Source organism: Leptopilina boulardi, unplaced genomic scaffold (genome assembly GCF_019393585.1).
Source record: "Leptopilina boulardi isolate dan_hultmark-lab unplaced genomic scaffold, ZJU_Lbou_2.1 LbouV2_216, whole genome shotgun sequence".
Taxonomy (NCBI): domain Eukaryota; kingdom Metazoa; phylum Arthropoda; class Insecta; order Hymenoptera; family Figitidae; genus Leptopilina; species Leptopilina boulardi.
The window spans coordinates 908447-1052625 of NW_026137770.1; the positions used below are offsets into that span (position 1 = coordinate 908447).

Sequence of the window (144179 nt, forward strand, 5' to 3'; positions counted from 1 at the left end):
TTTAGTTTAATTTAATTAAAGTTAATAAAATTGAATTTTCAACGAGTTTATAGGGGAATGTGGGTCAAAGTGGGGACCCAAACGATCAACAAATTTCTACTCATAGAAAAAAGAGAATTTCGTTTATAACTTCTGTACAAACATTTAGTTGGAACCTTTGTGCACTTATAGAATTTTGGAAAAAGCAAAATATTATAATAATAACATAATAAAATGTTAATTATAAATAAAATCTATTTCAGTAAGTAAAAAAAAATTAAATTCATACTATCTTAGAATTGACAGTCATACAATCACAATAAATTTTTACTACAGTTCAAAGTGAGCTAATGCTAAACGACATAGAATGTGGCGCCACCTACTTGACTCATTTTTTCTGCGGATCAAATTGATCCTGCTTCTATAATAATAATTAAGATTTGATCGATATAGGTAATCAAAATTTTGTATGAAAGTAACAAATGCTGAAAATCAATTCAATTTATGACTGAAAAATGAAAACGTTACAATTTTTAGATTATATTAACCTCTCAAAACAGAGATCACTTTACTTATGTAATAACAAATTTGGATCAATCCATACAATATTTTAAGAATATTGTTTCCAACAAGATTAACATTATTGATCTAACAATGTCATGCTATTAAAATATGTGAGGATTTTTTTTTCATACTTGAAGCACAATAATTAGAATTTATAAGAGAAAGCGTTTAACTATATCAGATTTTTCTACTCAGTGAAAAATTCCAATTACTCGACGTCTGACCATAGCAGACTTTTTCTACTTGCGCAACGACCTTCCCTAAGGCTAACCATATCGGATTTTTTTCCACTTGAATTAAACTTCGATTTGCTCATTGTCTAATCGAAGCGAATTTATCTATCTAAATCAATGTTAAAAATATAAATTAATAATAAATTTTATTATTCAATATCTCTCATTGAGGTTACCGCTAAAATAATAAATATATTATTCATTTCCTTATCTTCAATTACTAAATCGACTATTATTATTAAAATTATTATTATTATTATTTATTATTATTATTATTATTATTATTATTTAGTAAGAAATATGGAAGAATTTTTTTCAACATTCCTCTTTCTATACACAAAGTAAGTAATAATTATTTACTATTTCAAATATAACAAACATCGAGATATAGATACATAAATATATATATATATATATATATATATAACAAATATTTGTTAATATATCGAATGCAAGCGAAACTTATCTTTTACAGTTGGAAGTTTCTCGATTTATTGCCATGCCTTTAGGAAACAGGGGTAATCTCTTTTATTTTTAAGAAATGGAACGAGAAATTCTGCAATGTGTTTCTTGTATAAGCGAGAAGGAGAGAAAAAGAAAATACGTTAAAGAGAGACATATTAGACAGCTATAAAAGGAAACAGAGAAAGATACAAACCATATCTTGAAGTCGAGAGTTGCGTGGTGCCTTACGTCGAGAAGTAGATTTAATTCATTTTCGTTTCTTGGGGGAATCTACCATCAGAGAAAGAAAAAAAAAAAAAGAGAGAGAGAGAGAGAGAGAGAGAGAGAGAGAGAGAGAGAGAGAAACATTTCCCTCCTGCGCGCTTATATTTAGTTTTAGAAGTATTATTTACTCTTCATAATATTCCTTTGCTGATGTTTATCTTATGAAATAAAAATAAACCAACAAAAAAAATGAAATCTCAAATGTCTAGAGACTTTTTTTTGTAAAATTCACGAGATTGCGCTCCTCGTTGCTTTAAAAAAAAAGTCGTTATTACCAAAAAAAAAAAAAGATTTAATCCTCCAAACATCTGTCACATATCCCCTATATCGTTTTGATTGAATTCAAATTAAAAAAGACTACGAGTGCAATAAAATTTTTTTCCACCTTGTTTACTATCCTTGAACCACAAAAAAATGTGTATTTCACAAAAAAATAGAAAATTAAAACTATCAAATACTTGAAGCATTACAAAAAAATATATATATATTTAAATTTCCCAATCCCTATTGTGGTAATTTAATTTTACAAACCGTAATTAATTATTCTTTTCGCATTATAATAAGTAAAAGTAGTCTCTATAAATCAATATTAAGTAGACTTCTCGCTTTAAAGTAAGTTAAATATTAGTCAGAATTAAAACTAACTACGATGTTGTCGTCTTGACAAATCTTCAAAGAGGCCACGACTCGAGAAATAATTAAAAAGTCCCAGTAAAGTGACTTCTGGAGTGAAAATGAGTAAATAAATAACAAGAGAGAAATAAAGTGAAGCGAGACATTGAAATTAAATGTCTTGAAGCGCCGGGAGACAAAAAAAAAAAAAAAGAATTGCCCTGAGAGTTATCTTACGCGAGCTGACGACAAGAAATAATAGTTTCTCATCTTGATTTTCGTTTCTGGAAAATTTACATTGGAAAAGTTTCCAATTTTGTACACGCATTTTGAGAGATGACCGACTTTTGTTCGCTGTATATATATATATATATATATATATATATATATATATAGTGTTACACGATTAACCCATTTGTAGCAATCGCAGAGAACTCTCCGCGAACATTCGGTTTTAACGAGTCGAGTTTCAAAACAATATTTACTGAAGTAATTTAGCTGTCGGTAAGCAATTAATAGACCTGAAACTTTGGATATGAATCTTTCGACAAAGCGAGAAACACTTGCAACAATTTTCCTGCGCTCCAACTTGCACTTTTGTATACGCGCGCCAGCTCCCTTGTATTTGTAAACTTGTTACAAATTGACGCTTCTGGCGAGATGTTTATTTGCTTTAGTCTGAAACCAACAAGTTTACGATTGCCTCGAATAAAAAAGAATTATTTATTTTCTTTTACTTTTACCCTGTATAAAAAAATTGAATACACCACTCTCTTGACATAACAAAATCAAAATTATTTGTCCAATGCGAGAAAATGAATTGAAATTATTTAATTTAGAAATAAAACTTTGTAAATGTCACGCCCAGATTTAATCCAAATTATATGTTACGAATTAAAAAAAAAACTACATTTAGCTTAAATTATATTCTTCTAATTTGTCCTACTATATTCATATTATTATTTACTAATTGTAAATGAGATGCACCAAGAACGAGTTGCGCGAGGGATAGAGGGACATCAGTATCTGCACTACTTTCGCGTAAAAATACCATTAGAGCGTGGGAATTCCAAATTCAGCAAAAATTGACCATAAGTCGCACAAAGGGACCAAGGTGACATTGAATGATGTGAGGAAGTACCTCTCGCATTTTTTCTCCATCCATATTCGCGATTAATTATAATATCACGGTAGAGATTGTAATTGTCCGTCATAATAGAATATAGAAATTAACGAACTCCCACGAAACAAGTGCACGGAAAGAAATTTAGTAGCAATATTTGATAAATCTGATAGGAAATTTTAGTATTCTCTTTTTCAAACGCGGAACATTTGGGTTTGATAACGAAAATCGGTATATTTTTACCAATAGTCTTTTTAGTAAATATATTCCAGAAATTGAAATTATTATTTCGTAAATTGATAAATTTATACGAAAAACCAGAAGTAAGTTAAACCGACGCGCACTTCGTTATTTACTAAATTTATATGAAAATTTGGAAAGATTATTTCGAAATTTGTTAAAACTATACTAAAAATTCGAAATGGTTCGGTCGTGACTTATTTTTTTATTCCTAACCTATACTAACGATAATATACGTATAACATTAGCAGAATAACGCTTCATATACAAATTTACACTCATGTGAAAAACGGATGTGACCATTCTTATATACTAACCAGACATATTTTTCACCGCTTATGAGAAAGGTGAAATTATATCAAAACATGTTTAAAAATATAAATAAAAATCATTAATTATTGGGAAATAATTAAATATTTTATTATTTTTTGAAGAACAATTTTTTTTACTGATTTATTGTAAAATCTTTGAAATTAATTATATAAAAGAAATTCAGGTCTGTATCAAGATAATGGTAAAAAGGGGCTTGTCTAAAGAGCTTCGTCAGTCTTCGTTACCACTCGGTGAGGATCGGACAATTCCGAACGTTCAACTTCGGCAAATTTCGTCGAATCTCGTTAACTTTGATATTTCTTTTTCAATTTTCATATCAAATATATCAAAATCTGAAATAATTATATCATTTTATACAATTCTAATAACGAAATTTGAAATATTTGGTTAGAAAAATTGATAAAGAGCTTATTAAAATTTGAAATTTTTGTGTTTCAATAAAAACCCAAGAAGCACGTAATATAACCTCAATATCAAGGTAATATTACATGTAAGATTCGTAATATAACGTTGTAATATTACAGTAATCTTACAGTGATCTTAAAATGTCCGCCTCAAGGTAATATTACCGGTAATGTTAATGTAATATTACGCGCTAATATTAAGGTAATATTACAGTAATATTGCAGTAATATTATACCGTAATATTAAGGTAACATTACAAGAGAATATTACAGTAATATTATGGGAACATTTCTTTACGAAAAAAATCTACCCATCCAGGGAATCGAACCCCGAACTCAAAGCACACGAGTCCAGAGTTTTACCAACAAGCCAAATTGACTTATAATATATTTACGTTTTTTATGCTTTATGAATAACTCAAATCAGTCTGTAATATTACTGTAATATTACCGTTAATAGTACAGTAATATTCCCGGTAATATTACCTTGAGACGGACATTTTAAGATCACTGTAAGATTACTGTAATATTACAGCGTTATATTACGAATCTCACGTGTAATATTATCTTGATATTGAGGATATATTACGTGCTTCTAGGGAAGATTTCAGATTTCGTAAATATTGTATCAAATTTTCTTTCCAACTATATTAAATATTCTTATTTTAATCTCAATCATTCTTAAAAATAGTATCGAAAATCGTTATCATGACAAAATGTTCCGCAATTGTAACTAAATATACTAAAAAGTAACACCATAATATCAAATATTGCTACAAACTTTCTTTCCGTGTGGGCTCGCTAAAAATTTCTACATCCTCACGAAGCAAGTGGCATGGAGAAATTATGAATAAATTAAATACATTTTTTAAACATTAGTAAATAAATTTGCAAAGCACTACGAAGCAAGTGGTCTTTTGAATTTCTACCTTGTTAAACAGTTATACAAAAGTTTAATAATTTTTCAAATTGATTGCCCTCAAGAATTTTGAGGTAGATTTTAAAATAAGTTAAAAATTTATAGAAGTAAAAATAAAATAAAAATCAATCAAATCGATAATGTAAAAGGTATTGTTCCACAACACACACACACACAATACAGGTTTTAAAATAAAAATTTTTATATTAAATAAAAAAATTTAATGCAACATAACAAGGCAGAAAACATAACATATTCAATAAAAATTTTATAATTTCTGTGCAAGTAATTTTAACAATTTATTCAACAAATCAAATATCCCAAAACCAATAGAGAAAATATTATGATTCTGAATCAATAGGCCAGAAGCTGGACTCATTTTACCACTCTGAAACGAGTATAATTTACATTTTGAAATATTAAAGAAAAATAATAATTCAGATATTCTTTTTTTAATAACTTTGAAATAAATTACTAAAATTGTTACAGTAAATAATTACACATTTTAAAGGATTGAGAGTGCAATATCAACAATGATTGTCATTCATTTTAGACTTTATAGCGTTTAGGGATAAATATATGTCAATATACATATATATATATATAGGATATCGAAATCAATTACGAGATTGTTAACGAACGACGTGGATTCTCATTGAATCGCACCGATAAATCTACGCAAATGGGGACTTCGTGTTTGAATATTTCAGCAGGATTATCCCCTATGCACCATCACTTCCGATACTATTCGAATAAATGAAAAGGCTTCTAGTGCATTCATGCAGATTTTAGCAAACTTCTGCAATTTTCGAGCACGTTCAAATTACAATCGTTGGATATATATGTATATATATATATATATATATATATATATATAAATCGATAAGTAAATCTGCGTACATACGGAAAATTGTTTGATCGACTCACATGCAAGCTTTGTTGATTCAATCAATGGATCATATCGTTGAGAGGAAGAAAGAAGAAAATCTTACAATATTGAATATATAAGTTGTCAATATATTAACATATATATTTTTTTCATTATGTTTAGTACGGAATTTCCGTAAATTTTTAATTTAATACTTATTTTGAAAGTAGTATGTTTAAATCTTATTTCCAAATCAATCGTTTATTTCACAGATGAGTTATGAAATAGTGGACTTCATTTTTTGTGAAATAACATGAACTAAATTAACATCATTTTTGTCAAATGTGGGTCTTCAATATGTAAGAATTACTAAATCCATTTTGAAGATTGAGAAATATTAATGAAAATCATAAAGTAGAGCAGGTGATTGAATGGATCACAACCCAAGTAAATTGCAACTTAGCTAAAGTTACATGGAAACAAGGAGTTGTAAATTACAAAATCAATCCTTCCATTACGTAAACAGGTTGTGATCATTGTCACCAATTTTGTTATTTCGACAAGTTTAAATAGTCTTCCCCTCAAGGCGAAGTTGTCAAGTGTTAATTTGTTTTTCCCGCAGAGCAGATGTTGTGTTTATTCCCGCAAAAAGCCGGAAGATTACATATTGTTTTTTCCCACAAAGAGTGGTAGACTTAATTATTTATTCTTTACAGTCAGTGTTGATTTTTGATTATTCTTATTAAAGTTTATTACAAGTGCAAAGTGCCTAAAAATATAAAAGATAAAAATTGAATTATTAATCATTGAGAATAAAAAGTCATTGATGCAAAGCATTAAATATATTAAAGCAAATAAAAGATAGAAGAAAAGACTTCCGCGTAAAGGTATCAAGTGACAAACACGAGTTATAAAAGTAATCTAATACTTTTCTGGTTTTGTTATAATTAAATTAAATTTTAAATAAAATCTTTCTTAAAGTGAAGTTATTGTTTGTGAGATTGTAGCTTAGTTTTGCTTTGTTGTTGAATTGTAAAATAAAACCCTTGTAATATTTATATTTGTTTGGGACATTAATTTGGTAAATCATTTTTTTATAAAGATTTACATTGAAGAATTTATTGTAAAGCTTTTGAGGATTTAATGAATAAACAGTGTACGATTTTAATTCGACTCCTTTTATTTAATTCATCTTGTAGTACTTTTGTCTCATATTTTTTTTGTCATTTTTTCTAGAAATACCGTCTATCCCGGTTTTCTGAATTAATAGTTTACTGAGAGGTAGTCCACTACCTTTTTCTAAACATTGTTTAGCGAAGAGCAATTTACGCTTAACTATGAGCGGAATTGTTAATAGTAACTTTTGAACATATTTTTAAATATTTGCTATTTTTATTATATTTTAATTTTTATTAATTTAACTTTCGGCTTTAAGACATTATATAAGGATTTAGACTCTAATATTATGTTTTATACTTGTTATAATTAAGAAAGGATGTAGTCTAACGAAAAATAATTTTAGGTCTATTAAATTATCATTATGCTAAAGTTGAACATATCTTTATTTTAACCCTCTAGTTTTCTTCATGTAGCTAAGACACTTTTTTCATTTTTAACTTCGATTTTGGCAGGAGCGCCTCCACTAATTCCGAGAAGTCAAACTCGGATTCAGGGAACATAGTTTTTCGATTTGGTACAAAAACGCCCGTAACCAATCCGAATAAGTACTAGATTGGTTCGGCGAATTAAAGAGGATCGCCTCTCTCACACAGACTCACTTTCTCGTTCGTATAATCAAGAGGTGCGAGCATATAGGATCTCACGTCAATGCAACTGTAAGCAGAAAAGTATCATTAATTCTAACTTAAAACTGCCATTAATTGTAATTACTATTAAAAGTAACTTTTTTTATGATGTAGGTTTGTCATTATTTACATCTTTACAGTAAACAAATATTTTTGGGTGATATCTATTCTTGGTGTATACTCACTTAAATCCTAGTCTCCTCTGGTGCCTCACACGACATTTGCAACCGCTAATAAGCATTACTTTATATGTAATGGTCATGGGCAATTAAAGCCATGATGCGGCTACGTTATTAGCCTCCCTGAATATCGTCTGTTATTCCTCACTCACTGTTTCGTGGTTACAGAACCTCTGTGACCATCGTTTCCCAATTAGTTTTGCTTCCTAATATTATGTTTTAATCGCATTGTAAGGTGTAATTTTAAGTCCAAGCTTCTAGTTCTTATAAAACCATTTTCTACATTGCTATAGACAGTGTGAAGGACATCGTCAGTAGTTTGCAGTTTAAACTAATCTTCTTTTTTAGCCAGCTCTCGAAATCCAGGAGTAGATATATAGTGAATAAACCTTTTGGTCCACTCTTCACAGCAGTCTCATTCTCACATTTTTCTTTCTGTAGCGACAAAGTAGTCTTTTTCTCATCTCTTGATATTCGCTCTCGGAAAAAGTCAAACAGATTCTTTCTTTCTTATGCTATACAAAAAAATATCACAATTACCAAGGATTTCTACCATTGATATTGTGCGGGATGCGGTTTCTAAATCTAACAACTTCTAACATATACTACGAGGTAAACATCTTGAGGAGCATGAATTTTCTCCAAATTTAAATTGGTCTAACATATAATTGGCCTGAATTAAATTGTCACAATCAGCATATACAATTCTCACTTGGCCTAATCTGTATTTAATCATTATATTAATATTATCATCATTTTTGCCTAAGTGGGTCTTCCAATATTTAAGAATTATTACATCCATTTGGAAAATTGAGAAACATTAATGAAAATCATAAAGTAGATCAGGTGGATGAATGTATCACGACCCAAATAAAATGCAAGTTAGCTAAAGTTGCATGGAAACAAGGAGTTGTTGGTTGCAAAATCAACCCTCCCACTACTCAAACAGAATGTGATCATTGTCACAAAATTATTGTTTGACAAGTCTCAAATAATGTTATGTTAAATTTCTTTCAAACTGTTTTTATTATAAATTTGTTAATGATGTTTAGAGGCCTTTTACAGTTAAGATGTTTATTTATTGGTTGACATAACGTTGTTACTATATGTTTCGGCTATTTAGCCCTCATCAGGTAAGTCAATGCACTTTTCAAATAAGTATAAGTATAACAAACATAAGACAAACACGTAAGTAAAACAAAATCTGTAATAAATAAAAAGATTTCGATTGTTATTTATTAAATTAGAATGTTAAATTATTAAAATTAAAAGAATGAAAGACTTACCACGTATTCGATCACATTATTTTAATCTATTAATTTGATTAATTTATTTAATTTAAAAAATTAAAAATTTGAAAAATTCAAATTTAAGAATCCATGGTAAATAATGAATGTTTCATGGTGTTCCATGGTAATATATCTTATGACCGTATATGTTATGGCAGATTTCGAAAAAGTGAAAGGAAAAATTTTAAGGTTATGATAAAAAGTTTAAAAAAATCCCTGTATTATTAATTTTATTTATTTATTATTATTAATTTAAGTTTAAAAGATTGATGATAAAATAGAGTCCTACATTAACCTAGATATGAAATTAATGTGGTAATTTAGAAGAATTCTTAAAAAAATTCTAAAAAATTATATTGGAGAATCTGTTATTATTGAAAAATATATTTTGCTTAAATTTTGTGTGTCTGTATTAAAATTTACATGGTCTTAAATAATCTTTCCCGCAAGGCAAAAGTGTCAGTTAATCAATCAATGTTTATTCCCGCAAAAAGGTGGATGATTATATATTTTTGTTCCCACTAAAAGTGATTGAGTTTGTTATTTATTCCCCGCATTCAGGGTTGATTTGATTATATCTATAAAGTTTAATTAAAATAACAGTTATTTATATATTCCAAATTTATTATCAAGAAGATTCAAGTTTGGTGAACCCAATACTCTTAATTTTATAAATAAATATTGAAATAACTGAAATAAAGAGCCATCGATGAAAAATATTGAGTATTTTATATAAAAGTAATAAAAACATAAAAGGAGTATTAAGTTACAAACACGAGTTCTAAACTTGTGGTAAGGAAAAAAAGTAATCTGATATTTTTCTAGTTTCGTTGTATTTTATATTATTTTAGTGAGTTTCTTTAATTATTATTTTTATTTTGTTGATAAAGATTCTTTTAAAATAACACATTAATATCACGCACAAATCTTACACACACTAATCAATTTCTTAATTCAATGATTTTTAAAGTTGCATTTTAAATAAAATCTTTCTTATTAATTTTCTTTGATTATAAAGTAAAGTTATTGTTTGTGAGACTTGACGTTAGTCAAGTAGATTAGTTTATCTTTGTTGTTAATTTGAAAAATAAATGTTTTGAGTATATTATTTTTGGAACAATAATTTGTATACTGAGAGGTAGAGTCCACTACTGTTTTCTAAACGTTTGTTTAGCGAAGAACAATTTACGCTTATCTATGAGCGGAATTGTTGATAGTAAATTTTAAACATATCTTTTAAATATTTCTATCTTTTTAAATTTTTTGTTAAATTAACTTTCGTCTTTAACAATAGATTTTATCCGAATTCTACGAATAAAAACTGATAATTTAACAGACTTTTTTCTTCCATTCTGAATAGTTTTTTGTATTTTTACTAATTTTATTAGTCTTCTGAATTTTATATTATGGATTTTAACAATAACAGAAATGCTTTCTGTGATCATTAATACGAAAATTAGAAGAATGATATAATGAAATATTAAGGAAATTTTAATAATTAAATAATTTAAACTGAATAATTGTATATTACCATTTTAAATTATTACCGATAGTATAGCATTATTATAACGATTGTGAACAGTTGCGTGTGGTAATGTAAATTTTTCTTCGAGGGAGAACTTTTGAAGACTATAAAATAACAAAATTACTTTCTATCCCTTGAGTTTAAATATTATTATTACAATCTAAAAAATATAAATATGATTCATATTGTATTGGATGAATGATGAAGAATATAATTGTACTATAAACTCATTTATATTGTTGAATATAAGGGAGGAAAAAAAAATTTGTCTCTTAAATTACGAAAGAGGTAATTTATTTGCCCCGGATTTAAATTAGCTGAATAAGAAAAAGTTTTTTATTGATCTGCTTTGTACACGTCACACAGTTCTTGCTGATGAAAAAGTAAAAGTCATTAAGGGAACTTTATTAGTATTCCTAAAAAGACCCAACGGTACAAATGTGCGCTGGTTGTATAGAAAAAAAAAATTCAAGCATGAAAAAGAAACATAATGAAATAAAATATGATGTTAAAAGTCATTAACAAGAAAATTAGAGCTATAAAAGTTGTTAGATTCACTTGATATCTTACGTTATATTATAATTTTACAATTTGTCATTTTATCTTTTTTTTATTATAAGGATCAAAAAGTGAAAATTATCATTATTCTTTTTTTTGTAAAGACTTCTTCTACTTAAAAGTTAGAAATTATCATTTAGATAATATCTGTCGTAATTTTCACCTTAATTTATAAAAAGAAATTATTTTCAAGAATTCTATATACATATAGCGTTAAACTCAATTACTCTTATACACGATGCGGAGTGAAGCTCACAAAGTATGCAGTATGTATGAGTGATTGAATTGAATGGCAGTTAGAAGAAATTTAATGTTCTGGAATATTACTCGTAAATTCTTGTCATACCTTGACTTCACACTTATATATATATGTCAAATCTGTATATATATATATATGTAGAAGCACTTTACTATTGAAAGATAATATAAAGTTTAATGTCATTTTATAAGTTTTCCGCAGAACATAATATAAATCATTGAAGAATCATGAGTGCTGAAATACATTTAGAAATAAACTTTTTTTCGAAATTAAAATTTTTTTAAATTATAACACATTTTAAAAGATTGCGTAAAAATTTATCAACATATAAAATTAATTATATTAAAAAGGATTATAATAATTATAAGTTTAAAAAATTAAATGACTTGACCATTTTTTTTTAATAAAATTAAACCTAATTGTAGATAACAGATTTAACAGTAAAATAAAATAACAAATTCTAAGCAGAACATAATACAATAATACTCAATTTTTAAAATATTTAAAAATAATATCAGTATTTTATCTACTGTAGAATGAAAAGTGATACCGACCAAGTAATCTGAAATTATATACCCTATGTTGGTTCGAAATCTAGAGATAACCTACCAACATTTGAAAAATGTAACAGCTATTAATATATGAATTTTTCTTTAGAAATAATATAATAATATAAAAATTTTACCTATATAACTGTATGTTAATTTTAAATTTCTAATTTATTAAAATATTAAATAATACCAACACTTGACATCACAAAAATTATTTCAATTAAAATATAAAGATATATTTAAACAACTACCTTTTTTATAAATACTATATTTTTATTATTTATAAAATTTTTAAGAATAAAATTTAATTTGTCAGGTATAAACAATTGCAAAACACTATTTAAAACTCTGAATGTATATCTGAAATTATTGGTTAAAAAAATTTTCAGTTTGACGTCAACTTTTAAAGTAAATTAATTCAAGTAACCTCAATTGTATATTGATAAATTTATTGTTATTTTACAATTATTAAAAAAATGAATTTAAATCAGATAGATATTTCGCGTGTAATAAATTCTATAAAGGGATATTTACAGACAGAATATCTTTCTGAATTTACGATAAATAGTTTCAATTATATCTCCAATCTTATGGCAATATTGATGTAATTATTTTGTTAATTTATCTTTTTTTTAGATTAACAAGTACTGATTTAATTATTATTATTACAATTTGTTTGATTTTACAGCCGATACCCTAAAGAAATTTTCATAAAACGCTTACAAAAACGAAAACGAAAACCACTACCATGTATAGGAAAACCGAGAGACTGTGGAAGCAAGTGCATTTGCAGCAAGTGCATGTGAGAAATTTAATTTAATTTTTTTTAATTTATTTAAATTAATTTCTTTATTATTTCGCCGTGAGAAATAAATTTAATCTTATATATTGTTTTTAAAGTAAAAATACAAACAAGAAACAACGTGTCATGGATTCGGATTTCTTTGCAAATATGTCTTACGAACATAGAGTGTTAAAAGTCAATGAAAAGTAAGAAAACATGAATTTTACTTCAAACAAAATTATCACAAAAAAATAGCCAAAAATATGGTGAATGATTTCTAATCACATATAATAAAAAAAAAATTTTTACCTTTTAGACCAAAAGCAAAAGACGCCAAAATTAAAAAGTGAGTTGAAAAATTGTTTCAATATTTATTCAAATTCTGACAAATTGTATTTAAAATTAAAAAATTAAAAAAATTTAATACTAAAATATTAAATTAATTTAAACAAGAATAAAATTATAAATAATAAATTTCATTTTATTTTTAAAAATAATATCTTACGAAGTTAATGAAAAAAAAAAATTGAAATATTTTCAGTCCTTGCTGTGTGAAAGAAGAGGATCGTCAATGTGTTTCCATTCATAGAGATGTGTACTTGATCATTCACTTTTTATATTTTTTCCTCGCTTGGATTTCTTTTCTTGCCTCAAAATTTTTTTTCGAAAATTTACAAAATAATTGTTACAATAACTGTTCAGTATCAAACAGTCCACTATATTATTATTTCTACTGATTTAAAAAAAAATCCGAGCGAACTGTTTTTTTCCCTTAAAAAAATTTTCACGCATTTAAATCTCAACTTCAAAAAAAAAAAAAAAAAGAAAAAAAATTGAAAATAATTATTAAATTAAAAATATGAAAAAATATTGATGAAAACATTTCAAGGCGGATCTCAAATGGATCAGGATGGACTTGGTGGAACAATATCACACGTCGACAATACATGCCACCGTTATATTCACCCTATGATATTACAACACTATCCGAGTGTTCTTCTTATAAATCGGGATTCATATCAAATACACCAGTGGCAGAATCCAAGGAATCTGTTGCAACACTCAAAAGTTCTTCGGCAACGATAAATATTTCCAATAGCAGGTTTTATGAAACTTTTTTTCAAATTTGACAAATTGAAATTTAACAGAAAAGTGGAAAGAAATTTTAGCAATTTGAAAACAAAAATTTTTTAAAGTATAAAAATATTAAAAGAGAGTTAAAAACATTTTGTTTGGCTACAAAACAGTTTTACTACTGATACTAAAGACACAAGATTTTTTTTTGTCTGACAAATATTGTGCTTTACTACTTACAATTTAAAGTACGTTAAGTCTAGCTAAAACTATCTTTTACTACTAATTTTAGAATTTCTTTAACCCTCGGAGCACACACCTCTTTTTTCGAACAAGTAGCACAGTCTGGGTCGCTGTGACCCTGTTTACTTTAAAAAACTCCCCCATTTTTGAACTATTGGACTGATCAACACAAAAAAAATATTTTTTTATTCATTGAACCTTGTAAAATAAGAATATGCAGTTGAGAAATATTATTAAATTATTTGCATATTGAAAAAAAATTCGTGAAGTTAACTAATTAAAAAGAAAAAATTGAATTTAAAAAAAAAATGTAAGTTTTGTAATTTTTAATATTTTAAGCTAAAAATTGGGATTTATATTCTCGAAGTGTGTTAGAATAAGGGAAAAAATACCACCTTATTTTATTTTTAAAAAAGGTATTTATTTTGTAGTTTAACGAAGGTAACTTTTAAGACGATAAAAATGTGATTTTCGACACAACTTTTTAAAACTATACTTTTTTAATAACATATTTACTAGTATTTTATTATTTTCTTTGGATTATCATGTTACTTATTATTCCTTATTAGTTAGTTACCACTATATGGCCTTAGGTTCGTGTTGTATTGCCGACTTTTCAAATTACACTTCATTGAAATTAATGACAGGGTTTGTGTGACCCAGTATGTGCTCCGAGGGTTAATATAATTTTCATTTAGCAGAATATTTATTTGTATATATGAATTTTCATTTGACCGAAATCGCAAATGACCGAAAAAATATATCCGACAGAAAAGTTTTGGCGGTATTTTTAAAATTAATCAATCACAATTTTCTTTCTTATTTCTAATTATTGGTTAATTTTAAAATTCGCGTTAAAACTTTTCTGTCGGATATTTATATATCGCTAGTCATAAAAATAATACTATCTCTACTTTCAAAATGTTTCCAGATCAGTTATGGAATTAACTGTTATTAGTAGAAAAACCCAAAATCGATCCAAGTCTGATCCACTGGTTGTTCTGCGTCGAAATAGAATGTAATTATTGAAATTTAGACATCATTATTTACATAACAATTTATTGTTTTATTATTTATTTTAGAATCTTGGCTTTAACTTCTATTTTTCAATAATTAATAATTATTCAATTAATCCAATTATTATTAAAAACACAGAAAATTAAAAGGCATTAAAATAAGCTGCAACGCTTATTATTTTAATACAATTTTGCTTATTTTAATTCATTTTGGTATTAAAATAAGCAAAATTTGATTGAAATAATAAGCGTTGCAGCTTATTTTAATACCTTATAATTTTCTGTGCAAATAATAATTATTAAATTATTTTAATTTATTTTTTATTAAATTAAATAAATAAATTATTAATATTAATTTAAAGAATACTAATATTGGAATGTCGATGAATTTAAATTAAATTCAATCAATTATATTTAAAAACTAACAAAAATTATTTACAGAAAAAATATGCAAAAACTAGTGAGAAGTGTGTCTACAAAAACACCGAGTTTGAAAAAGAAGAAAAGAAATAGAAGATTGTTTAATGTAAAGAGAAGACAAAATAAGTTAGGAAAAGCTCGTAAAATCCGAGCAAGTCTCAATAATCTCAGTACAATGGTTTGTTGCTCAAAAACTGGTCCACAATTAAAATAATAGTGAACACTTTATTTCATCAGCTTAACATCTGGTCAAAAAAGTTAAAATTCATTAAAATTATGTATATATGTGGACAGAAAAAGTTTGTTTTTTGTTATATAATTAAAATTTATTTTGTTAATAAATGTTTCACTTTCATTAAAATCAACTACATCATTTAAATCAACACTTCATAGGCGTTTAAAAACTTTTATTTTATTTATTATTTTGTTGATTTTTCACGTTTAATTGTATCGTTGTTATCAATATTTAAATGAAGAGAAATTTTTTACAATTAAATCAGAGAAAAAAAATCTTATCCTTAACTATAAATTCAAAAAATCACTTTAGAGTTAAAATCTAATCTTTTAACTTTTTTTAAATTTAATTTTACTATTTACCTTCTTTTACAATGTTATTTCTGTTTTTATTTCTCAAATTGGAAAAACAAAATTAATAATTATTTTAATATGCTATGAAATAATTTATTTTTCTTGATTTTTTGTTTGCGAATAATCATATCGTAAAAGACAAATATATTATTTTGTTTCGACAATAGAGGGATTCCACGTGTAAAACGAACAGTTGTCGGTGACAAGTTATCGATTTGGCTCAAAATTTTTAGGCGTATTCTACCTCTAAAAATACTCAACTAGCCAAAATTTCAAGCCCCTATCTCATAAAGAACACTCACAATCGTAAATTTCGTGAAAAGTGACATCTTTCAAAATGAAGATTGAAAAATCCATTTCTTCTCGAAAAAATGTTAATTTTGGTCAAAAAAAAAATTGGAAAGATACTTGTCGATGGGAAATTTTCCAAAGAATCCAATGCCGTTGGAATTTTTGACCTATCTCTAAACGCATGCGCAGTAGATTAAAAAAACTGATTTTTTTAAAAAAATTCATAACTCAAAATGACCTATTTCGATTTGGCTCTAATTTTCAGGAAAGACAGCTGAAAAGCTATACTTTAAAATGGTTATACCTAAAATTTGCATATTTTGAGTTTTTAACCATTTTTATGCAAAATAGTGAGCTAATTCAAATTTTTTCAAGGTTTCCTTACAGTATTTGCTTTTTGTGCGCATGCGCAGTTATATAGACAAAAACTAAGCCCAAATTCAAAATCCTCGAAAAATTTCCAATCAATTATCTATATTAACACTTCATTTTTATTTATTCTAAACAAATTTTAACAGAAAAAACAAATACAAGTTATAATTAAGAGCATTGCAAATATGAGAGTGTTTAAAAAAATTATCTTTTGCGTTTACTTCTTGAATTTGCCCTTGATTATCATTTATTTTTATTATTAATAATAAAAATATTATTATTATAACCAATTATTATTATTATATAATAATAAAAATAAATGATAATCAAGGGCAAATTCAAGAAGTAAACGCAAAAAATAATTTTTTTAAACACTCTCATATTTGCAATGCTCTTAATTATAACTTCACAGAAAATTAAAAGGCATTAAAATAAGCTGCAACGCTTCTTATTTTAATCCAATTTTGCTTATTTTAATCCATTTTGGTATTAAAATAAGCAAAATTGGATTAAAATAATAAGCGTTGCAGCTTATTTTAATGCCTTTTAATTTTCTGTGTTGTATTTGTTTTTTCTGTTAAAATTTGTTTAGAATAAATAAAAATGAAGTGTTAATATAGATAATTGATTGGAAATTTTTCGAGGATTTTGAATTTGGGCTTATTTTTTGTCTATATAACTGCGCATGCGCACAAAAAGCAAATACTGTAAGGAAACCTTGAAAAAATTTGAATTAGCTCACTATTTTGCATAAAAATGGTTAAAAACTCAAAATATGCAAATTTTAGGTATAACCATTTTAAAGTATAGCTTTTCAGCTGTCTTTCCTGAAAATTAGAGCCAAATCGAAATAGGTCATTTTGAGTTATGAATTTTTTTAAAAAAATCAGTTTTTTTAATCTACTGCGCATGCGTTTAGAGATAGGTCAAAAATTCCAACGGCATTGGATTCTTTGGAAAATTTCCCATCGACTAGTATCTTTCCAATTTTTTTTTTGACCAAAATTAACATTTTTTCGAGAAGAAATGGATTTTTCAATCTTCATTTTGAAAAATGTCACTTTTCACGAAATTTACGATTGTGAGTGTTCTTTATGAGATAGGGGCTTGAAATTTTGGCTAGTTGAGTATTTTTAGAGGTAGAATACGCCTAAAAATTTTGAGCCAAATCGATAACTTGTCACCGACAACTGTTCGTTTTACCCGTGGAATCCCTCAATACTTTTCGTACAGAAAACAATAGCAAAGGGTACTATTTCGAGTTTGCTGACACTATATATGGTCTGATAGGCGTTGACGATGTTACCGGGTAAGAGATCCCTTCTTAATTAATCAAGGAATGGAGGGGGAGACGATCAGAAGTTACTTAGAGAAGTTCAGATCAATCACATGATCAGTTGGTTCTCTGTAATCATCGTGTATCTTCTTCATCTTTTTCTTCTTTAGAAACCAACTCTACAATCATGGTAAGTAACAACGCAATAATGTAAATTTCCAAAAAAAATTTATCAGTAAAATTTGGAAAAAAAAGTGCGATTTAAAAAACAAAATTACCCTGTGATATAAACGAAGACAATATACATATATATAAAGAAATGAAGAAAAGTTTTTAATATTATAGTTTCAATTGAGAAAAGGTGTTAATTTTATCATGTATATATATATTTATAGTGCACCCATAAACTTCTAAAGGATTACGTGAGGTATACGATCTCTGGTGATTATCGTGATTTATTTTCTGGTGTTGGCAAATTAGTGTTTATTGCTTCTGGATTATTAAAACCGCAATTGTTCATTTCCTGCTTTATAGTGGACAATTCTTACATTGGATTATATATATATATATATTCATTATATGTTACAAACATTACAGTTATAAATTGCTTATTATAATTTTTTTATTATAAATCTTCTTTGGTTATAAAGTAATTTTCAAAACATTTTTTTTTTTTTGATGATCAAGAAATAAATTGAAAAAATTGTTTATTTTTTTAATTTTTTCTCTAAATAAATAAAAAACAAAAAATAGTGCATTTACTTTTTTAATTAGATAAGGAAAATGAGACGCATAAGTTTTGGCAGATCGCCTTCATTTCCATTAACAGTTGCCTATTTTTAGAAGCAATTGGAAATCTTCTTAATTTTATTAATGCTTTCAAAAAATTTTATTTTTTAACATCTCATTTCATTATACATTGTTTGAGAAAATTTAATTGAAAAAATTCAATACAGCTTCTTAATAAAAAAGCTTCATATTCAAAGCTGCATTCTAAATTATTTTTAAATTTTAATCAATGAAATTTAACTGAGCAAATAGTTGGAATTTAACAAATCTGAAGAACTAAAATCAACAGAATATAACTGAAATTTCCACTGAAATTCAGTCAAATCAATGGAACTATTACTAATTTAAGTCTTCAAATCTGTTTTACCGATAGCAGATAAAACAAAAAAAATTAATAATAATTCTACTAATTTTCAGTGAACTATATGACTAATTCTAATTATTTTAATCGATACAACTTCGCTGAATTAAATTTAGCGAAAATACACATCGAAAATCCTACTTATTCGTATTTGATTCAATATTTTATTGTATTACAAAAATTAGTGAATCAAATACGGACAAATAAATGGTTTTCTTATATATCTACTTTTTTAGTGCGTATGATATTTTAACATTTTTTTTTTACTAAAGGCGGATAAGACTAAGAAGAAGACTAAAAAGAAGGAGGATGCAAAAGCAGCTCCAGCAGCGGAAGCTGCACCAGCACCAGCACCCGAACCAGAACCAGTACCAGAAAAACCACCAACACCCGCAGAAACTCCAAAATCCTCCAGATCAAGTAGAGAAAGTCGAGGTAGCAGAAAAGTCAAACGCACTGGGTCCAGTGTGTTTTCTATGTTTACTCAAAAACAAGTCGCCGAGTTTAAAGAGGTAGAAAAAAAAACAATCATTAGTTACCCCTTCTATAAATTCAGATAACACAGTCCGACAAAATTTGGGTCTACTTCAGAACCAAGCCAAAAAGGTGTGAGTGCGCCATTAAATTGCATTTAAAAATTTTAAAAATGCATTTTAAGGGGTAACATCACCCAGAGCACGTAAAAAATGAGAGTCTATTTCAATAATTTATTTTAAGAAAATAGAACAGTAAAATGATGGGTTTTTTTTAACGTTAAACATATGTATTAAACTAAACTAAAACGAAAAAAAATTTTGTTTTCTCAAAATGGCGCGGCACTTCAACCAAAACCACGTTTTTTAAAACAGCCTCAACGGGAGGAAGGTTTTCTACTTTCTATGAGTACCTATGGACAAAAATTTCAAACGAATTATGAAAGAACGTGTTATTTGGTAGAGAACTACGTAGGATATTTAAAAAATATCGTTTTTTGACAAAATCCCAAGAAGCACGTAATATATCCTCAATATCAAGGTAATATTACACATGAGATTCGTAATATAACGCTTTAATATTACAGTAATCTTACAGTGATCTTAAAATGTCCGCCTCAAGGTAATATTACCGGGAATATTACTGTAATATTAACGGTAATATTACAGTAATATTACAGACTGATTTGAGTTATTCATAAAGCATAAAAAACGTAAATATATTATAAGTCAATTTGTCTTGTTGGTAAAACTCTGGACACGTGTGCTTTGAGTTCGGGGTTCGATTCCCTGGATGGGTAGATTTTTTTCGTAAAGAAATGTTCCCATAATATTACTGTAATATTCTCTTGTAATATTACCTTAATATTACGGTATAATATTACTGCAATATTACTGTAATATTACCTTAATATTAGCGCGTAATATTACAGTAACATTACCGGTAATATTACCTTGAGGCGGACATTTTAAGATCACTGTAAGATTACTGTAATATTACAACGTTATATTACGAATCTTACATGTAATATTACCTTGATATTGAGGTTATATTACGTGCTTCTTGGGATGGCATGTCATTTATAACAAAAATGTAAGTTTTCAAAAAAAAAATTTACTCAAAAAATAGCTGTAGAATGGAAAAGCATCAACCAATTTAACCTTCGCCGGACTGGATACTTTTTATATACACGGTTGACAAGATCCCACCCAGGGTGGGCCAAATGTTTTCTTCTTTGTATATTGCAATAAAAACTTAGAATCATTCAGTTTTTTTCCAAAATTGTTATATGTTACCAAATAATATATTTTATTAATGTTTTGTTGATTTTTTATTTGTTTAAACAATTTATTATTAATAATTTATAACTTTTTCAAATATACATACGACAGTAGAAGAATTTTATAAATTTGTTACCTTTTCTTCGTAGTTATTAATTCAAAGGTTATAAATAAAATAAAATATATAATTCAATTTGCAACAACTATTATTATAAATTGTTTAAACAAATAATTGTTGCTATTTATTAACATTCATCATAATATTCCTAGAAAATTGCAATTTTTTCTAATTTTGCAACTTAACAAGCACAACATAATAACACAAAGATTTTATATGAATTTACTATTTAACCAATTGTTTAAACAAATAATTGTTGCTATTTATTAACTTTCTTTATAATGTTCCAATAAAGTTGCAATTTTTTTCTAATTTTGCAACTTGGCAAGCTCAACATAATAAACATGAAGATTTTATATTAATTTAGTATTCAAACGATTGTTTAAACAATTTATTGTTGTTATTTATTAACTTTCTTGTAGTGTACCTAGAAAGATGCAGTTTTTTCCTAATTTTGCAATTTATCAAACCGAATATAATATAGCCAGACAGATTTGACATAAATTTACTAATTTAACAATTGTTTAAACAATTGTTGAATTTACAATTTTACATCAAATCTATCTTTTATTATATTCGGCTTGATGAGTTGCAAAATTAGAAAAAAAACTGCATCTTTCTAGGTGCAGAACAAAAAAAGTTAGTAAATAATAACAATAATTGTTTAAACAATTGTTGAATTAATAATTTTACATCAAATCTATCTTTTATTATATTCGGCTTGATAAATTGCAAAATTAGAAAAAAAACTGCATCTTTCTAGGTGCAGAACAAAAAAAGTTAGTAAATAATAACAATAATTGTTTAAACAATTATTGAATTAATAATTTTACATCAAATCTATCTTTTATTATATTTCGCTTGATAAATTGCAAAATTAGAAAAAAACTGCATCTTTGTAGGTGCAGAACAAAAAAAGTTAATAAAAAATAACAATAAATTGTTTAAACAAATGAAAAATGCGATATAATATTTTTTATATCTGTTATTTGACATCATAAAACACTCACAGTGAAAAGTCTGCATGATTTCAAGTCTTTTTGTAAAATAGAATTAAAAAAATATCTGAATCATCCCGGTTATCTCCGTACATACATTGATAAAAGTTATAAATAATCAAGAAGAAATTTTTTTTAAAAATTTGTGTTTACATTTTTTGAAAGTTCTTAAGATTTTGTTCAGTGACTTAAAATCGCGATTCAATTAAGGCAAAACTTTAGAAGATATGGCAATTTCAATTTGTCTGGCCCACCCTGGGTGGGCATCTTGTCAAGCGAAGGTTAAAAAATCCTACGTACTTCCCTAAGGAAAAGTGTCCCTAAGTCCAAATTTCAAGTAAACCCGTTAAAAACTGTGGGAGGCGCTGTTTATGATTCCGATGTCAGTTTTTAAAAATTCAAAATGGCTGATCCAATATGGCGGATGACAAAATTGAAAATTTAACGGATTTACATGAAACATATCACTGTAAAAAGAAGGTACTAAAACAGTACCGATTTTAGGTATCAAAATAGAACCAAATAACAATTTAGTACCTAAAGATGGTATTACATTAATACCTTTCGTTTTACAGTGTATTGCTAGGAATTTTTTGGGGTCACTGATTACGAATATGACGTTAGTTTTTAATTTTTTCTTTAAATTTCAAAATGTCGGATCCAATATGGCGGACATTTTTTTTTAAAATGGGCAGTTTTTGATTAAAACTTGTTACTCGGGGTCTTTTGGGTTTTCACATTATGAATATGACGTCAGATTTTCAAAATTTAAAATGACATATCCAACATGGCGGACTACAAATTTTTAAGGTAAAGCTAAGAATACCACAATAACTACCCATGGTAGTGATTTTTGAATTCATTTTTTAATCATATTAAATTTTCTTACTCTGCAATGTGTCTTTCCACCGAAAATTATTTTTTCAAAATAGTTCCATGTTTTTTTTTGGCTTAAAACTAATGGGATATTATTTATAACACCCTATAAGGGACCATTTAAGCAAAAAAAGAAAAATTCGATTTTTTGAAAGTTTTTGGTTGATGTTACCTCATAAAGGGTAAAAATATTTGTTTCGCAGATGCTGCAACAACCTTTTTAGAAAAAATTATCTGTTAATGTCCTCAAATATGATTTTAAAAAAACGTCTTTTTTTGCACATTTAGATTAGAATATCTCAAAAACTTGACGTGCTTTGTCAATTATAAGGTCAGATTCGGATTCAGTACGTCAAAATGCTTCGGAAAAGCATAAAGTTTGGTTCTTGATTCTTAAGTAGGACAAAATTTTGTCAGCCTGTGTACACAAAAAATTAAAAGGCATTAAAATAAGCTGCAACGCTTATTATTTTAATGCCTTTTAATTTTCTGTGTAATTACTAAATTGCAATTTAAAAATCTGTAAAAATACTGAATTTTACATTTTAAAAAATGTTAAATCTTTGTATATAATAAAAATTATTTAATTGTTGTCAATACACCAAAAAAAAATAAAAGAAAAACCTATAAATATTTTTTAGGGATTTGCACTAATTGATCATGACAAAGATGGTGTTATTGGTAAAGAAGATTTAACATGGATCTTCGATCAAGTGGGAAAAATGGTTGAGGAGAAAGATGTTGAAGCAATGCTTGAGGAAGTACCTGTTCCCATTAATTTCACGCAATTTCTTCATCTATTTGCAGGACGCTTATCGCAAGGTATATTAATTTATTAAATTTATTTTTCCAATAATTATTTGAAAATATGAGAAAAATTAATCAATTTTTCAGTTTAAACATTGCATTACTTTAATTTTTATATATTTACAGTAATAATAATAATAAAACTGTTTTTATACTTTTTCATGAACTCTGGGATTGTAAAATCTAATGATGATTCCATTTTAAAGGAGGTAAGTGTACAAAATACAAATAAAATTCATTTCCAATGAAATTAGCATTGTTGATATTAAACATTAAAATATTTTTTGTCATTAGGTACCGATGATGATGATGTTATAATTAAATGTGTTAACACATTCGACAATGGTCAAGGAAAAATTGACGGCGAAAGGTATTCAATTTTTGTAATTTATTAAAATAATATTTAATCACTTCCTTTAGATCCTTCAAAATTTAATTCTAAATCAATAAATAGAAAAAAAAATCCCTGTCAAAGAGAAAGGGGAAAGATTTTTATTCCCCTGCCTTCCAAAAAAAATTTAATTTCTATATTTTATCTGAACAATAAATATAAATTAGATTATATTTTAAACATTTTTTTTTTTAGATTTAGGCACGCCTTGACGGTTTTCTGTGACAGATTCACAAACAAGGAAGTCAATGAAGCGTTCGATCATTGTTTCATTGATGATAAGGGTAGAATTGATATTGAGAGTCTTATCAATATGTTGATTGGTAAAGAAGACGAAGATGATTAAAGGTGAAAAAAAACTATCGCTTTCTTGTAACATAAAATCATATTATCTTTATAAAATAATAATGATGGTTGATACACAGACACACACACAAACAAACAAACAAATAATGTATTTAAAAACATCATACCGACGGCTGTGATTTTCACTCAAACAACAATACGACAAAAATATTTATGTAATTTTTTTTTTCTTGATATCGAAAATTTATTCTCTGAACACTGTGCTGTCGAAGAAAAACTCATTTCCAATGTGACATTTTTCCCGCAAGCGGATATTGTCATTTTATTTGTATAGATATATAGGTGCTCACATATATAATTTATAATAATGTATCTGTCATAAAATAAATTAATCATAAAGATATCGTAAGACCAATAATTTTACATATTTTTTTTTTTCACTATTAATTTTATTTATACCTTTTTTTGGCGACAATACAATAATTTTCTCCTTGCACCCAGAAAAATGGGTATACATAAATTATTATTTTTCAACTATGTAATTTATTTACAGATTCTATTAAAATAGATATACAACTTCCTGAGAGTGTTTAAAAATAGATTATTTAAAATAATAATTTCTATTTAAACTATTTGATTATTAATTCTTTGATCAAAAAGGAACAAAAAATTATTTTAAAAAAAGGGAAAAATTAGAAAAATTAATTCTCACAAATTTAAGTACTTGAATATTGTTTTTAAGTTTTTAGACTCCTTTATATAAACTTAATAAAAATTATGAAAAAAAAGATAACACGCATTATAGTTAAGTTTTCTTTGGCCTTTCACCAAATATTGAGGTTCCAACTCTTACACTTGTACTGCCAAGTTCAATCTAAAAAAAAATCAAATAAAATTAATGTTATAAATAAATAATTAAAAAAATTAATATATATTCTTAATAATATAAGAATAATATATAAATATTATAAGTATTAATAAATAAAAATAACAAAAAAAATATTTATGAACATATAATAAATATATTAAATATTTAGAAAAAAAAATTAATAAAATAAATTTTACGTACCGCGTGTTCATAATCAGAAGACATTCCCATGGAAAGTTGAACATTTTTCTGATCAAGTCCCAGTTCTTGACAAACATTTTTGCGACATTCTACTAATGACAAAAAATCTGGATTTTGACCTTTAGATAAATCATATCCATATTGTCCAATAGTCATTAATCCAACAAATTCCAAATATTTACAATTTTCTAAAACATATTTTACCAACGATGGTGCCTCTTCTATTTTGCAACCATTTTTTTCTAAAAGAAAAATCTATTTTTTTAAAAACTAAAAATATATTATTTTTTTTGCAAATAAATAATTATAGGTAAATAATTTGCAAAAGATAAAATTTCCCAAGAAGCACGTAATATATCCTCAATATCAAGGTAATATTACACGTGAGATTCGTAATATAACACCTGTAATATTACAGTAATCTTACAGTAATCTTAAAATGTCCGCCTCAAGGTAATATTACCGGGAATATTACTGTAATATTACCGGGAATATTACTGTAATATTAACGGTAATATTACAGACTGATTTGAGTTATTCAAAGAGCATAAAAAACGTTAATATATTATAAGTCAATTTGGCTTGTTGGTAAAACTCTGGACTCGTGTGCTTTGAGTTCGGGGTTCGATTCCCTGGATGGGTAGATTTTTTTCGTAAAGAAATGTTCCCATAATATTACTGTAATATTCTCTTGTAATATTACACGGAGAGAAATAGATGGTACGGGGTACTATCTAGATAATACCAGGTACCATATTTGATCTTACATATACGGACAGTAATCTAGATTATATCAGTTACTATCCAGATTGTACGGAGTAACATCTTGATTGTGCTGGGTAACATAACCATACTTTTTCTAACATCTTTGATAGTACCGAGTAGCATAATGATGGTACCGGATAACATCTACTTTTTACCATCTTAAGATCGTAAATTCTTACCATCTATTTCTCTCCGTGTACCTTAATATTACGGTAATATTACTGTAATATTACCTTAATATTAGCGCGTAATATTACAGTAACATTACCGGTAATATTACCTTGAGGCGGACATTTTAAGATCACTGTAAGATTACTGTAATATTACAACGTTATATTACGAATCTTACATGTAATATTACCAATATTATGATATTGAGGTTATATTACGTTCTTCTAGGGTTATTACTAATTTTTATTGATTATACCTGCTTCATTACTTGTATTAATTTGTACCATAATTTTCAATTTGGAATCATCGTTTTTAGAAAATTTCATCCATCCAACATCAAGAGCTGACGCAAGTTTTTCACTATCGACAGTTTCAATAATAAATAGATTTTTAATACCTAAAATTTTGTTAATTTTATTTCTTTGCAAATGACCAATATAATGCCAACGTATTTCTTTACATTGTTCCAATATTTTTTGATCATTTGCTTTTTCAACTAATTCATTGACATAATTTTCACCAAAATGCTTTTGGCCAGCGTTATATGCCTCAATTATATCGTCTGGTGGTTTTAGTTTACTTGCAGCAACTAATATTGGTTCACCAAAATTCAATTCCTACAATATTAATATTCGAAATTATTTTTAATAATTAAATTAAATTTATACTTATATATTTATTAAATTCTATTTGTTAAATAAATAACAAATTAATACATTATTATTATTATAATTAATAGCGATTGTTAATTATTATTATTATTATTATTATTATATTATTCTTTGTTATTTTAATATTATTTTAATATTAATTATATTGTTGATAAATGACGATACAAAAATAGAAGAAAATGAATAAAAAAATATTGATTAAAACATTTTGTTAATGATGAACTATAAATATTTTTTTCCGAAACTCCTAAAAATCTTGTATAAAGAAGAACAAATAATAAATAGTTTAAAAATAATGTGTGAGTTAATGTTAAAAATTGGAATATTATTTTACTTACAGGCAATCTTTTAGCGGCAGCTTGAATGATTTTTTCGCGAACAATTTTTAAATTTGTTGCTATTTCAACCATTTTTAACATTTGAATTATATAAATGCGCTAAACAATAATATCACATGATAAATTCACAACTATTTTTTCTTACAAACTATAAAATGTTTTGCTTATCAACCATTTTTGTTTTTTTATATATATAACTCTGGTGAAATTCTTCTTTAACTAAGTAATTAATTTTTAATTAACATCCACTGTTCATAAAGAATTTGTTCAGAAAAACCTAAATATGAAAAAGAAGAAAATTTTTGAATTTCAAAAGTAGTCGGTAATATAGAAAAATTGATAAAATTGTTTGCCTATTGTTGATGGGAACACTGATAAGGTAAGTGAAATTCCTTCCTTACCGCTGGGTGTTTGTTTCTTTAATTCTCAATATTTCCAACATGTGGCGCTACATGTCACTTTCAAATGAATATTTAAAATTTTTTTTTTTTTGATTTTCTAATTTTCTTTTTATTTCTACTTACTGGACACTCATTTACTGTACACACTTTACGTAAATATTTTTTAAATTTTTTACCCTTATTTTATACAACATGAAAACAGAGACTTAATCAAAATTATTTAACTCATAATAATATATATGCTAATACATTTTAAATAAAAAATAATATTCAAAATGCATCTGAAAATTAATTATCGAGAATTTAAAAAAAAAATTCACCTATGACGAATCCAATTAGAAAAGATGATTGTAAATTATATTTGAACAAGAAAGTATCGTTTTACATACATTAAAAAAAAAAAAAAAATTAACTTTTTTTCGTAGAAGTCTCAAATTTAAAGATTATTGAGGATAACAAGGAGATTAAAGATATATCAGGTCGTTAAGTCTCTTCGATTCATCCATGCAAGATTTGGGCGTCGCAATCGCAGCCTGTATCAAAAAAACCAGTAATTTATATGACGCGTTAATCCCGTTTTATTACTCTCAAAGATCGTTCTTATCATCTTTACGCATGCTTTACATTTTATGCGCTCCTGCGAAAAATTTTATTTAATTTATCACTACATTGCAAATTAATTGTGTCTATGTGTGAACTTTAAAAATATACAATATTAAAAAAAAGAAGTTAAAAAATAAATTAAATAAAAATTATTAAATAAATATTGTTAATTAATTAATAATAATAATTAATAATTAATTTATTATTAATTATTATTTAATATTGTTAAATAAATTAAAAATTAAATTTTTTATCGAATAAAATAATGTCCTCTAATTTTATTTTATGCAGTTTTTATATTTTTGGGAACTGAAATTTATTTATTTTATATAATTTTTAATTTATTGTATAGATGTAATAATTAATATTATTAATAATAATAATAATAATAATAATAATAATAATAATAATAATAATAATAATAATAATAATAATAATAATAATAATAATAATAATAATAATAATAATTAATGATACTTTTAAAAGTGTATATATAATTTACCAAACCAATTCAAAAATGATTAATTATTAAAAAGATGAACCTGATTATAATATCTCAGAGTGAAAGTATTTTGTAATTAACTGAATATAATTAATCTCAGCCAGTTAACGTGAGGAATTGAAAATTTGATAAATGGTTTATTCGAATTCCAAAAATTTGGATGTATATGCAAGATGAAAAAATTAATAACCAATCATTTTATAAAATGAGAGAAACCAGTTTATATATATAATACAATAGACTCTCATTAATATACATATATATATATTGTTAAATCAATTTTCGAATTTTTAAGCCAATAAATTTTCCCAATATATTTTTGTAGGCAACATTTTTTTTTTTTTTTTTGAAGACATATAGATATAAATATACAATATATATTACAATAATTCTGATTTGCATTTATTCTCTTGTAGAATATTGAACCCAGACACGTGAATAATGCATATTTCAAAAGGAGCTAAAATTTGAATAACGAAAGAAAAAGTATTTTTTAATTTCAGTCATAAAGGTCTATTTGAAAAGTATCAAGTTGCATTTTAAGAATACCTTTAAATTGAAAGAATTTCAAAAGTCATGAGAGATTTGAATTTGAATGGTTTTATTTTCAATTTGAAAGGTGATTATATATATATGGTCATGTATAGCAAATTTTGTTTTAAGGGGTGATAGTTAAATATATATATATATATATATATATTTAAATTATTATTATTTGTGTTATTACAATATACAAATTTCATAATTGTATTAAAAAATATATTTATATATATATATATTTATATATATATATTTATTTAAAAGTTACCGTAAAGATAAAAAATTTCTAAGAGCCTGGCTACACCGAGAGCCAACCAGGAGCATAATTAAATTTGATGCTCAGGCGTATAGATTATATTCGCGTCTGCGCTGAATGTTTTTGTACATCTGCGACCATGGTTGCGATAGTGACAGGTTAGAAAAGTTCGCTGTCTTTGGCGAACCACGTGGTCGCCTTTTCTAACCTTTCCCTATCGCAACCATGGTCGCAAATGTACACAAACATTCTGCGCAGACGCGAATATAATATCTACTCGTTTAATACGCCTGAGCATCAAATTTAATGCTCCTGGTTGGCTCTCGGTGTAGCCAGGCTCTATGTTTATAAATTTTAGGTTATGTTATTGGAATCGTTTTTTAATCTTAGAAATTTTTTAAATCTTTATCCAATGGTAATTTTTAATGGTTCAAAGTGGGAAAAATAATATTTTCCACACTTTTTATTCAAAGATTGTATTTTATTTAAAAATATCACATTATATATTTACATATATATAATTACTTTGGTTTTAAAATTAAATATAAATTTTAATATTAAAAAAAAAATTTTTTTTAAATCTGATCGCTATTTACATATAATGAGTGATAAAATATTAGTTAATAGGCGGACAAATATCTATATGATATAGTATAGTTTCGGGTATACGATGAGTTTTTTTTTCTCTGTAACGTATGAGGGCTTTTAACAAAGGGTGGATCTCACATATAAGGGAGTGAAGGGAAGTAATGGATCGCCCATTCGAAAAGTTCATTAAAATCTGGTTGGTATTACAGACTCAAAATCTCCCCTACTTCTCCAACAAGCGTGTAAACCCCCCGGAGGCCTTGACAATAGACCGCTCAATAGTACCTAATTCGCAACAATGGCTCCTTCAGCCATATATTAATGGTTAGAAACGTATATTCACTGTCTGCCATTGTAGATACGACTGATCGTATATACTATCTGCTACCATTACAAGTAATACATTATGTTATATGCATTATTCACATCAATATGTCCAAAAAGTTTTAGGGAAATAAAATTTTTCAATTTTTATTGCTGTAATAAAAAAAAAAAGATTATTTTTATGTATTTAAATTAAAATTTGTTTTTGTCGGAAATTTTACTCTTAAAATATTGAATCGATTGATCTGAGATTTTGTGAAAAAAAAATGTAGACGTTTTCTAAAAATTTCCTAAACATTATTATTAGGGGCGGTCAAACGGCCGGGCAACCCGGGCTACATATAATTCTCGTCAACTACCGCACCCTGCTCTAGTGAAAATTTAGTAACTTTATAGTACCTTTTAATTTTAACAATAAAGTCACTAAATTTTCACTAGAGCAGGGTGCGGCGGTAGTTGACGAGAAAATGATGATAAATGGCGAGTGGAGAGAATGGAAACCAACCCATGCAAATTGTGTCCGTACCCTGACTTTAACTTCTGAATTTATTAATTCATTTATTAACCCTGAAATACATTGGATTCCAACCAAACATGACTGTTGACAATTAATAGAATTCGAATTGTTTCAAGTATTGATTTTGTTTATTGATATTTTTAAAAGAACTGTTTCGTAATAAGATGTCAGAAAATAAAAAGCATTCTGGGGGTCCTACTACAGAAAAATAAAATTGCAAGAAAATGCAGATTTTCAAAAGCAAGATTCTGCTGCTTTCAAACGTTTTGTTTTAGCCAGAGTTTCAGGGTCATAGATCGAACATAACTTCAAAATTCTAGGGCATAGGTTTCCAGGATTTAAGACCTTAGTTTAAACATAACCTCAAAATTTAAGGTCATAGGTTAAACATAACCGCAAAATTCAAGAACATAGATCAAGGGACTGATGGGTTTGAGGCTATATATGTCCGACAAATATTACTATTCAAATTCCCCTAACCAGGAAACGAACATAACCTCAAAATTTAAATAAAATTTCTATAATTTTAATACTTGCAAGCCTTTAAAAAAGTTAATCATTGAAGTGAAAAATAATGGATGGCGCGCGAAGGGGAGAGCGTTATAATAATTATTATTCTATATGTTTTGTTTTTATAAATATTTTTTCGACACATTTTTTTTTATATTTAAATATATTAAATACACTAAATTAGCTATATGGAAAATAAAAATAAAAACAGTTCAAACAAGTAGGAAATTTGACTCTAAGAATTTTGATAATACAATTGATTTGTTATCGACAAATTTATGGTGAAATAGAAAGGATAAAATATATAATAATAAAATATTCCCTTTGTCACGCATATGAATTTAGCTATATATATGGTTAAATATATAGGGGGCGATGATTTTATCAGTTAGCCCATTAAGAAACATTGCAATGCTATAATCCCCTCGTTAGATTCTACTTTCTGACAAATGATGATTTATATTAATTTAGATAACACGTTGAACGCTATACAATTAAAAGAGTGAATTTTCTATTTCGCGATGCATATATACATATAGTACTGAAAATTGATAATGTTTTCTCACTGGAAGCACGATCACGCGTGTTTGACAACCATTTCATATATATTCTAAGGGAATAATATTTCATTTTATATTATACAAAAATGACTAATAAGTGATTTTAATATAAACAGGGGGTGATACAAAAAAAATTTCGAAAGTGTTCAAAAATTATCATAAAATATCTTATTAGGCGCTTTATTTTCAATTTTGAAACATTTATGATATAATTATTATTTGAGTAAAAACATGTATTTACTTTTAATTTATTAATAATTGAATAAAGAACTACTATGAAAAAATAAAAATTTTAAATTAACATAATTTTTGTATGGAAATTTTGTTTCGGATGTTAATTTGTAAACAATAAAATTTTGATTTGAAATTAATAATTGAGGAACAATTAATTTGGCTGAGAGGCAGAAAAATGATTTTAATTAACAATGAATGATTAAGTATATTTTCGAAAATCAAGGTAAATGGCAATAAATGAACAATGGGACCGTGCGGTTGCAGAACGTCATGCATATGGGACACCAGAGTCCATATCAATCACGATTGAGAAATACAATAGAGTTAACAGCTACCAACATAGGCTGACCTGATGTTTCTTTAGCGAATCGAATTCAAACGATTTCCATTTCTGTAATTTGATTCTATGCATCAGCGATCATGAATTAGGGGGGTCATAAAGTAGAGTAAATTAATTGATCCCGAAAATTCAAAACGATATATTTCTATATTCAAAAGGTATTTTTATATTTTATGCCATATTTAATTTTCAATAATATTTTTTAATTCCATTGATTGATATATAAATTATTCAAATTATAAAAGAATTTTTAGTTTTTTTTAATTAAGGCACTCTCACACCTTTTTGGCTGCCTGCAGGTTACCATGACAACGCATGAGAGTGAGTGCGACAGAAAATTTAAAAATTTGAATATTCAAATTTTCTGTCTCACTCACACTCGTGCGTTGCCAAGGTAACCTGCAGGCAGGCAGGCAGCCAAAAAGGTATGTGAGAGTGCCTTTAATCCTAAAATTACTATTAGATTATAGGGACATTTATAGAATTCTAACATAAGTTGGCAATACTGTGTTGACTTGCTTTTAAGAGAAGTTCAGATGGATTAATTAAAAACCATACATGCAACTGTTAATGGTGCAAAAAAAGACATTTTTCAAGTATTTCTAAAAAACATCGTGACAACATCACCTTAAGTAATTCATTATTATTTCAAATTAAAAGCAATATTTTGATAATTTTTTCTTTTGTATGTATATCACATTATATTTATTTTGATTATATAACATTTTTTGTTTTTTATAGATAATATAATATGTCAAAAAATAGTAGAAAAAAGATTATTAAAAAAAATCAAGTGCAAAGCCTGCTGCAGTCAGTAATCTAACTCTAAATAACCAATTAAATAAAGTTAAAGTTTATATATATTTCTATAAAATCACGTTTAATTTATAAATTTTATTTATTATCATAGTTAATAATGAATCAATTGTGATAATTCTTTATAAAAAAAAATAAAAAGTTTATGTATTTTTATACAAAATTTGTTCTATGTATAAATTAAGTACAATTAATGTACTGTTTTTTAAAGTAATTTAATTATTAAAAAATGGTATATGTATATAGACCAATAATGCTTTTAATCATCATAATCAACTTAACACTGTGTATTGAATTTGATGAAAAAAAAAGTTATGATTAAATATATTGTTTTAGTATATTTATTTTTCAATGTTAAATACATTTTTAAAAAAAGGGAGTTCCGAAAAGTAAGACATAAAAAATCGAAGATTCGGAAAAAAAGTTTTTTGTGTCTAATATATTGAATACAATAAGACATATAAATGAAATCACATGGGTTTCTTTCTGAAGAAGACGTTCTCTTTTCAGCAAAACACTAAGTAGGTGATTTACAGATATTTTTCGCCTCCTCTTTTTTTTTTATGACAAAGATCAGATAACAATGAGGTCCTTGACGGCTATAGTGTTGTGGATGAGAAAATACTGCATTTCCTGCTGCTAATAGACCAACTTTAACAAAAGAGTCGTATGAGTTTAAATTGTAAAAATGACCCGAATTCCCAAAGATGCGCTCGCCCTTAATGATCTGGTATAGATCAAAGCGTGAAAACAGTTAAAAGCCCTTGAAATTTCAAAACTTGGGAACAATGCCTTGAAAAAGGGAAGCTGGTATATATTTGAGAACTGGTACTAGACCTCCTGCGGTCGGAAATGCAGTATCGAAAACTACAAAGCCAAAAAGTCAATAGAATTTCTGCGTTATTCAGGACATTACTTGGATCGTTTGTCAAGTGTCCTGCCAGGAAATGGGAATCTATTTTATATATGCACCATTTAAGTGGGCACGTCGATTTAAGTTTGACTGGTAAAACACTATTATATAGCCTATATATATATATGTTTTTCTATTTTCCATTTCCATCTGCTTTTAAATATTTTATTAACATATTTCTCACGAAACAATATAGACGATATTTTTTAACGAATGGAATTCCTGAAATTAATAAATTTTTTCAAACCTCTTAAACTTGTTCCATTGATTTTATGATAAAAAATTAATATATTCTAAATTTAAAAAGGAGTGAGATAAACAGTCCAATTTGATATTTTCTTATTTTTAAGTTAAATAGCAATTTATAATAAAATTTTCATTAACATAATTTAAAAGTTTTATCTTTTTTTAATTTCATGAATTGTTCATTTTTATACCCAATGACAATTTTTAATCATTTAAAGTGGTAAAAATAAAATTGTTTACACTTTCACTAAAATTTTTTTTAAATTATAACTTGCTTTCTGAATCATATAAATATAAGAAAATATAAAAGTGAACAGGAAAATGAAAATCTGGATTTTTCTATTTATAAGTATATGTACTTGTAGAAGACTTAAAAGTTTTAAATTATTTTTATAATTATCTAATTAGAGTTGAAATTTTGTAATAACTAAAATAAATTATCGGTACTATTATTGTGATAACTATTTTTTTTTAAATATAGGATATATATTCAGAAAATATATAGAAACAAGATATAAAGGCAATAAAATTTTTCTGAAAATAAAGCTTTTACAGCTTTTGCTATATATATGCGAATGTTATACTAAAAAACCAGAATTGATATTTATATAAGGAAACACAGAGTATAATAATTCTAAAAATATATTTGTCATATGATTTAATTTTTTTTTAATTCAATAAACCTTGGCCGCACCTGGAATTCCTAACTCGAAAGCTCATGTCTGGCAATTTTCAATTTATTTCTCATTGAGGGGAATGTTGAACTGAAATGTTGAGCCAAAGTTATGCCAACATAAGAGTGTTTCAGTGCAAATGTTAGTACCTCGGGACAATTTCTCGTTCATCAGCTTCCATCACTGCCATAAAAGTTGGTACTAATGTGATGCTAACCGTATATTTATATCAGTCGTTACACATCGACTTGTTCCAGTATCCAATTTCATCTGCTATCCTCTTTGGTGTAATTTCTCGCCCTCTTCCATTGCCTTATACCGTCTCTTTCTCTTTCTTTCTCTCTCTCTCTCTCTTTTTCTCTTTGAGATGAAAAAGAACGAAAGGCACATTTCAAGAAAGAAGGAGAGAATCATGAAAAAAAAACAAAAAATCAATTGAGAACCAAGAGTTCTGGGAAAGTGGATTCTGTCCACTATCGCGGGTACGAAAAAGTAACGGAACCACAAAAAACGACAGATTTACGATCCGCTACCGAATCCATTGCCAATCACAAAGCCCACAAAACTGGAGAATGATCTTCCACGTTTTCTGAAATCCCCTCCGACTATACTCTGTGCGATATATACTAAATGGAGAAGAAGACCTTGAATAATGACGCAATTGTCATCACATAGTTTCGCGTGATCCTGAATAATTTTCATTCCAGAGGGTCTTTTCATTTTATTTCCTGTGCAATTTATTTTTTATGTCCCTCCTTGTTTTCGCTTTTCTGCGGTATGTTTCTTTTATTATGTTTTTTTTTTTTTTTTGCTTTTTATAAAGTTATACGCTCACGTATACCAAATTAATCCAAATATTGGGATTATTTTTTGATACTTAAATTTTGGTATTAAAGTATATAATTGTCATGGCTGGCATGTTCATATTGACAAAGTTCATTAATCAATTTCTTCACTGTACTGAATTTTTAAGTTTTTAAATTAATTTAATTATGAATTTTATATGAAAGAGAATAGCAAATATTTATAGTTATAGTGAGCAATTGAATAAGAAAAAATTTCTTTACAGATAATGTAAAATACACTAATCTTTATATTTATATTCGCTATTACAGCAGATTTAAGGTCAGCTTATGATCACAACACTTGAAAGTTTTTAATTATTTTTATGGTTCAAATGACTATTACACATATTATTATTTGCTTCCTCAGGGAAAAAACATTGTAATACCGAAATTTTTCGAACTCGATTTTTTTTATGTATCTTTCTGTTATTTGACCTCAGGAATCCAAAAATCACATTTTTAAAAAATGTCGTTCCGTGTATATATGTATTAATACTACATTTTCATAAATATCTCGAATACTATAAGAGCTAAAGGGATATTTTTTGTTTTAATTTTAAGTCTCACTGGCGGACAAATAATGACAGTACTTTGAGCCATAAAGATTAACTATTTTTTTTTGCATTGGGAACTCTTACTTGGAACATTTTACAAAGTATATTTAAGACATAAAAAAGACTTACAGCTTCTTTATAGTATTAAAATATCCAATAATAACACATTTTATGTAAAATAAATAAAAAATTTTACAAAACTGTTTTTAAACGAATCTCAATTTTTCATGTTTTCTTGTGCGTCTTCTCAAGTTTTCGTCTCATTATTAAATTTTTTCTTTAATTATTCCTTCTACCAATATCTATTCTCTAACTTTTTTTCTCTGTCTTCGCTATACTTCTTTTTACTATCGCGTTCTTCCTTTTTTTTCTCTGCGATTTTTTTTTTTTGTCGATTTCTTCCAATTCGCCCTTTTGCACCTTTGGGGGACACCTGCAGTTCACACTCCGTGAGTTGAAACCGTTACACTCATCGGTCGCGGAGATTCTGTAGATTCTGACTAATAAAGACATAATTCTACCAGATAGAATCTACCTTCTCTTCTCTTGTTCACAATTTTTACGAGCCTCTTTGGTACTTCATTCCCATTCGAAACGCATATTTCGAATGCTTATATATACTATATACACGACGAGGGGGCTTAAATAAAAAATGTTGTTTTTTTTCAATGATTTTGTGATATTTCCATTTGAGCTATAACTCAAATCGTTAATCAAGAATCTTGTAATGATGGCATAGATTTTTTTCCAGCATAAATATATATAAAAATAAATAAATTAATATTCTATGGATAAAGTTATAAGGCTGATTAACTAATGGTCATAGTATATATGTATATAAATGTTATGTGAGTGTGAGAGAGAGGAATAGGGGCTTGGATTTTATAGCCTCTGGAAATGAGTTGTACTTATTATTGTATAGTATGTATAACCCTTGTTTAAGTGTGTGGGGGAAAAATTACTTAATAGCTATAGCATTCACGGTTTGATGCTCGTAAAATATTATTATACCTGTACTGGAAAGTCGTCTCTGTAAACAATTCTTAATCTGGGATATTATATGGTTTTTCTACTCAGTAAATTATTATTTTATTTATTTAAACTCTCGTGTCGATTTTATTTAATATGTAACTGTGGTTTTTAACGCTTACAAGAAAAGTATTGGATAATATTTGATTATTAAGAAAAAAATTGTATATGAAATATGGCTGTAAAATTTTTAAGGTGGCGTCTTTTTTTGTATATTTGAGGTTATATGCGACGGGCGAATTTTAGATTGATGACAAGCAGCGCACCGTGGTCTATCAAAATAGTAAAAAATTGTAAAAGTTAAATCTTCACGCGAGTTTTCAATGTATATATGTCAGTACTATGTTCGAAAAATGCAGTTTTTCTAATTTTATGTATATTAAAATATTCTAAAATGTTCGGGAAGGATTACTGAAGGTACTTAATGGTTTCATTTGATAAATACGATACTAAAAAAAGTATAAACATAACCTCAAATATTATAATATACATTTTTTAATGAAATAACAAAAGTATTTGTACTTTTTATTAAAATAGACGAAACATTACCAGTAGGTTATTCATGGTCATTATTATTTTTGTTATTAGTAATAGTAATAATGTTAATAATAATAATAATTTTTTAGAAAATTATATTTTTTAATAATAAAACTTTTCATCAAAATAATGAAATTTTGTCATTTGTTGAATTTTTTCTCTCAAGTAAAAAGTATCGGATGATATATTAAAAATAGAGGAATTAATTTTAATTTGAAGAAATTATAGTCAAATCGAAGGATTCCATTTTCATACCACAGACAAAATTTTAATAGCATATTTATCGCCTAAAATCATTAAATGCCCTCAGTAATGCCCCGTGTAGAAATGTCCCTAGCTTCCCAACGTGATAATGGATTCCGACTAGAACCGCGCTAGAAAATCTAGCCTAGAAAAGTCGTACTCGAACCTGATTAGATTCTTGTGAGAAATTCAGACTAGAAATATCTGCTGAGATCCCGTTTGAATTCTAGAAAGGCAATTCAAACTAGAAAAATCTGATTAAGCCCTTACTAAATTCTAGCCAGAAATAACTCGAATCGGACTTAGATTATTTTTCGATGTTTTCTTTATTTAAAATATGAATTTAATTATGTTCAATAAGGGACACAAATATTTTTAAAATGTTCGTTTTAGAAATAATAATAAAAAAATAAATATTTATAATAATAAATTATAATAATAAAATTATTAAATAAATTAAATTTATTATTAAATACCACTGAGTGATAGAATCAAAATAATATTATTAATAAATTACATTATAGTTTCACTTTTTATTTAATTTAAAAATAATATTTAAATTTAAATCGAAAATATCGAAATCGATGTATCGAAGTTTTCAATATATCGATGTTCCATCGTCGAGAGTGATGAAATGAATGGTGCCAGTGCACATGTCATTTTGTGTGAACCTGAATTTTATTGTTCTTTTGATAATTAAAAAAGGAAAATAATGAGAGGAAAAAAAAGCAATCGCGAATGCGTAGCAAACAATATCAGAAGGTAAATATTAACATAATATTATCAATTTAAGAATATTTAATATTAAGCCAACAAACATGAAATATGTACTTAGCATATTAAAAGTAAAAAATATATTAATTGGTTTTCTAACCTCAAATTTTTGTCTTTATGTTAATATCATTATTGCAAATTTTTAATTTTTACTATGATTATTCCAATTTCTTCAGGTAATATTATGATTTCTAACTTTTTTATTTATAATTCTGGTTAAAATTTGTGTTAGTACTGTTTGGAGGTTAGGAAGTTTAATTAAACTTTACGGCTATAATAAATAGCATAACGGGCGTTTTTAACTCTACAATTTCAAAAACACACACGGAAGAAAAGACGTTGGATCTTTATAAAAATATGTTTTTTGGATTTATTAAATATTTATTAATTTTTATTTAATAATAATCGATTAAAAGGAGCTAATAGGGTTCTAGCGAGAACCCTTTACTTCTGGTAGGGAAATCGCAGGGATATCTCTGCTAGATCCATACCAACATTCCTCGCTGGCCTCGCTCGTGACGAAAAATGCCGGGTTCCACCTAGAGTTTCCCTTCCGGAACCCATCTGGCAAAAGGGACGCACAGCGAGGTCCCTATTAAAATCTAACTCAAATTTCTGCACGGGGCTTCTTCTTGGATATTTTGGAAAATATTTATTGTCAGATACATAAAATTGGAAAAACTGCATTTTTAATGTATTTTTCGAACGCTGTTCAGAGTATAATGTATCTTTTTCTAAGATCGCACTTTTATAAGTTCGTGGTGTAATTCTGCGTCGAATGATATATATTATAGACTTATTTTCATTGAAAACTCGCGTGAATTTAGGTTTTACCATTTTTCGCTATTTTTGACCACTGTGCAGCGCCACCAACTTATGAAACACTTGTTAATGATCTTTTATCGGTCGGTAATTCAGAAATCTAATCTCGAACATACATATAGTGCACTAAAATAACTTTATTAATTAACAATAGATATGTCAAAAACTGTCTCTTTAGTTACATATCTATCATCCAAACATCTTTATTATAAAATCAATATGCAGTATGTGAATTTCTTTCCATTCGAAGTTTCCATATATACATAGATATTTTGAAAGTAACAAGGAATATCTATATACTGATTTATAAAAAAACGAAAAATCGACTGAAAAATATAGTCTCGCGTGTCTGGGTGATCTTTTACCGGAGCAGCCCTCCAAATTACAGTTAACGCTTCTACGACAGATTTACCCACCAGGGAGAATCCTGTGGGACTTGTTTCTGTGACTAAGGACTCCCAAGGGTATGTGCACGCTCATACATGTGAATTGGGAAAATTTACGAGAGCTACTATTGAGGTGAGAGGGAGAGAGAGAAGAAAATCTAAACAGTAAAACGAGAGAGAGAGATAAATTGGCGGAAAGAGGAAAACTTCACACACATATATATTGTAAATGTTGCATCACGCGCGCATATATGTTATAACAACAGCCATCAGTGAACCGTCCGAGTCCTCGTTATGCTTTTAATCGTTTCATCAACTTGTTGTTATGAGACGCCATTTTCAAGTCGATTGCGAACAAAATCCAACCGTATATGAGTATATGGTAACCCCTTGATGTTTTTCACCGGAGATTATCCTATATATCCCTGCGGAGCTTCGTGCACACGATTCTGGAAACAATGCTCTGGAATTAGAATTTTCAAAATATTGCTTCGGAAATTGCGTACTCTGATAGGATTTTTGCCGAGAAAATTGAACTTTATCATACATTTGATGTACGAGAATGTGACATTTTATTTTCAAAAATTTTTGACATATACACAGAGAGAATTGGACACATATATTTTGTTATGAAAAATTATTCGTCATTATATATATAGTTTTACAATATAAGGTTGTTGCATATATATTTCATGTTTTGCATCGCGAATTGTCCCGTGAACAATATTACTTTTTCAAAATTGATGATCAGATTTCTTTTATGATGAATGCATAAGTCGATCAATAAACTTTTTACTCTTTTTTTTTATACCAAAAACGAAGTAGATTTTTAACAATAAATACATGGTTTTCATATTTTTAAATATTTCTATTTTGAATTAGTGTAAATTTCTACTAATTCTAATTTATAGAGTATAGGCAAAAATTTAAATATAATATAGCATTTAATGTTAACTTCATACATGATTGTTATTAATTTATTGTCAAATTCTATAAGAAAATGTGCAGTATATCATTAAAAAAAGAAAGAATTAATTATTATTCTATTACATATAATATAAGGAGGAAACCATTTTTTTTTAACTATGTGAAGAAAATAAATGTCTTATGTTCGAGGAGGAATTTTCAGAAAGTTATATAATATCTTTACGAAAATAAGAAAAGAGAGTCATTTATATTCTCAAAGTGTCTTGTCAGTTTCTACACCATTCTGATATAATTATTCCTGAAGAGAGGAAATACAAAAATATTTTTAAAAAAACGAATTAATTAATAAACCATTTAAATTCATCTCAACTATATTACCTGGTTGGTTCAAAAAATAAAGTCACTTTACATATATATTTTAGGATTATTAAAAATTATTGAATTATTAAAATTAAAAATTATTAAAAAGCTATTAGGCCAAAGATACTTTTGGTCAATTGGGTCACAAAATAAAGTCTCATTATATAAATATATAGCAAGAACTAAAATTTTTTTATTAAAACATTAAAAACATTTATGTTTCGTTTAAAAAAAAATCAGTGAATCAGTAAATAATTTCTAAAGTGCGAGAAAAACATGGAGAAAAATCATGATGGAACGAGAAAGAGAAAGGGGAGCATATAAAGAGAGAATATTACCCGTGTGCTCGCGGGGATATAGGAGGAGCTCGCGATAAATAAACTCCAGCCCCATTCGAGTAAGTGGTTATGTTTTTAACACGTGCTAGCGCTAAGCGAACACCCCACCATAACCACCATAACTACCACCACCAGTACCACTTGTACCACCACCATAAACATTCTCCGCCTTCTGTGATTCCAGCGCCATACGCGACTATCTCTCTCTCTCTCTTTCTCTCTCGCATATATTTTCTACCTCCCAAATGACATGAAGCGTAATTTTGTTATATTTCAAAAGCAAAGGTGTTAACATAAAAATGTGATTGTGGAAGCAAAATTTTACCAAAATACACTTGTATAAAAAAAATTTTTATTTATTTTTTTTAATACAATAAATTTTTTATTGTTAGGTCCACAATATTAATTTTGTTACTCTCTAAATTTGAATCAGCGGAAAATCGCTGATTGGGCAGCTATAAGTATGCAGCTGATTCAAACAGCGTATATACATTGATAATTAGCGCATATACACTATTTCATCAGTGTATATACGCTGTTTGAATCAGCTGCATACTTATAGCTGCAAATTAGCGACGTTTCGCTGATTCAAATTTAGAGAGTAGGAACTTTACTCTTAAAAATATTAAGGTACACTACTCTTTAAGGTACCTTATAGTTAAATTTAATAATTTAAAGCCTGATGAAGGCTAAATAGCCGAAACATGTATAGTTAACTGTATCAATATATACGAACATCCTAACTGTGAAAAGCCTCGAAACATTATTATTAAATTAATATAATTTAAATGTAAAAATAAAACATAGGATTTCTGTAATTGCTATATAGGACAAAACAATTTTGATTTTGTTGAAACAAAAAACAATTTTCTCTTTATAAAGTTTTTAAAACAATATTTTTTCTTTCCATGTGTAAGACAATTTTTGGTTTTTAAATAAGATTTTTAATCATCAATTAAGTCCATATGTGGACTAATAATTTTCAACCAAAAAAATTGTATAGACTCAAAATAAGCTTCCTTTTTAACAGTGATTGTCAATTTTGGAAAATTCAAATTTTTAACTATATAATCCTTATAAGGCGCCGGATGTCCATAAGACATTCTATAGGATATATCCTATGAATATTTGAATTCTATAAGGAATAGTTTAAAATCTGAATTTTCGAAACTGATGACAATCACTTTAAAAAAAATTTTATTTTAAGACTAATTTTGGTTGAAACAACTTACATTAGTCCTGAAATATCGATTTAAACCAAAAATAATCTACTTTAAGGCAAACATATACTTTTTAGTTTTAATACCTTTTAATACTTTTTTAGTTTATATATTTTTTTTTAATTTTACCAAAATTTGGTTGGGCTAAGAAAATAATTTTGTTGGTATATTTAAGCAACAAAAAATAATAATTGTATAAGAAAAGTCATCAACATATCATTCTAAATAGATAAATTAATCGAAATATTTTAACCCGTTTTTACTCGCAAGGCTTTTAACCCATTTTTGCTCCCACTTTAATTATAACTCACTTTTGTAATCAGCCCCTCATATATATTATCTTCATTTTTAGCGTTTATTAATGTATAAGTATTTAATTATTTTAAAGTGCAAAGCGACCTTCTTCCTCTGGTGAGATTTGCTATTTTTAATAATATATATATGTTACGGTCATTGTCGATTATAATGGCATTGTCGACATTGTCCAGTAATTTTGACAATATTTTTAACAAACTTCAGTGAAAAGTGACAGTGCCCGGGCAATGTCGATATAAAAAAAAAATCCATCAATAGTAATTCCATTACTTTATGATAAAAACATATAAGGGTGATTCTCTCAAAAAGAACAAATTATTTGTGCACAATTTTGGACGAGGTTTTTGTTAAAAAATAATAACATTAATTTCAACTAATAAACATTCTCCCAGCCATACGATAAAATTCAACAAATTTTTATGGGATCAGTAAAGAAAATTTCAAAAAAATGGCAAACAACTGAATTATTGAATGAAAACTAGTGTTAAAACTCCATTCCGTAACATCAGTTTTTATTCAATATTTCAGTTATTTTACCTTTTTTTAAAATTTTCTTTAGTGGTCCGATTGAAAATTGTTAAATCCTAACGCATGGCTGACAGAATTTTAAATAATTTCAATTAATTTTCATATTTTATAACAAAATATCTTAAAAGCGTAATTTGTCCTTTTTGAGAGAATCACCCATAAGCTTAAGTTTGCAATTTACTTTAAACTACTAATCACAAGTTGTTGTGTATCTATATCATTAGCCTAACCAGAACTTTAAGAAATGCTGTTGATCTAGTCAGTACATGGCCTTTATTGTCACGAACAATGTCGACAATGCCCGAAAAAGTTAAATGATATGAATATTTTTAGACATTGACCGGACATTGTCGACAATGCCCGGGCAATATCGACCATGCCCAGTGACAGTGGGCATTGTCGACAATTCCCAATAATCGACAATGACCGTATAACATATAAAATAAGGCATTCTATTTCAAACCGTACCACATACACTGTAAAAAATTTTTATGGTAAATTTCCCATACATGTATTGGACGTAATTAACCCATACAGTAATGGATTTTTTCCATACAATTGTATGGGAAAAAACCCATACATTGTATGGCAAAATTAATATACACAATGGTAATTTTACCCTACAATCGTATGGAAAAAAACCCATAAAGCGTATGGGAAAATTAATATACACGATGGTAATTTTACCCTACAATCGTATGGAAAAAACCCATAAAGAGTATGGGAAAATTAATATACACAATAGTAATTTTGCTATACATTTGTATAGGAAAAAACCCATACAGTGTATAGGAAACTTAATATACACAATGGTAATTTTTCCCTAAATTTGTATGGAAAAAAACCATACTTTGTATGGCAGTATTAGTAAACTAAATGGTAATTTTTCCATAAAATTGTATGGAAATAACTAAATGTGGTGTACAGTAATATTAATATATACTGCACTTTAATTTTTCCATACAAATTTTATAGAATATATTTTTCGGTATTTGGAATTTTTGGTACAATAAACTGTAGAGTATATTTGTTTTTTAAATATTGAAAGTTATTTTTTATTTCATTAAGATACAATTACCATTTAACAAATGAATCTTATACTATGAAATTGTGATATAAATTAGATACTTGTTGCTAACTTTCCAGTCACTAATTCAACTTCTTCGTTTTGCGTTTTTTCCTCTATTGTGTCCATTATTCGTGTTTATTTTTTTGGAAGACTCTAGAAAAATCAAGAAAAAATAATTAAGGTTGACATAATTTCTTGTTATGTATTATAAATAAATATACATATTAATATAACATATAAAATAAGATATTTACCTTAACGTCTTTATTCTTCTTCGTTAAACAAAGATTTTCCTGCAATGAAAATAATAATTACTTAAATTTTCTGAAGTTTTATCACACTGAATATAAAATTGATAATTTAATTATTTATTTTTAATTGATTTAAGTATGAAATTTGTTATAAAAATATTTATTAACTAATGTAGTTAATGTTTCTCTAGGTATTATTTCTAAAAAAAATATTTACTTCAGATATTTTTAAATTCTTTATACGCTTTACGTTTTTCTCTTGTCCAAAATTATTAATACAATTAAAAATATATTTTGAAACATACCACAAATAGGTAATGTAAATGTAATCCTTGAATATTCCTCATATTATATATTATAAAAAAACTTTTAACACAAACGGTTTTATTTTCTCGTAGTATGTTTCCCAGACTATTGCTTGAGAGCAACTGACGCTTGAAAGGGCTTTTTTCGAGAATTTCATGGGGAACATTTAAAACATTCTAAAATTTCCTATATATTTTCATTTAAAAAATTTCACAAACTTTCTGTCTACAAAAAACTATGAAAAAAAATGGTCACGGAAAACTCATAAAATTATCTCTCTTGAAATAAGAAACCCTTAGCCGGCCATCCTAAACCATACCAGATGTGACAAACATTTCAAAATAAGAAAATATGTATTACAAAAGATAAAAAAATTTCTATCGTTACTTTAGAATAAAAATATTTAAGAGTATATAACAAATCTTTTATAAAACTATTATTGTATTTAACTTTTTGTTAAATAACGTAAGTTGTTTTCACAATTTTATAATATTCATTTAACTTTTAAAAACTTATATTTCATAATTTACACAGTAAATAAAAATATTTTTTATTTATACAACAACAATGTTTACAACTAATTAATTAACATTTTTAAACTATTATAAATGAAATAAACTTACCTTACTTTTTTACAACACTTTTGTTAAAAAATAAGACACATAAACTAAAATATTGTTGTTATTATTATGAATTAATAAAAAGAATTTAATAAAATATATTATATAACAAAATGTTCATTATACAATAATGTTTGTAAATTGTCCATACATGATTGAAAATATTCCATAATGTTATGTAATATTTCTATACATGTGTATGGAAAAGCATTTTTCCATACATAAATTTTATACGTATAGGAATTTTTCCATACAGGGATTTGGAATTTTACCATAAAATGGAAAATATTCCATAACGTTTTGAAATTTTTCCATACTTGTGTATGGTAAAGAATATTTCCATACAAAGTATTGAAAAAAATCCTTACATTTGTATGGGAAATTTTCCATTATTTTTTACAGTGTATGCTAAAGACTATCGTGTGTAGAGCACTTTTTTTATATAATTTATTTTATTTAAAAAACTTGAAATATAAAATATAAATAATGATTTTAATAGAGAATTTCTCAAGCTTTCAGACTGTAATAAGCTTTTTTTAAAAAAATAATTATTTCTTGGTTTAATTTGTATTTAAAAACTTTATGATATCTCAAAACATGTCATCTTCGCAATTTTGTTGTAAATTGTCCAAAATTCTTTAGTTTCTTCCATCCAAAGATTATAATGGACTTTTTAGTGGTTTTTTTATGTTAAAAAGATCATTTTGTCAAAAGTTTTTAGCAAAAATATAATTTAATTATATATGAAAAGTGCTCTACACGCGATAGTCTTTTGCAGGTGGTACAGTTTGAAATAGAATGCCTCATATATGTATATATATATTATATACATTAAAAATAACAAGAAAGAGGAAAATTTTTCTATGATTGGTAGCAAACGGTGCGTGCATGAATATATACATATATATGTTCATTTAACGATTTGTGTGTTCGTTTGGAGGAAAGAGTGAGAAAGAGAATGAGAGGAGTTATAAAGCTTCTCTTTCGTCGAGATGGGAGATGCGCCGACATAACCGATAAATAACAACGGCAACGAGCCTGTCAGACCCTTGTTAAACCTCGCACTCTCACACACATATGTATATATGTATGGACGCAGACAAACGTGCACACGCGCTAAAGCTTATAGTCTTGCAAGTATTATAAACGCAGCCTTTCATATATACATGCAAACGCATTAGAATACACTTTAACACACTCAAAATTTAAGAGTTACAGATGCGAGTAGATTGCCAATGAGTCGAGTTTGCTATATATATGCAGGTATATATACACACACACCTAGATAGTAATGACGGGTGTGGATTCGTATGAGTATAAACAAGATAAACCTGCTGGAGTAGAGAGAATCCTGTCTGGAATTTTGGAGATGACTTCTCCTGAATTTTCATTGATTTATTGTGTTTGCGATAAAATCGCTGTTTACTTGGATGATTCTGAGTTCAAACGTTGGTTTCTCGAGACTGTAATTGACGGTTTTTTCTTATAAAGATCATAAATATATACGAATTGAATCTATGTATTAATACACTGAGAAAAATATCCTATTGAATCAATATAGCATTTCTATACTAAAGGTATAAAAATTATTTATTCAAAAGCATATATGCTTTCGAATCAATAATTTTATGCCTTTAGCAGAAATGCATATTTTTCTTACAGTATAAAATCAGACTTTTGTCTGTACATTGCTCAGAATCCAAAATTTTTGACATAGTTTGTCGTTGAACAACAAGGAGTCTAAAAATGTCTATAAAAGAAATTTATGTCTGTGTGTATAGACAAAAGCTTTATTTATTTATATTTAGTTATTATTATTATTTATTAATAACTTTATTACCATAGACACTACAGATATTGATTTAAACTTAGAATTTACTTATGAATTATCATCTAATAACACATTAATTTTCTTGATCTTTCGTTAATTATATATAGAAAATAATATTCTTCACACAAATTGGTATATCACAAAAAAAAACATGGTCGCAGATATATTAATTTTGCATCTCACCATCCTTTATCACATAAAATTTCAATAATTTATTCTTTAGTAGATAGAGCGCAGTTAAATTATCTGATGAGCGCTATACTATCTTGAAAATCTAAGTTTATTTAAAAGAACTCTATACTTCAAAATATTACAATTTTAAATAATGAAATCACTGAATTTAAAAGAAGATATATATCGAAATGATTTATATTAAAAAAAATATCAAACAATACTGTTAATTTTAATACTGATATAAATAACTTAAGTAATTCTTATTCATTCTTAATTTCAAATTTTTTATTTTTTATCGCAAAATTCAAATTTGAATTTACCGTGAAATTTTATTAATACCTAATCTAATCAAGTAATATCTAACCTAATTGATTTTTAATCTAACCTAATTGATTTTTGGAACTGAAATCACGTGTTGTTTTTCTTTTCCAATTCTCTTTTTTTTAAATTTCAAAATGTAACAATTTAAAAAACAACATTTCCTCTTTATGAGGTAAGTTTCTTTTTCAAATTGAATATTTCTTGTTCATTGATTCTAAAAAAAACATTTTCATTACAGGAAAATGTTGTCATTCGTCAATTGTTAATAACTATTTTTTCATTAAATAGCCATTGGACCTGAAGAGGACAGTAAAAAAAAGGCTTCGTAAAAATTAATCAACAACAATTATTAAATTAACAAAAATTCAGACAATATATTTTTTTCGTTTATTTATGATTCTAAAATTTTGGCAAAATTTTTAATAAATATTAAGAAATACATAGTAGAGACTATAAAAATCTAACATCTGTCATAAATGTCGGCTTCCTGATGATGATCACGACGTGTTAAAACTTCCACTTACGCGGTTGGACGTTAATTTCGCTTTAGCTCTAAAAGTTACTCACTTCCACTCAAGGTAATGAGAATCTGCCCTAGAATTCAAGTCACAAAATGGGTTTTATGAATTTGTTGATGAAATGCATTTTCTGAGTTAGACAAGTATAGTATAAGCAATTACATGTGAAGACAGTGAAAAGGGGTTATAATAGGTGTTCATAAAATAAATCTTTATTCAAACAAGAGGAAAAGATTAAAGCTATTTTTAAATTTTGTTATATTCATCGAAAGTAATTTTATTATTTAATTTTACACTAAAAAAAAGTCTTTATTTCACCCCATTTTTGAGACTGAATTTAAAGTTGTAAAAATAGTTTAAGCGCGACTTATCGTACTTTTACTGTGTTATCGATATAACAATTAATTTATTCTTTCTGTAAAAGAGGTTACCTACTAATTATTTTTGTTTACAATTTTTTTTATAATAATTATATGATATTGTAACATGTGAACATTACTGTATCGTATTAACTTTATAAACTTTTAAAGTATATAATACAACTGACATCAGATTTAAGAAGCTGACAAGCGTTGAAAGGGCCAGACGTTAAGCGCAAAGAGTGGCATTTAAAAAATAAGGGAAAAAATCTTTTTGAAAAGATAAGAGTCATTCGATAAGATACAAGTTGAAAAACACGTGTCACATAATTATAAATGTGTAAGGAAAATTTATCTTCCAGTCGTTTGAAAAAGTCTGTTTTAAATTAGAGCGCGTGCCAGTTGTTCTTTTTTTTTTTTTTTTTGTTAAAATGGATACAGTCCATTTCAATCTTCTCATTTCTTAATGCAGTTGTATCATTAAAATACTAAATTTTTTTTCCCTCACAAGTTCGAATTCCACTATATAAATAAAAATAGATCTTGAAAAAAAGAAGATTTATTCCATTAGTTATTAAATTTTTTTAAAAGAAATATATAACTTTTTTAATTTTTCAAAAATTTTAAATCCAATTAAATTTAACTTTTATTAAATGTGATGAATGAAAACAAAAATGTTAATAAAAATTATTGATACGTTAACTATATTGATTTAATATCTTTTATAATAAAAGAATAAAATAAAAATCCTTCATATAAAATAAATATCCATATTATATTTGGTTCAATTGAAAATATTTTCGACTATCGGTTTTACAAATATTTTTTGGCAGTTTTTGCACCTGGCAGTGTATCACTTTTCTATATACGGAAGCTGTTGGCTTTTGGCGTTCTAACCCTCTTGCAATAATATTTTTTTAATACCAACTCCCTGCTTGTTCTATAAACACCATGGGATTAGAATTAACTCTTGATGTTTGCCGCCCTTGTCATATCATTCACTCTAAAATCACACATAACAAGATATATATATATATATATATTTTTGAGATAAAAAAATTTAATTCACTATACAGTAGATATATAATTTTGTGTCTATATAAATTTAAATGAAAATAGATTGTATACTGCTTTTAGAAGGAAATGGAAAATAATGGCCTCGTTATTTTTCGACGTTTTTTTCGTTGTCACATTTTCCCGTAAATTTCAACAATCACTATTCCCATGAATCATTTCAGTGTCGTTTTAAAAGTGTACGACATTGAAGAATGTTCAATAAAAAAAAAAATTTTTTTAAAAAACATACACTAGATCAATTCCAGACAATATGTAGAACGATTTCTCACCTTCTTTTCTGGAATATTGTTCTCGTGAATTTATAACGAAACGGGGATTACGAAAGAAAGAGATCAGAAAATAAATCAAATTTGTTAAGAATTTTGCAATTTTTATTGTAATATATATGATTTTTTTTCTATTAGAAATTAAACGTTTTTTATCAAAAAATATGGATCGTATATTTATTCAATTTTTTAATATCACAAATACTAATGTTTATTTTTAATACCTTTTTTATATAATTATTGTCTAATTAATAAATAATTATTTTTTTGGTACAATAAATTTGTAATTAGTAGAAATTTTTTACGAAATTAGAATAATATAGTTAACAATTTTGTTATTTCAGTTTATTTTTCGTATATATAAATATATATATATATAATATATGTATGAGAATGAGGGGAAATATTTTTTTTACTTTTTTTCCGTTTTTCGTGTCAACGGTGGTATGGGTTATATTCTTTATACATGCTGAGAACGATCTATGCGTTGTCATCTTTCCGGTGTCATAAGATGCTGGAAACGAAGCTGAAGACAAAGTAGAATGCGAGAAAACCGGAAGTCACACAAGAGACCGAAAAATACCGACGCCAATTTCTATGCTCAGTTTTATTGTATTTTTTATGGCACACATAAATGAGTCCCTTATACGCGAATTTACATATCATTTGTTTCATGATTCACACAACTTCCACTCTACTTAAACATTTTCATGTAATTTTTCATTTCATTTTTTTATTTATTTTATTTATTACTCGTTTATTTTTAGTAATATTTTATCATCTATAATTAAATAAAGAACTATCACTATAAGACCCTGAGTAATTGTCATAAATTTTACGACCTTATATCAAATTCTTTAGAGTATATAGAAAAAAATTAAAATTCAGACAATTTAATGTATACCAACAATGATAAAATTAATTAAACTGTTGCAATTTTGTATAGACAATCTTTTTTTTTTTTTTTGAAATGACAATTGATGATGTAACATCAGTGAAGCATTGCAAACATGTTAATTAGCATATCAGTTGTCACGTATATTAATTAAAACGCTTTTTATTCTTAAAATGTTGACATATCATTTTTAATGCACCACGAATACATCCAAATATTATCTAATCAATTAATAACCATTGAAATTTCTGATAAAATTTACATCATCTTTTTCTAATTTTATTATTATTTCATTCACATTTCATTTCGACTTTTATAAATTTTATAAACGTATATATAATTAATTTATCAATACAAGAGAAAGAATTTCTGATACTAAATAATTTTATTTTTCCTTAAAATGTTTTTCATGAATAAATGCATTATTAATTAAGAAATAATTATAAAATAATAGTAATTACAAATTAATATAATTACTTTATATTGATTTATTATAATGTTAATTACATCAATAATAAATTAATATTATAGGTTTATAGCATTAAAATATTTATCATAATTGCATCATTTTGTAGGAATTGATTAAGAACAATGAAACAAAATTTCTAATTGGAATTGAAGTTATAATCTGTATAGTAGTAGCAATTTCGATTAAGTTGATTCGTGATTTATTGCAATTGAGGTCATGGGCTATAATTTTTATTTCCTATATACTATATATATACGAAAGACCCTAACGTAAAAGCGAACTTGACATTAAGTTTATTAACCTCCACGACAAGAGCCTATACTTTTATTGTTAAGCAATAAATAGAATTTCCTGTTGTTTTTTTTTTGCAAAAGGAAAAACGATATTTATTTATACTGTTAATTCTCAATTATAAACATCAATACATCAAATAAGATGAAGGTTTTTCAAATTGTATTTGACATTATTCCCCTCAATAATCTCAAATAGTTATTGACTTATACATCAGACATTTACTACTTTTCCTACAAGAATCAATAATTATTAAAAGTCATTAATGCCAAAGCTATATACCATGCGGGAAGTGAAATACTTTATTCTTAAAATCCCAGTTTCTGTGATTTTTGGTAAGTTTCAAATTAAAATTTAATTTCATATAATAATTAAATTATTTTACAAATATTAAAACTAATTTGATTATTAGTATTTTCATGCACACTCGCTTTATTGGTAACAATTTTAGTTGATTGGATATGGATACAAGCAATTAGAAAATATAATCAAGATTTTATGTCTTATCAAAATAATTCAGTGAGTAATACAGTAATTATTCTAAAGCTTATGAGAAAGCAACAATGATTTTAATAATTAATTAAAGCTAAAAAATTATATTTATATAAACAAAAGTAGAATTATAGTCTGTTAAAAATTGCAGGGTTTGTCATTAAAAATTTGGATGAACGATAATCATATCCGTGAGCGAAGAGCGGATTTATTGGGAGTTATCGAAGATGGAAATTACGATATTCCTGAATTGCAAGCTCTTGGATATTGCGTTGGTACATGTATTCCTCCATGTCATTGTATTTGTCATGGATGGCATGATAGAACCGATATTCCTATCAATTGGACCTGCACGAATATTAACAATAATCCATCTGCTACCGAAAATGTTGCATTGAAACGAATATTTTCTAAACCATCAAAACCAACTTGTCGTCCTAGGCCTACTACTAGAAATGTTACTTTAGGTACAACTGCAAATGTTACTAAAGGTACTACTCCAAGTGTGACTCCAACCACTGCTACAGATTTTACATCTTCTTCTCCGTTACTCTCGTCCACTGTTTTTTTACCCGCTAGCGATAATTATCATGACGGAGATTATGATAATAGTGAAATTGAAGATATTCCAGGAAATAGTATTGCAATCACATCTCCAGATAGAGATGATTTAGTTACTTCAACTGGTACGGTTTTGACTTCACCTTCTGGTGCCTCTTCAATTGATGGCGGTTCTTTAACAATTGGTTCTGGTTCGTCTTCTACAATTGGCATAGGAGTAGCTTCTTCTTATTCATCATCTGATGATGGTTCTATTTCATCTTCAACTGTTGTTCCAATTAGAAACGATTCACTTTCTGGGATAGTGAATAATTCTGAATCAATTGCAAGTTCTGAAAGTACAACCGTAACTAGTTCTGTTGTGCAAGATCATACACAGATTAATACTCACTATCCTTGTCCAATTCATTGCCAATCTCCTTGTGAGTGCACATGTTATATAGATTGTGATTGCTTTTGTAACAGCATTGTATTTCCGCCTCAAACCAGTAAACCATCTGTTTCTAAACCTTCTGAGCCTCCTAAACCTTCTCAGTCTTCTGAATCTTCTAAACCTTCTGAGCCTCCTAAACCTTCTCAGCCTTCTGAATCTTCTAAACCTACTGAATCTTCTAAACCTACAGAACCTACTGAACCTACTAAATCTACTGTAACTGCTATACCTACTGAACCTACTATATCTAATGCACATACTAAATTTCCTTATCTTACTCGACCCCCTTATTTAACAAGACCCCCTTCAATTCTCAATTTTCCAGAAATACCAAGACCTCCAACGCCTGATCCACCTATAATTATTGAATTTCCTGTAATTATTAATGATCTAACAAAGCCACCTTGTCCAATCTCTTGGGTGGGTCTTCTTTGTTGTCAAAAAATAGAAAAAGTCAAAAAAATCTTTGATCGTACAGCTAATGTAATTTCAAATGCTGTTCAATCTGCAATTGCATTCAAAATGCATATACTGAATGTATCGGCAAAAATAAAAGCAAGTTTATTTGGAAGTTTTTTTAAAAGGGAAGTAAAAAGAGTCCTTCGAAATACACAAAATATTAAAGTTGATCAATTTTGCATTAATAATCAAATGGACTTTAATAGTGCTATGGAAAAATTAATAAATGCTGTACAAAAAGATCCTTTCAAATTTCGAAAGAAAAATGCAAATGAAGAACTTCAAAAGATAATTTGTGTATAATTTTATGATCAAAATTTTTGTAATGAACAATATTGAATATTGTAATATCATTAATCAATTAATAAATAAATGTTATACATGTATAATTATGAGTATAGAATTAATATTTGTGAGCTGGAAAGTTAAAAGGGACCAAAGGTATGCGGAAAAATCGATTTTCACTTTTTTTCCACCCCCGGCTTCTCTTTTTAAAAACCGATACCAGATTTGTAATCAGCAACCCTGAAATTCCCCGTGTAACACCCGTTTTCTCGAAAACTTTATTTTCGCATCTTTAAGTCCCTTTTCACTGTCCAAGTTGAATTTAATTTTCTTTAATTAGGTTAAAAATTAATATACTAATATATAATTTTCACTATATTATATAATCTGGAAATTATTCTCAAATAAAGTACTTGACAGAATAACTAACCGAAAATAATCGAGGTCGTCACGTGTCATTTGGTTTCAATACGTCGAGTTACCCCAAATTTCTAATACAATAATCCCCATTAAACAAATAGTCTCGATCTACCAGTGATCCTGGAAGTATATACATATATACTTGTATATATATAGCAATAATAGTATAATATTTTCTATAGTAAAATACACCACATATATGGTACATATGTCCCGTAAATATATATGTGTGCTTCTTGTACAATACTCTACACATATACATGTGTATATCCATATAATATATAATCAAAGAGTGGTAGTTTTTCTCCATACTGGATACACAAAACGCCCACCCTGAAATCGGGTTTAGTATAGTCACCCTCCTCAATATAATGCAACTTAAGTTAACTGCAGGAGGAAGATCGTTTATATAGCGTGTGATGTAAGTGTATTTCTATATATATATATATATGTTGGAAAATAGGTGAAAAGACTCTTCTACTCTAGCGTTGATAGTCATCGTATATATAAAATTGAAGAGTATACAATACCTATAATACGAACAGCGTGGTGAGCAGTTCCAATTCTATGGGGTTGTGATCTTCTGTTATTCTAACCGCACGATATACATTAACGTCTATAGATATATAGAACCCATTACATTACGCTTGAATTCCGGCCAATAAAAGCCAAGTGACGTTTTTTATTGTTATACTTATTTCTAATTAAGTAAATTTTATGATCAACAAAATTTCAATTATGCATTATTTATATAACAATTTTGTTGCTCTTCTTTTAATTTATCTAAATATAGTTTATCTTTTACAATGTATATTCTAAAAACAGTACAGAGTTCTAAAGTATAAAGTCGCTCGAAGCGCCTCTAGAGGATGTTTCTTCAAAATAATGGATAGCTTAATCTGACAATTATACATATGTCGTGACAAAAGTTAATTTCTTTAAACTATTGTTAATATCCACGAAAAAAATGTTAATTATAATCAAAAATGGATTTCAAGAAGTGGATATTTCTATATTTAGAAAATAGGCCTTGCAAAAGGTGACGGATTACTAAAAAGTAATTGTAACGTGATTGAACTAATTGATAAAAAAAGTTTATTGCTTGAACTGTTTTAAGAGAAACATTCATACATTATAATAATATTTGAGTTATAATAAATAGTATTCGAATAGATTTATGTACATGTCAGTGTTTTTTCGGAAAAAGTTATTTTGTATGTAGGTAAACAGTATTAACTTAATAACAGTAATCTTGAATAAATCATTAATTAAACTCTGCAAACAGCAGCTATATCCATTTTTCTCTTTTATCTTTGAGACACAACCTTTTCGGAAAGGAATAAAATTGTAGTTCCGGATTATTGCGATCACTATTAGACCAACTTACTACACGGAGAGAAATCTGCTGCGATTTTTGCTTGTGCAGTCTTTATTAATTTCATAAGTCATTTTTCGATACAATTTTAGCTTAAGACTGGAATAATTTAAATATGAATTCATGTATTTAATGTAATGGAGTGGATCAAACAAAAAACACAATTCACGGGTGTTAATTTTGCATGAATTTCACATAAAAAATGCAAAGGGAACATGCCATAAAAGTATTAGATCCTCTCTTATAAAATTTGCAAGAATGCCATCTGATTTTCAAGTGGAATTTATACAACACAATCTTACCTCCGTATACACACAGAATTTCACACACAAATATTATATGCTGCGTTGATTCCGAGGAACGGCGCACAATCTATGCGCGCTACGGAGTTCGCGTTCCTTATATTCAACGTTCAAGTGATAAAAAAATGTGCTCGTTTATTTTCGTCATCTAAAGTTTATAAAATAACAGTATTATGTATAACTTTAAGAATTTATTTTAAAAAAATTTTTAAGTAAAATTATTTTAAATTTCGCGTTTAAAAACGCATGGTAAAACACGAGCGTGCGCATTGTGCGTTCCGTTCCTCGGAATCAACAGCATACAATGATTGTGTGTGTGAAATGCTGTGTGTATACGGAGGTAAGATTGTGTTGTATAAATTCCACCTGAAAATCAGATGGCATTCTTGCAAATTTTATAAGAAAGGATCTAATACTTTTATGGCATGTTCCGTTTGTAGTTTTTATGTAAAATTCATGCAAAATTAACACCCATGACTTGTGTTTTTTGCTTAGAAACTATTTTTACAATAAATACTTGAATTTATGCTAAAAATGCAAGTGTCGTGTCATGTAATTAAAGTAATTTACTCATCCAAGCAAAAATCGCAGCAGATTTCTCTCCGTGTACGCAACACATATTTTTATCCTTTATTTTCATTTAAAAAATGACATTTTCGATCACGACAAATTATATTCAATACAACAATATACCTACTTATTAGAAATTTTCACCACCAGTTGGCGTTAAGAACATACTTCAGAACTTTATTTTAATATATACATTAAAATCATTAAGCATTAAGATTATTAATATTCTGTTGAATTTATGAAATGTCCGCCATTTTGAATTTCTTAATTTTTTTTTTTTTTTTATTTGCAAAAAAACTTAGCCCACAGTCAAAGACCATCAAAGGGCGCTACAATTGTACTTACAACTATTATAACAATTGTAAAACTAATACAAAACTTAAAAAATGTATTTATAATAACTATTAAGTGGAAAAAAAGGTATATTTAGATAGAATATCAAACTAAAAATGAAACATAAATAGATGAATCTGGTTATCGTGTATTTAAATTAAACCAATTCTTGTTAGTTGAAGAAGAACAAAGAAAACAAAATAAAAACAAGACAAAAAAATAAAAAAATCGTAGAAAAGAAAGAAAATAGGAGTTGTCGCAAATTATTCGTTTGAGAATCTATCAATCTAATCTATTGAAATCAGATTTAAATTCAGCGACCGCAAAAACCCTTAAATACTTCGTTTCATGAAATTTTGTATAAATTTAAAAATTATGTCTATCATCATGGATCCGACATTTTGAATTTTGTAAATCTAACCTCCACTTCGTTATCAGCGACTCCAAAAACCTTTAGATAAGCAATTAAAAAATTGATTGATTGATTGATTAATTGAAATATATTGGCTTTAACCTAGAAATTTTAGATAAGCAAGGTTTCAACAAATTCAATGAAATTTTTAATTGGCCACTTTTGTTCTACAGTACAGAAGAAACCTGAACTCAAAATACTATAATTTTATTAATTTGTAAATATAGTAACAAATTTTTCTTTAATTTAAACAAAATTTATTTCCTAAGAAAAATATTTCTTTGTGTAAACACAATGTATTAAATAATCAATTAATATTCACAACATTGTATATGATGGCTTAATGAATGTTGATAATTCACTCGATTTGTGAGACATATATACTTAAAATACAATTCGTCAGTATGATAATAAGGTATCGCGTGCTTTAATTAACTAATATTTTTAATCACATTTGAGTAATAAATTATTAATCTTGAATCACATATAATATAATTTACATCCCAGAACAAGGTGATATCAATATAAAGACAAAATTAGTTATTCTTAAATCCATAATTGATATTTTGTGTATATTTATGGAATTTATAAGTGACTTTTGAATCTTTTATTCGCAACATTGTAAATATCAGAAGATAACTATAAAAAAAATATTTATTTCTTATAACGAAATATGATTGTAACTTTTACTTATAGGCTACTGAAATAAACAAAATGATTTTGTTTTATCCAATAATTAAATAACTTTTTTAATAATATATACAAACAACATTATACGATTTAAATACGAAAAAACTTTGATTTTAGACTTCTTCCTATACTCTATAGTTAAGTATAGCTTCAGGATGGAGTTCATAGTTGTACAACACGTTTTAAGTTTTAAAATTTTTATTTTATTTTATTTACTATATATTATCATACACAAGTTTATCTTCAACTGATTTATAAAATTATTTAATATTTTGCATTTTTATGATATGAGTGAAAACATCTTACAATACTGATTTAAATAAACCACAAAATTAAGACCGTGACATTAATATTTATTGTTTCAATTAATCTTTACGAGTCATTCATAAAGCTGTTGGAGGCCGTTATAATGAAAGTTGAGGTAGTCTTAATTTTACAGGCTCGTTTAATCAGTTTCTTTAGTATAGTCATATATACTTTCGTACTAAGTATAAGTTTTGCAAATGATTTTTTTTAATAATTTTCAAATTTGTCACTTATAATTCTATATATTATAACGTTAAATTTAATTTATTATTGATTTTTATTTTATATTTAAATTATTTATTATTTTATTTTCAAGACAATCAACGTTATCTACACTTTTTAATTATCCATTTTGCAAAGATGCCAAGTTAATTTATGAAAAATAACTAAACCAAAAAAAATAGTTAAATAACCCGACAAGTAAATTTTATAATTCTAATTAGGAAAAACTAAAACCAGCTCAGAAATTCCATTGTTATTTACATCAACAATAGATTGTAGAGAGGGGGGGATAAGGATAAACACCATTAATTGGACCAAATTTATAACAATAACACTATTTATTAACATTCACTTCAAATTTTAGAAAAAGTTAAATAATGGCAGAATGCCGAAAACGAGATTTATATTTTATTTATTATTAATAAAATTGAGATCGATTCTGAAGGAAGTGACTCCTAATTAATTTATTGGGACTCACCGTCCATTTGACCACGACGATGACGCCTCGTCTCATTTTTATAATTTTAAATTTTAATTATTTTACACAAAAAAGAATAGAACACAATTTGATTCTACGAACACCAAGATGAGAATGAGAGTAAAATGGCTGACGAGTCAAACTCGAAAGCATCGCTATACAGCGGCCTCTCTTCTCGGTGTCATTGAGATCAATTAATATTCAATAATATAATACCCGCTACCGATAATCCATACGTAGATCCCTACACTGTCCGATGTAAATTGATTGATGCGAGAAGTTCATAGGAAATTGCCTGCCAGTATTGATTTGACAGATCGTCAACAAAACAGCAATTTCGTCTTTCTGGTGTTCTTGAATATTCGGGACTCTCATCCAAATATATACATGCGTAAGCTCTTCCCTTGATGACTTCTAATTTCAATGATAGATAGTGATGTCTTCAACGTCTTTGTGACCCGGGGAGAGTTCTTAACGCCTCGCGAGAGTTTTTATAAAAGAACGAAAGGACAAGTCAGTATCGAATTTATTTATTACAAGTCGATTATTAATCTGACGACTTTGGCAAGTTGGTTTGTTAATACGTGAATTTATTATTTAATCAGAATGAAGTGATTATCAAAATAAACCAATTTTTATATTTTTTAACATTTTACAGCCATTATGGCTGGATTCCCACCGTGTTGTCACGCGCCAATGGAAATGTGACTATGTGTACATCTGCGACCATGGTTTCAATAGGACAGGTTTGAAAAGTTCGCTGGCTTTGGCGACCACGTGGTCGCCTTTTCTAACCTAACTTTTTAAAACTGTACATCTGCGACCATGGTTGCAATAGCGACAAGTTAGGAAAGGCGACCACGTGGTCCACTTGTTTATTGCGCCAGAGGATTAAATTTAACACTCCTGATTGGTTCTCGGTGTAGCCAGCCTCTATATTAACATTCAAGTATTTGTAATTTTGTAAAATTTTATTTTCTTAATATCAAAACATATAAAATTAACAAGAAAAAGTAATAAATTAATTGAACTTTATTTTATTTACAAAATATAAAATGCTCGCACAGTTTTGTCTGATAATTTTATATTTATTATTCATATTGTCTCGTAAATTTTATTAATCGATCATACGATTTCGATACTCTTAATCGGATTCATCAGTCTTACTTCTCACGAAGTTCTCTATAAATATCAAATGAAAATGAGTCTATAACTGACATTATCTCAAAAAGAAGAAATGTGAATTTATAATAATTTTTTTAAATCCAAATTTATTTTTTATTTGTAAATTCTTTATGTTATTAATTAATTTTTACAATATTCATATTATTGATCTTTTCACATACTGACATCTATAAATATTTGCTAATTTATCTTCCTCATGAATCATATTTACAATCCCAAGGCAAATATATTTTCTTTTTAAGAAGAATAATAATATATAAGTATAGTGAAGTGAAATATCGAAAGTGAAGAAGGGATAATTTCTATTTTCCGAAAGACTCAATTGCTCAGGAGGAATTTTACAAACTTTTCGCGATCATTGTGTATATACGTTTATTGTAGATATATATATATATATATGCTTGAGGGTTCAGGTGATCGAGTTTTGAACCAACACTTATCGAGTCTTAACGGTCGTGTTAAAGCAGTATCCGGTATCGAGTACTCTACCTGTCAGCGGATTAATTATGACACGTTGAAATCGAGTGTACAGAAATGAAATCTCTCTCACAGGTATATTACTCCTTGTAATGACTGCAAAATTTTCAAGTCATGGGAACAAAAAGCTTTAAATCATCTAATCACTCTCTATTATAAAATGCATTCCCCTATATAGTTTATGCGTACAAAATAATTTAACTTAAAATGATCTCCGAACGATACAAGAAAAATAATTTTTTAGATTAAGTATATCATGTCAACATATTATTGACAATAAATATAAAATAATCAGTGGCATATCTGAATTGTGACATACTTTGCAGTAAATGGTAGCTTTTTTCGATATATGGGGGGAACTAGAAAAATCTCCGATTACATTTAAATCGCTGTCTTTTAAGTTAGATTTAAGATTTAAAAAAAAAATATTTTGTTGTTTTTCTGTGAAGTTGTAGACCAAAAAGAATGTCTGCGTTGATTCTCATGGTTTAAATGAATATGTTTATGCTTCCTGCGTGATCATTTCTAAGTTAGATCGGTCAGTATCAGTCCATTGTTGGTAAGTAATATAAATGTTATTCTGAGTGAGAGCTTCTTCTATTTCAATACCAATTTCATCAAATAAGCTAGGGCAAAAATTGCATTTCTTTAAATAACAATGATTGGTGGGTTTTTTGCAAATCATAGAATTACAAATTTCCCCATAAGTTGATACAGAAATATAATCAAAAATTACTTTTAAACCATACAACATTAATTAAAAATTTTTATGTATCTTACAAATACATACTGTATGAATTACTATCAGCTAAAACACATTGCTTTGGACATAAACTAGCAAATTTACTAAATCCTATTTTTAATTCTGGATAAGATGTTTTAAATGGAATATATTATATGCAATTTTTTAAGAATAAATTTTTTGTATACTCTAGCATATAACAATAAATCCTTATATTATTTTTAAGTTCTCCACAAAATTTTAGCTTAACCTCTATGAAGTATTTTGCGAAAAAACCTACACTAACTTTGTTATATATATAATGTAATATTTTGTTAAAAAATAAATAGTTCAATTTAGAAAATTGTGAAATTGGTGTTTCTTAAATTTAAAAAATATATGTATATATTCGAAGACGGTACAAATTCTCGCGATAAAAAAAGAAACATAGTTTTTTACGCTGATTCAATAGTAATGTTTACTCGAACATTTTAAAGAGTATATATACGCACGTGTAATAAAATAAAGTGTTTGTGTACCTAGGACTTGATTTTTTAAACACTTTTAAGTGAAGACAAAATGGATTATGTGGCATGAAAATTGTTTGAATTCCTCAAGAAGTCAATATATATGCGCAATTTTTAAAGAGCGCGGCACACGCTTCAAATCGGCTTACTGGCCAATTTCAGTCGATAAAATTGAAGGCCGCGACTCTTTCTCACTTTTGACCTATACACGTACGGAGCCGCGCGAGAATATAAACCTAGCAATTTTCACCTGCTCTTTTTGAGTCATAGAAGCTGCAATTTTCATGCTCGCTGAACGACCGCTTTCTACGATGTGATTACTCTTTGCTGCAAACTACTGTTTGTTTAGCGCACTGAAACGTTACTGCGGTATGAGCCGCGCACTTTTATCGGAAACTCCTCCCAGTAAAATACTATATATACTCTCTGTTGGATATTCGATATTTTTTTCATTGGCACCCTTATTTGTCCTGTATACTCTTTTTTTTCTTTTCTCATATATCCATATCTTTGTTTCACTCATTTCTCACCTCTCTTTTACTGTATATATTGTATATACATCAACGCGCGCCTATAAGATGAAATGTTGGCGCTCTTTTCCAATGGAATTGCCGTACTTGCTCGCGCAATTTCGAGTTATGGCATGAAAAATGGCCAAGAGTGTGTATATATATATATATATATATATGTATGCGCTACTGCTATGCCAGTTGCATGCGTTCGAATGCAGGCTTGAGAAAAGACAATATTGGTGCATGACGCATTTTATGGCTTCCGGTCGTAAGAATTTACCTCTGGGAGAATTTTAAATTAGTTGATTCGAGGGAACTTGTGTGCATTTTAAGGTCAAAGACGCGCAATAAATGTAATTTTTGTTTTCAAGTGAAGACCTCGAAAGGTGTTGAAAAATTTTATTGCTGAATGAATTCCAAACTATTATCTATAATATATATATATATATATATACTAGAGGGGCTACGCCCCCCTGCGCGCTTCGCGCGCCAACCCCCCTATTTTTGGCGGGAAATACAGAGAGAGATGAGGGAAGGGGGAAGGACTTACTGCTTTATTAGGTTCTTAAAACAAACATAACCTCAAAATTTAGGTCAATTTTTGGCGGAGGAGGGGAAATGAGAGAAGGGAGGGGGAACTTGCGGCTATATTCAGAGCCTTGAAACGAACATAACCTCAAAATTTAGGTCATTTCTGGCGGGGGAGGGGAGGGGACTTGCGGCTATATTCAGAGTCTTGAAACGAACATAACCTCAAAATTTAGGTCATTTCTGGCGGGGGAGGGGAGGGGACTTGCGGCTATATTCAGAGTCTTGAAACGAACATAACCTCAAAATTTAGGTCATTTTTGACGGAGGAGGGGAAATGAGAGGAGGGAGGGGGACTTGCGGCTATATTCAGAGCCTTGAAACGAACATAACCTCAAAAATTAGGTCATTTCTGGCGGGGGAGGGGACTTGCGGCTATATTCAGAGTCTTGAAACGAACATAACCTTAAAATTTAGGTCATTTTTGACAGAGGAGGGGAAATGAGAGGAGGGAGGGGACTTGCGGCTATATTCAGAGCCTTGAAACGAACATAACATCAAAATTGAGGAGGGGGGACTCCCCCCTCCTAGGTCAAGAATTCTTGAAACAGCGGCGGAGGCGGCGGCGATATCTTTTTGTAATATAGGAAGATATATATATATATATATATTATTCAGTAAAGGGATTTGTTAACATGAAAATACGAATTTGAGGCAAAACGCTCTAAATTTAAAATTAACCGATTCGAAATTATCAAATTTGTGATTATAGTAAATTTTTTAAATTCGCGCGAAATCTTGACAAAAAATTAAAAATTGATTTATTTTCGGAATGATTAATTAAAAATATGTTGAAAAATATTATTTTTATTTTTATTATTTTTAAAGTATTGTTTGTTTTCCTTGACCTTAGCATTGAAATATAAAATGAAAGATCTTAAGGAAGTTGCTTGTTTCAATATAAGTGCCAATAAAACTATTCCTATATTTGAACTTGAGATTTTCGCACTATTTGAATTGCTGGTAATGCGATCCGTAATGCTATAACATCTAAAATAACAGCCCTGTTACTGAGCGTGCAAAGTATCCATATAGGAATTGAGAAAGCGCTCTAGCTATTTGCATTTTATCAATTTTTCATTCGCCAGGTAGCAATATTCAATTTACATGATTTTTCTTTGCAAATAATCGTGTAATCTTTATATTCTTAAAAATTTCAAAACTTTGTTATATTCATTTTTAATATCATTTCAAATTAAATAAAGAAATCTGATTTAAGATTTAAGAAATTAAAAATGGCAAATCCAATATGGCGACCAAAAAGTTAAAAATTTGCTAGATTCGTTTAAAACTGAATAGGTATAGTCCGGTTGTTTTCGGAGACTTGCTTGAAACTCATTACTCGGGGGTTTTTGGGATCCCACTTTTTAAAAAAATTTTACGAAATTAAATTTTGTAATTTAAGCAGACTTATTACGTGAATGTTTGCGGCTAGATTGTCACTTATTTAAAACAACTGAATAAAATAAACTATTGTTTATAAAAATTAGATAAAAATTGAGATTTTCGTCTAAGCTGAAAGAAAAATGTTTTAAAAAAATAATTATTTAATAAAAGATTTTGACTCAATATTATTTTTTTTCAAAAACTGTTAGATCTTCTAAGATTGTTTGAAATTAATTTTCAGTTTTAAGGTTATATTAGGACTCTTCTTAAGGTTTATTATTCAATAATTTTATTATTCAATTTTTTTATTGAACTTTATATGTATATTGAATGGCATTTTTTTCTTATGAGACATTTTATTTTTCTTAAATAATTGAAATAATGATTTTTGTTTTCTTTTTTCTTTTAAAATGGAATAAATCAATTTTTAAACGTTAATCGTGTTTACTGTTAATACGAGAGTAAATCATGAGAGAATGAATGAATTCGTCCAGCTACTTTTGCTGACTTGTTACCTTTCATCCGCATTTGGAGTCAAATGTCTTGCAATGTTGTTTCAGTAGCAAAAGCTATCAGGACGTTAAAAAGCGTCTAAAAGCGTTTAAAGAGAGAAAAAAATGCTTCCCTCTTCTTCTACGTCTTGTCGGCATGGAACAAGGAGAAAAAGGAAAAAAAACATAAGAAGAGAGTGAGAAAGAGAAAAAAAAAAAGAGAGAGAGAGACTTCGTTCCACGGTTCCTTTTTGCTCGAAATCAATTTGTAGAGCACAGTCGATTAATTTTGAGGGCTAACCAGGTGGTTTGGACCTGACCGCCCAAATGCACGGCAGCAAAATACACACGCAAAAAGAAAATAAATTCGTTCATGAGTAGAGACGATATATGTATAAAGAGGTAACCTCAGGTCAACCTTTACACACTCTATAATGTAAAGTTGATTGCTGTGATTCAATTTTTAATTCTCATCAATTTGTTCTGTTAAAAAAAACCATGATGTATTTTCAAAATAAATGGTAATAAATTGAAAAAATAAAGTTTTTCTTCTAATTTCAGAGTCAAAACAAAAACAAAAGAAATTTACATGATCAAAGTGTTAAACAATGGTACAAAAATAATAATAATTCTACTTCTTTGATTGTTCAATATATCCTCACGAACAGAAAGTTTTTGTCATATTTTAAAAATTGACTATACAGTAAAATGCAATTTTAATTAATTGTTATTGTACATATTATTGCACATTTTGCGTCACTGTAGTATTTTTCAAACTGCTGTTGATATTTTGAAAAAAAAAAAAAGATGTGAAATGATATACGAAACGAAGAAGATTGATTTAGAAATAATCGTAGAAATGAATTTTCAAGAAATAGCCGTCAAAAATCCTATTAAAATATTCATATACAACTTCTTATCAATTATTTATTGTAGACAGCGGCAATAAGTAGAAATTTCATTGATCATGAATTGTGGATTTAAATTGTGCTACTTCCACAAGGACTTTGTGTGTAGATTTGAATTAGCTGCAGGATAAAATATCAGAAAGAATTTTCTTGTGGTTGCGCTGCAAAATATTAAAATATATATAAATATACACACACACTTTGTAAATTGTGGATACATAACTATGTAAATTTCATGTCCAAATGGTCGAAATTATATTGCTCGAGTATAAGGATTTCTATATTCTTTTTCTAAAAACGTCTCAATCATTTGAATTCCTTGGGGCTATCAATTTACCATGTCCATTAATTTTAATACTTGTAAGATTCCAGGCTAATTTGTAACTTAAGATTTAAACATCTCAGGCTTTTTTTGCGGGCACATTTCAAATCGTCTTTTGGAATATTGTATTGAACGTACTAAACTTGTTAATATACCGCCTTTCATTGACGCCATTATGTATACATGGATCGTGACCATATACACGATAATATCCTGTATATGTATATCTCTTTTAAATTGCATTCAGAAAATAAAATCTCCTGCCTATATATAGTAGATTGCTTTTTATTTGTTTGTTAACTTAACGAGAAACGAGATTCTTGTTCGCGCAAGTTTAATTCTTATTTCCCTTTTACCTATACTTTTGTTCACTGGAATTCTTCTTTAATTACTCGCGGCTATTTTATATGATTTTTCAAAATTCACTTTCTTTAATTCTATGACCTAGAAAAATAAATTATAAACTCTTTTTCAATTTCTATTTGATTTATATTTTTCCATACCAGAGTTTTTCTATATAACTGATTTTCATTACATTGTAACCCATTTTTAATTTATTGTTATTAAAAACAATAAAATTATTGTTTTTTTATGTTGTACGAAAGTTTTCTATTTTTGATAATTAATTGCTGCATAAAATAAGAATGGGGGTTTAATTAAATTATAAAAGAACTCGCGAATTAGGTTCAATTTCGCGAGGATCATGTTATTGTTAATGAAGAAAGAAAATATGAAATGAAAGGAAAGATGAAAGATAATAAAAGAAATGAAAAAAAAGGGTTGCGCCTTCAAGTGAGTATGATTATGATCATCTGAGACACGCAGTGGTTCGCGGGTTACGGTTTGTATACTGATTTATTGGCCCCACGCCCGCCATGGAATCCGACAGAATTTTAATTGGTTTACGGAATTTATTAATGAATTTACGCGATGCCTGCTCTGATTCACAATTCAATTGAATTGCAGTTATTCTTAAATCGCTTGCATACCGCACTATTAATGCCAATTGACATTTAAATCCTTGGAAAAAAAATCCATTAAATTTATTCTTATTCCTTCTATTTCATTTTCATGTTGAAAAAAATTATTCAATTCAAATATATACTAATTCGTTATTTGATTAAAAGCAAATAAATTATTTTCTTAGACCAAATAATTATTTGACCCTAACGTTTATTAAATCTAATTTTCATTTTATATAACTCCTCGCATTGTACCTATATATATAATTTTTTTGTAATCTAATTCTTATTTGACATATTCTTTACATATTTTAATATCAAATAACATAACATAATTCTTATTTAGCCAAATCTTTATCTATCTCGATTTCTTATTTGTCCTATCCTTAATTCTATTTCTTATTTGGTAAAATATTTATCTGGTTTAATCTTCATTTAACCGAATTTTTATGTATCTTGCGTGTTATGAATTCTTGTGTATCCTAATATATCCATTTGACCAAATTTTTATTCAATCCAGTTATCCAGTAAAATTGATAAACACTAATCATGAGATAGAGAAAATGACAGACAAATATTTGTGTTCTTTTCTATCTCATATTTTACGATCCAAGTGTGAAATGAAGATTAGGCCAAATAAGAATCAGAGGCTAGATAAAGATTTGGTCAATAAATAATTGGATTATATATTAGACCAAGTAAGAATTATATCAAATGGAGGTTAGGTTACATATAGAAGCTGTTTTTTATCGCGAAGGGTAAAGTAGGGAATTGATAAATTAAGCTGGATAAACTGGTAAGTTAAATTTACCTCTGCGCAGAATACTTAAATATGCGATTTTGATAATTGAAGGATGTTTTGGGCCAAAATGAGAATTAGATCAAATAAAGAATTGGTTAAATCAGAATTATAGATCAAATACAGAGTATAGGACATACAAATAAAATACTTTCAAAATGGGAAATTTCTTTTTGAAAAATAGAAGAAATACATATTACACAAAAATATAAGATATAAAATGTAATTTATAGTACGTGGATAATTACAAAGTCATAAAAAAATCGTGGCTATAACCTTGAAATTACATTCGTCTTTTGGCTCAACTGTTTAATTTTTCACGTCATTTAGTTTTGAAAATTGACCTCGAGATCCATTTCCGCCCTCGTATACTTTTCTTCAAGTGTGACACTTATATATATTATATGTACATGTGACAAACTATCCCACGTTTACAACAAAGTAGGTTAAGTTCTTTTCATGTAAACCGCAGTCTACTTTTTTTTACAACCCTGGCCTTTACCATTATTTTCTCTGACGAATGAGCATGATGAGGAGGAGGAGGAAATGCAATAAAATAGTTGACGAATGTGCTTGGGAGAAATTTTGTTAAGCTTCCACCAATTTTTTGGGGATTTTTTTTTTATTTACTTTCATCCCTTTCATTTTTGCTTATTTTCTCGATATCTTATTTCACGCCCTCCACTCACTCCCCTTTCTACCCTCCTGCACACAAACGATTACATTTGTAACATTTTTCGATTTTATGGTTTTCCAGATGGTTTACCATTTTAGATACACACCTTTTCCTTGATGGCTCAAAGTTTTACCCTCTATTTCTTCACAGCCACATACACACACACACACAAATCGTTTTACTTTTTCCCTTTTCCTCTTGACTATTTTATCTTGACAAGTGTGGTACCGACCAGTCTCGCAAAGGATTCCATTTTCTCAAATAATCCCGAAAACGCGATAGAAAAGTCGTAAAACGCGCAGGCAATCTCGATTTTACGACTTTTCTGGCAACTGTCGGCTCTTGTCTTGAAGAAATCGATGCAGGCTGTACCATCAGTTATCAGAGCTGCACTTTCACATATGGATACTATAAAATGTAAAATGTGTCATGTGACTTTTACGTTGAGGGCATTTTCTTGTCTTTTACCCCATGGCGCTTATATTATGTATTGCGGGCAAGTTAAAATATTATTTTGACACTTGTCATTTATTTGTATTTTATATTATTTTCATAATTTGATTTTACAATTATATTATAAATTTATAAATAATAAAACAGTTCATTTTCATTTAAAAACACTAAATTTTTTAAATTAAATAAATTAAATAGGTTCTAGTTGATTTTAATTCTTCTTGTTATTGAATATTGAAATTTTTTATTGAAATATTAAAAAAATATTTGAATTAACGGCATGTGGAAATCTCCCGCGTGACCTACAAAGGAAAAATTTTTTTGAGATACGATTATATTAAATTGAACTTTTAGATTGGAATTGGCTAAACTTCAATACGCCATCTGGTTCTGGACCTATTTCGGAGAACCATTTTCCTTTTTCGTCTTTTTTTAATTAACAAGATAGAAAGAGAAATAAAAACCAAAATATCTGACGAAGTAGGTAAAAGTCACTAGACCGCCAAACCCAATACCTTTTAATTTTAACAATAAAGTCACTAAATTTTCACTAGAGCAGGATGCGGTAGTTAAGAGAAGTTGGGACTTTGGCGAGTGGAGAAAATGGAAACCAACCGATGTAAATTGTGTCCGTACCCTGACTTTAACTTCTGAATTTATTAATGCTACGCAACCCTGAAATATACATTGGATTCCAACCTAATATGACTGTTGACAGCGTTGACAGTGAATAGAATTCGAATTTTTTCTAGTATTGATTTTGTTTACTGATATTTTTAAAAGAACTGTTTCGTAATAAGATGTCAGAAAATAAAAAGCATTCTGTGTCCTCTACTATAGAAAAAGAAAACGTTTTGTTCAAGTTGGTTTTAGCCAGACTAGTGATTCATTATTCAATGTTACAAATCAAGAATCGCTTCAATCATCAGAGATGAATTAAATTTAATTACATTTTTACCTGAAAAATACTTAATTACATATTATTAACTTGATAAGCCTATTTAATTTAGAATAATGCTGCTACTTATTTGTATTCTGCAATTCTATCGTTTTATCATGAGCAAAACTGTGTTGGTCAAAAGCTTTTAGATTCTTCAAAGCTTAAACAGCTAAATGGTAATTTAGAAGAAAATACAAACATAACCCCTTTAGATAAGGCCATTGACATAGAATTCATGTCAATTTCCTAAAATATTTTATCTACGTAGCAAATAAATACAACATGAAGGTGGAATCAATTCTCTAACTTCATGTTTGCCAACTGTTAGTTTCAAATAAAATAATTAACTAGTGACGAAATAAATTATACTTTAATATTGCAAATAACCTATTAATTTAATAAATAACAACTTTAAAAATAAATCATCTAATTTAATGTTAAAATAATTTATAAAAGAAATAAATTCTTTAATTTAATTTAATAAATAAAAATTAAGAAAATTAACCTTACTGCAAGAATTAGTAATAATTGCATGAGATTTAAAATTAGGATATTCTTTACCAGCCTAAATTTAAAAATTGATAAATTTTTTTAATTAAATTGATTTAAATTTTCATTTCTTGAAAAACTCTTTAACTCACAAAAAATGCCCTATATATTTTTTTAGTGAAACCTTGCGTAAGAACAAAAATTCTATTTCCGAGATTATATCTTCAAAATTTTTTAAATTAAATTTTTTTCCCCATTTTAGACAATGTCTAAAAGAAACTTTTAATCCTATGAAAAAGATAATAAATATATTTAATTATTAATATAAAAAAGAAAAGTAAATAGTTTATTATTATTGGATAAAGTTGAATTATTTTCTTGATTTTTTGTAAGGATAGAAATTTAAAATAAATGTTTTCTTTATTTCTTTATTATTATTATGTTTTATTTAGTTTATAATTATTAATTATAAAAAAATTTAAGGTTAAAATTAGGAAATAAAAGTGTTAATATAATAATATTAATAATTATCGTTGCCTCAAAATGCCTTTTTCATAACTTTTGAGATTTGAAGTGTTACACTTGAAAAATTTGTCAGGCTTTTAGATATTTCTTTTAATTGCTTCATTTCTTCATCGTGGGAAATCCTTATGAATTTGATACATTCTTGATTCTAAAAAAAAATTGTTAAATTATAAAATAAAGCAAATATGAGAAAAAATACACAGAAAAACAATTGTACCAACCTAAATCTATCAAGATGATACCTTTTTTTAGTCACCCGATAGCAAGAAAATTTTTTAAAGTGAATGTAGCTTGGAATCGCTACGTAGTGAAATCTTCGTATCGCTGTCGCTATTTGTAATCCCACTCCAGCTTTTCCAAAAAGGTTCCAATTAGAAAATAATTTGTTTCAAAATATGAATATCTATATTTTAAATATTATTTTTAAAAAACAACAAATATCTGGGTTATAATAATAAATCAAGATTAATATAAAATTATAATATATATATAGTTATTGATTGAGAAATATATTGAAAATTTGAAATTGCAAAAAATTATTTGGAATATAGAAAAATGCTTAGATGTTGAATATCTCATTCCAATGCAGAAGTTAATATATATTATTAAGTTCGTTAAAATATTAATCATTGAGTACGTGAGTTTATTTCAAACTGGTCCGCATATAAATGTGTGAAAGAAAATTATCTCTCGAATACAAGGTTCGAACGTCGCGCTTTTATGGAGAGAGATTCACGAGCAAATATTTTCGCAGACCAATAAAAAAAAGAGAGAGAAAGAGAGAGAGAGAGACAATTGAACGCTATCCTTGCGCGCTGTGAGCACCGTCAAGTCGATAATTGTTCATGGCGTTTTAATAATTAACTCGTGTTCTTTGCGCAACCAAGAGCGAGTAATTTTAAAATAGATTCACTTCTTTTTTTCACGAATATACTATAAGTTAATCGATTATTAAATTTTAATTGATCCTCATTACAAATAATTATTAAGGTTATTTTATTTCTTTTATATTGTATCAAATTTTTATTATTGTCAAAGATTTACAAAAATTATAAGAATTAATAATTCAGATTTTTTAATATTTTCGTTAATTTGGAGAATTTTATTTAAATTTATATATTTGATGCAAGTTTTTTGAAAATGTTTTCATTTTGATTATTTATTCAAAATGAAAATTAAATTTACGATGGAGATAAGATGAGATTTTCTCATGTATCTGCTAATTTTCAAGATTAACTTGATTTTTCACTATTAGAGATATCAGCCACCCAACGTGATGGACCACGCCCATATGCGATATGTCTAAGTTGAGTTTAATGTATTTTCGTGGAAAAAAATGCAATGAAATTTGAACCGTAACATATTGACTTTTCTTAAATGCAATAGCATGTATTTTCGTCAAGGCCTATTTTGTCACTAATTCTGGTAATTAGGCGGTTCTTTTTTGAAAGCTTTTCCAACCTCCAAGGTCAACATCTTGACCCAAGCAGAAAGTCAAAATAATCTTTTTATATACAAGATTAATAATTTCTTTCTCTGTATTACGATTCGTTAAATTGAAAATTATATTTATAAATCTCAATTTTTAGATAGAATTTGACATTTTTTTGTAATAAATTGAAATAAAGAAAGTAACTAAAATGCGTTAAAACGCATTAATTGATGTTAAAAAATGTTAAATTTTAAAGTTGACATAAAAAAAAATGATTCTTCTCTGGAGAAAAAGTAAGAAAATTGGATGAAATAACAAGTTTTTTGTCGTTGTAAAATAGATAGATGATTGAAAATTTATTTGCGGTAGAGGAAAAAGGGCAAAGTTGAAAGTAGCCAATCAGAATTGCCGTTTAGCTCGTGTGCATTATGTGTCCTTGGGGATGATTTTCTTGGTTGTAGTACACGTTGGGTGGGTGTATGTTAGATATAACTGATGAGGTGGTCCTGAGTTTTCCCTCCTTCATTCCATTTTACCAGATTCAACCCCTCAAGTAGAGCAAGCTCGACTATATTCCACCCGGATGATGAAACCATCTCGTTTTCTTGAATTCCAATTTGCACTGCTATGTAATCCAACAATTTACATACTTTCATGATAACCGTTACTCTTTTCTGACTATCACTAGAAACCTGGATTCCATCTCGCGAAAATGTATATCAACTCCAGAAAAAAGAGAGAAAGTATAATACATATCTTGCAAAATTATTTCCTTTGAGGAATCAATTTGTATATGTAGAAAAATCTGATATGTATTCGCTAATTTAAATATTTTTCTAAATTATAGTATAAAATTTATTTATCGTCAATTGGGATAAGTTTGGGACATTTTTTTTTAAATCTTTAAAACGAATTAAATAAAAGATCTTGATGTAGGAGAGAGTAGTTGGACTGTGGTCAGAGTTGAGCCATCGCATTTATTTAGTTTTATCACACTAGCGCCATCTGTCTTTGTATGTAAGTACTTGTTAGCAATGTTAGGGAACTTTTCACATGTGTTACAGTGAAGTGTGCGAACATTAAAGACGTATATTATACGAGTCAGTGCTATACGCTCAATAACAAACTTTTTTGTTCTTTCAAAAGAAGACAATTAAGTGCAGAAAAAAATATGTCAAAGACAAAGTAAGTTGACTAAAACTGTTTATTACGATGTTATATGAAAATGTGGAGCGTAATTTGGTGTTTGTATCACGCGTTTATTTTTTGTGTGATATGACGCTAAACAACGCGTGAGTCAGGGTTGAGCCATCCAAAATTTTGCAATTATATAAAGCGTTCTTACAATGGAAATTCATTTGTCGACTAAAAGAGGTGTCAAAAACTTTCATTTCCATTGGAAAGAAAGAAAATACAAATTTCGCAATTTGCAAATTTTTATTTTCATTCATGAGGAATAAATTATCTAATTTCATATAAAATTACACAATAAGGGCTTTTAATTTCAATTTCATGATTCCTTTACTCATTTTCATGTGTATTATTGAGCGCCATTCTATTTGTGCATATAATTTTTTTTTTTATTCAGTATTTGGAAAGAAGTTACATATTTTTTTCTTTTGTAAAAAATTATATATTTTATGTTTTTTTTCTTGTATGAAAAATAAAACCATATGTAGAATCTGCTGGCGGCCTTTAATTCCCGGAAAGTTACCTCATTTTCCGGATCAAAACGACGACGAATCAGGGTGCAGTTAGCTAATGCGAACTACTGTCGAACAACCCTCAAGGGATTGACTTTGAGTGCGCCCCATTTCATGGGGTCGAACGTGCTTGTGGTTAAGGCAATTTGCAAAACTATCGCTCTAGATTGGCAAGGAGGATATCCAATCGTGATCCTAAACTTGCGATTATGTCTTCTCCATTTATTGACAAATTATATACTATCTCACTTTTTCTCTGATATGTAATAATGGCTTCCTTTCTTAATATCGTACAAAAAAAAATAATATCTTTTGAAGCCAAATCAAAAATATTTTTAACTATCAAAAAAATTACTTCTGCTTTTTCTTAGAAAGTATTTAGAAAAATTACATTTTTTTAAACATAAAGTAATGTAATTATAATTTCACTACAAGATAATAGTAATATAATATTTCGGTTGATATTACAAAACGATTAGAGTGGCGCCAACCAAAATATAGGGTTCTTAACGTGCTTACGCATGCGCATATCTAATTGAAAAGGGACGATGAACCATAACCTCAAAATTATTATTATCATTGAAGACTAAATTTAAGCTAGGCATGTTTTTTGTATATTAAAAATAAATATTTTCTTAATATATATATATGAAGTAATTGATATGAAAACGTTCTAAAAAATACTCAACAAAATAATTTTATTTACTCATCCAAACAGTTTGGTTACTGAAATAGTGTAATAATTAAATTATAGACAAAAAAAAAAGATATTAGAAAAATGAATTATTAATAAACGACATATGTATATAAAATTAAAAAGTATATAAAAGCATGAAATGGAGAAAAAGGTGATGAAGAAAATTTGTAAAAGTTTCATTATATTCAGAATGGCTTTTCCGTTCTTTAACGTTCGTCAGAGAGTAGAGAGTATAATATATATATATATATATATATATATATATATATATATATATAGAGTAACCAATGAATTAACTGTGTTTGCAGAGAGAAACGGTGTAGAGGGGGGGGGGGCGAGAACTTTGGTGTGTGGTTGGAGAACGCGGGGGTCAGGAAGGAACCTGGGGGTTGAGGGAGTGCTGAGATAAAATTACATTATCGCTAAAGCGTCCTCCACGAAGAGGGTGAAATCACGTCCCGTAATTCCCGGGCATTAAGGTAAACGGCCCTTCTCACAGCGCAGGTTCCGTTGTCATAGTAACAGTTCCAACCCCATTCTTCCCTTCAATCAATAACTTATGAAACCATCATCCCTCCCCCCCTCTCTCTCTCTCTCTCTCTCTCTCTCTCACCCCCTCCTTTCTCCTTTTTTTCACCCTCAACCGAGTGGATCTTAGTTTCCCTGTCATGGCGGATTTGTAATGGACCTCAGAGTGTATCTTTTTCTTTTGCCCTATATTATCTTTGTTTTTTTTTATAAAAATTTATTTTATTTCATAAAACAACCCTCAAAAAGAAATAGAATAGAGGTATTTAAGTTTGAAAATTATATTTATATAATAAGACCTCTTAAAATGGATTCTGTCGAAATTAAAGTTATGAAAGCGTTTTTATAAACCGAAAATTCACTTTACAGAATTTTTATTTGCTCGAATTTTCATTGAATATAATAGCCGTTTTAATGAATTTTTATTAGGTACTACTACAGAATTTCTACTTAACCATAAAATTATTTAACATCAGAAGTTTTCTAATTGATAGAATTTTCATTTGTCCGAACAAACAATCGACAGAATGATTTTGGCGCGATTTTTAAAATCAACCAATCAAAAATTATCCATAAAATTGTGATTGAATACTTTTAAAAATCGCGCTGAAACTCTACCAATCAGAAATTCGATTTAATGAATAAATATATAGAAAAAATATTTTGTAAAAGTTAAAAGAGATTTTTTAGGTTTTTTGAAAAAAAAAATTTAGAACGTAATAGATGAAAAATGAGTATAAAGTTTGAAGGTCGCCAGGACGAAGGAAAAGAAGGCTTTGAAGACTTCATTATTTTTTATTTATTTTTTTTTTTAGACGAGAAGTGTGCTTTCTTGTTAGGAGATTCCTTGCCCAGGGCGACGAGAGATGTCTTGTTAAAATTCTCTCAACTGCATATAGAAACAGTGAGTCGTTTTGTTTCAATTTTACAAAGCTACGCAGGTATCTAGCACTATATATATATATAATATACATTTTGCAATAGCTTAATAAAATCGATGACTCAATTTCCAACTCTGATTGAACTTTTATTCATTGGAAAAAAAATATTCTTCATTTGAGAGTATTTCTCTCATCCTCAACTTTTCGTCGTTTCATAATATTTTTATTCTCTTATGTATTAATTACATTAATTGTAAATGTATTACAATAAATAAAATGAGATGAAAATAGTATCAGTTAAAGAATAATAGTCTTGTTTTAAGTATATATATAAATATAAGGATTATGTATTATATATATATATATATATATGAGAAGCACTCGTCAACTGGTTAAAATAATAGTTATAATCAAGTGAGTAATTAATTACAATTTAGAGGGTACCTTTTGGTACCCTAATCGTTGAGCCAATCAGAGAGAAGTTAGCGTATTTCACCCTTGGGAAGAAGATTTTGGTTGGGTTTGAAACTGTAGGGATATAATCGTTGTAGACGGGGATGAGACTAAATTGGGGTCTTTCGAAAAGGGGAAGTTAAGTTCCTGTCGAAATTTATCGACTGGAAAATCATTTTGACGAATTGTTCACGTTATCTCAACTTACAATTATTGTCATATATATTGACATTGCACTAATATTATAGTGTATATATTTATGATTTTTTCTTTTAATTTCTCATTTATTTTATTAATTGTTTTTTTTTATTATCTTAACTGCAATGAAATATTAATATTTTATATAAAAAAAAATTAACAAATTTAATTCTTATTAATATTAAATTAATGCAATAAGAATATTTCCGCATAGAAATATGAAAATAAAATTAGAATTGTAATATAAGAAAAGTAAAAGTGAAAAGGTGAAAAAAAGACACGAGAATTAAGAAATATGTATAAAGCATCAAAATATTTTGTTGATATCTTGTTTTTATAAACGATATAGCTAAATAGCAATACACCGCGAGTACCGTCGCTAGCAGCTCAAGTGTACATTTTCACTCCATCTATATGGATATTAGATTGTGGCCCGTGTCATCAAATTAAATCAGAAGGGAATTCAAAATACGTATAACTATACCCAAGTTTCATGTAAATTCACTCCATATTTTATCACACCTTAAAAAAGTTTATTATAGATTACATATATTACAATAATTTAGCAAAACAAACATATATTTAATATAAGAATTGATTAGAAAGTTAATTTAATAAATTATAATAATCTTATATTTAAATTCTAATCGCAGTAGATAATATTAGGAAATATATTCTAATTTGAAAACATGAAGTGTCAAGTAAAATAGAAAATAAACATTAAATGAAGATGAAATTAATTATTTTATATTCTTTTTGATATCTCTCTTTAGAAATATAAATAATAAAATATTTATAATTTAAATATTTAAATACATATTTATGGATTATATGTCAAAAATAATCAAATTCTCAAAATTCGAATATTTCAAAAATAATTATTTAAAAAATAATTTATATACTTTTGTTTTTCATCCGTTTGGCGAATGACTTTAAAGAATCGTTTTACAAAAGAGAAATAATATAGATATATATATATTGAGGTTCCGGTGACGACGGGTACATGAAGTCTTTTGCTTTTATGATAGTTCATCCCCTTTCTTTACATATGGCACTTTCTACAAGCTATAACCATCGATAATGTCCCAATAGGCCCGCACGAAGAACGACCCTTGCGATGATTCGAAACCCCATAGATTCGGAGGCAGCATGACAAATAACTCTCACAATGGACCATTTCCCCCTTTCTTTCACCCTCTCTTCTCTATATTATTATCTATATCCTTTTTCTTCTTCTTCTTTGATTCATTTTCTTTCTTCTATATATATGTATATATATATCCCTCTTCACCCTATTTTGTCTTCTCTCTCTTGCTCATAGTTTTTCACTTTTTTTTCTTTCTCATCTTCTGTCTCTCGTTTTTCGTTTCTCTCTTTGGAATTCTGCGATCATATGTGACCACTAGTACCACCCTTCCAACAATCGTGTTATACATGACCAGATCGGTTCCGGCAATTTTACATTCACGTCAGAATATGGCTGATTTATTATAATGTTTGGCGTTCACCGCACTCTTTTCTTTTTTTTCTGTTTTTTTTTTTTTTTTGTTTGATATTTTTCGCTCTTCACTGTAACGCAACTCGCTCACGCGAATTGAGAATACTCTCCTGAGAGTACTATAGTATAGTCAAAATCTTGAATATTTTTCAAACATGGATAACGCAATTTATGTCTAAGGAATTGCTTTATCAGAATTCTTATTAAACAGAATTTCATCTGAGTCGAATTTTTAAAAGCCAAAATTTTCATTTATTCTACATTTAAAATGGTCGAATATTCAAATAGCACAATGAAAAAAAAAAAATTTATTTGATTCAAATAATCGGTTACTTGAGTAACCAAATAATTTTTATTTGAATTAAATAAACAGCATGTGAGCCAATAATTTGTATATTTGAAACAAAAATACCATTTAATTGACTCAAGTAATAATTATTTGATACGAATAAATATTATTTTATTTGATAATATAGTCAAGTAATTGATTATTTGAATCAAATAAGTTTTTTTTTCAGTACACAAATATTTCGGCACCAATTTTAAAATTGACCAATCAGAAACTGTCAAGAAAATTGTGATTGGTCAATTTTAAAATTGGCGCCGAAATATTTCTGTCATTTTATTACACAGCCACACAAAAAAAAGTGTCTTGATCTGGGGTCGAGACATATATATTCCATATATGTATTTTGATGCTGTGAATTCGAATCCGCCATCAGAATTTGGCCAATGGGTCCTGGTTTTATGCCCTAACCTCAAAAAATACCTTAAAATACATCTAAGCTTCTAAATGAACAAATTATACACGTAGCGCAAAAAAATTAGATAAGCTCATAAAAGTTACTACTCATTGTCAGGTCTTTTTATGGTTGCTGATTACGAACCCGATGTCAAGTTTCAAAAATTCAAAATGGCGGATCCAATATGGCGACAAAAAAAATCCTAAAATTGTACCTAAGTTGGTAAAATTTGTTACTCGGGGGTTTTTGAGATCGCTAATTACGAATCCGATGTCCGTTTTTAAAAATTCAATATGACGGATCCAATATGGCAGACAATTTTTTTATAATTTGTTCATATTCACTTGAAAATCTTTAATCGGGGGTTTTCGGGGTCGCTGATTACGAATATGACATTAAATTTTTAATTAGTGACCTCTAAAAATTTCTAGTAATTAATTTCAAGCCGATTGTAATTATTGTCTGTCCAGTATATATACTTAACAGCATTCAATCTTTAAATATATGCTATTGCTAACTCGTGGTTCAGAATAATTCCTATTAAGTATATATTCCAATTAAAATTTAAAAACATTATAATTCAAACTAAATTCACTTTTTAGGATTAAAGAAAGAACTTTAAAAAAATTGTAATCATTGTCCCTTTAAAGTGTATATAAGGGAGCTGCTCTAAAAATCGTAAAGCAACATCTCTTGACAATAAAGAAGACAATTTTGTTGTATAGGGACTGGAGAAATCTATAAATTCTGAATTTGTCCAAGTTCACTTAAGAGAATAGTTGAAAAGTGTGACTCTCTCTCTCTCTCTTTTTCTCTCGCTTACTAAACTCAAGATTCTTTCTCACATTTTGAATTAGCCGATTGCGGTCAAACGATTCAATGTGTCCCCCGACGAGCATCCTGATCACGTTTGTTGTCCCTTGTTTTCTACCTGTCTTGTCACTTCTTTTTTTTTTTTTCTCTCGCCCCAAGATGCGGAAATTGAAAGGGCGTGATTCCAATTGGCCGATACTATCAGGACGATTCTATTTTCTTCACTCGAAACACTGTTTATGGGCAAAGACGACTGTTGAAATTGAGTTTCGAAAATGGGATTTTTATCCCTTACGACCCATCACGACATTTTCCGCGAAGAACACACATACACACATGTACCTCTTGACTTTCAACCCCTTAGTAATGTGATTCAAAAACGTATTTCGTCCTCCTGCACCGCGGGGAACATTTCAGTTTTATTTTTTTCTTCTTTTAGATTATATATATATATATATTTCTCGATTTTAAAGTGAAGCACATCTTTAAATTGTGAGAATAAAGGAAATTGATTTTTTTAGGAAATTGAACAGTTTATTTACTTGTTATTTTTTTGTTTGACTTTTTTGTGAATTGAAAAATATTTTTTTTTTATTTTAGAAAATATCTTATTTTTAAGTAATATAGGATAACAATTAAAAAACAAGTAAAAATCATAAAAAAAATTTTTTTCAATTTAACCCACATTGGGTGTATAAGGATTTTTGGGGTCGCTGAATTCGAATTTGACATTTAAATTCAAAAATTCAAAATGGCGTTTCCAAAATGGCGGACATAATTTTTAAAATTTTAACTGATTTTAATGAAATTTGGTATAAGGGCGTTTTCGATGGTGCTGAATTCGAATTTGACCTTCAAATTCAAAAATTCAAACTGGCCGAACAAAAATGGCGCACATAATTTTTAAAATTTTAACAGATTTTAATGAAACTTGGTATAAGAGGATTTTCGAGGGTGCTGAATTCAAATTTGGCCTTCAAATTAAAATTCGAATTCAGCGACTTTAAAAACCCTTATATTCTAATTTTTAAGTTTCATGAAATTCCGCATAAATTAACAAAAAAATGTCTTCTATTTTGAATTTTTTTTTTAAGTCATATTTGAATTCAGAGACCCCAATGCTAAGTTTAATAAAAATTTGTGAAACAGAATTTGTTGGACATTTTGGGACCACACAGTATCAATTTTTTCTCTAACAGTGAAGGAGTTAAAATTGTTCAATCAAAATTTTTTTTAATAATTATAAGTTTTAAATTTGCGCAAAAATGTTTCTATATATAGAAACATACATTTGAGTTTTCGAATGTTTGTTGAAAAAAATTCATGCAAATAAAAGTTCGAACAAATGAAGATATGATGAAATGAAAATTTTTCTTTCATTTAAAAAGTCGACTTTTTTCTATTGAAATTAAAGATAAAGTTTTAAATACCACAGTAATATATTTACCTATAAATTTTGTATTATTTGAAAATAAAAGGAAAAAAAACGTGGAGAAACGTGTCAGTATTGTGATGAAAGAGCACACATTATGCATACCGTATAAGTGACACGCATGAATAATTCATTATAATAAAATAATGCAACCATCGAAGACTATATACACCTATATATATATATATATTTAAACGGTTTCTAAACAAAAAACCATAGCAAAATTGCAGATCACGTTTTAATAACGGTATTTTAATATTATTTTAACCTAATAATATTAATAATAAAATAGTTCTAAACATAATTGACAAGTTTTTGATAAATTTTAATCGTTCTATTTTCTCGACATTAAATATATTATAAATAACTCGTTATGTTTAGAAAGCATCAAAAAGCAATAAAAAAAAAGTTAAAGAATTCATATGTAGATTTCTTTAATACATATATATAGGTGAACACACTACATTAAGTAATTATGTTAATGATACATAATTTAATATTTAATTAATTGACAATATCTAATGGTGTGTATTAAAATTATGTTACACAATAATATTACTATATAAAATATGTATTTAATTAATTAACTTTCAATGTTTTTAATTCTTCAAACTTTTTATACAATTTCAAAAATATTTCTGATGTTTTTTTTCTCATTTCAGATTTTATGTGTCTCGAGAAAAATTATGATATTTAATTAAATATTCGAGATTACTAATTAGTGTTCAATATTCTGCTTCCAGTTTCGTTTAACCTTATACTCAATATTTATAACTTGTAATCATGTAGTAAGATTGTCACTTTTTAATATGTAAAAAATATATATAACTTTGCGAAAAAAAAAAAATATAATTTTTTCTTCGTTTTTATGTTAATATTATTACTTGGACATGATATACTCATTGGGGATATATTCGACACTCTGTATATGAACATAATAAAAGCAGTTTATTTTGCCGTCGAAATGCAAAAAAAAATGTTTCATTATGGCGGAACCAAACTTTGTTCCCAAAAGACGCGTAAAAGAGCATTTTATTGCAACAGTTGCCAAGAAAATGTCAAACATTTTTAACGAAAAAATATGATATTTAACCGATAAAATTTTATATCTTAACGTTATATACTCGTTCTCTTTTATTTTCTGTATTTCCCCTCCTTCTATCCAATGCGGTATCCGTTTAAATTTGACTTGAAATTGTCGTCGTCGTTACATATACCATATATCGACTGTCATTTACATTTTAAAAGTTTAAATGCCATCCATGTGAAGCGCGATGTCGTGATTCAAAAAATATATCTTCTCTTGATGTTAATTGATAATAACATTAATTTCTTCAAATCTTTACTTTATATTTTTACGCTTTGAGAAAAATTATCTTTAAAATATACACGGAGAAAAATAGTCAGCTATATTAGCCAAAAAAGTTACCTTAGCTAATCCCACATCCACTTTTTCTCTTTTCCACTCCCACTTCAATTTCCGCTTCTACTTTTTCTAATTTTCATTCCCAAATCCATTTCCACTTTTTCTCATTTCAACTTCCAATTCCATGGTGGAAATGGAATTGGAAGTTGAAATGAGAAAAAGTGGTAGTGGAAATGGAAGTGGAAATGAGATTAAGTGGAAGTGGAAATGGAAGTGGGAATAAAAATTAGAAAAGTGGCGTAAGGCAAAAAGATAAATTTTTGAAACAATACTTTTATTTTGCACTATTTTTAAAAGTTGATAAATGAAATTAAAATCTTTATAGAAAAATATAATGTGAAATTTGGGAAAATTTTAGTTTCTAAATTAAAAAAAAAAAGACAATTCGCATTTTCTTGTATTCGTTTTCAATCGACTCTGTATGTTGGTTATAAATACGATTCTACGGAGGATGCGGTTTGAGAGTCTCACGACAGCTCTCAGATGCGTGTCTACTAAGGAACGTGTCATCCTTCAACGTCAATCCAGATGCGGATGGACGCGAAAGCGAAGCGACAACGATTTGAATGCGGCGAAAGATCCGCGACATTCCAAGAGGTCCGAAAAGTCCCGTCGTTGTCGGTTTTTTGACCACTTTAGAAGAGTCCTAAAATTCAACATTCCATTCTGAATTCAAGATTCAAGGGCCCTTCGTTTAAAGAGCTCTTTCTCTCGGCTTTTTATCCTAGCGTGGACGAGACAATTAAGGAGCGAGAGACCAAGATTCATGGAAGCTTGAGAGATCCATTTCTGATTCTCAGCTCTCTTTCTCTCTTGAGACACGTGAGAGATATCTTTGCAAAATATGCGATCATTTCTCGCTTCGTAAAATCACACACACTGATTTTATAGATCCGGCTCGCATTGCATTTTTTATATATTATATGTATATATCCTTTGATCACTTCTTAACAGATTTTATTCAATCTTGCTTGAAATTTTTATATATATCTTCGCGTCAATTTACTTATAGGCCCTAAATTATTATTTCCAATTGGACTTTATTTTCAAATAAATTTTATTCACTTTGAATTTTATTATTTATTTCTTGGGAATTTATTATTTTGCAATGAACTTCATATTCTGTAAATTATACAAGTGATTTTCTGTTTGATAGACTGGATTTTTGAAGGGAATGTTGTTTATATATTTTACGCTGTTTTATATTATGATTATATTTTTTATTACTTTTCATTTTTTTATTCTTTTATATAATGTCGTACAGTGAAAACTTGATAATTTTGGAATATCATTTTTTTGCTTTATATTATATGCGTATATAAATTTTTAAAATAATTTTCTATATCTTAATCTTGTATTAAAAATTTCACTTTCTTGGGGTAATATCTGCTATATATATATATATATAAGAAGACTTGCAACTATTTAACTTTTAATAAGAAACAGTTAAACAAAGATAAAGATTGTATGCATACACTGTAAAATTATATGTAAAATATAAAATTGAGTAATTTTGAGATAATGATATAATATTATTATCATAATCTTTAAATCTTATGAGAAAAGATTAAGAAACCGGGTCAGAAATCAAGAATATATATATACCAATTAGAGTTTATTACTTTTAAATTTCTTCGAACAGTTATATATTATTGGAAATATAATAAATTGTCGGTTACACACTTCACTGGCGGGGTGTTCCAAATTGCGTTTCTACTTAATATAAATTATTAATATATAAATATTATTATCAAATCAAAGATAATTTGTTTGAAACAAATAAATTTTCTGGGTCGGTATCATTTTCACACAAAACTTGCCTTAGATGTTGTTATATTGTTCACCTAGTGATAATATTATTTTGTCCACCTGCTGTAATGAACAATGTTATTTTGTACAACTTTAAATAATGATTTTGTTATTTTGTTCAACATCATAATTTTGACTATCAAATGTTATTTTGTACACCAAAAATAACTAACTTAACAAAACAACGAACATCTTCAACAAAACATGAAATACTATAAATAACATAGTTTTATATGTTATATCACTTAGTAGAATTTCAAAATTCAAGTTGGAATACACTGTTAAAAATGTTTGTAGTTTTAATATACATAAAGTACTTAAATTTAAGAAACTGGTATATTAGAGTGTAATTCATATACAAAGTATATTAAATTTTGTCACTGAAAAAAATTCAAATAAAAAAATTGCATTTTACTCAATTTATACATGTTCTTGTGTACAAAATAAGGTTTTTATTAATAAAGCAAAGTAATTTCTTTCATGTAAATACAAGTTTAAATCAATTTACATTGTAAAAATGCATATAATTTGACATTTATAGTACTTAACCTAAATGTCACATATAAGTATTAAAATTCTTGTATTTAGAATGTTTTTTTTGAAAAATTTTCCCCTTATAAAACATTATTTGGACATAAACAACACAATAGTTAAAGAATTACGCACTGTTGTTTCAATTTCAAATAAATTTTCAATATCAAGGAAATAATGACCGTTTGGTGAAATAGGCATCTACAGCCGCCATGTTGTCACTTTAAATTTAATATACATGTATCTTAGATTTCAATACCTGTAGTGCATATTCGCTTCATACGCATGTATATTAAATCTAATACAGATTTTTCTAACAGTGTAGCTTAAAAAAGTTCCCTTACTCACAATCAGTCTTCAGCGTGACTGATGACGAATTTTTTTATCAGTTTTTCGAAATTCAAAATAGCGGACGATCCAATATAGCGGTAAAATAATTGCTATATATTAATTACTTTAATCAAATCCCTTAAAAAGAGTAGTAAAAACGGATCTGATAAATTTTTTCTGAAAATTCTAACGCCATATTGGATCGTCCGCCATTTTGAATTTCGAAAAACTGATAAAAAATTCGTGATCAGCGACCCCAAAAACCCCTTAAAAAATAGTAAAAACGAATCTGATAAATTTTTTTCAATATTTTACCGCTATATTGGATCGTCCACTATTTTGAATTTCGAAAAACTAATAAAAAAAATTCGTCATCAGTCACGATGAAGACTGATTGTGATTAAGGGAACTTTTTCAAGCTATTCCAACTTGAATTTTGAAATTCTACTAAGTGATATAACATATAAAACTGTTATTCATAGTATTTCATGTTTTGTTGAAGATGTTCGTTCACAGAAAAAAAAGTCTTGAATGTAGTCTACAAAAGAGCTTATTTTAAGATGTAACAAAAAGTAGTCTTCTTGGACTTAATATTAGTTTGAAACGCTTTTTAAACATATAAGCTTTCAACTTTATTCATCTTTTTTAAATACAAATATATACAAGTTATAAAAATATTTAAAAACTATCGCCTTCAAACAAATAAATTGTTTTTAAATTTTTAATACTTTTTTTCAGGGAATATTTCTATGAAAATGTAAGTTTAAACAATACTGATGCAATGAGGTAGTTTATTTGTCGATGACAAGTAATCGTCAACTTATATAAGTTGTTTAATTAGTTTGTCTATATAGATTTTTTAAATTAAGTTTTCAAATATATTTCTATATAGTAAAGAAAGAAAACATAAATTTACTTTTTGAAAGGGGTTAACAATAAAGGTGATATAAAATATATAAAATATTTTTTAAAATAGTTGAAGTTGCTCTAAAATTTTTACTACACTTTTGTACTTTGAATAGTACTGAGAAACTTTTTCTCTAAATAATACAGCCGCGATGAAATTATAATAAACTTTTGAGTCACTTGGATAGTCAATGTTGAAAATCCAATACAGCGCAAACATTTGAAGTAATGAATCTACAGCTGTTTCGCAAAATAAGGCTTCAGAATCAACGAATAATGAAAACATTAAATTTATCTCATCATTGGAACCTACTCCTATTAATCTCGGAGCTTCATCGGCTTTCGGTTTTATTTGAGCAATTGATGTTGCAGCCTAAAAAAAATGTTACTAGTATTTTAAAAATCACAAATAAAATAAAATTAATATTTAAATACATACATCGAAAACTTGGATCAGAACTGTGGTGGAACTACAGTTTTTTCCTTTACGTACTTTAAAATATTGCGGAACTTTCTCCAAAATTATTACTGTCATTTGGTCTAAGGAAAAATTCTCCATGTTTTGGAGGTCAGGACAAAAAAATGTTGAAAGGGAGTGAAGAGCAGATATCCAATTGTTTTTAATTTGGTCCTTAGTTATTGAAATTTCTGCTTCGAATTCTCGCCACAGCTGTAAAGAAATACTTAAATATATGTTGTCCATCTATATATGTACAAAAAGAATAAATACTTTGAATGTATGCTTACATAAGAAAGAGAGAAGAAAGAGACAAGTTACAAGAAAATTTAATTATTTTAGCATAAATGTATTGCTTTAACTAAGCTTCACTTACCTTAAGAAAATTAGTCGGTATTTTGTCTGTATATTTCGTCCACAGAAATCCAGAGATTATCCACAATAAAATTCCACAATTATAAAAGCACGCTTCTAACCCAAAGCCATGACATCAAATGACACCAGAAGGGCGTCACCTTATTACGCACATGCGCGTTTACTATTTCAGGAAACAAGACTCTAGAGGACTAAAAACTAGCCTACATTTCGTCTTCATTTTATCTTTTGAGTTCTTAATACTTTTACTAGTCTAGCTAAGACTATATTTAAGACTAAAATATAAATTTTAGTCAGAAGAATGCATTGTATTAAGATTAAGGTGACTTAGCAAATCTTTTAAGTTAATTATAAGGCTTGAATACATTTACAGGCTAAAATTAAGACTCATTTTTAAAGTAGTCTTGCATGAAATTAAGACTTTTTTTTCTGTGTTGTTTTGTTAAGTTAGTTATTTTTGGTGTACAAAATAACATTTGATAGTCAAAATTATGATGTTGAACAAAATAACAAAATCATTATTTAAAGTTGTACAAAATAACATTGTTCATTACAGCAGGTGGACAAAATAACATTATCACTAGGTGAACAATATAACAACATCTAAGGCAAGTTTCGTGTGAAAATGATAACGACCCAATTATCTTTGTATTATAAAGAAAAATTTGTCAAAGTTTTGAATCAAAGAAATCTTATTTCTGGGTGATATTAAAATGCGTGAATAATTCAGAATAGATATTTGCAATTTGTAACTAATGCATAGTAGTATTTACCGTCTGTCAAGAGGAAAATTGCAAATACCGCTAAATAGAGTGATGAAAAGCATGTATTTATATATACCATGTTACAAACGCCACCGTGAAGGATCAAAGGGAATCGTTTAACACACGCAGATGCAATGCCGGTTTTCTTTTCCTGCAATGAAAATAAGGAGGTCGAAGACAAATGCCGTTTGCGTCGAAGACGTTAAGAGCCAATGTAAACGGATGCTATTACCGCGGGATAGCTCGTGGCACACGGCATACCTCCTTTTCTGTTTGTGTGTGCATTGAGCGCCCTCCGCGCAGTTTCTTTGGTCGCGGAAATTCCAACGTTTGCATATCAATAGGCGGCCGCCACCGTTTAGCCGCTATTACCTTCTTACCAGAGAGCCAATCTGTTATAGGCTATATCCTTTAATTCTTGCAAAGAAACGCAAAGAAGAACTCTCAAGTCTCGCCCTTGCGGGACATCGATTACTCACAATATGCATCGTGAAACTATCAATATGATGTAAAGTAGAGGTGTTAACTTGCAGCTATAACCTTCCGTATTTGTAGATTCTAATTTTATTATACATATAGAGAAAATTAATGTGCGTTTAGTTTAGTCAACCAAAAACTTCTAAATGGATCCCGAGAGTCACGCTTTTAGTCTTGATATGTGCGAGGTAGCTGAGTGGCTTCCATAATCGATTTGTAACAACAAAAACCAGGGTTCGATTCTTCACGACTGAGCATTTTTTTGAAAATTTATTTAATTTGCGAAACTCTTTATAAAAAATAAATCATGATTTCAACTCACTTTTGGACTGAAACCGATTACAAATAAGACTTGCCTAATAAATTTTAGCCAGTCTTATTTTAAGCCTAAGAATTAACTTAAATTTACTTTCAGACAATTTAAAGGGTTATGAGTTTAATAATTTATGTAATATTTTACCAGATTGTAGAGCATCATTTAAAAATAAATTTTCAATAAAAAAGTCATTTTCGTCAAAAATGGACTTTTGTGTGGTTTCTGCACTAACTGCTTTAAATGCAAACGAAGACTTTGTTTTTTCTGTGATGCGATTACAAAGTAAAGAATAATAATTTTTCATTCTTAAGAAAAAAATTTCCTTTTGGGTCTAGACAAAAGTGAAATACCATGGCGCTACTATTCAGTGCAGCAATAAAAAAAAAAGTTTTTCCTGTTTATTGAAAAGTGTATACATAAAATGTTAATACTGTATATGAATACAAGAAGAGTTTTACCATAAAAAGAAACTGGAACACGTCAATATTGTCGGTTCCAAAATTACACAGCGCAGAAGATTGTTTTTTGATACCATAACTCTAACTCTATATATACAATATATACTGACTATATCTTGTTATATAGCAAAAACGTAACAGTTTCCTTAAGGTAGAATAAATATTTTACAACCATGACATTAATAGTTATGTTTATGTATTTATCCTCTCTATTATTTTACTTACTTGCAAAGTACTTTATTTCATTGCTCATTAAATTCAGTATAGTTTTTTTTTTAAATAAAAACGACAGGTCTATTCAAAAGGTGCATCTGAAAAATGAAGAATCATATATTTTAATTTTATTATAATTTTCTGTACACTATTTGACTATATTGATTTTTCTTCAAAATTTTTAAGTTTCTTTTTTTTCAAATAAATATTCGTTCAATATTTACACGATTTGAGTCTCAAGGGATTATAACGGTATATATGTTTCGTTATTTTGACCTTAAGAAGAGAAATACATATATATTCTAAAGTAGAAGTGCAGTTATAATAAAACTAGGAAAAGTGGTAGCTCTAATCTTCTCTCTCATGGGAGAATATGGATGTAGAAACGATCGTAATCCCATGTTGGCGAGAGTAGTCGGTGTTTATGGGATTTCTTGCTGTTAACCCTCAGCTAACTACGATCACTAATGCCACGTCTAACTTGCAACTTAGTTAGACCTGTCTCCTTACGGTTATTCAGTGACCGCTTCATCGTGCTTTTCCTGAGCTGTTGTATGTAATGTATATAAGGCTTTGCATTTTCTAAAGTAGATCTGTTAATAGTTAAAAATCACACGTATATTTCTGTATATATATAAATATAATAAAAGCGAATTAGATAACCATTTCTAAAAAAAAAGTTATTCGCACGAAAAGGTGCGCCGCGCACGCCATAATTTCTTCCGGTTTCATGAAGAACCTTATATGATTTCTTTGGAATCAGTATATGTAACTAAGTGTAATATACGATATAACACCTCTCGATCTTACTCTCTTAACGAGCAATTAGCAGCAGTGAATTCTCTTACACGTTAGAAACTATATATGTGACTTGAGATTTGCTTGTTAACAGTAGTGTAGTGAAGAAATAAATACCAGTAGTCCTAAAATAGTAAACGAGTATAGTATTCGTAATTAATTATTGTACCCATTAATATAAATGTTATTTTGTGCGGTTAATGAATTTTAATTTTTTTTTTGCATTTCATGAACACTTTGCTTCCTACCATATAGCTTGAAAAGCATAAAAGCTATGAGATTTTTAAGAAAAAATTTAAAAAGCTACTTTTTTTTTTACTAAAGTCTTAAAATATGCATAAAAATTACAAAAAAAATGTTATGTAAATTAATAAAAAGGGGTTATAAATAAAATTTTTGTTATTGTGTCTCAAATATAATGTATGTGGAATAAATTAAATGACGAAATTACATATTTTAATTAACATATGCTGATTAAACATAAAAAAAACCTAAAAATTTTGTGACGTCTATCGTGTTACTTGTGTGGGAAAATTTTCTATAATTTTTGTTATTTTAAATGGTCATACAACTGTTCATATATACTAAATATACGTATATTGATTAAAATTAACGATTTATATATTGTACACTTTCAAAATAGATGTTATTAGACGTTCATTTATTCTAACTCATCTGATATTTAAATAAAGAATATTTAAAACGTAAATGTTTAAAGACAACGTATATACATGTATAAAAAAAATGTGACGTTGAATATAGTGGTATATATATATATATATATGATATAAAGTCTATGACTTTAAAAACAGATGTTTTTAATTTCCATATATGTATATATGCTTTAGATCTCGCAATGACTATAATAAATATCGAATCGTTATATTACTGTATTTATTGATTCAACTGTTAAAATGTATTATTTATGTAGAGAGTAATTATGTAAATTAATAGACATAATTTATCTTTAAATAATATTTTTTAAATATACATGAAAATAAATCGATGACGTTGCGATAAGGTTATCTAACGACGTCATCGTTTATCTTATATTAATAGATTTTTTTTAAAAAATGAATATATATACTGATTGTATTTAAATTTTTTGACCTATATTTTTGATTTCTTGAAAAAAATTGTAGTTTCTTATTTAAACCCAAAATTTTGAATTATACTTTTAAAATTTTTTTGATGTTGGATATTAATACTTTTACCAGTCGTAAAAATTATACTTAATTCTGCACTTAGAAATAATCAATTTATTATAAAAATATATTGTATTTTTTTTAAATATTAATCATATTTAAAAATTTATTAGCTTTGATAAAATTTTGTAATTTTTCGAATCTTGTAATTAATTAATTAATTAATTAATTAATTAAATATAAAAAAAAGTAATAACATAGATAATATTGATATTTAATAATAATTTAGTATAATAAATGTATAATTAATTATTATACAAATTATTAATTATTTAATTATATGTAATAATATATTTAATAATTTTATTAAGATATTGTTCAATTTTGCATTTTTTAGGGTTCCGTACACGAAGGGGGAACCCTATTAATGAGACTAGTGAAGCAAGGCATGTACACCCTAGCGGCCGCACGAATTTATCTAGAGGGCTAAAATTTGGTATAAATGTGTATTTTGGCGTGTAGATTACAGGAAAAATATTGCGAATCTCATAGGAATTAATTATCATAGCGTTGTCAAGGAAAAACCATGAATTTTTACGAAAAATCCCTGAAAATGACTATGTACCCCCCCCTAGTTGCAACATCTTTTTACATAGGGAGCTCAAATTTGGTACACTTATGTATTTTTACGTGAAAACTACAGGAAAAATATAGCGAACATGATTCGGATCAATTTACATAGCGTTGTCAAGGAAAAATCAAAAATTTTGAAAAAAAGCGTTTAATCCACCTAGCGCACACACTATTTGACCAAGACAGTTCATATTTGGTATACTTACGTATTTTTGCGTGTAGATTACAGGAAAAATTTAATAAACATGATAGGCAATTATTTTAATTGAGTTTTTTCAAAAAATACAATTTTTTTAAAAAGTGGACTTTTTCCTTAAGTTTTACAATTTTTGACCTTGAAAGATAAAATTTTCTTCCTTTTTTTGGGGCAAATTCCTATGATTTTTTTTCAACTCCAATTGTGCTTGTTATATTTTTTTGTAGTGTTTTGCCATTTTTTATAATTTGCCATTTTCTATTTTTTACCATTTGCTATTTTTTTTATCTTTTGACATTTTTTATTTGTTGATATTTTTATTATTTTTTAGTTTTATTAATTTATTTTAAAATCTATATGCTCAGATTATTTTCAAATTTATGCGTAGATTATGTTCTATGTTTATGTCTATGTTTTCTATCTAGGCCTTCAAACTTTAAACCCCTCAAATTTTAGGTTTAAGGGTACGGTACCCTCGGTTTTAATGCGAGTGTAACTCACACTTGTCCGATTTTTTTAATATTAAAAATAGAAAAAATGAAAATTAAAAATTTTCAATTGTTGAAATTATATATGACTTGAAGTTATTATAATTAAATTTTATATCTCTTGAATTTGAATTACAAAAATGAAATGTAAATTTGTTTTATTAACTTTAAGTCGTTTTTTTACAATTGAAAATTAAAAAAATTTAGGAAAAAATTGTTTATATTATAATAAATTACCCAAGGAGCACGTAATATTACCATATAATATTAAAATGTCCGCTTCATGGTAATATTACCGGTTAATATTACAGTAATATTACACGCTTATTTGAAATACATAAAATTTCCAAAGTTTTTTATGATAAAACAGAAAAAAATAATTAATTAGTCAAATATTTTTAAGTGGTTTTTGAAATGTTTTGTAATATTACAGTAGGTATTAACAGGTAATATTATATAATCAAATTAACAATATGTAATTATCATAACCTTAAAAAGTGATAGGCACGTGTTTTTTGTGGTAATAAATGTTATGAATCCTGTTTTAGTGAAAATTTAGTGACTTATTGTTAAATTTAAAAGATACTATAAAGTTACAAAGTTTTCACTAGGGTGCGGTAGTTTACGAGAATTATGTCAATTATGTTAAATCATGTCAATTTAACCTATAAAATGGAATGTCCAACAATGGTGTTTTTATGTATTAAAATTCTTCATTTGCATATAAAATAAACAAATTAATTAATATAACACTAATTTTACTTATTGATTCAGAAAATGTATCATTTGAAAAATAAATTCAAAGAAAAAGAAAAAATACATTGCATTAGGTTGCAAAAAAAACTTGGGTCAGTTTAATGATAACATCAGTTTCTACTCTTCTTTTGCAAGCATCGCGCGTGAGGAAGAAGAGAGAAACAACGCGACATGTATAAGAAGGAAGAGAATGATCTTCTCGCGTGTGCGTATTCAGGGGGCCTTCTTCTTCTTCTTCCTCCTCGTTTTGAAGTCGTCGTTCGTCCATCGGCGTCGCTCTCTCTTCGTGTCCTCTTCATGTAATTTGTATCGAAACATTGAAGAAGCAAGGAGCAGTCGGCATTTACCAAAGAACAACAACTGCGCGATTCGCTTATAGTCCTCAAAGAGGAAAAGACACAAAGAGAGAAAGAGAGATAGAATGACATACATCAGTAAGGGATGAGAGTATAAGAAAAAGAGAAAATTTTTTTTTTTTTTTTAAGATAAAGAACAAGAAACTGTGAGGAAAGAAGAAAAAGAGAGAGAGAGAGATCCATATCCGGAGCGAGATGGAAGAAAGGGTCGTTGGATTTTCGTCTTTGGAATAAACACACAAGATCGACTGATGTGTGTATAGTGGACCCTTCCTTGTTCTCCCCAAAAGTCGACGTTCCGCGCGCGTATCCGTTTGCGACTAAAATGTCTTTTTTTCCAAAATTTTTTTTCCTACGTTCGCACTATATACTTCTCCCTCCGGCTGGACCGCAAGAGGAGAGACGAGCGCTTTTTGTATATGTGTGTAGCCGCGGGCGCGGCCAGCTCGCTAACAAGCGCGGCCTTTACCATCGCGAATTGTGATGCAGCTGACACTTTAGTGATGTTACCTGCCTCGTTTTCGGGAACCCCGCGAACCCTTCCTTCGTCCATATTCGGTGTTTCAGTGGTCCTCTTGCTCTACTCTTTAAACGCCGATATATCGAAAAGAATGAACGTTGTCGGCGTGGAAGAGGTAAAAAAAGCGACCGGTTATTTACATCCTGCCACTCGTTTGTTCCACCGTATAACACATCAAATGCATGTTTTATTCAATCCGACAGTAGATGAGTGTTTCTCCTCCTCGCTAGAAGCGTTTATGTTATACGGACAGATGTGTCGTTTATTATCCACTCGATATTGTGGACAACAGAGTGTGTCCTTCGTTGGGCTTCATGAGAATTTTTTTTATGATGTAGTTTAGATCTCCACTGCGTGCGGAAAGCATTTACTTGCCAAGTTTCGCTTCTTCTTCTTCTGTATATTCTTTTTCAAAACATTTTCTTTAGAAAACAGAGAATTTGGTTTTTTTTATCATTACTTGTTATTGTTATTTCACTTAATTTTCGCTTTACCGAATTGCCATTAATATAACCTACTTTAAACTGCTTTAAAGGTTTTTGCTTTATTACTTTTTTCAAAGTAGAATAAAAGCTTGACCTCTTTTCAGTATAGCTTTATATTTTATAAAAATCTATTAGATGACAAATGTTTCAAAGTTTAGAAATCGTTAAATTTTGTAATATAAATAAAAATATCAAGTATAGCGGTCTGTGAGACCGGTGTTAGCTGTAAATGTATATTCCTGCAGGTGATTTCTGCGCATTGTCATGAGCAAGCGCAATTCTGTCAGTCCTTGTAACTTGCATTTATTGTTTTGACATTTTCATATCCCGTGCAGAAATTTGAGTTAGATTCTAATAGGGACCTCGTTGTGCGTCCCTTTCGCCAGATGGGTTCCGGAAGGGAAACTCTAGGCGGGACCCGGCATTTTTCGTCACGATCGACACCAGCGAGGAATGTTGGTAGGGATCCAGCAGGGATATATATGCGATTTCCCTACCAGAAGTAAAGGGTTCTCGCTAGAACTCTATTAGCTCCCTTTAATCGATTATTATTATTAAATAAAAATTAATAAATATTTAATAAATCCAAAAAACATATTTTCATAAAGATCCAACGTCTTTTCTTCCGTGTGTGTTTTTGAAATTGTAGAGTTAAAAACGCCCGTTATGCTATTTATTATAGCCGTGAATTTTAAATGAACTTCCTAACCTCCAAACAGTACTAACACAAATTTTAACCAGAATTATAAATAAAAAAGTTAGAAATCATAATATTACCTGAAGAAATTGGAATAATCATAGTAAAAATTTGCAATAATGATATTAATATAAAGACAAAATTTGAGGTTAGAAAACCAATCAATATATTTTTTACTTTTAATATTCTAAGTACATATTTCATGTTTGTTGGCTTAATATTAAATATTCTTAAATTGATAATATTATGTTAATATTTACCTTCTGATAAAGAAGATGAGTGATTTGAGTGAACTAAATTGTCAATATCCATAACTTGCTCTTGAACATATTGCATTCTATTTAATTCAGCGCGTACGGATTTCACCTCACGATATTGTTTGCTACACATTCGTGATTGCTTTTTTTTCCTCTCATTATTTTCCATTATTAATTAACAAAAGAACAATAAAATTCAGGTTCACACAAAATGACATGTGCACTTGCACCATTCATGTCATCATTCTCGACGATGGAACATCGATATATTGAAAACTTCGATACATCGATTTCGATATTTTCGATTTAAATTTAAATATTATTTTTAAATTAAATAAAAAGTGAAACTATAATGTAATTTATTAATAATATTATTTTGATTCTATCACTCAGTGGTATTTAATAATAAATTTAATTTATTTAATAATTTTATTATTATAATTTATTATTATAAATATTTATTTTTTTATTATTATTTCTAAAACGAACATTTTAAAAATATTTGTGTCCCTTATTGAACATAATTAAATTCATATTTTAAATAAAGAAAACATCGAAAAATAATCTAAGTCCGATTCGAGTTATTTCTGGCTATAGAATTTAGTAAGGGCTTAATCAGATTTTTCTAGTTTGAATTGCCTTTCTAGAATTCAAACGGGATCTCAGCAGATATTTCTAGTCTGAATTTCTCACAAGAATCTAATCAGGTTCGAGTACGACTTTTCTAGGCTATAGATTTTCTAGCGCGGTTCTAGTCGGAATCCATTATCACGTTGGGAAGCTTATAGGGACATTTCTACACGGGAATAATGTAAACATGTAAATACTTTAATCATTTATAAATAAAATAATCAAATAACATTTATTAAGTTAATATTGTGACGGAGTTATTGACAATGTCACGTATAAGAGTTTAAAGGTATAAGTATATATGCGATTAATTATTATTCAAATGAAAGTATAGAAAAAATATCTGAAACAAAAAGTATTCACAAAATGTTAATAATAAAATAAAACATGTTCTTCGTATAAAAATATGTTTGTTTAATTTTGATTATTTTAATTTTATTTAACCGCATTGTTATTTCACCGAACTTTCATTTAACGCAATTGTAATTTAACCGCAAATTTAATTTAAATCTTTAACTAAATTTGTAAATTACACAATATCGTCATTTAAACGAACTACCATTTCACTAAATAGTCATATAACCAAATTTTTATTTTCATTTCACTGAATTTCCTTATCTGAACTGGTATTTAAAGAAATTGTAATTTACCCGAATTGTCATTTTTAATATTATTTACATCTATCTACGTTTTACCGAACTAATATGAGGCCATAGAAAAATTCAGCTTAACCTTTTTCGGCTAAATAACATTTATGCTAAATTAAAATTCGGTTAAATAATAATTCAATAATGTACCAGTTTGGTTCAATTACAAATGTATATGTCAATTTAGACATTAACCAAACTATATTTAGTAATTATTTTATATATTTGTAGTTTCTTTGAATACTATTTTGTGTCATTTTTTTTTTTATTTAATATTTAATTACTTGATTCTGAATCTGAAAAATCCTTTGTACGCTGACTTTTGCTAATGAAAAATTACAGATTAATTTTCTTAGGAAATTTTTATAATACTGAACTATGATAATGATCCTTTTTGTTAAAAAAAACCGACAGAGGTAATAATATTGATTAATAGTGTGAAATAATATAAATGGCGAATGATTGTATATACGTACATATATATATGATGAAATTAATATGAGTCATAAAGATTAGACAAAAGAGATAGAATCATTATATGTAGAAGATTTATATATTGTATGTTTAAACAAAAAAAAAAAAAATTATATATGTACGAAGTTCTAATTTTGTTTGAATCTTTGAATTATAATTAATAACATATAACAATTATCAAGATTATTTCTCTTTGTTTTAAATTTTAAAAATTATTTCATGTTCGTTTCATAAAAGAAAGAGATATATTGATAGTAATAAAATATATATTTCTAATACCAGTACCAAAAATAAATGAGCTGTCACGTTTTTGCACTTAGATATAGAAATATACTATTCTCAGAGTAAATAAAGGAATTTTTATTTAAATTCTTTGAATTTTCGTTTTAACAAGATTTTATTAAAAAAAAAAAAAAAAAAAAAAAAAGAAAAATATATCTAGCAAAAAATTATTATCAGTTACATTTTTTCTAATTAAATTTAAAAAAAAATTTTATTAACAAATATATAAAATTTGTACTTTTAAAATCAATATCAACTGATGATTTAAAAATGAAATAAATTACCATCAGTAAGTTATTTAAATTACTATAATACTGCATAAAATTTCTTAACACGTAATAAACTGTGAAATATTGACTTAATCAGAAGTGGGAAATCCAGGTGTATGAATGTAATAGCAATTCTAGACTTCTCAGGTAATGAGAAGCATTTAGAAAGATGATTATCACATTTTGCCTTCGTAAGTTCGTAAACTATATTGGATTAACTGAAACGAAGTTGCCATTTAAAATTACTTAAGGAACGTGTTGTAAACATAGAGGTCGTGCGCTCTTACAGAAATAGATATTTTCTTTAAAAAAAGATAATTTTTTTTAACCTATTATTTCAGTTAAATTTACAAAAAAAAATTAATTTTATAATAACTTTTTTTGCATACATTCTTTTTAAAATATGTATTCAAAAATTTTAAATTAGTAACTTAATTAAATATTATATTTGGTATAGTGCGTTAGAAATTTTCACGTCTGACCGATAATGATTTTTACTACTGAAAACGCCTGCACTTGATATTAATTATTACTTTTGATCCACACTTTTAAAAGCATAAATTAAAATAATAATAATTTTACTAAACGCATTATTATTATTAATATTATAATTATTATAATTATTATTATTATTATTATTATTATTATAAAATTGATATTAATTTTGTTATTCCTCTTAAAACAGTTATCAATTGATTTTGATATAATTAATAAAATAAAAAGTAAATTATTCAATATAATAATTAATAATTGTAAACAATTTATTACATTGAGATAACAAAAAAAAAGAAACTAGAATTATTTCATTAGAAGTCGCTTATTATATTTATTCTAACTATTATAATAATGTAATTGGTTCAGGTTATTATATGTGATATACTATAGGTTGCAGAAAAATATGATCATCATGTATTTAAGCGTTTCACATAATTATATATATAAACTCTTTTAAACGACAATAATTTCCATATTGACAGAGACATTTTTAAATATATACATAAAAGAGCAATTTTAATACCGTTTATATATATATATATATATATATATATATATATACTGATTACTGAGTATACTCTACTACTTTGAAAATAGAGCAGAGTACAAGGCAGTAAAAAGTACCTTCGAACAATGCCATATTAGAATAAAACACACAGTTTATATAGAAACTGGACTGTGTATAATGCAAAATGTTTTCTATGCACACCTGACGATAAATCGCTTTATTTTTATGTTCTTGTTTATGTGCTGTGGCAAAACCTCTCTCGACGCGGCTTTCGATAAAACACAATTCCATTATAAAATACAAAAACAGGTATAATATTGGCGAATGTGCCCGGAATATTATATTATAATTTCGAAAATATTATTAATTGAAATTAAATTTATTCGAAATTATTATATAGAATCTTTTTATTTTCGAAGAATATAAGTAAATTTCATTATTAATTAAAAATAAATTTGGTTCATATTAAAAGAAATTCCCTTCCAAGTGTATTTGTTAAAAAATTAAATTCGATCCATAGGAAGGTAATAAAACATAAAACAAGTTTATGTAGTTTTTTGAAGTTGCGACGTTTCGATGGTGTGGTTTACCATCCTCTTCAGGCTAATTTATTTAATAAAACACCAAATAAATAAATATACACAGTAGAAATAAATAAAATGAACATAAGAATATTAATAATACCTGAATATTTAAATAATATAATCACATAGCAACTAGTCAAGAGATAAAATTGTTTAAATAAATAAATAACGACAATATACTAACAAACGGACACACGACAATTATCGTCATTTCGATGCGAACATCAAGTCAAGACTGGAAAATATTTTCAGAAATATTGGAGAAATACCATCAATTCTAAAGTACAGGGTCAATGGACAAAAACGTAAACATAGCAAAGGCACGTGTAATCTATTTTGAATTCAGTTTCCTTATAAGAGGAAAATAAGTCTTATTAAGGAAACAAATATCCTCTTTCTTATTAATCGTAGACTTGTTACTTAGAATATGTATCATTTCAGAGATAGATCGTTTTTTATAATTTGGTTCATGGTCCAAAATAATGGCATTACTCCAATCGAAATCATGTTTGAATTTTAGCTGATGTGCACGTACCACAGATTCATCATTTTTGTTATTTTATGCTCATTGATGCGTGTATTCAATGAGCGTTTCGTCTGACCAACATAATTTGCCGGGCAATTCTTACAATTGAATTTATACACAATATTGGTTTCTTGCCATTTTTCTATTTTATCTTTTCCCAATTTCACAATTGATGTAAGATTTTTATTAACAATTGGGATAGAATGTATATTGTATGATCTTAAGATTTTTGATAACTCAGCGAAACCAGAATTATTGAATGGTAAACAAATTTTTGGAATTTGTTTATATGAATCTGAACGAAATTTTTTTGAAGATTGATCTTTGTTATCAAATTTAATTTTATTCAAGCGGATTTTAATATATTTTTTGAAAAAGGAAGTAGGGTAATCATTATTAATCAGAATTTGTTCGACTTTCGCTAAGTTATCTTTGTGAAACGAATTGTGTGAAAGAAGAATCGCTCTATCAACAAGATTATATACGATGTTAATTTTTTGTTGATTTGGATGATTTGAAAGATAATTAATAAGTCTGCCTGAAGAGGTCGACTTTTGATACCAGTTATGAATAATTTTATTGTTTTTAACATTTAAAGTAATATCGAGAAAATTTATCTGATTATTAATTTGCAGTTCATGAGTAAATTGCAAATTACTATTATATGAATTAAAGACAGTGAGGACCAAATCAATATGGTCTTTATGAATACAAAGTAATGTGTCATCAACATATCGGAAATAGAATAATGGAATACAATTATGTTGAGTTTTTAAAATATTGAGACACTCATTTTCCAAATCATCCATTACAATGTCAGCGAAAAAAGGTGAAATGGGGGAACCTCATTTCAATTAAAAAAATTTCTACTATAAAATCAAAAAAAAAATTGGAAATCAATATTTTTTGGTCGTAAATACGTTCTTTTTCCCGACGCGGTCTCATGTATATAGGTATATACATCACTATTTGTTGAAATACAACATTGTCTGCAATATAATTGCAGATAATGTTGCAATTACAACTATTAAATTCTTATACTGTAATTTTTGTGAAATTATATACAAAAAGTATTTTTAAAATAATTATACAAAGAATAATAATAAAAAAAAAATGTTTGAAGAGATTTCAAAAATGTATGTCTGCAATTTCTTTGACTCGTGAGAAATAATTCCTCAAGTGACAAAAGCAACATATTAAGCGGAATAAAAGTGACAAAAACTATAAAAAAAATATAGTGGATCTCGCTTCAACACTGACAGTTCGATGAAGCCTCATCGGCAAAGGCGTTATTCTTTACGACGCCTAAAGGACATTCCACAACGTCCTCAGATTCGTGCTCTGGCTTATAAAACACAGTGGCTGGCCGAGATTGATACATTTTTAATGCGCGAATGTGAGATGGAAGAAGAGAAAAGAATATAATAAGAGAATGTGAAGGTAAAAGAGAGGTGCAATGGATGCTTGGATTCCAGAAATGGTGCAAGGGATGGGTTTATATAAAGAGAGAAACAGAGAATGAAGGAAGAAAAAAAAAGACGAATCGAAACTCAGAATCGCACCAACAAACCTTGTGTTGTGATCAGAGAAAGAGAGAATCACCTGGAATTCTGGAGACGTGACTTTTTATTCCAAGAAGAGAGGAGGTGAAAGAATGAATGAGAGAGTGAAAGAAGAAGAAGAAGAAGAAGAAGAAGAAGGTTGGAAAAAGGGGAGAAAGGGAAAGATAAAGAAAAAGCGAATGAGTTGCCAACTGAATATCCAATTACAGGTGTTCTGATTCTAATTGATGGGAAAAGACCACGTTCTCGTAAACCGTTCTCGTTAACAGGACCAATTCTCGTATATACTTAATTAACTTTCTTAAGACTATTATATACTTCTTTCTTTTTTTCAAAAAGACAGAATTTCGCAAATTTTGTATAACACAAACTGATAAGAAAACGTATTTTGATTTCCATTTCGTAATTTAACAATTAAAAATAATATTCAGAACTGTGAAACATTAAAACGTTAAAATTATTATTTTGGACTTTGAAAGAACAAAAACTTTTTTTCAAATAGAGAACAGTAAACTTTTTCATAATCCAATTTATTTAAATATAAGAACGAAAGTGATAGTCGCAATCCTGGAGATCAGTCAGGCGAACATGACGGACATTGGAGTGATAGTTGCATAATAGTTAATTTTACAGAACATAAGCATTATCCCTTGTCAATCATGCAAGTGGTAGTTGCATTGATATCAGCCTTGTAATTTGACTTAATAGTTGTGGGAAAACTTTAAATTTAAAAAAAAAATATCTTTTAAGTAAATTTCCATTCTTTATGAATGTTGAAATCTTGTATTTTATGCATTTTAAAATATCAATTTATCTATAATAATTAAAATTATCAATTATTGCTAGTAAATAGAAAAAAAGTTATCTCATATTGAGAGAAAAATTCTGATCTCTACAAAAATGTTGTTATTAATATAAAAAAAGAAAAGTTGCATTTTAATTGAGAGGAAATTGCAAAAATGTAAAATAACTTTCTTCTCTCTGCACCGGTTAAATTATTATTCAAAATGACATAACAGATATAATTAATATAAATTATAAATTAATATAAATTACCTGCAATAACCTTTATGAATAATAATCGTGAAATAATATATATGAAATTATTTATGAGAATATAAATATTCTAATAAAATTAATTAAAAGAAAAAAAAATAGTTGATATTAACGTAAATATGTGTTTATATCAACATCATAGAGAAACATTCGTTCAATGTAAATGGAAGCTATATACATACTATATGGAGTTGTAGGTTTTCTATTAAAATTTATTGTGAACTATGGAAAATAAAGGAACGATACGTCCTTGTTGAAGAACCTCGGGAAAGGCCTCGTTGAAAAAAGATTTATAAAAGTAAAGATATAGTACAGGTTACAGGTGGATATAACTGTTGTCGGCAATAAACTCAATTCCCGATCAATTTCACATGGAAGTCATGAAACCAGTGAGCAAAGCACGTCATGGAATACGAATGACTATTGTTCATTCCCTGAGCAGTTTAATAGACATTTATATGTGATTTTTCAATATATATACAATACAATACAGAATAATTTGACGTTATTTCAGAAATGTAACTTAAAAAGGCTTTATTTGTTTCGATTTCTATAGCCATTTAATTTAATTATTTAATATTTAATTATTCCAACTATTTCGAGGTGAATAAATATTCTCAAAATCACATTTGACATAAATCTAATTTACCAATAAATTTTACTTGGCATTAATTCATTTACTAATAAAAATTATAACGCGACATTTACAAATTTTCAAATGGACAATTTTTATCGGAAGGTGTTTTGTTCCGAAACTTCTCGCGTGTCGCGCTGCAATCGCATAGATATCAGAAGTTCTGAAACGAACATGTGCTTCTTGGTTAATAACATGCATGGTGAATTCCAACGGAACCACGTGTATTGTATCGCAATTATTATATTGAGAAATAAATAATGTTTGAGGTAAGTTTAGCATTGATATTTACAAAATTATTTATATATATTGTTGTCTATATTTATTTGCATGCTTAGAAATTTTGAAAACAATGAACGTTATAAAATTTTACAGTCTATTAACATATATAACTTAAAAGCACAAATTTCATTAGTATTTGAATATCTTATTTATTACTTTCAACTGTTTTAAAAATTATTTATTTTTTTTTAAATTTCATTTTTTTGTCAATATTTTTGTTAGTAATAAATAGCATGTTTAAATTTTTATTCTTGATATAACCTTAAAATTGTCTCGTTAAATCTGCTTACATTATAACTTTAATTAAACTTTAATTTCATTTTTAATGGATAAATTATTTATTTTTAATCTATAATTTAAAAATCATTCTCCGGGATAAAAATATACCTAAATTTAGGTTCTATTATACACGGAAAAACATTTTATATTAGAAAACAATAAAACTGGAAGCATAACCCTACTGAAAATTCTCATGTAGGATCTTATATAGGATCTCACATAAATTCATATATTAAAATCCACATAAAATCCTATGTAAGATGTAAGAAACTATATAGGATCTTATGAAAAATCATATTAGAAATTGAGACATGATTTGAAGTGGGATTCGATGTAAATTCTTATAAACGTATTCTTAAGTAATAAACTATGTAAATTCCTATGTGAAATCCTACAATTTTTCTGGTCCCATTTTTTCCTTCAATTTCTTATGTCAATTTCCTTCGTGTTTTCTCATTAAAAAACGCATACTAAAAATCATTGCTCAATTCTTAACCAGAAATTTTCCTATATCAAATCATACATCAAATCTTTTTTCGATTCTTGAAAAAAAAATTATTACAAAAAATCTGCCATGAAATCATATTAAAAATCCTCACGTGGGATCATATATATGATTGATTTGAACATAAGAAATCATATAGGATTTCACAAAGAATTATATAAAGGAAACAATATAGGATTTCATATAGGAATTTTCAGTTGGCAGACGGCAATTTATAAAAATTAAAAATTATTTAATTAAAAATCAAATAATATTACTGCAATTCATCTGAAAAGAAAAAAACTTGTGCTTTGCAATACACTTTCTGAGTTAGAGTCTCAGCTTTTATAGTATTCAAGACTGATCTCAACTGTGAGAAAAAAAATTAACACCACCTGGCGGCGTAAGAGTGGAACTATGATGATCTACATCTATATTAGAATTTCACATATAATTTCGTATATTATTTCCTACATAATTTCTCATATAATTTCCAACTTGGTATCTTAGATAGACAAATAAAACAGTGAAATCCACACATGATATCCCACATAATTTCCTATATGATTAATTCTTACATGAGATCCTACCTAGGATCCTATATAGTATTTTATGTAGGATAATATCCTATTTAACAGCTTGTCCTATCAAACATTAATATGACGATATTCAAAAAGTTAAAATATCTGTTTTACGAATTTCGAAATCAAGAAAAGTGTGATGCATAGAAGAATGGAAATGAATAAAGAAAGAACGATGGATTTATTGAGCTTTTGAGTGATATGGAGATAACTCGAATACATTGAGACACACATTTATACATTCATTCCCGAGTCGAAATTTTTCCCTCTTTTCACCCTCGATTTTCTCAGCCTCTTTTCAGCCTGAAATCGTGCGCTTATTTTCAAATCTGCATGTTTAGAGGTTGAAAAGAGGTCTTGGAATTTTTTCTTAATTTGAATTTTTCGAAGTTTTATTCCTCCTAAAAGTTTTATAGTATTACGACAAAGACCAATAAATATATCTTCAATAGGGTCAGTAAATAATGTCCATAAGAAAAAAAATCCAATTTTTACATTTTTTAATTTTATTTTTTCGTTTTTTTTATTTTTTAAAATAAAAGTATATAGTCATCTATATAGTCTCTATAGTCATCTTTAAACCTTCCTTTCAACCTCCAATATAGCAGATATTTCCACTTTTGCAAATTCGAGGTCGAAAAGAGGGTACGAAAGTGTTGGAGAGAATAAAAGGAGGATAAAAGGAGGTTTTTAGAGAACTTATAGAGAGTCTAAATTTCGACTCGGGTTCCTATCTAATAGCCTAACTTAAAACTACCTATACCTACACCTAAATATGCATAATACAATGAACTATAATTAATTAGTTGTATTTTCGCAATCATCAATTTTAGTATAAAGTTATAGTAAAAATATTAAATTAAATAATAATTAAAATTTAATTAAAATAAATAAACAAGAAATTAAATACATTACAAGAAAGAAATGAAATGCCATTATTTAGATCCAAGTTTTATTTATATAAAACCTTCCATCTCTTATTTTATTAAAGTATGAAAACGCAGCATTATTTAAATCAGTCTTACTAATGATTTCCCAATAGAAATAATTGAAATTATAAACCTTAAAAGATTTCAAGTGCTCATCGTAACAACAATTATTAAGAGACTTTGTTATTATAAAAAAAATTATTATTATACACTACGCCATGAGGTTGGCACGGAGGTCTACTGATTAGGTTGTTTTCGCGCGGCACTCTCATTCTACATTCGTGTAAATTCGGCAATTATCGGTCATCTACGAAGCCAGGGCCCGCAAAGAATCAATAGTGGTCGATATTAAACTTCTAAAGTGAAAATGTTAATTTTTCACATCGATATATCTATGGCTATGGTTTTAAGGTCTTTTCAAATTTACTATGTTAAAATTCCTTAACTATATTATTTTAATTCTTGTTATTTTCAGTTATATATTTCTTCATTAAGAACCATATTAAAAATTACTTGTCTCAAATTTTATAGCGACAAAAATTAATTTTTCTAAGATACTATATTAAATCTCATTTTCTTTCACTAGTAAGTATATCTATGTCGTTATTTCAAAGATTCAAATCAAATTATGAATAACTGTTAATGAACCATGAATAGCCCCTTTTCATATCGAGTATGTCAAAATGTATTACCATTTGTATTGTCTTTTCATATAAAATGTTTTTCCGTGTAGAAAACACTGAAAGATATTTCTTGACATGCGTATACGTTGGTGCGAATCTTTCGCCATCAATATAGATGTATGAGTACTTGTCACGAACTTCAGACAAATCCTGGCACCACTTTAGTGAAGTAGATGCATAGGAGATTGGTTTCCTGTATAGCCTATTCTCCTTGGATTTACGTATGGTACCAACTGAATTTCTGTCAAAAGCAAGTGAACACATAGTGTTGACAATTTATGTCAAATTTTTTAAATGTCTAGATAATATGTATAGTATAACTTTAGGAAATTTAATAATACCAACATTAATCTGAAAGTGGCCACAATGCAGAAACGGTACTTCATATCCTATATATTTATTTACGTATACGTGATTTTTGCTTATCAATATAAAAGATTGCATTTATTTTATTTTTTTGACATGGATCAGTCATTAAATTGGAAAAATGAGGTTTCCAAGGTGGACAAACAGTGAAGATTTTGATCAGAAACTGGGTACCTTTTGCTCATATATATTAAATATAATTAAGGAATATATAAAGAGACATTCGCTATCATCGTTTTGGTTCTCTCTCTTTAAAATTCAGAGTGATCGTGCCAGAAAAGGGAAAACCAGTTTGATGACCGTAATAGGCAGCCACGATGATGACGGGAGATGAGGATTAATTTGTGAGAATAATAATTATTGGTGATCAACGAACCGACTGATACTACTGAAAGATTAATAAAGTGAGCAGACAAGTCCTTTTGTTTTCAAAACGAGATATGATCCTACAGGAGATCGCGTCCCTCGTCAACTCTTGGAAACTTTTTCTCTTTTTCGTCTCTCGCAAAACATATATATATATATATATATATATATATATATATACATAAATCGATTTATCTCCGTAGCTTGATCTAATAATTAATTTTAAATGCAATATAATTGGTTCGTCGCTTATTTAGGCGCGCAACGCTTCTCTCTTTTACCCCGCGCGCTCGCGAGAGAGAAAGAGAGTCGATTAGCCAGCGCCATTTCAACGGCCCTTAATTGACTCGTTCCCGCCTTGGAAAGTCTTAACTTTGCCTCCAGCAGTCAGTCAACGTTAAGTGGAAGCCTTCCACATGCCGTGTAATCTTAACTCTCTCTCTCTCTCTCTTTCTCTCTCTTGCAATAGATGTGTATTTCTCTAGCTCCCAACAGGTGCAACTCTTCAGTTTGCACTTCTATCCCTGACGTGTCAGAACAATTTCGACAATAAGAATTTCAAACTCATTAGTTACCATCTGCTATACTATAATAATTCGAGCAAATTATCTTCAATTATTTCCCAGACAAAGAAACATTTATGTACGAGAGAAGTCGTACTCCGATTAACTCTGTTAGTTCTTTGTACTATATTTTTTTTTCAATTCCATTTTCCTCTTTCTCTGTTATTACCTTCAACCTTTAATATTTTGTGTTAAAACTTGGAAAATTTTAAAAAAGACAAATCTTAATATTAAATAATACAACAGAACCATAAATTTCCCTCTCTCTCTCTCTTTATTATATATTAAATTGAATTTTAAACTCAATCACCATTGATGAGTGTTTGGCTTGATTTATTAATATTGTTGCAGACAAATATTTTGGGTTCAGCTTTCAAAGCGCCAAGTAATATTCTGACCGGTTCAATTAGAAGCAGTAGCCATCATCAAGAGCATCTGGCGAACGTGTAAATGAAAACCGGTTCCTTTATATAAGATCCATAGAGAGATGCTGAATTTCATATATACAAAAAAAGAAAAATAATTCGATGCAAACTTCAACTTTTTGAGAGTTGATGATTGATATGCGACACTCTTAAATACAGTGTTTTAAAGTACCGTTTTGACTGGTGTCTGTTTTGGTCCCATTGAACATGTCGAAGCTATAGTATAGCTATATATATTTATTCTTCTCACAAGGATACAGATTATCCGGATTACAGTTTCCAGGGGCAAAAATTATTATCTAAATTCGAAAATCTTTTACTTTCAGGATTTGGCAGGTTATACACCGGTATAATTATATATTTTCAAACACGCCCATCGATTTTTTCAATTCATTCGTTTGACAGGGAAAAATGTTTACTATTGCCATTGTATTTTCTCCTATATGTATATATTTTCTAAATTACTTTCCATTGAAAAAAGCAATAAGCAGTTTTTTTAAAAAAAGGTCACAAATATTTTTAATTATAATTTTCCAAAATTGTTGAAAATTCATAAATGTTTAATGAAAAAAAAAAAAAAATACGGAAATCTTATTTTTGGCTTTTGTATAACGGAGAAAAGAGAGAAAATCTCTTTTAGCCCAAAAGAGCTGGTGTTTATTATTTTCCAATGATGCGTTAACTACTGAAAATCCCACCCTTTTTGGACACCATAAGCAAAAAGTTTCCTTCGCAATTGGCTTAAAGAAATCCCACTGGTTACGGATTGGGGAAAATCCAATTCCTTAACCACAATTAGCGTATAATCCCTCTAACTTGGGACATTTCTTAACCGACTTCGTTCACACGAGCCAAAGCACGTGGATTAACAAAAGTCGATAATCTCTTTACATTGTCTCTCTTGACTCTCGTTGTGCAGTAAATTTATGACTTCTCTTACAAAACCTATTCTATTCGTATTTCTATAATAATAATAATGATAATAATAATAGACAACTAACGACCAATCATCGTTTTATAATATTTATAATATACATCCCCTCCCATCGATTTATTGTCAATAGTATTCTCTGAATAGAAAAATGTTTATTTTGCCTTAAACCATTATAATAATGAATCATTCAGAATCATTAGAATATTAATTTCTAAGCGCAGAAGAAGAATATTAACAAGAGAAAAGAGTATTAACAAGATGAAAATGTATTATTAACAAGAGAAAAAATATTTGAAAGTGAAATTTTTCTAAATATATAAAATGAACGATTAAAAATAAAAATGTAGAAATAACATAATAAAGATAAGAGGGAGAAGAATTCTATCGACAGGTTTAACTAGAATCGATCGATCATATATGCTGAGGCATGTGGTACCATAGAGATCGAGGTTCTACAAACTCGAACCATTTAACAGGTCCTGGGTCCTTCGAGATGATTAACGGCTCACTAAAGATAATTAAGTGATGATCGATCTTTCTTAACGGTCCAATACGTCGACCAAGTATCCCTTTCAAAAAAAAAAAAAAAAAAAAGAATGAAAGAAAAAAAAAATTTCTAGATGTAGATATATCAGAAGACGAAGAAACAATTCGAATACATATGCTGAAAATTCCTTAGCCGTCAGCGTCCATAACGAACGACAAATAACAATAACAATTAACGGCGTACAGCGAGACTTTATATCCAGTTGTGAGATAATTCAGCGTGACGCTGATATATAGCATGTTCCATACATTACAGTCTACCGGTAATCGCAACGGGGTACGTACAATTCGCGCGAGCGCGCGCGCGTCTGAGCAACCAAGAGAAATAATCACCAAACAAATAAAATGAGAAGGAGCAGTTTTAGAACAAATTTTTGAAATGTAAAATAAACTTTAAGGTTGTAAAATAACCTACAAGAAAGTGAAACAAATAAAAAAGGTTGTAAAACAGATTTGAAAGATCTAGACAAAATTTTTGGTTTTATAACAATGTTAAAGTAAAAAAAATTGAGGTTGTAAAATTACTTTCAAAAAAGTTTGTAAAACAAATTTTGAAACTTCGAAGGTTGTAGAAGGTGGAAGGTGAAGGTTTGAAGGTTGTGGAACTAATTTTTATAAGTTGTAAAACAAATTTGAAGATTGTAGAACAAATTTCAAGTTATATTATAATAACCTACAAAGAGGATGTAAAACAAACTTGAAAGTTCTCGAACTAATTTGAAGGTCGTAAAACAAATTTTAAGGTTGTAAAATAATCTTCAAAAACTTTTCTAAAATAATTTTGAAAGTTGTAGTATAAACTTAAGAAATAAGAAAAAACTTAATCTTATAGGTCTTTTAATAACCTTCAAAAAGGTTGTAAAACATAAACTTGAAGGTTCTAGGACAAATTTGAAGGTTGAATAGAACAATTTTCAAAGTTGTCGAAGAAGTTTGAAGGTTGTAGAATAACTTTAAATTTGTCGGTAACAAACTTTAAGGTTATTGAATAAATCTACTTTGAAATATTCTTGTTTTGAGAGGAAACGCGGGGGGGCTTTCAAACAGGAACTATATCCTTTCAATATGAGATTTCTTTTTATTTCTGCATGTACACTGAAAAAAAATAGTATTCAATCAAGAAAACCCATTTACTTGTCGCCTTACTTGATTCAATATTTTCTTAATCCAAGAAAATTTTACTAGTTTGAAGTAAATTTTCATGATTTAAGAAAATTAGTGGATTAAGTATACAGACGAGTAAATGATTTTCTTGAATCAATGATACTTTTTTTTCAATGTATATTGGTAAAAGTTCATTAAATTCTGTATATATAGATGCGTTAATATTGACAGCTTATTTAAAAACAAATTTAGTTTTAAACATGTTATAAGTTTTCTATTATAATTTAGAAAATTGATTCTATATTTAAAATCTGTTTTTATTATCTTTTCATTTAAAGAGGTGGATGACTTTCATAATATTATACAAAATGATGGTGCATATCGAATATATCGACGAATCTCGAAAACACTTAAATTGGAAAAAGTTATATATTGTAAACATAACTTACAAAGCGGAACTAATTACAAAAGAAAAATAAGATATTAGAAGAAAAAGGAAACAATACAACTGCATGTGAAAAAAAGCATTAAAAAACTAAATTAAAGAAAATAATAGTGTAGAGAAAATCGTTCAACTTTGAAAAGAAGAACCAGATTAAGAAGATTAATTGATAAATAACTTTTAAAATAAAGGAATTGAAAAGTAATATCCCAATGAAAAATTGTCTTTTGTCTCAGAGCTGAATAATAAATAAATAATAATGAATTTATCACTTAATCAGACACTAAATTGAAGATCGGATTTAAGAATTTTCATTTTTTTTTATTTTACACCTTATATAACTTAAACTGTATATGATTGCAATATTATCACCAAGCATTTGAATATAATAATTTTTATCTCATTCAAATAAATTATACTTGTTTTGAATAAAAAAATTTTCTATTTGTAGAAAAGAGCAGATGTAGAATAAATATAAATACAATGGACAAAAAATGGGGAAAAAATCTGAATTAAGATTAAGAATAAGATTATATATGTAAAAAGAAATAGAAAAATTTATAAGAAAATCAAAGAACTAAAAACAAACAAAGAGATTGAAAGAGATATAGGTATATATTATTGTAAATATATAGAAGGCAAAAAAGATGAGAATCAAGATAAAATATAAATTATTATAAAGCAGATGATGATTTAGAAAAAGAAGAAATTGGAAAAAATTTTAAATTGAAGAAAAGAAAAAATCTAAAGAAAAGAATGAAGAATTCAAAGAACTGCGAGAGTGAATTTAAAACTAATAATATCAAATTTGGAAGAAGATGAGAAAAATTATAGTTAAAAAATTTGAAACAATAAAAGTTTTCCATTGACAATATAAAAAATTAAAATTAAATAAAACAAGTAAACACAGAAAATTAAAAGGCATTAAAATAAGCTGCAACGCTTCTTATTTTAATCCAATTTTGCTTATTTTAATACCAAAATGGATTAAAATAAGAAGCGTTGCAGCTTATTTTAATGCCTTTTAATTTTCTGTGAAAAAATTAATTTTCCTAATTAACGTTTAATTCTAAATATATATATATATATAAATATCTGATTACTTGGAGACGATAATTAAAATATTATAATATGCAGTTTATCGAATTATGAATTTATTCGACTTCTGAAGAGTTACGATTGGGAAGCTCCTTGTGTGATTTTATGGACAGTAAATTAGCTGTTTTCTTGGCAAGAAGTTAATGTGTTTATATATATATATATAATATATATATACGTATGTATGTATTCGTGTTTATGTATACGTGTAAAAGCGCGAAGGTGGGATTGGCTTTAGTGAAAGAGCACAAGTCAATCATTCCGCGTGTAAGTTGGAGTAATTATTCAGCTACTTCCTTCAGATTTTGATTACGGGTATATAATTTCTGCTATATATGTTGGAGAACCTTCGCTGTAGTTTGTTTGACATAATGAGAATTGTAAAATGTCTGTTGTAATTACATAATGTTAAAAGTTTCTTATTATACTTCATATACATATATATATATATACCTCTCTTTCGAGTAAGTGAAAAACTGAAAACTAGTTGACGTCTTACAGGGCGTGAAAGTTTTTACCAATATTTTATATTTAAAATAATATATGTGGAACGGTATTTATAATTACTTTTCGTTCTACAAATTGCAACATATTATATATGTTTACTGTAATTATCCGATCTCTGAAAAATAATATTTTCCCTCTATACACTTGTAAAAAAAAAAGACGCATTTAAAAGAAACATTTCATAATTATCAATTATCCTGGCGTTCATATTATATTTTACTTTTTTTTCAAATAAGTATAAATATATTATAGGAAAATTTCATTTTTTTAAATGAATTCTTTTTTTTTTTTGTTGAAAGAAATATTTATATTTGGAATTATCCATTAATATAAGTGCAACGACCCTGCAGGACGAAAATTGCAATATAATTGTTTTGATTGGCTTTTCATGCGTCAGGCGTGATAAAAGTGTGGTTAAGTTATATATGTTAAATTGAATGTCTTTTCTCTCGAGTAAGAAGACAAGAAGCAGCCAATAAAATTCTTTCACTATCGATACAAAATCGATATATATATATATCGAATCTCAGCTGTTGCGTTGCCATCAAATGACATAACCTCTAATTTTCTTTTTTGACCTTTAACAGTATAGAAAATTGAAACAAACTTCCAATTTTCCACTAAAATTTTTATTTTTAACAAACTAATATTGTTTATTTTTACAATATAATTGTAGTAAAAATGTTAAGAAAAAGAGGTATATTGAACGCGCGCATGTATATATTATAGTCAAAAGATAAAATAAAGAAAGACGTGAGAGTGGATGTATATTATATATATATATATATATATATAAGAACTATAAGAAGCGTCTGGAATCCGGCGTCTTGGTCATAAAAATCACCCTCATTAATACCGGGCGGATTTCATAAATCTTGAGTAATAAGTTTTTACGCATTGGTTATGGCGCATAATGGCGGCTTAATTGTGGGCCAGTAGGCTCCTTTTTTTTATTTTCTTCTCCTGTTTTCTGCCTTTACTCTCTCGCGCAGAAGTTCTATAGCCGCATACACCATAAATACATAAATACCAACACACACGGCGGGGCACCGTTGCAGCACACGCGTGAATACATAAATGCATAAATATTACCTCTATGCTCCATGATGCTCAACGAGATGAAAGAGTATGAGAGAGAAAGAGAGAGAGAGAGAATTTCAACGAGAGAGGGAAAAAGAGAAAGATCGAACGCATGTCTTATGGTAATATTCCGCGGTGTTAGCAGGGCCTTACAATATTATTTGTCTGCATTAAATCGCATGAACGATCGCATATCGCTATACCAACTTTTCATGGTGCTCAATTCTTTTTATCTTTTTTCTTCCTCATAAGAATACCGTTTTGATAATATAAAAAAGTTGATAAAAGTTACTTGTAAATTGTCCCTATTCTCATTCGAAATTGATATCACTTTCTTTAATGAATTAATTACCTTTTATTTATATATTGAATTTATTTTATGGCGTCTGATTTATATTTATATTGAGGTGCACAGGCAGTGCAAAATGAGAACCGCTGAAAAAGCGTTTCGTTTAGCGTTAACCCAGAGGCAAGTTAACTTGGCCGCGGAGTCATAAAATTATCATTTCGCTTCCAGGCGATTGCCGCCATTCGTTAAATCAACATAGAGGGAACAGGAACGAATATGACGAGAGCGCTCTCTGATCGGCAATTTACTTTCAAGCGAATAAGACGAATACTGGACTCGACTAACGATTTCATTTAAATAGATTGTAATCTAGTTCACTTGGAAACATGAATGAAGAGAGAGAGAGAGAGAGAGAGTATATGTCGAGAGAGCTTTTATAAGGGAAGTTATTAAGCGCAATTAAATTTGAGTAAGTGATGAGTGCCAGTATCACGAGACTAATTGCAAAATTCTAGCCTATGTATATACAGATGAAAAATAATATTGATGAATGCTATAAAAATGAAATAAGTGCGTTATTTTGTAATTTATATTCTTTTGAGGAGGGAATTTATTATATATATATATACTTTAGAAATAGAAATGTTACTTTATTTTATTAACATTCTGTATTTGTAGGTCGATTATAAAAAAAAATTAGAACCTCAATTACATTAGTTTACAAAATTAAAAAAAAATTTAACCCACGCGCGTTATTTCACTGTTAAAATTTTATTAAATTCGCTCCTGAATTCAAATATGAAGTCAGGTATCAAGAAAGTAGAACAATTTTTGAGTAGATGAATTTTTATTTTATGAGTTTCGAAAAAAGTCCGCTAATTTGCAAATATCTTCGAATGTATAATTTTAAGTTTCTTTAAAGCAAATTAAATTTATATTAATTAAAATATTAAACAAAAAGGTACGAATTTTTATTTAATCGAATTATTAAAAGAGCGAAATTTTTTAGCTTACTTTGAGTTTACTTTCTATATACTTTATATAGCCACAGTAGATTATACATATATGCGCGGGAAATTCAAAATCGATATAGAATTTTTAAATTTCCTGCGCAAATAGAATTCACTATAGCTATATAAAATAAATAGAAACTAATGTTACACATAAAAAACCTAGTCTCATTTTTGTTACACGTCAAAATGAGCCAATTCTAAACGACATAGACATAGTGACCGCTTGGTGATTCAGTGAAATCTGTTTCATTTACAGAGCAGAAGGCACTGAGCTAAGGGTACAGGGAAGAAAGAGAATATTGATTTTTAATGACAAGGTAACAAATTTATTTAGACAAACATTTAGAGTTATAAAATTCGTTTTTGAGAGAGAGTATCCTGAAGCAACCATTGTTGAAATAAGGGGAAGTCAGCATTATACTGCAACAAGGTATGTAAAGGTTACTACAATTTTTTATAAGGAGTTGGGAAGGATTTTGATAAAAAGTATTACGATGTAGCTTAAAATTTTAGATATAAGATGATGTATGAAAAGGAACCACTGATGTGTCTTTGAATATGGGCAAGAACGGCTGGTACCAGATATCGCTTAATAACTTATAGGAAGGTTGACGGGCCTTAGTGATGAATACTTGGATGAGTTCTTCTTGAAGTAGAATTTAACCCTTAACACAGATATTCTTCTAAGTTCAACTTGAGTATAAAATTGGGTAGAGTAACAGTACTTCTACAAGATTTCGTATATGAAGATGCCGTACTGGTACCAAAATCTGAACTGGACTCTCTTGGCAAATGTGGTCCTTTTATACAGAATTTCCACAAAGAAAATAGATAAAATTACATATAAGTAAAAAGTTTCGGTCTTTTGATAATTCGAACATTTGGAAATTTGATCAAATAAAAATTTGTACTTTTAGAAATTCGAACTTTTAATAATTTGAATTTTTAAAAAATTTGATCTGTGTGTTATTCGGACTTTTAACTATATTGGATGAAATGGTTAAACAGTCTTCTGATAATTTGATTTTTTTGAAATTTAGGCCATAATAAGTCGATTTATGCTCAGTGTTTTCACAATAATTCTTTCGCAGTTTGTAAAGTTTTTAAAAATAAGAATGAGAACTACTGGTTGAAGTCTGGTCTGGGCCTGGGGGCAAGTTGGTCCTGGATTGGCCGGTGTCTGGCAGACAATTACTCCGTGGACCCCCTGTGGCAGCGATGGATGTCTCTCTTGCTGGACCCCACAATCCAAATGCCATGTTTCTATGCTTGGCTATATGTTGGTATCTTTCTCTCACCCCTTCAGTAGTAATGTGCAATCTGCTAAACCCTTCTTCTTCTTCTTCTTTCTCTTCTTCTTCTTCTTATGATACTTCATCCTCTTCTGCTTCTTTCCAACACTTCAGCCTCGGCGATATAAACTATTTGTTTAGTTGATATATCGTGAAGATACTTATCACCTCATACAGATATGAGGAATGCTCCACAGGTATTACGGAATAAGATATTGTATTCTAAAAGGAATCTAATGATGTCCTGCCCGAGAAGCTACGTGACGTCCAGTCAACTCGCATAATTTCGAATTGGTGTGGAAACTGATGATATATATATATATAACTTTTTTTTCCGAGTAACTCCATTAAGTTGTTTTGTATCATCTCTTTCTAAAATAGACCGATTGTACTGTCGGATCAAAGAAAAAAATATTCTCAAAGAGATGTCTTACTCCGCAGAATAGAGAATCTGTTTGAAAAGTTGGTGAATACATTTTCAGCGTTTCTCCTCGGGAAATATAAATGATATTTTTGTATTATTCGCTTAATTGAGGTCTCAACTAAATGCCTCAACTATTTTTTCCCCCAAAGACTATAAAGGTTTTAATCTAGATTTCTGTACCGACAGTGGTGAAATTTCTTTGAATATATACACAATTTTATTTAATAAATTCAAAATATTCTTTTTAACAGTTTCAGAAATTAAAAAGAATCAGAAAATTAAAACAATTTTATTATTTTTTAAATATATTATAAACAATAAATAATCTTTGTTACATGTGACAATTTTGCAATATATTATTCTGTGAAACACATTCAAATTTGTGTCTCATCATAAATGTCTTATTCTACTTACAGAATCATTTTTTTTTTATCACTTTTCTTATTTATTTATTTTTTTCTCTTTTATATTAATTCCTTTTCTGATTTTTATTTATATTTTCTTTTCAATCTTTTTTATTCGTTTCTTATTTTTTACGACTCTTTTTTTTTATTCCCAATTTTTATTAATCTTTCTTGAAATTGATGATATGGGTGAAAGTTGAAAAAATTTTCGAAAATTGTTTGAAATAAAAAATTTTTCCATAAGTCATATTCAAAGTGTGTAATTTACTTTCATGTATCTTTTTTTTCTTTCTTTCTTTTTTTTTTTTGAAAGCCAATATATTCAAGCATAACTCGATTTAAAGTTTATGGGACTTGGAAATCATCTTTTACGATGTTAGGCTTTTATTAGATGTAATTAAAAGTTTGAAACGATTATTTTTTTTTGAAGATTAGTTGAAATAAAACATTTTATTTTATTTTTATTTTATACGGATCGTTTTTTATTATTATTAATTTTTTTTTACGTTTTAAGCGGATATTAAAGAAAATTACAGCATTTGTAACGATGGCTTGGTATGGGGTATATGTATATATATATATATGTAAAATAGGGGTCCAGGTCGGACAGTGTTTCGGTCAGTGTATTTTAATGGTGTTATAATGTATGTATGTTTTACCACCACTCGCGAAGAGAATTTCATGTCCATGAAAGCTATACTCCTTGGGGCACACACAAACGCCTCAGACGAGTTTGAACCCAGCATGGGGCCCCTTCGATATATTCAATCACGAAATTATCACTTCTGTACAGCCCACGGCACCGTGAGAGGGGGGTTGGGGGGAAACAGTGCCGTATTCCTCCAAAGAGAAAGAGAGAAAGAGATCCTTTTTTTCAGCATCTTAATGAACTTTTTCACTAATGAGACCAATTAAGAACACTGCCGCGTCACTAATTTTATACGAGGCACACGTTAAATGAAGAGAGAAACATTTATTAAATATGCATAATGATATAGTCCCAGGAAAGTTTACTCTTTTGGAATTTGTAATAATTTATTACCAATTAATTTAATATAATATAAGAAATAGTCTGTTGAATATTAAACTAAATTATATGGGATATGGATTTGTATTCTTGATTTACATGTTTACTTTATATATATATATATGTATATGAAAACACGTTTAGCGAAATTTTGAAATTTATATATTTAATAGGCGTTGAATGACATAAAATACAATTCGTGAAATTTAAAATATGTAAAATAAAAATTTTTTTTTATAATTAATTGGAGTATACATATCATAAAATGTGAATAATTTCGACTTCTTTTTTTTTTATTACAAAAATTTGTGTGGAAATAATTCGTTTATCACAAACTGTAAATAATATACAATACATAAAAATTATATATATGGAATTAATAAAGAAATTGAAAAAATAAATTAATTCAAAGTATATTCAATTTTCTGAATATATGGATCAATATCAAAAAACAAATTATAAATCAACAAAAGGCATAAAATGTAACAAATTGTTTATTTAATCAGTAAAGAGGCTTAAAGACTTTAAATATATAAATAAGGATGGAGTACAGAGAACATATACTAATTTATACAATAATGTTATAAAATATAAAAAAAAGTAAATGACAAAAATTATAAAATAACAGTATTGTAATTGCTACTACTGAATAATACTTTTATTTCCCTTTTTCTACAAAGACCATTATTATTTATAAATTCAGTAATTTTTACCAGAGGTCGATTTAAACTAAAATAAACAAACAAAAACCACAATTACAAACAAAAATTTGAGTATTTCGAAACCTATAAAAATCCACACAATCACCGGGAATCGAACCCTGTTGCGCGTAAAATTACAAGTCAGACGCTTAGTCCCCGTGACCAAATTGACTTCTCAAAAACTTCATCCACAATATGTTGAGGTTAAAGTACATTTTTGTTTCTCACTCTCTGACAGACATAAAATTAATTAACTATAAAGCAAAATGAATAATTTATGCGTTTATCGGAGTAATCTGAGAGAAAAAAAAAGAAAGAAAGTGAGTGAGTATATGTTTGAATAATTAACGATCATTTACTTGTTGTTCGTACTTGGAAGATGGAGTCCGAAAATTAAGGTGTCTCCTGGAAAGCCGACGGATAAAAGACGTTCGAAAATAAAGTTTCTGTAGCTCGCTGCGGGAGGCAGGAGGCACTTGAGTTGGCAGGTGGAAAAAGTTTTACACCTCCTTTTCTCGGTCACATTAGCATAAATATGTGGATACGCTTACTAACCATAATGATAGGTATGAATCCTGTAAAACGAATACCATACTCGGTGAATTTATGATGCCGAGACTAACCAACCACTTTATTAATATACGTTGTGCTTGCATTAGTACACTTAAGCATGACGAATGATCGTATATATATATATATATATATTTCTTGCAACGGATATTTCGGTAGCAAAGCGCATTTTAAATTCGAACAATATTTTTTTTTTAAATGTCATATTAAAAATAAAAATTAATTCTGCAAATTTCTTCAACGAATAACTTTAATGAAAGGGTTAAAATTGTTTAAATATTAAAATTAACAAATTTTACAACACTTTCGTTTGTGAGAAAAAATAAATAACATGTATAAAATCAATTTCATTTATAAAATTCTATGTGACAGTAAAGATAAATTTAATTTTATTAAACCAAATAATAGATATACAATTATAATGGTTGCCAATTTATATTCGCTGAAAACGTGTTTAGTCGAGTAATTTAATATCGCTTCTAGGTTGCACGATTATTGGATAATAATCTCTCGGAGGGGGTCGCATAAATCAAAGTCATATATATATATATATATATTCGAAATATATACACGCGGTACTTATATAATGCGCACATGTATGTGTATATCAGTGACGCATATATATATGTAATAAGTTTATAATAGTATATGTTATATATATATACACACCCACACGTAAAAAGTGCACTTAATGTACTTATAATCGCTCGAATTACATCCGCGGTGCGATTTACGTCGACCAACTTTTTAGCAATCTCGTGTTCAAAAACTTTTTTCACCAAGCCAAACATGCCATCGCATTTTAGATTGATAGCCTAATCGGTTGTTAATATAATTTAATGGCTTTCGCCTGCAGGCTCAATGAATAAGACGCTATTTAATGCGCGCAGTAAAGGCACACACTAATACATTTATTTGGTCCATTATAATGTGAAACAAATAATGTTTCTTTCATTTAGTTTTTTTTTCCATGCGTCATAAATATATATTATTTGTGTAGTTCGTAGAAAAGTCGAAGTTAAGATAAAAACCAATGATACTAATAAAAAGATGATGAACTTTTGGAATATAGAGTAGTTTAAGAATAAAAGTTTTAGTTATGGATAAAATTGGTCCACGGTCTCGACTTCCAAAAAAGAAATTAAAGTTCGATTTCTGACATAAGTAAGATTTTTTCAAAGCCAAATATTTAAATTAGACAAATATATATATTTCTCATATGGCTCATATATATATATATATATACGCGAGTGTGAACTTTGTTAAGATTCAAAAGACTCTTGTAATAAAATTCGCACTACACCATTTAATGACTTGAAAAATAAAATAATTATTTTCGCAAATGATTGCAAAGAGAGGTGAAAAAAAATTCATTTTGTGAATTTATATTAAAAACAAAAAAAATTAACTCCATTTCTTAAGGGATACGATTCATTTTCCGAATTGGTCAGTTTGTTTATTGCCTCCACGCCCCAGCATATTTTTTCTGGTTATTTACATGAGTGTGTCGTTGCGCGCTCTCGAAGGATATAAGTATTCGTTGGGCCGTGTGCGCGCGGTATATGGTGTGTCCGCATCAAGTGACTGCGCGGGCTCTCTTACATTGGTGGAAGGTTACTTTGTTACATTGGCGTGAAAAAGTTGTAAATTTCGTCCCATAAAACCAGTGAGTTTAGTGGCTACAAATTTGACCGGTGTGGGTCCCAGTTTAATCCTTCTGATGTAAACTGCAAGAGGCAAAGGAAAAAATAAATAAATATATATATATTCGAGCCATAGCTACTTTAATGAGGTACGAAGTTTTGAATTATGCACCCCTTTTTACCCCACCCCACCATTTTTTATTTCATCTTTCTTCTACACACACCCCATTTTGCAAAATAGTTTTTTGGATACCCTTTTTTTAACCACAGCATGTTATCTCTAGTTTTGTAAATTCCTTTTCTATTAGGTATCTTGTTAGGTCTCTATACAATGTTAATTTTGACGGGAAATTTACTCTTAAAATATTGAATGGATTGTTTTAACATTTTGTAAAAAATTCTACAATATGAATTAGAATTTCTTTATTTTGTCCCTGGAAAACCATGAGAACAACAATCAAATATACAGAAAATAAGAAAAACAAAAATAATAACAATCATAAATAAAAAATAATATCATTCGCAACATACTTTGAATAAATTTATCGCAATTACAAATTATAAAATATGTATATAAATTTGAAAAAATTCCTAATCTTCAAGCGCAAACAAATAATTATGTAATTTAATTTTAAAAGTCGACGTACATTTAATTGAAATTATAGAACTGAGAAGAGAGTTCCATAGAGATGTCGCAGTAATTATGAAAGAGTTTTTATATTGTTCAGTTTTACAAGGAGGAGCCCTGAGAATATTAGGACACCTCAACGCTCGAGTAGTAATCTCATCCCTGAAAGTAAATTTTTCATAAAGATATAAAGGTTTTTTAGTATTTAAAATGACATGTGTTAAACATCCAATAAACCAGTGCCGTCTTTTACGAACACTCAGCCATCTAAGTTTTCGACGATATGGCGTTACATGTGCATCCATACTTAAGTTGAAAATAAATCGAATACAAGAATCGAAATGAGGAAAGATTAAGGACGTTACAATCTTTATTTTTATTTCTGTAGTGAGGGCATTTCTATTTGTTTTAAATTGCGATAAACTAGCATAAGTGTTTTTACAAATTTTACCGACTTGCTTGTCCCAAGAAAGAGTTGGCCTATAGATAACACCTAAATTTCTAACAGAATCGACAAAAGGAATAGTGATGTTATTAATCTCAATCGGGGGGTAATTACATTCATTGTCATTATTTATGTACCAAGTAGATCCAAATATCATAGAATAGGTCTTATTAAGATTTATTCTAAGAATATTGGTCTCAGCCCAATTTAATACAGACTGAACGTCTTCCTTTAGTAATGATAAATTATGTTTTAAGTCTTTCAGGCTAGAATGCATATATATCTGCAAATCATCCACAAAGTACATATGCTTACAATATTTGAGGACATTACTTAATTCATTTGTAAATAATAAAAATAAAAGTGGTCCTAGCACTGATCCCTGAGGAACTCCAGTTCCAATATCAGCCCACTCAGAAATTTCTCCGTTAGCTCCAACAACAGCTTGCATCCTACCTGAGAGATATGAAGCAAACCATTTTAAAACAGAGCACGATAAACCAATAGATTTAAGTTTCGTTAGCAAAATGGTATGAGGAACCATATCAAAAGCTTTACTAAAATCAAAGAAAACAATTATAGTTACTTTCCGCTCATCAATTGCTTTACATATATCATCATTTACTTTTATTAAAAGAGTTTGAGTACTGAAGCCCTTTCTATAGCCAGACTGATAAGGACTCAGGATATTATTAAATTCAATAAACTCAAACTATCAAATCCCTGTGCCTCTGTTTTAATACTTCTTAGAGCTTTCATTAACATAAATGGACATATATCCTTAAAGAAAAAAAGAGTGTCATCAAACTCATCATCACAAAAAAGGTTTGAAAGAAACAAAGGCTTATTATTAAAAGACGAATTTCCACAAACAGATATAAAGTAATCATTAATTAAATTAACATCAAAATTAAGTGGAGAATCATCCATTTTTCTCTTTGCAAGGCCAATGCGTCTAAGCTCACTCCAAAGTCTACTCGAATCAGTAATTAATCTCAGCCTACCGGCATTGTACTCATCACGCGCTTTTCTAATTGAAAATTTAACAATATTTCTAAGTGTTTTAAACTTATTTCGCAATGAATCAGTACCAACTCTCTTCCAAGCTCTAAAAACAGAATCTCTTTGCGGTATCATATCTCGAATGTCATCATTCATCCAAGGACATACATTCCGTCGCATTACACAGGTACGTAGTGGAGCATGTTCATAAAGTGCCTTAATGATAGCATTACAAATAAAAGACTTCTTAAAATCAATAGAGTGAGAAAGATAAAGATTGGACCAGTTTACAGAATTAAGAGATGACAAGAAAGAAGTATCATCAATCCCAGAAATGTTTCGAAAAGTTTTAGCAGAACATGTTGTTTGTTTAAATGTCCATTTATAAGATATTGAAATAAGCTCATGTCCCGCTACAAAAGGTACATGGGATTGAGATACAGCAATCAATTTATCTTTATCATCTACCACACACAAATCAATCCAAGATTCAGAATTAGTCGTATGGTGAGTTGAATCATAAGGCACAATAAATAAATTAAATGACTCAAAAAAATCTCTGATATAATTTTACTAAATTAATATCCCATTAAGATTATGGTTAAAATCACCACATATTACAACATTATCATACAGATTAAAAATTTTTTTAAAATGATACTCAAAATCAACCAGACTTTCTCCACCAGGTCTGCGGTAATCAACAGCAAAAATTAAAGGCTGTAATGTGCGAAAAGGGAATTAATTATAATAAAATATTTAAAATTGATTTCACACCTAACCTCACATTTTCTAATAATTTCTAAACAAGGGCTTTTTTAATTTTTCTTACCCACTCGCCATTTGCCAATAATTTTCGTCAACTACCGTACCCTGCTCTAGTGAAAATTTAGTAACTTTATAGTACTTTTAATTTTAACAATAAAGTCACTAAATTGTTGACGAGAATAATGACAAATGGCGAATGGGGACATTGGCGAGTGGAAAAAATGGAAATCAACCGATGCAAATTGTGTCCGTACGTGTAAGCTTACTGTATGGCGGACATTTTTATATTACCTCGACCCTACTTGAAGCTTACAGGGTTAGCTTACAAAAATTACATGTAAGCTTGAGGTAAGCTTACAGCAATATATTGTGCTGTGTGGGAAAAGTCATGAAAATTCTCCAATTAGAAAAAAAAATCGGAGATGCAATTGCAGATGGACTTACACTATGGCGTGGAATACATCATATATATAAATTCTTTTTTGAAGTGAAAATTATTTTTGTAATATAAAAATTTCCATGATTTTATTTGATTGAATTTTCTAGTAATGTATTTATTGTAATTGTGTATTGAGTGGTGTCGTTGGTTGTCGATCAATAATCAATAATGCTATAGCATTATTGATTTTAAAAATATTACTTGTTTCATGTCTACTATCTGAGAATAATCTCATTTCAAATAATAAAAAATTAAAATTTTAAGAATATTTATAAACAATTAAAATAACAAGTAGCAAGATATATTATTTTGTTACAGGGCCCTACTACAGAAAAAGAAAATTGCAGATTTGCAATAGCAAGCTTCTGCTTTCAAACGTTTTGTTCAAGTTGGTTATATCCCTAGTAGAAATTTGTCCCAGTAATTATCGTGGCACTGGACAGTTGCGCTAGAAGCTGTCTAGTAACTTAACACTGCAACTGGCTAATTACTCGAATGGAATGTCACGCTTATTTCGTCTAGTTATTGTCTAGCCCAACTTGATAAATTCTGATCAACGGTCCGTTAGAAAAACTAGACAAATTATTTCTTTTAAACATTCTCAAAATTTGTCTAATATTAAGGGGTCTACCCACTTTAGACGCGCTAAAATGAAGGCTGTTTTTAAGAATTTTTCTAATTGGTTTATATTATAAATATTGACATATAAGTTGTTAGACTAAAGAAATACACTTCCGAAATACATGAAAAAATTTTTGTTATTTGTTTTTTTAAAATTTTATATGCATGCAAATGGTAGTTGAAAAAAAATCCCCCAAAAACGATGGGTCCACGCTGTTGATGAAATCTCTGACATGGATTGTCCGAAACCAAAAAATCAAAAAGTTTTGGATTCAGTGTGGTAATAGCTATAGCGCATATCAAGGGATTTTTTATTTTTGCAAAATTGACAAAATGGCGGACATTTTTCGAAAAATTAAAGAAAACCGTGTGTTAGTTTTTTCGAAAAATGTCCGCCATTTTGTCAATTTTGCAAAAATAAAAAATCCCTTGATATGCGCTATAGCTATTACCACACTGAATCCAAAACTTTTTGATTTTTTGGTTTCGGACAATCCATGTCAGAGATTTCATCAACAGCGTGGACCCATCGTTTTTGGGGGATTTTTTTTCAACTACCATTTGCATGCATATAAAATTTTAAAAAAACAAATAACAAAAATTTTTTCATGTATTTCGGAAGTGTATTTCTTTAGTCTAACAACTTATATGTCAATATTTATAATATAAACCAATTAGAAAAATTCTTAAAAACAGCCTTCATTTTAGCGCGTCTAAAGTGGGTAGACCCCTTAAGATTTAATGTAAGAAACTAATTATACAATAATAAATTATATAATTACATTAATTTTTTTAAATTATAATCTAAATTATTTGAAGAAAATATAATGTATAGTAAGTTGTTAAAAGCATAATATTTGTCAATACTGTTTAATTTTTAATTTTAAAAAAAAATTTTACTTGTGTAAAAGGATCACAAATATTTTCTGGTACACTGAAACATCCACTTTTTGATTGCACTGTAATGACGACTGAAACAAATATTTTTGTATTAGTAATTTATTATACAATTATTATTATCAACTTTTAAACACGAAAAGAACGCAATTTCAACGAAAAATCTCGGGGGTAACGGGAAGCGAACACGGGTCCGCTGGGCGCGAGGTACGCACGCTACGCAATCTGCTATACTAACGATATCCATCAAACAAAAAATATAGCAGATATATTTTAGTTCAGTGCTGTAGCTAGAAATTGCATGCTTTATATAAATATTTTTACTATTATCTGCCAAAATACATATTTTAGAATTTTAAATTTTTATAATTTACTGAAAAATAAATTTACACTTGAAATAACAATTTTAATCAGCACAAATTTCATTAAGCCATTATTGTATTAAACAATAGATATTTTAAATTTTCTAAAAATTTAATTTTTAATTTTTTACAACTTAATTTTAATATTTTATAATTTAAAAATTTTTTTAATTTAGCTATTAATCCACCTATTATTAAAATTATATATTTTATTTAAAAAGATTTTAAAAATTTTAGGCATAAAAACATTTTAATTGAAAAAAATAAAAAGAGAAATAAAATATAACCTATCTATGTAACAAGGCATATTTTTATTGTTGCATTTTGACATTTTTTAAAAATAATTACTATTAAAATTATTATTTATTGTTTTCTAAGTGAAAAACTCAGCGAAAACAGTGATTTTTATTGTTTTTTAATATCAAAGGATAGAATTTATAGGTTAGGTTTTCTAAATTACACATTTTTTTCAATATCAATTGAGAATAAACTTTCTTAATAAAAAAATATATGATATATAAATGGAACAATAAATAAAATGACAATAATAGATAATAGAATAATTTAATTTATAAAAAAGAAAAACATACTAAATATCATAAAATTTGAAATACTAATATATTCAGAAAACATGTGAATATAGATTTTATTTATTTATTATATTAAAATAATAAATTATGTTAATTTATATTTACCTGAATTAATTAGAATTTTATTATTTAAGAAAATAATGAAACACAGATTTCTAGCACTTTTTTGTCTAGTTATTAGACATGTACTGCAGCGCTGCTGCCACGAAAGAAGACGAAAGTATAATTTCTAGAGACACTAGACAGTGCCATTCAAGCAACTGGACAAAAGTTGAATCTAGCCAATTTCAAGTTCAACTTGAATGTTTTCTAAGACTGTTGGTCAAGTAACTTTACAGTAATTGTCTAGTTTGTCTAGAATCAGCGTCCACGAGAAAAACTGGCCAGTTACTAGAGTATTTCTAGTGGCTCCATGACAAATTTCTACTAGGGTAGCCAGAGTAGTGATTCATTATCTAATGTTACAAATCAAGAATCGCTTGAATCATCTAAGGTGAATTAAATTTAATTACATTTTTACCTAAAAATACTTAATTACATATTTTTAATTTGATAAGCCTAATATTTAATTTAGAATAATGCTGCTTCTTTTGTTTTTTCAATGTATCCTAAATTTTAGTATACACAATTAATTTTTTATATTATATATAACATTAAAATAAAAGAGGAGCTGGGCGCAAAAATTTATTTTCCCGGATTTCATTTGTTTCAAATAAAAATTTTTAAATTTGGAAAGAATAAAATTCATCTCTCTTTTTTACCATTTTTAAAATTATATTTGTTCTCTTCTTTTTTCTCTTGATGGGTCATTATATACTCTCTTGTCATTACATTCTTCATTTTTCCCTCTTGTTATTTTTTTCTAGATACTTTTTTTTCATTCCCAATACTTTTATATTCTCTTTAGTTCTTTCACATAATTTTTCAAAAGTTGAGTTACGTTTTTTTTTCCTCAATCTTTCTGTCTGTGTTCCTTTTCATTTTTACTCGAGTCCACCACGGTCAATATTGCCGCGGGTATCGACGTTTGCAGTCAGTTTATGGACGCATCATCATATCGTGTGCGTATATGTTTATGATTCCGGATATGAATATACGTAGCCCTGAGCTTGTAATTATTATCCGTTAAATTGCTCTTGAACACTGTGTTACGAAAAAAACAATTGCACGGAGATTAGCCGATAGTTGCTTAAATATGTTTTGGAAAAAGAGGTATATATATATGTATATATCGCCGTTTTTAACTTCTTCATGAGATATACAGAAAAACTTTGTCAGATTATATATATTTTCAGGTTATTTTACATTATGGGGAAAAAATTTATATTTTTCTCAAACTAAATAATTTTTTTTTTTCGCTTATAATGAACGCTGTTATTGAGTTATGAGGAATTTTGATATAATTTTGAAGGGGAATAGTAGCAGTAGGAAATCTCAATTATCACAGGCCTTATCAGGTTATTACTGTCCGTTGACATTATTTCGTTTGCAAAGCAAAATTTGTGCATATATTCGAGAGCTGGAAATACGAATCGTTATTTACATTAGGAACCAATTCGTTGTGAGCTCAGTCTGGCCAGAGGGCACACGCCAATGGGAGGCAGCCAGAACTAACAAGGTAACCTAACCCACCTCGTTCGCGAAGTAACCACAGCAAATGGACGTGGCGTATATAACTTCGCATGCATTTCAATACGATTACTATATGGTTGCTTCCAACATTAATAATTTTTTCTTTTTTCTTTGCAACATCCACTATTTTATTTCCCTTGATTTATGATCAATTTAAGTAATATATCAATTCACTTGTATTCTTTCTTATACCTCTTATATATATGATTTCTTCACCAATATTCTCATTATGTATCACACAGTATTTGATTCACAATCAATTGGATTTTTTTTTATAAAAGTATTGCCAAAAATTCGTCATAAGAATATTTTGAATAAAAAAGGAATTATAAGAAAAAATCTAAAATTATTTTTTTATAATTGAATTTTTGAATTTTCAAATGATTTTAAACCAAGTCTAAAAGTGGAACGTTGGCTGTGTTATGTTGTAATTGAGAAGGAAGGACCTATAAATGCGGGGTCCGTGTTGGCAGAGGGCTAATGTGTCGAGCGAAATATTTATGATGATTGTTTATGGACCGCACGTATATTAGCGCGTTCATCGCGCTGATCGTTTCGTTCGTTCCCTCTCGAACTGAGGCTGGTTAAACACCTAGGGATATGACCTCAGGAGATCCTTTATAAATACATACCTTCCTATATATATATATATATATGTATATGTATCTTCGACAGTGGGAACTATGATCATATTCTCGCGCTTCCTCTTGGGGAAAATCAACGTGATCACTGGACCGACAAATATAACGTCTCTAAAAGCACAGAAATGAGATGTTTAGCATTCTCTTTCAACAAAAAAAAAAAAAATTACCCCTTTCTTCTCTTCTGTTAAAATATCTTATGAATTCTACTTGAAGGTAATATGAACATATTCTAAGAAGAAGAATTTATGGATTTATTTATTTATGTTCTTCACAATAACCCTCGTTCTCAACTATATAACTTATAAATGTATATGGAAGTGGCAAACAGGAAATTATTTTCACAAATCATTGTCGAGAATTAGAATAATAGGATTTATTCTCCTCTATCCGCTCTTATGTAATTGAACCTTTCCAAAGTCGACAATGACTTTTTCTTAATGAATTACAACTTCATTATATATTATAATATTAAATAAATCATGAAAATTTGAAATTAATGACCAATGCTTGATAATATATATTGATCAAAAGTATTTAAATATAAATTCTTTTCTAAAATATGAAGTATAAGATAATTGAGACATTTATTTATTATAATATACAGGGGTAGAAAAAATTTTGAAAATAAATAAAAAAATAGAAAAATAAATTACTATAGATTAAGGACAAATTCCATTGCGAAAAAAATTGTTCAGGTGCGGTTAAAAAAAAAGATCGTTTGCACTGATACCCCGGGCACGGTGCGTCGTAAATTTGACTTGGTACGACGTCTCAAAATCCCCTCCCCATCCTCTAACCCCTAGCCTCTAACTGTTTGCCCGTCAAGAAAAAAATACCCTGTGCCATCGTTTTGAAGGAACACTGTATATAGTACAAAGCCATCAGCCGATGTCAGCCCGCATTCGAAACTCGTAAAAACGACCACTCTGCAAGATAAGCGAGACGTGCCTTTAAAAAATATATTTCAAACCAAAAAGCTCCATTTTCAATGAAATTCGAGATGAGTAATTTATATCTAATAACTATAGGATCGAAAATAAAAACCAAATGGGTATTTAGTGTCAGTTTTATTAGGCTTTATCTTTTTTATTAATTCTTATAAGGAACAAGGAGAAAAATATATATGGTTGTCACAACACAACGTATATATGAATGTCACACAGCCATATTATATATGTAAAGGTCCTTTCTTAATCATATTTATGAATAGAAAATCCATACCTAATATAACAATAGCTTTTGGCTGACACAGCCATTGAATTTAAATATGCTTCCATGCTGAAACCTGTAGTGGGATTACGAATGACGCTATAGTTGCTATTTGCTATAGTTTTTTGCTATTTAGAGTTAAAAACTTACATATTTTTAATGAAATTTGTTCTAAATGATGTCCAAAATAAAATAGCGTTGACAGTTTTTTCAAAACTTACACTGCAAGATCATAATTCCCAAGAGAATATAAACATAACCCCACTGGATAAGACCTTTGACATAGAATTCATGTCAATTTCCTAAAAGATTTTATCTATACGTAGCAAACCAATACTACACGAAGGTGAAAACAATTCTCTAACTTCATGTTTGCTAATTGTTATTTTACAATAAAATAATTTACAAAAAATTATTTGAATTAACATTTTGGTCATTCGAATAAACTTAAACCTATAGAGTGAGATTACGAATAGCAACAGCACTACGAAGATTTCGCTACGTAGCGATTTGAAGCTACATTCACTTAAAAAAAAAATTTTTTCTGGGTGACTCAAAAAAATTGTATCAGTTTCCCAGATTTAGGTTAGCACAATTGTTTCGCTGGTAAAATTCAAAGATAGAAATTATATTTTGAGTACTTTTTGAAGCGCGAAAGTATTAAGTTAAAAATTATGGATTCAGGTTAAATTTATTCGAATAATCAAAATGTTTAATCAAATAATTTTTTGTAAATTATTTTATTGTAAAGTAACAGTTGGCAAACATGATGTTAGATAATTGTTTCCACCTTCGTGTAGTATTGGTTTGCTACGTAGATGAAATCTTTTAGGAAATTGACATGATTTCTATGTCAAAGGTCTTATCCAGTGGGGTTATGTTTATATTCTCTTGGGAATTACGATCTTGCAGTTTAAGTTTTGAAGAAACTGTCAACGCTATTTTATTTTAGACATCATTTAGAACAAATTTCACTAAAAATATGTAAGTTTTTAACCGTTTTTAACCCTAAATTGCGAAAACCCCTACATAGCGACTAGCACTATTCGTAATCCCACTATACTGAATCCATAATTTTCAATCTCATACTTTCTGCTTTAAAAAGTACTAATAATATAATTTCTATCTTTGAATTTTACCAGCGAAACAATTGTGCTAACCTAAATCTGTGAAACTAATACAATTTTTTTGAGTCACCCAGTAACTAAAAATTTTTTTTAAGTGAGCTTCAAATCGCTACGTAGCAAAATCTTCGTAGCGCTGTTACTATTCGTAATCCCACTCTGCATCTTTCAATTTGAATAAATAATAATATTATTACATAATTTACATTCATATATTTTATAGATATCACAACCATTACATTTATATAACTATATATATCTATACAGTAAGAAAAGTACCATGGTAGTTACAGCCCATGATAAATATTTTCCAGTTAGTATATGCTTTGAAAAAAGTATTTTTTCCTTAAAAAATAGTAGTCAATGAAATAAATTAGAAAGAAATTATTTTTGAAACAAGGAAGGATTTTTTCTGTTTTCCAGGAAAACATTCTTTAAAAAAAAAATGGTTTTTGAACATATTTTCCAGTTAATATGATTTAAAAATAGTATATGTGCATCTAGGGAGGAAAATGGTTGATTTCCGCGAGTGTAGTTTGCAGTTCGAGACGTATAGCGAGTGCTACTAGTATAGAAGGAATCTGAGGAAAGACCCTTCAATCTCACCTGGAATAGCTCATATATTTTACATAATTAACACGAAATTTTAGATGGTTAAAAGTTGAACAATTTTCGAATAATTGCGCGAATCACAAAACTCATAAAATCTCCCGGATTAATTTTTCAGTCCCGGCTTTCTCCCGATTCAAATTTCTTCCGGCTTTCTCCCGGTTAGCTGGCCACCCTGCAAATATAATATTATAATATATTAACATAAAATATCATTATAATAATATAATAGAATATATGGGTTAATCGATTTGTTTTAATGCAAGAAATAAGTTTTTTTACCAAACAAAGTTAAAGTTACAATGAAAAAAATTTTTTGAAAAAATTGTAAAATAAATGTTGTGAATATATTCGGAAATCCTTGTGTCAGATTTTAGGAATTAATGACTGCATTAAGCATACAAAAATTTGAAAATGAGTCCATATAACCTTCTTTTAAAAAATTTAAAATCGTCACGAATGCAAAGCTTCCTCATGAGGAAGCAAAAAATACATATTTCTTTTTTTGCAACTAGAAAAAGAAATTTTATTATGTGATTAATTGTCAATAAACCGTATTGGTGTGCCTGCATGATTTAAAATAGATCCGATCAAATATTTTTTTCCATGATTAAAAATTAATAAAGTTTAAAAAAATTAAAGTATAATTAAAATTTAAAAATAATACATCAAGAAAAAATTGTTGAAATGTATAAGTGAAATCGGTTGTTTGAAATCGTTTAGTTGCTATTAGAAAATGATCCTCATCATGTCGTATTTGACCCTTCGAGGATTCGTGGAACGTGTCTAGGTGCTCCACAGGGTTTCTGCCCCCTCCCTACTAGGGCAACGAATCAGTAGTGTTGTCTGTTGAATTGATGTTGTATTATATATATATATATATATATATATACGAGACCAGGAAAAATGGTTAGTCCACAGGTATTGTACCCGCGCTAAAAGGACTAAGATGAAGATTCATCCGCCTTCACTTTTTGAAGCTGCGTGGTTCTTCTTCCCGGAACCCAAATGACTGATGGCAAAATTAGGCGTGTTTCGAGGATCCCAAGAAGAAGAGGTTACCAGGGCGTTGAAGGTGGTACACATCGCTGTCAGAGTGCGTTCTTCTTAAGCACTCTCACAATATATATGATTCATCATAAGAATTATGAACTAGTCTTTTTTAATCTTCTCGGCTGCTGTGTTTTCTTAAACCAACTTTGCAGATAATCTTTTCCCCTTATTAGTTTCATTTCGTTCATTGCTAATCAAAAATGACAGGACAAACTATATATGCTTCTTCCTTCAGAGAATTTAATCTTCTTTAGGAAAATTATATCTTACTCTGATTTGTTAGTTTTCAAAATTTTAATTAACATTACATTATAAATCAAAAGATACCGATTTATTATGCAAATTATCATTTTCTTTTTTGTAGAATAGATTTGTTTTTCTTTGACAAATTTTGAATATTTAGGAACTTTAAATAATTTTCCCTAGTGGTCCTTTATATTCCACCAACAAAAAACAAGAAATATAAATTCATTTGGATATGTAATAGTTACGAAACGATAAACCGCACCCTTATGCTGAAAAGGTATGATCTTCCCAGGGTCTGTGTAACAAGTTATCTTTTCTTAATCTCAATAGCACTGTTCTAGGAAATACATTTATATTATATATATACGATTGTGGAAAAGTGAAAATCGTTTCTGATCTACCCGAAGGCTTTATATTATATTCAGAGCGAGAGAGATTTTCGAGAGATATTGGCACTTGGACAATCATATAGGTGAGCCACTTTGACGAATCTTTAAAGATATTTTCGAGTGGCAACTGCTGAGATGTATAAATATATAGAGAGAGAAAGAGGCTATTCTAAATAACTATAAAAAAGGACAAATCGTTCTAGAGGGCAATACATTTCATTGGATTGACATTCCTCCTATTCAGTGGTCCACAGACCTTCATGGAACTTTCAAAAACCAAATATGTATGTCGTGGGGTGAAATAAGTGCGAAAATAAACGCTTAACGAGGCGAAGATTGACTTTAACAATAGATGAGCCACTCGAATAGGGCCAACCCCTGGTCTTCTTAAAAGAGGTCCTTAGGGCTCACAATAGCCTTGAAATCTATCCCGAGACTGTTACAACCTTCCCCCCCCTCTCTCTCCCTCTCTCTCTCTCTCTCTCTCTCTCGAAAGTTTTGTGACAATAGAACTACAAAACACCCGAGGACAATGGACGAGGCCGCGTGGAAATTCGCAGGTTGACTTTTTTTTGACGCGGCAATTTCACTTGGAATGATGATGGGATAGTGATGGTTTTGGAGGGGGAAGAAGAAAGAGGATACAATCTCTTCAATATATACCTATATATATATATATATATATATAAGGATTGTCACCTGCCCCCAAAGAGAGATTGAATGCAAACAAATTTTCTATGGGTGCCTTATGAGAATCTAATTTTCGGGAAAAAAAGAAAATGCTCAAAAAAAAGAAAGAGGGAAATCGTGAAGAGTGGATGAAGACATCACGCCAGGATCAATTCATTTGGAAAATTCTGAGTGCTCCCTTTTCATCGCTCTTTCAGAAGCGAAGTCAATTTCTTTTTTTTTATATCTTCACATAAAGGCCCTTTTCTTGGTAGCAGACAATATGTCGGGCATTTTGAAACTTATTATCAAACGAATGACAGTCAATTTTACAGATCGTGGTTCCTAAATGATAGAAACTTTGAGATTTAAATGTATAATAAATAATGTTTCATTCTTCACGCGCGATTACAATGTGTTTTATGTTAAAGGACAAGTTTTTTTTGAATTTTTGAAAAGGATGAGGGCTTGAGGACTTTACAAAAAGAGTGCGCGCATAAACTATTCATGTAGTTTCGTGGAATTATGCAAGTATATCTGATTTCATTGAAGTATATGATTTCAGAACGTGAAATAAAAATGCTTTTCATCAAACTTGATGGTCCTGAAGAGTTTCGGTTGTGTTGATTTTACAAATGTGCTTTTAGATATATATATTTATTTAGTACATTAGTATACATAAACGCAATTTATGGAATGCGAGTAACAAATATTCATTACTATGCCGCATTATAATTATCGGAATACCAAATGCTATTTTAAGGTTCTATATTCTAGTCGGGTGATAAGATAATCCTGATAGAAACGGAGAGGAAAATGATTTAGCTGTAGCATCAAATATGCATTTGCTATGAAATCAATTAGCTGGTTGTGCTAACGATTTAGCTGATACAGCAAGTTATTTGCTATTGCAGCTAATAGATATTTGCTACATTTTTGATGAAAAGTATTAGTTTTAATCCTTATTAGCTGTCACAGTTAAGCATTAGCAAGTCCGTGCGCATGTAAACTCCGTTTCTGGCCGGCATTGCGGCGTGACACCAGTTTTATTACTTCGCGTTAAAAGGTATAGACATTTGAGGTCATGCAACATCAAGAGATAATTTTTTTCCCAAAAGGTCAGTATTGCATCTGAAAGTGCTATTCTTCCCCTCTAAAACCCATTTTGAAAATTTAAAAAATCTTCATTTTTCTCTGAGTAATCGTTCATTCAGTTTTCTGAGTATGGCGAATTCTTCGATATTCCAAAACTGAAAACAGGAACAGATAAAACTTCGATAATACAGAAGAATATAACTACAAACATCTAAATTTCAAATATAGTTCTGCAGATTAACGGTATAACTGAACACGAATTCGATGTCAGATATTCAAAATTCAAAATGGTGGACGATTTTTTTAAATATCAAAGAATTCGTCATACTTAGAAAATTCAATGAACGATTACTCAGAGGCAAATGAAGATTTTTTAAATTTTCAAAATGGGTTTTAAAGGGGAAGAATAGCACTTTGAGATGCAATATTGACCTTTTGGGAAAAAAATTATCTCTTGATGTTGCATGACCTCAAATGTTATTAAAAAACGGGTTTTTTGTACTTTAAGGTTAAAATAACTCAAAAATCTGACGTGTATGGTAAATTCTGATGCCGGATTCGGATTCATAACGTCGAAAACCTTTGAAAAAGTGTTGTCTGATTCTTGGAAAGTAAATTGAATTAAATTTTGTTGGCCTGTGTTATCGAAGTTGGATGAATTTCTGATCACAAATCCTAGAGACTTTACAACTTTATTATTAACATTCATTATATGATTACCGAATGATAGATCAGGACCAAAATGTATGCTGAAATTTTCATGTAGAAGATAACTAGAAAATGGAATAGTTGCAGATAGAGCTTTAAAAATTCTGCTCTGTAAAGAACAATCTTATATACCATTGTATATTCACAAATCTTATTCAATGTGTAAATATATGATAAATTGCTAAAGCCAAACTGGCTTTTTGTATTGAGCCTCTGAAAAAATAGATTATATTTCTCCTGCAAAAATTTTTGAAATACTTTCGATTGTATCATGAACTAACAAACATATTTCATACAAATAATGATTGAGTATTATAAATCGTCGTCATTTTATCAGACCTCTCTCATCGCTTTTCTCTTGCGCACTGAGGGTTTAAGGAATATACCGATATTCAACTGTAATTATCAGCTGGTTATAACTGAGAGAAGGTGGTAGAAATCATCGTCCATAATTGATGCCTGACTGCAATATGTATACTGGCAACATGTCTTTTTCGTCATCTCTCCTTTTTTTCCGCGCACCAAAGATAGTTTCTCTTCTCTTTCTATACACACACACACATATATATATACATATATAAGAGGAGAGCGGTAGGCAACATAAATCTCAATGGCGTTTCTTTAGTGCGACTGTTCGCGTACAAAGGGGGCGAAGTTGGGTATATTGTAGAATTTTCTGCCCAATAAAGTATGACTCGAGGCTGCGCCATGTAACGGCGTCGGCAGCGGCAATAATCGGCCATCCTCATGAGGAACGACCATATTTCCCTCCTTTTTCTCTGTATGTTATTCCCTCTTTTTTCACAACAACAACAACAGCTCGTGTGTGCTGAAAAGCTTTCTATAGATTTTATGACATGGCACCTCTGTGCGCAACCAAATCCTGAATGGTCCGCGAGGACCCAATATTACATTTTCATTATTACCCATATATATATATATACAGGAATTTCACACTGAATTCAACCCGAACAAGTTCCAAAGTCGGGCTTCACACAATACAAAACGTTAAAATCCATTTTATATACTCCTCCCGCAGACACGCGTCTCTTTTTATATCGACATTTTTTTCCTCCTCCTCCTTCTTTTTCTTCATGCCATTAAATAATACAATTCATCTTGATATTAATCGATGAGTTTTTTTCCAGATGAGGAGATTTACTTTTTTATTTTTGATTCTCTCAATTTTCGTGTTTTGGGAAGCAATATATTTTCATTGTACAAGATTCTTTGAGATTTTTATTGTAGGTTTTTTTCGTTTATTCAAAGAAGTGGCGTATATTTTTATTAGTCCCCCTTGTGTATTCAGAAAAATTGTCTCTTATACATTTTCCAATTAAAATAAAATACCTTTGTATATATATATATATAATAAAATGGTTCTTGAAAACTTGGTTTTATGTCAAAGGAGCACGAGTAGTTTATTATTAAATTTATTATTTATGTTGAATCGAAGGATGAAAAAATATTTTTTTATCGACATTTTTTGATGAAAGAAATAATATGTTATTCTCGAAAGTTGAATGTATAAAAATTGTTATAAGTATAGGACTTTTTTGAGTTTATATAGAAATGTTGATGTTATTGAGAAATATTTATATATAAATGGATATATGGTTCCGTACATCCGGTAAAGCGGACATGTGCAATCAGGTAAAGAGGTAAAGGTGTGCAAGAAAGTAAAAATCCTAATAGTCAGCCGGGTACATTGGAAGGGCGTGCCGCGGGGCTCTAAAAGTCTCGGACAGGTAATAACTCTATCCGCTCGGCTTGTTACGCGTTATACGTTCTGTTATATGGGAAACTAACTGTGCCGTCGTAACACCGTGCAATTAAGTTAAACAATTGCCTAGACCTCCATAAACAACCTGAGACGTACGTACAAATCATCGCCCGGTCCCTATATATATACCTATATATATATTTCTTTGCCGTTTCATCTTTCACATATTCTATATACTCACTATGTGCTCTTCTCTCTCTCTCTGTCCATTTAAACCAATACCTTAACGATGCCAGAAATGAAATTTTCATATATATACCTCTTTCCTCTTCCTCTCTTATCTTTCATCGAATCCATAACTGCAACTTTGCTATCTCCATCAACCATATAACAAAACTTTCTTCGTAATCAATATTTTCATAATTAACTCTAATTACACAGATTTTGTATTTTACGTGCCTATACCATACAACCAGTATAGTTGTTGGAGAAAATTTACATTTTTCAAGATTTGTAGATTAAATTTTTATTATTCAAATGAAAAATTTATTGAAATGTTTTTTTTATGGTAAAAAAAATTATGATGCATTAAAAGATGTTATTATATTGGCTCTATCAAAAAATATCATTGAATATTTCTTAAACTATAAACAAAATTGATTCGTTGTACTCTAAATCATTTTTGCAGGATTTATGAATGATCTATTGCGCACGCGCAGTTCTTGTAAATATAGTTTCGTCTACCATTCACGAATTCCATGCGTTAAGATTAACCCATAATCATGTTTTGCGTCATATGGCATTCTCTAAATTTGTTGAAGCTTATAACTTTTTTTTTTCCTATAAATTTAACCCTTTCGTGTCCCCCGAAAAACACAGCGGATGAATTTTAATGAAATTTACTACTCGGGGCATTTCGGGGTCGCTTATTCGGAATCTAAAGTCAGATTTTCAAAATGGCGGATTCAATATGGCGAACTTTTTTTCAAAATTAATCATATTTCCTTGAAACTCACCACTTGAAGTTTTTGGGGCCGCTGATTCTGAATCCGAAGTCAGATTTTCAAAATTCAAAATGGCGGATCTACACCACCTCACGGACGGAAAGAGAACTTTCATTTTCGACGCGTGAATTTTTAAAAATTGACAGATTTTATTCAATTTTAGTAACTGAGTACATTTTTAGAGTTTATTGTTTTTTTGTCAATTTTTAAAATAGATATTATTTTATATAAATTATTATGCAATTACTTAAAATTAAGTCTCCTACGTTCACATCGTTGTTTGTGGGTATAACAACATGTATAAGTAATTGCAAAATAAATAACATCACTAGCTTCTATTGAATATAATTTTCGAAATTACAATTCAAATTCAATATCAGCGACCCCAAAAACCCCCAAGTGGCGATGATTTCAAACAAATATGATCAATATTGAAAAAAGACCGCCATATTGGGTCCGCCGTTTTGAATTTTGAAAAGCTGACTTCAGATTCGAAATCAACGACCACAAATACTCCCGAGTAACAAGTTTCAAGCAAATATGGGAAATTTGGAAAAAAAATTTTTTTACCAATACTATACCTTCCTATTTTTTATAATAATTATAATTGTACTATGTTATTTACCAACTTTTTACACATAGTAATACACAACAATTATTCCGGATTGTCAATATAGAACCAGCAGTTCTATTTGTTTTTGAGACAAAAAGAAATTGTTAAAATGGGATTGTTATTAAAACTATTCGGATTGTTCGGTGAACAAACAGTATTGTTTGATGAACAAAGAAAATTGTTATGGAACAGTTGAAATAACAAAACTAAATTGTTAAATCGGCAATACAATTTGTTGTATTAACAAAAGCTTTGATCTGTCTAATACAATTTGTTCAGTTATTGCTTCGCCTTCTAAAATAATCGTTAGCAGATTTCCGTTGTTCATATCACCAGTTTTATTTGCATTAAAATCTGTGGAACATGCAGCTTCTGAATCAAATTCTTTGACCTGAAACCAAAAAATTATTTTGAGTTGAAATTTGTTGTTAATTTTGTATTTTTTAAGGTGAGGTTATGTTCAATAGTAACCGACTATAACTTACCGATAAACGATGAAAATGTTTCTTCATCCATTCACTACACTTGCAATAGATTTCTCACTTTAACCGAATTCATTATTTAACAGCACTTTGTCATTTAAAAAAAACCTAATTAAAAGAACAAAAGTGGCACATGTGCCAGAAGCAAACGACGCGACGATCTGCACGCCAGTTTGCGAGAATTTAAGATGACCACGTGACATGGAACAATAAACCTGTCAGCTGAACAAATCCAGATTGTTCCATCAGCAATCGACAGAGAGTTCGCTTCTGCAACTGTACGGAATTGCAAACTGAATAAAACTGACAACAAAAAATTCGTATTGTTGTTAAAACAACATACATTTGTATTGACAACAATCCGAATTGTAATATTAATATTTCGAATTGTAATATCAACAAATCTACTGACAACAATCCGAAAAGGTTAAGGTAAACGATCTCGAAATTTAACGCGATAAGGGATGAGGAAAGTAGGAAATGGGAATAAATTTAGAGAGTATATGCGATAACTATAATATAGTGTCATCAAATTATCTTAATATTAATTATGAATTAAATAGAAATTGCATGATTAACAATAATAATAATAATAATAATAAAGGAAATATCAAATTAAAGAAAACATTAAATGTTGAAGGAATGAAGCTGTAATTCAATTTTAATTTACACACCTTTCTTTGCGAAGAGAAATGTATATATGTATGCGACAGGCATAACGAAGCTATATATGCTTTACTTATATATTTCCACAATGGTTGTTGGTCGCGCGTGCAAAAGGTATCTCTCTCTTTCTCTCCACTCTGTTTTCTCTTCATCTTGGCAATTACTAAGATTATTTATGCTTAATGTTCAGAACTCCGCGCTGTAATAAATAAGGATAATGGTCGGGGCCATTAAGTCGATATTCTCAGTGATATTTTCTCACTCGTGCCCATCTGCAGCCTTGTTCGCGCCCACGGACTCGCGGCAGGCATTATTACATACCATTCGTCAAATGTCGTACAATGTTTTTTGGGGAAAAATATGTCATAGTTTATATACACATTGCCCTCTCGATTGTCTTTCACGTATAACAATAATGTACAAAATACCGTTTTCTACTATATACATTTTTTATTTATATTTTAAAAAAAATGGTAAAAATTTTTTACTAAAATATATGCATTGATAATCTTTTTCAAAAAAGTTGGAAAAAAAAAATAAATTAACTTTTAATATAACAGAACGGGAAAAATCACTTACTAAAAATACGATTGATAAAAATGTTTCATGAAATATATATATTTTGTATCTTTTTGGACGTGAATATATATAAATATATATATATATATATATATATATATATATGTTTTTAAAAAAGTACGAGTCGATTAGTTAATCAGTAATAATGCGGTGCAGCTAATTTAGTTGAGATGCAGAAAGATATTAATGGGAATAAATGTGTTACATTTGTAGATGTTGATAATCTCTCACTGCATTACAAGATCATTAATGTCTTTTTCATGTATCTGTCTGGCACCAGGTACATCCATACTTTATCGACTTGATACCTGTTTCCAAACTCCAGTAGCCATATGGATGACACTTTCGTGCGTCCTCAGTTTTATCCATGCGGCGTCGCCAATAACCTGTGTCGTGCAAGATAACGTTCCAACTTATATTTGATGTTACGATATCGTTGTTTTCCTTTTCACTCGATTGAATATCATTTAAATTTTAATAATAAACTTATAAGCTGAAAATTCACATTTAAATAAACATTTTCACTCAGAGAAATTGTTTTGTTTAAATCAAATATACCATTTTTTTGCATTTACACAAGGTTTTGGTTATTTCAAACAAACTTTTGTTTGATTAAAATAAATATTTATTTGATTTAAATATTAACGTTTAACCAAATAGCAAACATGTTTTAACCACAAATGTTGCAGCAATATATTGTGGCCATAAATGTTGTGCTATTTGGGCGGTTTATTTTAATAAATTTTTCAATCGAAGAAAAAAGTTGATTGAACCTAATAAAATTTTGGTTGATTCAACTATAAATTTTTTCTGAGTGTTCCCTCACAACAAAAGGATATCCTAAACTAATGTAGGATATCCTGAAAATGTCCATAGGATATCCTATGATATCCTGAGGATATCCTCAAAACATCCAAACCGCCGTTACGTATGATATTTTTGGGATATCCTGAGGATATTCTAGGGATATTCCTAGGATATTACAGGGATATCCTAGTGATATCGTGGGGATATTCTTGGGATAAACTTGGTATATCGTTAAAATATTCTAGAAATATCGCTAAGATCGCCCTAGGATATCATTATGATTCAAATTTTGATTATTTGAGATAGCGATTTTTTGATACAAATAGTTTTCCCGTGATTGTCAATCATCTTTCAAATCTGGGCCTTAATGTTGATAATTAGAGCATATATTTAAGCCAAAAATGCGATT

At 28.2% G+C, this 144179-nt stretch overlaps 5 protein-coding genes and 1 long non-coding RNA gene across 6 annotated transcripts; 3 read left to right on the plus strand and 3 right to left on the minus strand.

Annotated features, from left to right (window-relative positions):
- The first annotated feature begins 12551 nt into the window (after positions 1-12551).
- LOC127279548 (uncharacterized) lies at positions 12552-16068 on the plus strand. Its single transcript, XM_051301981.1, has 8 exons — positions 12552-12774; positions 12859-12972; positions 13071-13160; positions 13271-13300; positions 13496-13549; positions 13844-14056; positions 15203-15289; positions 15729-16068. Exons 1-8 carry the CDS (start codon positions 12647-12649, stop codon positions 15919-15921), a joined length of 909 nt encoding a protein of 302 aa, XP_051157938.1. The 5' UTR covers positions 12552-12646; the 3' UTR covers positions 15922-16068.
- Positions 16069-18278: 2210 nt separating this feature from the next.
- Positions 18279-25037, plus strand: LOC127279550 (myosin regulatory light chain 2-like). The gene is made up of 5 exons (XM_051301984.1): positions 18279-18424; positions 19657-19896; positions 23772-23953; positions 24230-24307; positions 24524-25037. The coding sequence occupies exons 1-5, from the start codon at positions 18422-18424 to the stop codon at positions 24672-24674; spliced, it is 654 nt and encodes a 217-aa protein (XP_051157941.1). The 5' UTR covers positions 18279-18421; the 3' UTR covers positions 24675-25037.
- LOC127279549 (pyridoxal phosphate homeostasis protein) lies at positions 24689-27846 on the minus strand. Its single transcript, XM_051301983.1, has 4 exons — positions 27649-27846; positions 26896-27256; positions 25704-25945; positions 24689-25508 (listed from the first exon to the last, which is right to left on the minus strand). The coding sequence occupies exons 1-4, from the start codon at positions 27727-27729 to the stop codon at positions 25440-25442; spliced, it is 753 nt and encodes a 250-aa protein (XP_051157940.1). The 5' UTR covers positions 27730-27846; the 3' UTR covers positions 24689-25439.
- Positions 27847-45683: 17837 nt separating this feature from the next.
- On the minus strand, positions 45684-46275 carry LOC127279557 (uncharacterized). Its single transcript, XR_007842651.1, has 3 exons — positions 46176-46275; positions 45874-45912; positions 45684-45772 (listed from the first exon to the last, which is right to left on the minus strand). It is a non-coding gene; the product is annotated as an uncharacterized LOC127279557 (long non-coding RNA).
- A 6731-nt stretch (positions 46276-53006) lies between these two features.
- Positions 53007-55331, plus strand: LOC127279546 (uncharacterized). Its single transcript, XM_051301979.1, has 3 exons — positions 53007-53332; positions 53410-53516; positions 53641-55331. The coding sequence occupies exons 1-3, from the start codon at positions 53263-53265 to the stop codon at positions 55243-55245; spliced, it is 1782 nt and encodes a 593-aa protein (XP_051157936.1). The 5' UTR covers positions 53007-53262; the 3' UTR covers positions 55246-55331.
- Positions 55332-72373: 17042 nt separating this feature from the next.
- LOC127279553 (uncharacterized) lies at positions 72374-97304 on the minus strand. The gene is made up of 3 exons (XM_051301987.1): positions 97071-97304; positions 72518-72647; positions 72374-72444 (listed from the first exon to the last, which is right to left on the minus strand). The coding sequence occupies exons 1-3, from the start codon at positions 97234-97236 to the stop codon at positions 72420-72422; spliced, it is 321 nt and encodes a 106-aa protein (XP_051157944.1). The 5' UTR covers positions 97237-97304; the 3' UTR covers positions 72374-72419.
- Between the last annotated feature and the right edge of the window lie 46875 nt (positions 97305-144179).

Excerpts from the sequence above, each read along its gene's own strand:
- LOC127279548 (XM_051301981.1), top strand. The coding sequence starts at position 12,647 with ATGAATTTAAATCAGATAGATATTTCGCGTGTAATAAATTCTATAAAG. Across the intron at positions 13,301-13,495 it reads AAAGACGCCAAAATTAAAAA|TCCTTGCTGTGTGAAAGAAG; the intron begins GTGAGTTGAAAA and ends AAATATTTTCAG. Across the intron at positions 15,290-15,728 it reads GTTCTGCGTCGAAATAGAAT|AAAAAATATGCAAAAACTAG; the intron begins GTAATTATTGAA and ends AATTATTTACAG.
- LOC127279550 (XM_051301984.1), top strand. Across the intron at positions 19,897-23,771 it reads AAGTCGCCGAGTTTAAAGAG|GGATTTGCACTAATTGATCA; the intron begins GTAGAAAAAAAA and ends AATATTTTTTAG. Across the intron at positions 24,308-24,523 it reads GGAAAAATTGACGGCGAAAG|ATTTAGGCACGCCTTGACGG; the intron begins GTATTCAATTTT and ends TTTTTTTTTTAG.
- LOC127279549 (XM_051301983.1), bottom strand. The coding sequence starts at position 27,729 with ATGTTAAAAATGGTTGAAATAGCAACAAATTTAAAAATTGTTCGCGAA. Across the intron at positions 27,257-27,648 it reads CTGCCGCTAAAAGATTGCCT|GAATTGAATTTTGGTGAACC; the intron begins GTAAGTAAAATA and ends TTAATATTGTAG. Across the intron at positions 25,509-25,703 it reads CTTCTGATTATGAACACGCG|ATTGAACTTGGCAGTACAAG; the intron begins GTACGTAAAATT and ends ATTTTTTTTTAG.
- LOC127279546 (XM_051301979.1), top strand. The coding sequence starts at position 53,263 with ATGCCAAAGCTATATACCATGCGGGAAGTGAAATACTTTATTCTTAAA. Across the intron at positions 53,333-53,409 it reads CCCAGTTTCTGTGATTTTTG|TATTTTCATGCACACTCGCT; the intron begins GTAAGTTTCAAA and ends TTTGATTATTAG. Across the intron at positions 53,517-53,640 it reads TGTCTTATCAAAATAATTCA|GGTTTGTCATTAAAAATTTG; the intron begins GTGAGTAATACA and ends TAAAAATTGCAG.
- LOC127279553 (XM_051301987.1), bottom strand. The coding sequence starts at position 97,236 with ATGGAAAATAATGAGAGGAAAAAAAAGCAATCACGAATGTGTAGCAAA. Across the intron at positions 72,648-97,070 it reads CTCATCTTCTTTATCAGAAG|CTGGAGTGGGATTACAAATA; the intron begins GTAAATATTAAC and ends TTTTTGGAAAAG. Across the intron at positions 72,445-72,517 it reads TATCATCTTGATAGATTTAG|AATCAAGAATGTATCAAATT; the intron begins GTTGGTACAATT and ends ATTTTTTTTTAG.